At 42.6% G+C, this 144,179-nt stretch overlaps 1 protein-coding gene and 2 pseudogenes across 2 annotated transcripts; 1 reads left to right on the forward strand and 2 right to left on the reverse strand.

Annotated features, from left to right (window-relative positions):
* Window positions 1–3,912: 3,912 nt before the first annotated feature.
* On the forward strand, window positions 3,913–112,648 carry LOC148031425 (Molecular chaperone Hsp40/DnaJ family protein). 2 transcript variants are annotated; one of them, XM_087684963.1, is made up of 11 exons: window positions 3,913–4,723; window positions 25,790–25,858; window positions 103,497–103,592; window positions 103,707–103,837; window positions 104,055–104,250; window positions 104,348–104,523; window positions 104,611–104,740; window positions 109,458–109,618; window positions 109,725–109,807; window positions 110,009–110,123; window positions 111,845–112,125. In XM_087684963.1, exons 1-11 carry the CDS (start codon window positions 4,181–4,183, stop codon window positions 112,044–112,046), a joined length of 1,902 nt encoding a protein of 633 aa, XP_087541089.1. In that variant the 5' UTR covers window positions 3,913–4,180; the 3' UTR covers window positions 112,047–112,125. The 2 variants fall into 2 exon arrangements, with proteins under 2 accessions (XP_087541089.1, XP_087541090.1); XM_087684964.1 differs by lacking the exon at window positions 111,845–112,125 and adding an exon at window positions 112,137–112,648 and having other exon boundaries at window positions 3,914–4,723.
* LOC148031426 (glycine-rich RNA-binding protein 8 pseudogene) lies at window positions 20,772–21,494 on the reverse strand (annotated as a pseudogene).
* On the reverse strand, window positions 59,033–93,081 carry LOC148031427 (uncharacterized; annotated as a pseudogene).
* Window positions 112,649–144,179: the final 31,531 nt, after the last annotated feature.

Genomic DNA, 144,179 nt, shown 5'->3' on the forward strand with positions numbered 1-144,179 from the left:
AAAAAAAGGGATACTTCTTGAAGTTGACACAAGAGGGTTCAAATGTCATACTTACATGAAGAATGACTATTTGCTAAGTACATTCGATGCTCGCAACTATTTTGGAATGGTAAATAGGCTTAATTTACATCTGACTTGCAAGAGGAGTAGATACAAGTTCTCGCTATCTTGAGGGAAGGAAACCCCTAGGATGAACTTAGAACCCCGATAGAATTCTAAGATAGGAAAATGGTTACCAATGGATCAATTAAATCCTAGACCGGGATATTAGGATGAGAACCAAAGGTTAGTAACTTAGGGAAGCTATCATCTGAGACTATAGCAAAGTTGCTCACCCCTATTACATAGGAGAGTTGCCTCGGAAAGGGGTTATTCTCTATCCCTTAGAAAATAATGGAAAATGACACCTAGACAGGAAAGACCAAGAAGGGCGACACTAGTGTCAAAGATGAGGACTCCACCTTAGCAGATGTCCTGAGCACTCACCTTAATTGCTTGTTTATGCTTATAAATCTAGATTCAATGTCTGTGAAAGGAATGTATGACCCAAGCTCATAATAGAAATTAGAACAATGAATCGGGTTGAACTCAAGGAGGGCGTGCCAAGCTACCCCCAACCGGCCGCCAACCCTAGCCAAGGGGGTTCCAAATAACCGTGATGGGAACGTGGACCGAACTTGCCACGAGAGGTCTCTGCGTAGGTTAGTTTGAATGTAGGAGGACGCTTGGATGGCAGGGAGTGCTCTGGCCGTAAATTCCCTGCCTCCAGGTCCTACTCAAATGATTTACATGACTCGGGATGGATTCTCAAGGCCTTGATACTAGTGCAAAGGCAGAAACTTAGAAGAAATAAGACGCATCCTCACGGATTGCAGAATCCGTCCTTTTTTGGACAAGACTTGTATTGCAGTTAAAAGGATAATATAAAGTTCACTTCCAAAGAATTTGTCTGAATTGTTTTTGTGTCAGTGCTATAAGTTACGCAAACGAACCCTATTTCCTAAAAGGCTTAATTAAGGAAGCTGTTTTTAAATGTCATACATAAATGTGATAGGACATAATTAGATAACTAAAAAATACCATTGAGGGAAGCAGGTGGGTGAAACCCCTAATGAATCCATCCTACAATAGGGTGGTCCCAAAGAACTAGGAGGCTTCTCACAAGGTTCTATAGACATACGACCTTTATGTAATATTAGATTAGAACCTGATTCATGCCGTTTTAGGGGACCGAAATGGGAGTATGCCTCATGAGCAGAGAGGTTGAGTGATACATTCCTCTCGTTTCCCATTCTCTTTGAACCAAGTGCGGCACGGATTTGCAGCAGTGCCGAGCGGCAACGTTTAGATTTGTTTCTCGATGGACCGCTAAAAACGTGCATGTATAGCTGTTAGACATGCATGTTACAGTTGGTATTAGAGTGAATCAATGAATAAAAGAATCAAAATAGGAATAAATCGGGACGAGTGAAGTGATGTTTTCATTAGGAAATAATTTCTTTTCTTTCACTCACTTGTGGATTGTTGCTGCTTCCAAACCTATGAGGCATGGAGCAGGTTCCTCGTATTTCACATCATGTTCAAGATGGCTATGAACTCTTCAAGTTATTGCCGACGATCTAACATGATGGGGATCCTTGATCGAATCTATAACCCCTCACCACTGTATGTGGAAAGTCATTGGACTTGGAGTGCGGGATATTGGTATATAGATGCCAACTGGCTTGCCTATCTTCAAAACAATCTGAAGAGGCTAAAATGGTTGGAAGACTTGAAGATTATCAAGTTATTCATCTTCCATGAAGCCCGTGTAAATTCGATCCTACACATCGGATGCTGACAAGTAGAACAAAATCGCTATATCTATGACAAGGTTGTCAAAGTCTTGCCAGTTGACAGAATTAAAGTAATGGGGCGAAACGAACGTCATGGCTATAAAAAATGGGGATTTCCTGAACTTCCCATGACTTATTGTTTTTTGAGAATCCATTCCCCCAATCCATATTACTATTATGTCCTTGTTAGCTGAATCCAATAGGGAATTATTAACCTAGCGTTGATGTATCTATTGAACGTTGATGTATCTATTGAAAAGAAAATCATCCCAACCAATCCTTATCTATTCCTAAAAAATTGTACTTGAAGCTTATGCTTCTTTATGAATAAATAAGAATTTATGTTGATTTGATTTGTCACACAGTAGTAATGAAAAATAATTTGCGCATTGATTCAAGACGCGTAGAGATATGTAAATGTTATCTTAACGTGAAGGTTTTAAATTCAAAACCAGATACAACCCCAAGCGCAAAACCAAAGTCTTATTTTCACACTAAGCCCAACGGAGGCTCAAGAGAAGAAGTTTCTACTCAAACAAATTAAACCACCAGAATTCGACAGAAAAGGGAAGTTTGTTGAAGCTGATGCCGAAGTCTGGATTGAATCAATGGAGAATTACTTCAGTGCAATGGGAACAACACTTGTAAACTAGGCTATGATTGCCAAGCTCAAGCTTGGATGCCAAGGGGGGACATTGACTGTAAATTCATGCCATTTTAGGGGACTGGAATGGGAGAATGCCTTATGGGCAAAGAGGTTGAGCGGTGCATCCCTCTCGTTTTCCATTCTCTTTGAACCAAGTGCAGCACAGATTTGCTTCGGGCTAGGTATATCTACGTAAAGTAGGATGTCCAGGATCCGATGCTAGAATGCTATTAGAAGACATCAATAACTAGAAACCCAAATTTCACGTTGATCCTAATGGGTTCTCGGCCGCGAATGTTCCGTTGCGAGGCGGACTTAGGAAACCCTAGACGACAAACCTTGGAACATTCCATGGGAGTGCCGGGCGGTGACGCTTAGATTCATTTCTTGATGGGTCGCTAAAAGCATGCATGTATAGCTGTTAGGTGGGCACGTTACATTGGTCTAATAAGAAGATGCATGCATAAACTTATTTCTATACTCCACAATATCTAGCATTCCAAATAATTTGCATAACACTAGTTCTTTTTGCCAAACAAAGTACACATCGATGAGACACCATGAATTGATGGAAATCGGCAGAAAGAGAGAGAGGTTGCAACATGTGCTGATGTGCAGATTGAAAGATAGAGGATTGGCTGATTTGTTGCATGCACAAGATCTGTGCAAATCATCCATGGAATTATTGAGCAAGCATTGTGTCATGCACTCTAGGAACTCTGGCCATCCACTTTAATCATTCTAGTTTGACTAGTGAAGGAGGGGACTACCTTTGGGGGGGGGGGGGGGGGGGGGGGACGATGGTTGAGTGAGTGGCTTGTGACGAGATGTCAGGGTTTGCTCCTTCACTTGTACTTGCACCTGCGATCGGATTTGCATCGCTATGCATTTGCGAACGGCATGTTCTCTGTTTCTCTCTCTCATGTTCTCTCTAAAACTCAATGAGCCTGCGAAAGGGTGCATCGTGCCTGCGAGACGACGACTTGGATGGAGAAGGCAAGGGGGACTCGCCTGCCACATGGCGATCGAGTCCCCTAGTTAACTCTAGTTTCACTAATTTTGGTGATGGTGTGATGTACCAGAATGGCTTCTGAAATCAATTGTTGCAAGTCCAGGAATCACAATCACACATGCTTGCTAACCACTTCATTGACTCACTTCACTAAGATACACCTATGTATGGCTCACCGACTCTGATTTGACCTTGGTTTACTCCTCGAGTTAGGGTTACGTTTTGGCCATTGAGATGCGTGGGATACCTTCGTGGCGTCGATCCCGTTATTTTCGGGTCTCTTCCATGTGCCCAATAGTGAGGAAGCTTGGTTACCGCTCATTGGCCCGGAATTTCGTTTCATTAGTTAACGAGTCATATCAGTGCTAGGCTTGTTTGTAAGGAGAGTTGTGTCCATACCCTATCCATAATAAGTTCACTGAATTTCCTGAGGGAAAAAAACGGAAAAACGAAAGCGCATTTTCCTATAGGGGAGGCAAAAGCTGGCAGCTGAGAAGGAGAAAGAGATCGTTCTGAGCATGCGGATAATCAGCTTCAGCATCATTTCAGCGATTCAGGGATGCGACAGTATTGGCTATGGTCCTGCAAGCTTCCGACAGTCGGAAGGGCGCACATTATTACAATAACTAGGAAGGAGCAGACCCCCATCTCCCATCCCTTAAGCGCCGACTGACAGGCGCAGCCGCCATGGTGGCAGCGGCGCCCGCCGTGGCACTTGCCTCCCCCTCCTCCATCTCCATTGCAAGCTCCTCCCAGCCCTGCACCCCCTCCACCTCCGCTTCGTCTGTAGGGTTCCTGCCGTCCTCCTCCCGGTCGCACGAGCCCTCGCTCTCCTACGACTATCGCACTGCACTGCGCAGCAGGCGATGGCACCATACAACCCCGTGCAGCAGCTCAGAACACAGCACTAGCAGTGCACGAGCTGCGTGGACCAGTGATCCTGCATCGGCAGCGTCTGTTTCTGCGCAGGCTTCTGCCTCGGCATCCCTACGGAGGAATTCCTTTGCTGGAGCAGGAAGGGGCCCCGATTTGCAGTCAACATTCTTCACGAATGGAGCTTCTAGGTCATCTGAGTCAGCCAGAGTCCCTTCTTTTGATACTCACAAGTCCAAAAGTAGACGAGCACGGAGTGTTGTGAGTATGGCAACCGACTACTACAGAGTTTTGGGAGTGTCGAAGTCAGCTTCGAAGCAGGAGATTAAGGGAGCTTATCGGAAATTGGCTCGACAGGTAGGTACTTGGGAGAAGTGATCCATTTGATACATTAAGTATGGTAGCAACATATTGCTAATGCATTTTGTTAACTGAACCATTTTTGAAGCCAGTTTCATCTGTATCTTAGAGATTAGTTGTGCTTGCTGCTCATGATTGGCTCCTAAATATCACATATAATCCACATGTTTTAAAATCCATTACTTCGTTAGTGTATCCACATATTCTCTTATGTTTAGAGCTGTCCTTTAGTTCATCCTGCTTTGGAAAGTCTTGTTTTGTGCATGCACATGTGAAGTGGGTGCAGTTCCATCTTTGGAAAATGGTCACGCTGATGGTTAAAACTGTAACCCACTGCATGATGAATATAAGCCAAATTACTGCAGCTGGTTTAGTGATGAGAGGATGGTTTGCCTAATTTTTGGGTTTACTGGCTGTATGCAAACAGTCACTCAGTGTGTACATCTTTGTTGTATTCTTCTTGTTGCCTCAAGTTATTACAGAAACTAGCAGCCTGTTACTCTTACCTGCAAGTGCATCTGACCTCAGCTGCTAATCATTCTAGCAGCTGTTAACTCTGATCTACTGTTTGTCCGTACTTGTGTTAAAATGTACACTATTTGCTATGCATGACCACATGTGCTGAAAAGTAGCTCATCTGGCCCCATTACTCAGATGCTGCAATCAATTTCGAAACACAAGTTCCCTTTCCACCACTATGCGAGAAGTATGTTATCTGAAGGTTGAATTGTCGAGATAATATGCCCAATACACGCTGATGATAACAACCATTCACTTGGAGCTGCATTTGCATGAACATGGCTGCTCATATCCATATGGATCCTTAAGTCTTTCAATTTGATTTTTCCCTGGATATTATTAGGTGTACTTTGAATCTCTTGGATACACTGGCTTCCCTAGCTGATATTAGCTCACGGCCACTGCAAGACACATAAGGTTATATCTGTTAGCACCTTCTTGTTAATATTTTTTGTATATTCCTAGGCATGCTTGACATTCAGAATGGCTAAAGTGGCAGTCCTTTTTGTTTGGCTCATAGGTGGAGCCACATACTCTTCAGTAATGACAGGGTCTAAGGTGGTTTTAGATCTTCCTGCCTCCTCATTGTAGAGCCTTTCATACATCTTAAAGCTGGTAGAAAATAGGAGTTTGGAACAGGGCATTCAAATTGTAACTCATGGATCATTGCTGTTGCGTGCCTTTCAAGAGTTATTAGTCTGCGTTTGCTCAATTATTAGTGCTGACCAGGATAATGAAAAGCTGATTGGAATAAGGGAGTTTATATAACTGCTTGATTACTACGGCTAACCAGGATAAGTAAAAGCTGACTCCTAGCTGACAAGGATTCTGAAAACCTGACTGGTATAATGGCATGTAGATTGGCATGGATGAAGGTACTTAGAGCTACATGTTGGGGTTGACTGTTGTAGCCTTGTACCTTCATCCATAGCAGTCACATTGTTCCTTCTCTCTCTTGCGTTCTCTCTTTGTCTCCTTCTCTCTGTGTTCACTTTCCTCTTTCCATTGAGCACTCTCACATGGTATTAGAGCCATGTGTGGGAGTTGAAGATCTCAAAGAGGAGTATGCTGTTCACGACAAAACTTGCTAGGTGTCATCTCCACATGTTGCAGCCCTTGCGCTTGGAGTCAAACTGGGCAGGGCAGTGTGTTTCCAGCCTGCTTTTAGGTTGTGTTTACCAGGGTAGATTTGCGTTTTGCTCTTGGGCGGTCTCTAGTAGGTTGGGCAGCACCAATATTGCACCCTGGCGGCGTCAAAGAGGCTGTGCAGCCATTCTATTGGCCGGGCAATCCCAAAACAAACCTATGTCTTTTGCAGGCAGCATGTGCTGTAGAACTAGGCCTTGCATTACTTGCATTTTTGTGTAGGCAGCCCTTGTATCTCCGTGTTTTGTGCAGGTAGGTCATTGGTTCTCTCGGGTGGCACATTTGCAAGCTTGGTGGCATCTATTCTTTTGATGGGTGGCTTTACAAGCGGACATATTTCTTTCTTTGCTGTGTTATCATACTGGCTGGTTTTTGCTAACCAGGGCGACTTCTTTTTGGTACTGGGCGGCCTCTATAGCAAGCCAACATTAGGGTAGATTTGTGTTTACTATAAGGACTTGCTTTTTGGGCACTCTTGGTCCTTGACTAGCCCTTGAATTGGCTATGTTTACAAGTTGAAGATCTATTTTCCTGTGCATTTACTGCTCTCTTTCTCTACCGGGCATTGTGTGTTCCCTTTGGCATTAGATACTCCCTGTCTACCTTGCCTCAGCCAGTCTTCTTTTGTACCATGGCTCGACAAACCGTGATTATCTGGAGGACATCTCTTATTGGTTGCTTTTATTCTAGTGGCTGCATCTTCTTTTGTTTTCTTGCAGGTACTTTGGGCATCGATTATCTCTTGAGTTGAAGCTATGATAGCTTTTTGTCATAGATTCCCTTACGACGATGGATCACATCCACAGGATGGAGGAGATTCTGGATGAGCTTTCATTCCTTGTTACAGATATTTCTTCGGATGACCTAGCTGTGACACTTCTCTCACATCTTCCATCATTGACATATGATGTGTTCTACACTAGTCTTGTTACTTCTCGTAGCTGGGAGACTCTCACTTGAGAGGAGCTAGTTCCATTGGTGCTTGAGCAGGACGCGTGTCATAGTGAGCCAAATTCTTGTGGAGCCCGTGCACGTGGCCATGCTTATGCGTTTTATCTATAGGTATAGGACAAGCTAAGTAGAGAAAGGGGAAGAGGAAGAAGTTGGAGTCGTCTTTTGACTTTGATATAGCTTTTGTGGGGAAGCGTAGAGGGTATCCCATGTGTCCTCATTGTGGGAAGACCTCACACCCACCCTGAGGAGAAGTGCTAGAGGATATGCCCTCAGCTTTGTGTGGGAGCGAAGGGTGGATCTACATCTGAGCCTTCGTTTATCTCTACTTCATCACCTGCTATTTCCATTGAGTCAGTGTTTTTACATATTTATCAGGTGGAGGAAACCTTTGTCTAGGAGTGAAGGGTGTATCTACATTGGAGCCTTTGTCTATCTCTACTTCATCACCTGCTATTTCCATTGAGTTAGTGTTTCTACACATTTATTAGGTGGAGGAGCCTTCATTGATTGTCTCTTTCTCCAAGTAGCCTTGGCTCATTGCTAGTAGTGCTTCGAGTCCTATGACTCCCCGAGGTGATTTGTTACAGGTTCTCCATCCATCCGAGGGTATCATCATTGCTGGTGACATTTCTTCGATGCCTCTTAGTGGTGTTGGCACCGTGCCTCTATTGTCTGATTGTCCGTTGAGCTTGGTTTGTGAGGCCCTATACGTTCCTAACTTGGGCTTCCCTCTTCTCTTAGTTTATGGCATTCTTAGACTTGGGACTTGTGTCATCTTCACCAAGGTGGTCATCTTTGTTGAGGATTCTTCTATAAGAGCTGCTTTTGTGACAAGTTGGCAGGAGGGGGCTATCTATATTCCATTCCCCTTCCATAATCCATTGTGCAGGGCCCTTCGAGGCAATTTTCTATTGCCAACACTTGTTCGTGATTGTGCACCATTTATCCTACAGGTTTCATCCCATCCCCCACCATCTCCTTCGGTGGTTCCCTTGTACCTTCCATCCCTTTGAAAGGGGGACAATATTGGTGATGCAGCTGTGGATTTCTCGGCCCTTTGTGTTGCTTTTGTGACAAGTTGGCAGGAGGGGGCTATCTATATTCCATTCCCCTTCCATAATCCATTGTGCAGGGCCCTTCGAGGCAATTTTCTATTGCCAACACTTGTTCCTGATTGTGCACCATTTATCCTACAGGTTTCATCCCATCCCCCACCATCTCCTTTGGTGGTTCCCTTGTACCTTCCATCCCTTTGAAAGGGGGACAATATTGGTGATGCAGCTGTGGATTTCTTGGTCCTTTGTGTTTGAGAGGGGGACTTCCCAGGATCATGAGGAGTTGCTTCAGGGTTTTGAGTCTACTTTGGGCCTTTTTTAAATGCAACTACTCCTTTTCTTCGTCATCGAGCCACCATTCCCTATCGCTTGGCCCTTGGTCCCTAGTGTTTCTATGCAGCTTATGGCACCTTCGATAGTTCCTCACTACGTCTCATAGTTGGGTTAGAGGCTTGGCTCACCTATCCCTAATTGGAATTTTCAGGAGTGATCCTTTCGATGCCTCTTCGTTTCCAATGCCTTTGGTGGCTGTCCATTTGATTGGATTTTTCTGTGGAGAGGGGGTCTTGCTCCTCCCCCTTTCATTATCAATTATCCATCATTGATCCTTTGTAGTCAGCCCTCCTTATTCTCTCATCCCTCTGCTACGGTTTGGCACGCACACTGACATGTAGAGCTGTGTGTTGGGGCTGACTGTTGCAGCCTTGTACCTTCAGCCATAGCAGTCACATTGTTCCTTCTTTTTGTTGTGTTCTCTCTTTGTCTCCTTCTTTCCATGTTCACTTTCCTCTTTCCATTGCACACTCTCACACTTGGCACAGATTGTGGGACGAGATTTCAAAAATAAAAGATTGGGAGGTTTTGACATAGGAACAATGCATTAGGTGGATAGGCCAAATTATTGCTAGTTAGTTTTACAAGAGTATCGGCCAAATTTATTCAGCTCTAGAACAGCCACAAAAAGGAAAATCAATCATTTCTTTCGTTTGAGTTTTGCCATGACAAAAGTCCAACAAACTTTAAAAAGGGGCTAGAGGGACAGGCTACAACCACCCTTCATGTGCAATCATAATTATTCGTCAGCACCAGATTCATCCAGCCACATACCACACTGCCATTATTATGATAGTCCCTTCTGCCTACACGACTGCTGCTGCTGCTGCTGCTTCCCAAAACACAGCTGTGACAGCCTCCTCTAATTGCTCCTTCCCTCATTGATGGCTGCTGTCATTATCATGCTGCTGTCCTGCATCAAAATGCAGCTTTCTACTGCTGGCAACTTCATATGCTGTCCATCCAGGTCTGCTCCAGCCTGTCTTGTCGCAGCCATGTGCTGCCTAAACACAGCCTTTGTTCCGTTTGATTTGTTTTTCTATACACTTTGCTAGTCCACTTGTCTTTGGTTGGTATCAAAGCTGATGATTGCTGTTTACACCAAAGCTAGCATGAGCATTTGGACTGCAAGAACATGGGAACTAGCATCTAATATCTCAGCTTTGGAAGGAAGAACACAATCTTCTTCTTCGGAATGATCTGCATCATTAGAGTCTTTATTGCCTCCAAATTCTTATCCTTCATACCTTTGCAAGAAGGTTGCAATAGGCACATGTAATCATCCTTAGTTAGTATCCCCATGCCTTCTAGTGCACATCTATTTGTATTAGATCCTTCTCATCCTCTTTATATAGAGTGATTATAGTACCATGCAATGTGTTTTTAATTTCAAATACCACCTCCCCACTCTATTCTCAAAACCCTTTTGCTTTTCTCAAAGTTTACTTGCCTATACAGACTTGAGAGTCTTACCTCCATTTGTTAGGCACTAACTCATGTGCTAACCGATTCAACTCAACTTGGTGGTGCTTTGTTGGTGGATAACTTCAATCATATACAATGCACTTTATGCCTAGTCAAGTAAATTTGTTTAGTAATCCATTGATGGGAATTGAAGAAGTGCTCAATGTATCTTATATATCTTTTTAGGTAAGATACCAAGTGTGATGGTCCCGGCCCTCGGATACCTGCGCGGGGCCCTCTCTTGACCCCGTCTAGGCTCTAGAGAAGTAGTAGACCCATGCCCCAACATTGCCATTTCACCAACTCAACACATCACGGGACACCCCAGCACGACACGGCACACACAACTCTCACAGTTTGCAGAATGGCCCATCTTGAGGGCAGAAAGTCATATTCATCTCGAAAGAGTATATACAAGGTAGTCGGAGGCACAACAAGGGACTTTGTCACGGGTGGAGGGTGGAGCTATCAACGCGCTACAACATGACTCAAACCACGTGGGGTGAGGGAGCTATAAGAGTTAGTTCAATGCTTCCTAGTGAGGAACTTTTTTCAAGCACGATGCATCTTACATCTACCCTTGGGTAGCCATACTAGGGAATTCCCTCCTAGCCTCAAATTACATTTAACTCTCTCGCCTATTGTAGCTGCCCAACTGGGAAATTCTTCTTTGCTTGGTGGCCACTTCAGGGTGGCCCCCTAAGTTTGGCTTGCCTTTATAAAGCTATTTCCACTAGTGCCTACTATTTGCATAGCTATGGCAAGAAATGCAAATAGTGATAACAACTTGTCTCAATTGTCCAATTCTACCACCTAGTTCAATTGATTAAGTACATACAACTTTGAGAGTGTAGACTTTGGAATCTTGTACAAGAGTTAGAGCCATAGTTTGATCCATGTATCTCTCACCCTGAGCTGTTTGTCGATAGAATCTTGCAATGCCACTGCCATCATTGAGTTGTAGGCTTTGCTCCTAAGTTTTACTCTTAGTTGGAACATTTGTGACTTGCAATTTCCCACTAGGCTTATTCTACATCCACTATGCGGCTCAAGATTGTACATGCCATACCAATATTAATCATGAGCTCTAACAATTTTCCATAAAGGAAGGGGATGACTTGAAAGTCAAGATGGCAGAGTATCAACAATTACTTGTTGAGTGCGACATTATTTAGTATTGGCCCACCAAAACTAGTTGACAATGGCCCACCAAAACTAGTTGACAATCATGTTACTTCACTTTTAAACAAATTACCTGCCAAGTATTTCGATTTTTTGTAGTGAGTTATTAGTATGACCACTTTGCTGTGTTAGACAGTCATTTCCTGGACAGACGGATGTCAGCAGCCACGTCAGCAATCTGCGCAGGTGCCACGTGGCAGGGACAGGACAGGCTGCAGTCGGACAGGACAGGCTGCAGTCGGACAGGTTTTATATTATTTTCTTGCAGTCGACTGCCCGACCTGGTGCTGGGCATTCTTTTCGTTTTGGCTATTTTTTAGCCAGTTGGTGGCACACTCCAGTTATTATCATCATTCAGTGATTTCAGATTCTGATCTTAAGATCTGTTGGCTGAGACAGACTGTGCTCGGGGTGGCAGAGATCAAAGTCATCAAGTCGGAGACATACGCAAATATTTCCTCTGCCCCCTTGTGTATTTTTGCACTCTTATACAATATACTACACCGCAGATTTTCTGCGTTTACACTCTCCTTTTCTCTCTCTCTCTCTCTTCTCTCTGTGTTCACTCTCTCTCAGTCTTTGTCCTACGATTCCGCATTGCTGCACTTTGACATGGTATCGGAGTGGTGAAGATGGATTGATTGAGGGCTGAACCTATCTAAAGAGGAGATTTCAGCGCGACACAAGGCTGCGTTTCCAGGATTCGAGGGGAGGGCTGCGCATCGGATCAAGGCTGAAGCGAGCGTGGGCGTGTGGGAAAGGAGTCTAAACGGTGAATTTGTTGCAAGTTATTGCTGTTCGAAGGGGAGGAAGGCTGCGTTTGAGGCCTTCCATTGCAGATTTTACTTTTTCATCGCCTCCGGCGGTGAAGAAGGTTTGGGCAGCGGAAGAATCAGTCCTAGAAGGCTGTGTTTTCACAGTTAGAGGGGGCTGCTTTTGCGTTTGTGCAGGTATTGTAAGTTAACATGTCTACAAAGACTGATTTGGAGTTCCAGGCGATCATGGACAAGAAGGTGCCTGTCCTACTGGCTCTTCCAACGGATCAAAAGCTTGATGGTGACAATTACCGCATTTGGCGTGTGATAATGTTGGCGATTTTAGAGTCTTATGATTCGGTGGAACTGGTGTGGTGATGGAGGAGATTAATAGGCCCTCGGTGAGGGATGAGTCCAAACTCTCTTCCAATGCTCGTGCGGAGTTGACCAAGGCCCAGTCTCATTGGGACAAACTGAATGACAGGATTCGATCTTTTCTGTTTCTGTCTTGCACCACAACTGTGATAGCTCATATCGAGCACTTGACGATGGCTCGTGAGATATGGCTAGAGCTCGACCAGATGTACAACTGGATGACCCTGATGAAGAGGGTTTCTTTGGAGGTGCAGATGCGGACTTTGTCCGTGAATAAATCTTCTTCGCTTCGGAAACACATCAACAAGCTTTGGCAGCGTCAGATGCAGGTTCAAAATGCAGGGAAGCCTATTTCCTCCGAAGACATGGCGATCACTTTACTATCCTAGTTGCTGCTACGGTTCGGTACCTTTTATTCCGCTCTTATTGCTTCAGGGCGGGAGTCGACTCTTCGGTGGAAAAGTTTTGGACTTGAAATTGCTGCTGGTTACTCACAGTTTACAGTTTTCAGACTAGATGTATGTACCCTGGCAGTGAGCTTACATAAGCTTAAGCTGAAGCAAACACATAGCTTATGTATTGACAGTTATATCTACAGTTGAGACCACTTGTTTGAGGGTTGTTTTGGGGTGTCAGTGGGCTGAAATACCTTGGTTTTTTGTTGGTTCCTATGGTCTTGGACCAGGAGGAACAATTGAAGGGACAGAATGCTTCCAAATCGGAGACATTGGTTGGTCAAGCCTCTCAGAAGAAGGGAAAGGACCAAAAGAAGAAAAAGGAGGACAACAAATCCAAGAAGGACAAGGAGAAGAAATCAACTTGCCATATTTGTGGAAAGACCGGTCATTAGAAGAAGGATTGCCTCGACAAAGACAAGAAGGATACCAAGAAGAAGGACATGAAGGACTCTGGAGCGGAGGCTGCACCCTCATCAGTTGCTTTTCTACACTTAGCCGTCATTGAGGACTCTACACCGACAACTTCTGATGCTGCGATGAGAGCTCCCCATGCTCGAGAGTGGATTGTGGACAGTGGTGCCTCACGGTACATGACTTCTTCTTCCGTTGGTGTTGCCCATTTGCGACCTTCGCGTGGGCAAATTCTCATTGGAGATAGCTCTTCTGTGTCTATTGTTGCGTGGGGTGAGATGCAACTTATTTCAGATGGACGTGGTGGTACCCACACCTTTGAGGTGTTGCATGTGCCAGGATTGGGGTATCATTTACTTTCGGTTCATAAGGTTTGTGCTCTTGGCCTCTTGGTGGAGTTTGACAGTGATACTGTTCGAGTCCTTGATCGTGGATCGAGGAAGTTTCTCTCTGCAGGGTATGAGGAGAATGGAGTCTACAAATTGAAGTCTTCTTCAGCTCTTACTTCTCTTCTTTTTACTTCTCAGACACAGTCCTAGCAATGGCATGCTCGGTTTGGCCACCTGAACTACGAGTACCTTTGGAAGGCGTCGCGAGGGTCGTTGGCTTGCCGGACATAGTGGTGAGCCATCAACCATGTGTCTCTTGCATTCGTGGGAAATTGCATCGGGATGCGATTCCCAACAAAGCTTCTAGGCGGTCTACTTCACCCATGGAGCTTGTATCTACGGATCTTTGTGGCTCGATGAGGACCGAGTCCCTGAAGGGGAGCTTATACTTCATGTCGATTGTAGATGACTACAGCAGGATGTCTTGGGCCTATTTCTTGACTTTGAAGTCAGAGGCTTTCTCTCATTTCAAGGATTGGCTTCTCTTTGAGGAGAGCCGTTCTGACCGGCGACTGAAGACCTTGCGTTCAGACAAGGGAGGTGAATTTATGTCTAATGAGTTTGCCTGTTTTTGTGCAAATAGGGGCATTCACCAGGAGTTTGCTAACACCAACACTCCCCAAGAGAATGGCATTTTGGAGCGGAAGAACCGAAGTGTGATTGAGATGGCATACAACATGATGGAGCACTGACAGACACCTCAGTTTCTGTGGGCCGAAGCAGTGGCTACCGCAGTTCACATCCTTAATCGATCTCCCACTTCGGCCGTTGACAGGATGACACCTTTTGAGGCTTGTTTTGGGACTAAGCTTGATGTCTCTTATTTCAGGATCTTTGGATGTGACGCTATGTGTATATTCCGAAGACGCAAGGTGATAAGTTTGAGGCGGCTTCCTGACGACAGTTTTTTATTGGCTATAGCTCCCAATCCCAAGGTTATCGTTTGTTTGATTCTGTTAAGCGGGATGTCTACACGAGCCGAGATGTGCGGTTCGTGGAAGTATGGGCCACAGAGGGGGGTGAGGAGCACCTTGTCCTTGGAGATCCAGGAGAGAATTGGGCTCCCGAGACAGTTTCTTTGGAGCTAGAGCCTCTTGATGGAGATTCTTCTTCGGATTCAGAGTCTTCTCTTCCACCGGCCACCCTCGAGGAGCTTTCGTCTGTGGATGTTCCTGAGTCTTCAGTAGATGGATCCTCGTTGGGCCCGTGACACACTCCGAGATTTAGGGATCGAGGGGGTCCGTGAGGAGTGGGAACCGCAGGATGGACCGCGGAGGCCATGGAGGAATCAGGCACATTCTTCGGAGCTTGTCTGCTCCAACTATTGTTTACTGACCTGTGTTATGCAGGATCGAGAGCCCACTTCAGTGAAGGAGACTTTGCAGTCTGATCATCGGCGGAAGGCCATGGAAGCCGAGTTGGAGGCTATTGAGAGGAATGGCACTTGGTCTCTTGTGCCTTGTTCCTCTCACTAGAAGGTGATTGGTGTCAAGTGGGTCTTCAAGAACAAGTACCTTAGGGATGGTTCTTTGGACATGTACAAGGCTAGCCTTGTTGCTAAAGGTTTTACTTAGCGCCCAGGCATTGATTTCCATGATACTTTTGCCCCCACTGCTCGTATGACGACTATTTGAGCTGTTCTTGCCTTGGCTGGCCTGTTTATCAGTTGGATGTGAAGTCGGCTTTTCTGAATGGTGACTTGCAAGAGGAGATCTATGTTGAGTAGCCTCCTGGCTTTGGATCCTCGGATGGAAAAGTTTACAGGTTGAAGGCCTTGTATCGCCTCAAGCACACTCTGCGTGTATGGAACGAAAAGATTGACTCGTTTCTTCAGTCGAAGTTGGGATATCGGCGCTCCAAGGCCGATCTGCAGCTTTATGTGCACACTTCCGAGGTTAGTTGTGTGTTGTTTGTGTTGTATGTTGATGATTTGATTTTGATAGGGGATCATGCATAGATGGTTCGAGAGACCAAGATAGCTTTACATCAGGCATTCGAGATGACAGGTTTGGGGCTTATTCATTTCTTCTTGGGTCACGAGATTTATCAGTCTCAGAGGGGGATTTTCATCTCTCAGCAGAGGTACATTTAGGAGCTCTTGGTGACTTTTGAGATGGAGACTTATCGGCCCATTGCTACTCCTATGGATCCGAATTGGAAGGCCACTTCACACTCAGATTCTCTCATGATGGATGCTTCACGCTACCGTCAGTTGATTGGATCCTTGATTTGGCTTCTCAACACTCGTGTTGATCTTTGTTTTGTTGTGGGTTTTTTGGCAGGGTTCATGACGGCGGAACCCAAACATGTGCATTGGTAGGCTGCCCTGAGGATTCTTCGGTATTTGAGGGGGACCTCTGATTTAGGGATTTCTTTGGGCTAGCGATGTGGACCACTGACGGTCTACTATAGGCTACTGTTTTATCTTGGGTACAGGTGTTATCTCTTGGAGTAGCAAGAAGCAGCCCACGGCCGCTCTTTCTTCTACTGAGGTGGAGTATCGGGCTGCGTCTTCCACCACTTGTGAGGTTGTGTGGCTTCAGAGATTGTTGGAGGAGCTTGGCTGCCCCCAGAGTTGTCCTACTCTTCTGCGGTGCAACAATGAGAGTTGCATTGCCTTGGTACGGAATCCTGTATTCCATGCCCGGACGAAGCACATTGAGATCCAGTATCACTTCATTTGGGAGAAGCTTCTGGATGGGACCATTGTGTGGAGTATTGCAAGATGGAGGATAATCTTGCAGATTTGTTCACAAAGGCGCTTCCCCAGGCTCTTCTTCGGCAGCATTCCAGATCCCTCAGTCTTGTGACCCATCTAGGATCTGAGAGGGGATGTTAGACAGTCATTTCCTGGACAGACGGATGTCAGCAGCCATGTCACCAGCCACGTTAGCAATTTGCGCAGGTGCCACGTGGTAGTCTGCAGTCAGACAGGACAGGCTGCAATCGGACAGTTTTTGTATTATTTTCTTGTAGTCGGCTGCATTTAATGTAGCCGACCTGGCGCTGCGCATTCTTTTCTTTTTGGCTATTTATAGCCAGTTGGTGACACACTCTAGTTATTATCATTATTTAGTGATTTCAGATTCCGATCTTGAGATCTATTGGCTGAGACAGACTGTGCTTGGGCTGACGGAGATTGAGGTCATCAAGTCGGAGACATACACAGATATTTCCTCTGTCCCCTTGTGTATTTCTGCACTCTTATACAGCATACTATACCGCAGATTTTCTGCGTTTACACTATCTCCTTCTCTCTCTCTCTCTCCTCTCTGTGTTCACTCTCTCTTAGTCTTTGTCCTATGCTTCCGCATCGCTGCACTCTGACATGCTGACCTTCCATGAGTTTGCCAACTACGTTTGCAATAAGTTACTAGTATGATTACTTTGCCAACCTTTCGTGAGTTTGAGTGTTAGCTTTTTGCATTTTGCATGGTTTCATGACCAAGTTCATAAGAATTCTTCTTCTACCTCTTCTACTCAAGAAGAGGTGCTTGTTTGCACTTTTCAAAGGGAAAAGTTAGGGAGTTGCAAAACCTCCAAAGAAAGAAATGCGAGTCCTAAGATTAAGCTATGAAGAACTAGGTCAAAATTTATCGTCAAATCTTAGCTAATTGCTCTCATGCAATCTCAAAAAGAAAATTCAATTAAGTTAAAAGTAAACCAAAACTTGAGGGTTTTTGGTAGGCAAATGTCTTAAAGACTTCTATAAAAAAGGAACCAAGGGATGTGCCACTCTTCATTAAGTACAATATAGCAAACCACCTTGTATCATGAATGATGTAAATATAAAGATTCGGATTGTATAGAGAGGGTGGGAATGACGGATCTTGAAAGAATGAATTGATTAGATGGCACTTGGCTCTAGGAACTTGCTTCAATCCATAAAGAGCTCTTTGCAAGCGGAACACCTTATCTTGATGGCTAGGGATTGAGAAGCTTGGTGTGGTTGAGCCCTGTAGACCTCTTCCTCTAAGAGCATTTAGAAAGGTGCTTCTCACATCCATTTGATTGATGTGCTAGTGGTTATAAGCAACGAAGGTCAATAACAATCACCATGACCATAAGGTGACCGATAGTCCCAAAGGGCTTCCTATAGCCTATTATTCTTTTTGCTAAAACCCTTGTATTATCAATTGGACCTTATGTTCATTGAGTGCATCATTGGCTTTGATTTAAAAAAAAAAAACATTAAGAATCAATGGAGTGTGTCATGCTTAAAAGCTTGATGGTTTTGAAATCTATCTATAGAGAAGGATTTATCCACAAATGTCTTGGGAGGATTTCGAAAGAATTGCAAGTAGCATGTTCTCTCCACAAGTACAAGATATCTGCTTAGAACACAAAGAGTGTGAAAATACAATATGCATAATTGATGTGGACAAATATCCACATTAGCACTAAGGCACAATTTAGGTACTAGCTTCTAATCATTATGAGTTATGATCAATTTGGCATGAATTTTGCCTGAATTTTGAGAAAACTTTTGATCCTCAATTTTGAGAAAAATTTTGATTAGTTTCAGCTCAATTTTTGATAAGCTTGAGAACCATTTTATGGTCTACCATTGATTAGCCCCTCAAGTCTAAGGGTGTTTTCTCCTTTACAGCCGGTCCATGCATCATGAGAAATTGCACATAAAGAACCACTCGGATCAAAAGGAAAACTGTCCACAATATCATAAAATTCATCATTATTTCCTTCATCCTCGTCATGCATTTCTTCAACCATAGGGTTTGCTTCCACATGAAATACATTTCCCTTTTCACTTTCATTCTCATCCGGCTCATCGATGATGACAAAGTTAAGCTTGCTATTTTCGTATTTGCATTTTCAGCCTATGGTCTTGTGTCTACTTTTCTCCACACTTGAAACATAACCCTTTGGCCCTCATGTCTCTAATTTGTTCATTTGAAAGAACTTTGCTGTAAGTAGTATTTTGAGATCCCTTTTGTGCATTTTCAGCCCTTGCAAAGCTTTGTTTTGCTTCAGCCATTGGTCTATAACCATTTCCTCTACTTGGTTTTTGATCCATAGACTGTTGGATATGTAGGCAACTTCTTGTAATTATTGCTGTAGGTACTAGTTCCCTTGCCTTATTACCTATAAACATCCCATTTTGGACAACAAGGGGAGTTGGAATACCAAAAGGGGTTGGGAGAATCTGATTGTACATCAACTTCTTCTTCAATTAAGTTAAATAAATATTGAAAGGGGCGCCAATTTTGGGGCCAATAGGGTGTCCGATGTCCAAGATTATATGGTAAAGTGTGCATTTCAGTTTTGTGAATTTGTTAATTGCTGTAAATAGTGCTTAATTAGGTTATTTACCACCCTATCCAAGGAGGAAGGGTGGTTACAGCAGTAGCAGCAAACTGAAACAACACAGTAGCCTGATGATGTTTGGAGCAGTCAATTGCATCAAAACTGGCTGCTAATGTTTGAGCAGCAGCTGAGGACCTAGACTACCGATGGCAGGAGCTTTGATGATCTTTGGAGCAGTCAATGGCATCAAAACAGCTTAACAATATCTGTGCAGGAGTGTGAGGGTGCAGACCAGCAAAACACAGCAGCAAGGATGCCTTTGGAGTTGTCGCCAAATATATAATTTATCTATAGTTTGGAGCAGCAGAGGCAAGGTGAAGGCTGACATTTGGCAACAACAGCAGTAGTCGCTTGGCCTCTTGTTGTGAGATGATGCAGAGAAGTGAAGGCTCTAGGGATGTTAACGACGGCTGAAGTTAAAGGAGAGAGAATATGGCTTTGGCGAGGGAAGTGATAATTATAGGAATGATGTGGGATGGGAGAGTGGCCTACTTGTGATTTTTAAGCCAAATTTCCTACCAAAATTCTCTAGCATCATCTTTTAATAAATTGTCTTGAACTTTGGTTTGGGGTTGTATGAGAACCAAAGAAATTAGCTGATTAGTATGAGATTATCTTACATGAAGAAACCAGGGAGCTTAAAAATGTACTTTGTTTAAGATCATGTACCCTTTCGAAAAAGATGTACTCTTTGTTTTCTTTTAAGACACTGGGTCTTAAATTTACAACTCACAAAAAGATTAAGAGCCCCGAAAGGCGTAAGTGATCCTCAAATCTTATATTATAGTAGTAATAGGAGGATTGCAAGAGATATGGCTTTGAGAGCCCAAGTCGTGTGCTATCCAACACACTCTTGCACTTGGTGTTTGCAGAGCATGTCTGTGCCCAATCCAGGAGAGTCTTGATTAGTGTTCCCTCAATCTCATGCAGCCACAAACACTCCACTCCGCACCTCTTGAGTCTCTCACTCACTCTTGTGCCTTCCTACACTCGATCTTGATGTCTCATTGATGGCTTGCCAGGAGAAAATCTCTCTCTCCAATCACAATCTTGCTGACAAGAACCATTGCCATAAATAGGCCTCGTAAGACAGGCCAGCCAATCCTCTTTTTAATGTCTTGTTAAAGAAGTTTGATTATCAAACATTGATATTTGCCATGCCAACAAATTTGATTAATCTTGATGCCTTTTGCTGTCCATCGGCCTTGACACACAAAAATGACAACTGCTGCCCATGTCACAACCTGACAATTTGTTGTTGACAGACCTGTTGTGACCATAGTTGTTTTCAGACTCCTATGAAAAAATTTCAGACTTTGAAGACAGACGTCTGAAATCAATATTTCGGACTTGACTTTTGGGGCCTAAAGTATTTGGGAAATTTGTTTTGAAAAATGATTACTGGTCAGTTTGATCTGTTTTCTGGTCTGTGAGAGTATGCAGTCTGCAAATGGCTTTTACTGAGTGAAAATGACCGATTTCAGGGTGCATGAAGTCCACCAACAGTGGGAAACATAGCTGCCTGCCTGGAAACACTGATGCCTCAACAAGAGTGCAGTGTATTCAGCCTGCACTGTTACTGTTCACATCCCCCCCCCCCTTTTTTCTTTGGATGCACATAATTTATAGCTGATTATTATACAATCTCAAACCAACATCATAAACTAGCTCAGGTCAGTTCATTAACAGTTAAAAGATCCTTAAGTGAAACTGCCACCTGCACAAGGACATACAGCACATATGCTTAGTCACACAGTAAATCACATCCAAGAGTGCAAGTCACTTTCTCCAGCTGCTGGAATCTGGACCTGCACCAGAACCGTATCTATTAGCACTTCCATACCCACCACCACCTGGTCCTCCATAGCCACCTCCACCACCAGTGCGGCCACTTCCAAAACCTCTGTCATTCCTTTCCCTGCCACCATAGCCACCACTGCCTCCATTTGACCTGTTCCCATACCCTCCCCTGTTTTCATAACGAGATCCTCCATAACCACCACCACCAGACCCCCGCAAACCTCCGTTGCCACCACCCCCTCCACCAGTTCTGCTTTGAGCCTGGTTAACAGTAATGTTTCTACCATCCAGCTCCTTCCCATTCATTGACTCGATAACATCCATCATAGACTGCTCCTCAGCAAATGTCACAAAGCCAAAACCATGAGATCTACCAGTCTCTCTGTCATTGATAACCTTGGACTCGATCACTTCGCTGAAGGCGCTGAAGGCATCTCCGAGGCTACGATCGTCGGTGGACCAAGCAAGGCCTCCAACGAAGCAGCGGTACTCGACGGCAGTGGCCATGGCAGGGGAGACTCCTGGCTAGTGATCTGCGGTGCCTGATCTGGGACCTCAACTGCAACCCTAAACCTAAAGCTAACCCTGAGAAGAACAGGGGGCCGGGGAAACCGCCCCCCCCCTCCCCCCCCCTTTTCTCTCTCTCTTTCTCTCTCTCTTGCTCGGCCTTCAAATCCTGCAGTGCAATCAGACTGCACTGTAAAAGCTGATCTCTCTCTCATATTTATCTTTTTATTCTCATAATTTGTTAGAACATGTCAACAAATTAGGGTCACGTATGATTTGGGTCTACGATTCAAATCACACTTGAATCATACTTTCATATGCGCTCGCGTTTGACGTTTGATTCACATATGGAAAAACTATGGTTGTGATTGCACACATGATCTTCTTGTCCTTTGGCCGTCAACATCATCAGACGAACCAAATCTCTACCTCTTTTCAAGAATATGTCAATCTTCATAATCCATATTACATTGGATCCAATTGAAATAATTCAAGATAATTTCAATTCCACAATGACGTTAAAATTGCCTTGATACATGAATTAATAATTTTCTGGGAAGAGGCATGACTACAACGCAAGACAAATTAAAACCTGCAAGTGTTGGTTTGGCATTGCAAAATTATTCAAAAAGCAGGATCTAACTATTGTGGTAGCTTTTTGGGAAGCTAATGTGAAAGGAAACATCTAGCTAACATGAAAGAAACTTCTTGGTGAGGGTATATGGAAGGAAGCTTCTGGGTGAAAGTACTTTTGAATAAAGTTTCTTGTAGAAGCTAGCTTGAAAGGAAGCTTATTGAAGAACTCACTATGGAAGGAAGCTTGTGAAAGGAGTTACTATGGAAGGATGTCAAAAGATGACGTACGAGCGAGACAATAGGGTTTGCGGGGAGGAACACGGAGTGAACTAGACAAACATGGAGAAGAGAAGAGAAGAGAGAAGAAACTTTGATGAATGGAATGATGAAGATCTGAATCATGGAGTGAATGTGATACAAGGGAACAAGGGTGTCGTAGCACAAGGAAGATGATGAAGACATCCACGAACCACGAACCGCAATGTCCTTCTGAAGGGGTGTGAGGATAGTGGAGAGGCTGGAGAGAAGAGGTGACGGACTGAATGAATTAGCCGTGGTGAATGAATGAGAGAGTGGCCTATAAATAGGCACAGTCAGTCTAGGGTGGCGCCCCTTTTTGGAGCTGCAAATCCTAAACGCAAAACGCAAAACGCAAAAATGCAAACTGCAAGTGAAGGGTTTCTCAACACTCCCTCTCAGGCGGCCCAAAAAGGGGAACAAGAGAAGAGTGAGGTGGAGATACAATGCTACATGCTGAAGAATGCTCATGCAACAGGTGCCACTTGGATAGCGTTTTGCGTGGAAAAATTGTTCACTTGCCCAAGCGCCCTAGTACAGAGATGATGAAATCATGCAATGCATAGGAGGAATGTCGGACTTTGTGTGGTGCCGAGAACCATAAGGATATGCCCGTACTTGATCTCGAGAGGTAGCTCCATGCTGACCAAGGGACAAAGAAAATCCACCCTGTAATTTGAGAATACCACCTGAAAGGAGACCTTTGAAGATAGTTAGGAGACTGGGTGAATTGTAGAATCCGAAACTCAACTTGGGAGAGAAGCCTCTAGCTCCGTGACTCCATGCTGGAAGGAATACGAAAGCCTAGCCACTAAGTCATTACTGAAGACCCAAGGGTCCCGATCTAGGTAGATCCTCTAGATCTTGGGTATGAGTAGAGGAAATGATTGCTCAAAGGAGAGCTACTCCTTAAAAGTGTAAGGTGGTGGTATGTAAAGAACTTCATGGCACATAGGGTCCCTCTCTGAATTGGAAGGAGTAGAAGTAGGAGCCCCTTGTGAAGCTGAAGAAGAACTGGAAGCCCCCTTTGAGGGCCAAGTAAGAAAATCTCCCTTTGAATCCCAGTCTGAGAGAGAAAGGGAATCCAACCACTTACGGCTCATGGACTGCGAAGCATCTGATGACGAAGGAAGTGCGGCCGATTGTGCTGAAGAAGGTATTTGGGGCTTGCAAGAAGAAGCCAGAAAGCACCTAGAAGTGGCCTCTCGAACTTGAGTGGAAGAGGGTGGGAAAGAAGGAGGCTCAGGATGAGCCAAGGGTGGGGAACAGGCGTGGGCTCTCAAGAGAGTGGAGTGTGGAGAAGATGTGGGCTGTGGAAGCCACTGTACCCGAAAGTAGGTGGAGGAAACCTTCGTGTTGTGGGGTGGTCTCCAAGAGGGCTTATTGCCTTAGAAGGTCTTAGAGCCTCCGTGTGCTCGAAAGGACTTAGTGTGCGTCGGGTGCGGCTTATTGCCTTGAGCATAATACTTTGATAGCCAATGCAGAATGATCTCTGGGGCCCAGAAAGGAGAGGTAGCACAAGGAGTGTATGGTGGAAGACACATATACTCCGGTGGGGTGGGGAGCAAAGGTCGATGTTGACAGTCTTTGGTGGGATGACCATTCGTGTCGCAGTAGTAGCACCTAGTAGAAGGGCAATTTGTCAGTGGAGATGCCATGGTACCAGAAATCGAATGTTGATGCCGAACCCACCATCGGTCTTTGTCTTCTCTAATGAGGAGGAGAGAGAAAGACTAAAAACGCAGGAAAAACCAGCAATAGCAGTCAACATGCTAAAATAAGCTCCGAACAGTGTGTGATAGGCTGGAAACAAGCGCCAGACTATTGTAGACAACAATGGCCAGCTTAGACCACGATGTCCTCCGCGTCTGGGGTGTGGGCAGCAAGCTGAAATACCTGAAATCTGCAAAAACGAGATTGTTTTCCGAATGGAGAGTGATCAGCAACAGCCGCTCTACTATAAATAACTGCAAATTGCGGGTGGAGGGCTAGAAACAGGCGCCAGACTATAGATGATAGCAAGGGACAATTGAGACTACGATGTCCTCCGCAAAAGGGGTGTGGGCAGCAAGCTGAAAACACTTGAAGCTTGCAAAAACGAGATGTTGATGCAGCGGAAGAAGAAGAGAAGTGGATGCTAAATCTGCCACTGGTCTTTGCCGTCATTGGAGTGGAGGATCTTTGCCGCTATTTGAGCAGATCCAACTCTGATACCATGTCAAAAGAAAACGTACCAGCGAGATAGTAGGGTTTGCGGGGAGGAACACGGAATGAACTCGACAAACATGGAGAAGAGAAGAGAAGAGAGAAGAAACTCTGATGGAATGGAAGGATGAAGATCTGAATCATAGAGTGAATGTGATACAAGGGAACAAGGGTGCCGTAGCACAAGGAAGATGATGAAGATAGCCACGAACCACGAACCGCAATGTCCTCTTGAAGGGGTGTGAGGGTAGTGGAGAGGTTGGAGAGGAGGTGACGGACGGAATGAATCAGCCGTGGTGAACGAATGAGAGAGTGGCCTATAAATAGGCACAGTCAGTCTAGGGTGGCGCCTCTTTTTGGGGCTGCAAACCCTAAATGCAAAACGCAGAAACGCAAAAACGCAAACTGCGGGTGAAGGGTTTCTCAACAAAGGAAGCTTGTGTAAGAAGCTACCTTGGGCAGCTTGTGGAAGAAGCTATCATGGAGAAGCTTTTGAGAGCTTTTTCGTAACAAATTGCTTGTTTTGCTTGTTATTTTGTATGAGAATTGAGCAATAAGTTTTCTATATTAAATTAGTTGTCTCTATTCTAGAGTTTTCCTATGTCTGTCTTAGTTAGTTAAGTGTGACGAAAGGTAAAATATCGTTACAACACAGTAGTGTGGGTGGTTTAGGATTACAATTCCTACCAATTTACAACACATTGTCATGCAATTCCTTCTAAGTTGCAGCACAATAGTGTGGTTGGTTTATATGCAGCTGCTTTACAAAAATGCTTAAAAAGCAAGGCATTATTGATTTCTCTCAATTTCAAAGCATTTGTTTAGCAAAAAGAAAATCTACCTATCCACTGGTAGATGATTGTTATCTGGTTATAAAAGTCCACATCGATCAAACAACTACTACATTGTTAGGACCCATCAGGGCTAAGTCATTAAGGATTAAAAAAGCTTGTTTATAAAATCAGGGAAAGTTTGATCATGTTGTCGTGAAGAAGGATGGACCTCTAGGAGTGGTTCAACTAGGAATGTAATGATAAATCTTTGTTTTTAGTCTACTAATAAGTGCTAGTTTTTCTAAATATGAACTCATTGACTCAGATGGTTTCATGTATCACATGCCAAAATATAGCTGTTGAATTGAATGTTTAATATAGCTGCCAAGTTACTTGTCTTATGGTAGAATATGTCCTCATATTAAATGCATGTAGTGTCTGGCTGACTTCAATTATATGTTATAGAAATTGTCTAAACATCCCTGGCAACTCTATAAATGACAGGCTGTCTAATTATTTATGTTTCTTTTGATATCCAGTATCATCCAGATGTTAATAAAGAGGCTGGAGCAGAGGATAAGTTTAAGGAGATCAGTGCAGCATATGAGGTTTGGTGCAATTGCAGTTGATGGTTTTCTTGGATTTATCTCTGTGGAAAGAATGTGTTCCTGTAGATAGTTGTCACTCTGTAGAGTTATTAAACTGCTCGAGCAGAATCGATTGAGGTTGTATATTGATAAGTTATTTGAAAGCAGTTCATGCTTTCATGAAAATATTTGCTATGGACTTCCATTTTACATCCATATGTATCTTCTTTCAAGGACACGGCCAAACAAGGGCTAACCCCCACATGGATAGTAAATCTTGTGTTTATTCTTTAGCCTGGACATATGAGGTCATATAGCCCTAGGGTTCAGTTTCAGGATTTTGTGCTGGAGAAGAATGGAAAGCCACTTTTTGGCTAAAAATCTGGACAGGCTAGTACACATTATGGGTCTAGGCTTTAATATCAAAAGCTTGTTCTGTATGTAAAAGATATTTTTGGCCATTGAGTCATGGAAGACGTATAGGGTGCATGGGTATGAAGCTCTTCTCGTCTATTTACGCACTGCCTTTCCCTTGCACAAGTCTTGGATGTTATTGTCGTCTATCTGTTTTATGTCTCTTGTTTCAGCATTATTTGTTACTTGCTTAGGCTATGTTTCCTTTTTGGTTGTCATGTTATTGTTTGTGCATAGGCTGAGTGTTTACTTAGGACCCATGTGAATAAACTGTAAGTAACAAGAGCAACTGAGAGAAGTAGAGTTGAGGCATGAACACTAGCACTGGGCTGGAGAAGAGGATGCTCAAGGAAATCAGTGTAGTATATGAGGTTTGGTGCAAATGTCATTGATTGTTTTGTATTGTGCAAATTGTTTACATCTTGAGGAGACTAGGACTTGAGTCTTTTCGAGGTTCACATTTTTGGGCTTTACTCTCTTAAATAGATGTGTTTTCATAGACAAATATTGTCCTTGTAGATATACTAAACTACTTGAGACTCTAAACTACAAGTGATTGAAAGGATGTTCATGATGTGAATAAATACCCTAACACAGAAACACAAATAACACAGTACGACAAAGCACAGACTGATAGAACACAGTTAGGGTTAGGGTAACTCAGAGACAATGAACACAAACAATGAATGAAATGATATAACTATTGAATATACAATGCTCATGCAGCAAACACACTGTAGTGAATGAATATTGTACCTCGAACTCTTGTATCTCAAGGATCAAGGCTAGGGTAATGAGCTACTCTGAATGGATCTCGAATTGCAGCAAGGCAGCCTCCGAACACTAGCAAACGCGGCCAAGGAAGGTTGCATCTGATGCATGCGGCAGTGTAGGAGAGAGAAATACAAAAAATGCAGGTGAGGAGAGAGAAATACCAAAAATACTGGCTGCAGGAGAGAGAAAACAGCAAACGCAAGCTACAGGAGATAGAGGCTAAAACACAGGAAAAACCAACAACAATACTCAGCATGTTGAAATCAGCTCCGAACAATGTGTGGTAGGCTAGAAACAAGCGTCAGACTATTGTAGACAGCAATGGCCATCTTGGACTATTGCGATGTCCTCCGTTGTCGACTGGAACACTTGAAATATGAAAAAACGAGATTAAGGTTGAATGGAGGGCAGTATATCTATTTATAGAAAGTTTGGGCCCTTTCAAGTGGGTTTGTGCTTATGGGATATAGACATTCTCTAGGAATACATTTCTTTTTAAATAAACAAGGTTTCTTCCTTAATTAAGTATGTTTTGGGGCTGTTTAAGTCAAGCTAATTCATTTTTAGCTTAACACCTCCTCTTAGGCCCAACAACAGTGCCACGAGAAGTTGGCCAACCAAACTCTTAAAAAAAAATCTTTTATTCGAAGGTAGCTAGAGCATCAGACAGAGAGTGTGCGTTGGCTGGCCAGTGGTCTACTAAGACTACAGAGGCGACGGCTATCTTACCAAGGGAGCCCAAGTGATTATCCTAGAGAGGCCAAGGCATTGGACGAAGGATACATGTCGGTTGCTCAGTGGTCTACCGAGTTCTGTAAAGGTGGATGGAATCAGCTACGGATTTTTTTTGGTTTTTTTAAAAAATAAAAGGTTTTGTAGTTTTGATAGATTTAACATTAAAGTGAGAAATCAATTCTTGTCCTATTTAGTATTTGTGTCCCAAAGTACCCAAGACCTTCACAAAACAAGCATACTATCCCTATCATTACTGGGTGACAGTGAAAAAGAAAAATGGCTAAGGTGTGGGTGACACAAATATAGCAAAGATGTGAAGCAAGCACGCAAGCAAGCTAGGGAGAATTGCCTTGGAGACTTCCATGTGCAATGCCACGAATATGGTGGATCCAAAGTCGACCACTCCAAAAGACAAAAAAGGGATAAATGTGTACAGATGCATGTTTATATGAACAAAATGCCAATGTATGGGATAATACAAAGGGAGATGCAAGATGTCATGCTCATACAAAATGCAATGCAACGATGCCACTTGGATAGTGTCCTTGTAGGGGGATTGTTCACTTGCCCAAGTGTCCTTTTACAATCATGTCATCTTGACAATACGCATGAAGTTATAAATGTCCATAAGTACAATACAAAAGAATAAATGAGTGAATGAATGTCTAAAAACTGTAAGCATCATGATTATTACTATTAGAAGAAATAGGCGTTTCCTCTCAAACTAGAAGGGAAAGCAAGAGGGAAGCATTCTCTCCTTGTTAATCTGAAGAAGTAGGGGAGGGTGTATCCAAGTTGATCTTGGGTAAAAGGTACTGAAGAACCGGTCGGTTGACCGCTTTGGTCAAAATGTCTGCAAAATTGACTGATGAAGGCACAAACTTTAGGCGGATAGTGCCTAGTTCAACCTGCTATCTGGAAAAGTGGAAGTGGACTCTCACATGCCGCGTCCATGGTGTGATAATCGGATTGTCGTAGTAGATAACGGTGGGAGAGTCACAAGGGAAGTGAAGTGCCGCTAATAAGCTCCTTAGGTAGATGGTCTCCGTGTGCCATCGAAGAGAGCCCTATACTCAGCCTTAGCCATGGAAGCTGCCATCGTCTCTTGCTTATGGGGCTCGACCAAAAAATGAGAGTCGTGTCTAAGGTGAAGAGGTAGCCGCCATGGGAACGCCAGGTGTCAGGATCTCCTTCCCAATCGGAATCAGTGTACCTCTCCAATCATAAGCCAGAACCATAAGTGATTGTCCGGTTCCTATGCTCCGCAACTCCATATTCTGAGAGGGGAAATTGGTAGAGGTAAGCTAGCGAGAGATGCCATGTTGCTGTAGAAACTTAGAAAACTCGTGCGAGATGAACTCATCATTGTTATCACTCCTCGTGCAACCAACACGACGATCCGTCTGGTTATGGACCAGTAACACCCAAGCAGAGAAATATGTGAAAGCATCGGACTTATGCTTAAGGAAGTACATCCACATGTATCTCGAATGATTATCCACTATAAAAAAGAAGTACAATGCGTCGTTCAAGGCAGTAGTGGATATGGGCCCACAAAGATCAATGTGAATCAATCTAAGAGGTGTCTTAGCTCTATGTATAGATTGCTGAGGAAATGGGATATGATGCTGCTTCCTGAGCTGGCATGCTCTATAGACATCTTGAGCTAGCTTTAGGTGAGGAAGGCCCTCAACCATCTCACGGTGAGACGACTCATAAAGAGAGTCATAGCCAAGATGTCCTAGGTGGAAATGCCAAAGACACTCATTGTTCATAGTCTTTGAGATGTAGCTAATGCTTGGAAGCTATGGAACATGGAGACCCCGCCTATTGGCTTGGTAAGAAAATGGGTCGTATGGTATAGGCCATTAGGCTATGTCTCACCACGAGTAATCACTAAACGAGTCTAAGAGTCAAGGACCTCAACTGTGGTTGTTGTAAAAAAACCGCTTGCCCCAACCGGCAAAGTTGTTGAATAGATAACAAGTTCACCCCAAGCTGAGGGACATAGTATACATTGTCGAGCGAAGCTAGATCTGTACCCTTGTTAGTGGCAAAACTGTCACAACCTTGAGCCTGAATCTTGATTGAGGAGTTGTTTTCTATGTGGACCCGCTTGGTTGCAGGGCCTCGGGTACAGAAGATGTCCTCTATAGGAGTCATGTGATGTGTAGCTCCACTGTCCACAATCCAAACATGTACTAATGTGCTCGGTTGTGACGAGTGAACCTTTGCGGTAACCTTGTCAGGAGGGCAACTCATAGATGTGGACAAGACTCGTATCAGATGTCTCTACCGAGATGATGTGGGCCTCAGCAGACCAACCAGACAAGCCCTTTGGAGTTGAAAATGTTATCAACTAAGATTGTTGACCGGTGGCAGTGCAAGTTTGACCTTTCCATTGCCCATTGACATCACCTTGCCTTCCATGAGGGGTTTGCATGACTGTCATGAGGACATATATTTTTGAAACCTCACTTAACATGTGGATTAATTTTTAATCAATGGTTAAGTAAATGTTGCACATGTGAGGTATAATTGGCATTAGAGTAAATTTACGAGCTTGGGACCTGATGAAATCACGGGATGTCAAAGGAAAAAGTTGCTATAAGTTATGTCGCACAGGTACTTGGTGGTATTTGGTGCCAGTTGTTAGCCTAGGTCATTCATTTGGCCATAAGTGTCAGTTGGTGACACTAGAGAAGTGACGTTTAATGGTACTTAACACCAATCTAATGGTCAAAGAGGGTGCAGAGACACTTGGGAACGGAAGTTGCCTAGCCAATTTAATTAATGGCCAGTCAGATTATTTTTTAGGGCATCGAAAGATTTATTAAATTAATTTTCAGTATTATCTAAAGACTGAAAATTAATATTTAATTATGGATAATACTAGAAAAATCATTTGGGAAGGCTGTCACTTGTTAAAAATGCACATGCAATATTAAAAAACGTCTTTAGAGGCTGGAGATGTAAAGAAAAATACCCTAACACACAAACATAAACAGAAACCGTACGACAAAGCACAGACTAATAAAAAGAACACATTTAGGTTTAGGGTTAGAGTAACTCAGAGACAATGAACACAGTGAATAAATGAAATGATATGACTACTAATAATGCGATGCTCATGCAGCAAACACACTGTAGTGAATGAATACTGAACCTCGAACTCTTGTATCTTTAGGATCAGGGCAAGGGTAATGAGCTGGAGAGTGTGTCGTACTCTGAATGGATCCCGAATCGTAGCAAGGCAGCCTCTAGATGTCGAACACCAAAAAACGTATCAGTGAGAAGCTGGATCTGATGCAGACAACAGTGAGGAGAGAGAAAGACTAAAAACGGAGTCTGCAGGAGAGAGAAAGACTAAAAACGCAGGTAGGACAGCCGGCAGGAGAGAGAAAGACTGCAGCGACTGCAGATAGGAGAGAGAAAACTGTCAGGGCGGCAGCTGGAGCCTGCAAATGCAGCAGTTTGCTGGTGTGGCAGGCTGTACGACAGCAGTGCAGATGAACAACAGTTAGTCGCTATGCAGAAACAGCAGCAATCAACGTGTGGAGGGCTGGAAATAGGCGACGGACTGTAGGGAACAGTGATGGACAGCAAGGGCTGAGATGTCCTCCGTGACCGGGGTGTGGGCAGCAAGCTAGTAACACCTGGAACCTGCAAAAACGAGATTGTAAAAGAGTGGAGGGCTGTCTGCCAATTTATAGAAAATTGGGGTTTTAGATTCTCTCCCCCTTTAACTTTCTCGATCCGCTCCCCGTTTTAGGGTTTTGGCTAAAATAAGCCTAAAATAAGCATGTTTTGGGGTTGTTTAAGTGGCTAAGTGCATTTCTTAGCACAACACTCTCTCTCAGGCCCAAAATAGAGCGAGTAAAGTAGGCCAGCCTAAATTTTGATTTACCCTAAGGCATCCCATCCCAAAGCAGCCAGGGCATCGGACAAAAGGTGCACGTTGGCTGCCCAATGGCCTACCAAGACTACAAAGGCGATGGATATCTTACCAAGGGAGCCCAAGTGATCACCCCAGAGAGGTCAGGGCATCGGACCAAGGGTGCTCATCGGCTGCCCAAGGGCCTACCAAGGCCTACAAAGGCGGATGGAATCAACAATGGACTTGTTTGTTTTGTTTTTTGTTTTTTGAAAAGTGTTTTGAAAATACATAAGTAATATAGGGGCAGCAGCCGATTAAGTGACAGATAGGAAAAGATAAAGAGCGTTTTAAACCCAAGTTATTTACAAAACTAGCAAGCCAATCCCTCGCACTGACGAGGATAAGTACCTAAGGATGATAAAAGTGAGTGTATGTGCCAATCATGTGTTGAATATGTGAGAGGCAAAAAAAATGGCGGGCTTAGCAAGACAAGCAAAGCAAGCAAGCAAGGGTAGGGAAACTGCCTTTAGGAGAACTGCCATGTGTTATGCTACGAATATGGTGGATCCTAGAGTCGACCACTTCAAAAGACCGAAAAAGGGATAAATGCGCACAGATATATGTTGACATGAACTGAATGCCAATGCATAGGGTAATGCAAAGGAAGATGCAAGATGTCATGCTCATGCAATACGCTATGCAACGGTGCCATTGGGATAGTGTCCTCGTAGGGGAAGTGTTCACTTGTCCAAGTGCCCTTTTACAATCAGGTCATCTTGATAGTGCGGATGAAGTTACAAATGGTGATAATACAATACAAAAGAATAAGTAAATGTAATGTCTAAAAAACTGTAAGCATCATCACTGTCACGATCAAGAGTAGGAGTTGCCCCCTCTTAAACTGGAGGGGAAAGCAAGAGCAAAGCACCCTCTCCCCGTCAAGCTGAAGAAGTAGGGGAGGGTGTATCCAAGCCGATCCTGGGTAGGAGGTACTAAAGAATCGGCCGGTTGACCGCTTTGGTCAAGATATTTGCAAAATTATGTGATAAAGGCACAAACTCTAGGCGAATAGTGCTTAGCTCAACTTGCTCTCTGGAAAAGTGGAAGTGGACTTCCACATGCCATGTTTGTGGTGTGATGATCGGATTGCCCGCAAGGGCAATGGCACTCTGGTTGTCGCAGTAGACAACTGTGGGAGAGTCACATGGAAAATGAAGCGCCGCCAGTAAACTCCTCAGATAGATGGCCTCCGTAGTGGCAACGAAGAGAGCCTGGTACTCAGCCTCGGCCGTGGAAGCCACCACTGTCTCTTGCTTACGTCTGGACTAAGAAATGGGAGCTGTGCCCAAGGTAAAGAGGTAGTCACCATGGAAACGCCGAGTGTCAGGATCTCTTCCCCAATTAGAATCAGTGTATCCCTGCAAACATAAACCTGAAGCATATGTCAAGCCATAAGAAAAAGTACACCGCAAATAACACAACACACGAAGACATGCAATCCAATGCGACATCCTGGGTGTTGTGAAATACTAACTGAGTATGCTAACTAAGTAAGCTAAATCTGGCCTAGTGTGAATTAACCAAAGAAGTTTTTCTACAACAGAATGATAGGTGTATGTATCGAAGGGCTGTCCTAGGATATCATTCGATAAGTGGACAGTAGGATCAAGAGGCGTGGCCACTGGCTGTGTCTGATCCGAAGTTGTAAGCTTACCTATCTTGTCTTCAGGCGTGTGTGTGTACGCACGATACCCGAAGACTCTGAAATGGGAAATAACAGGCCGAGAGCCAAAAAATGCCTTATACGGGGTCTTCTGAGGAAGAGCCACAATCGGGCACTGGTTGAGAATGTACACCGAAGTGTTAACAGCCTCGACCCAAAGGCGCTCAGGAAGCTCTGCTGCGAACAGCATAGAGCGTGCCATTTCCATGATTGTGCGGTTCCTACGCTCTACGACTCCATTCTGAGAGGGGAAGTTGATACAGGTGAGCTGGTGAGAAATGCCATGCTTCTATAGAAACTCGGAAAACTCGTGGGAGATAAACTCACCACCGCTATCACTCCTCATGCACCCAACACGGCGACTAGTCTGGTTATGAACTAGCAGCACCCAAGCAAAAAATATGTAAAAGCATCTGATTTATGCTCGAGAAAGTACACCCACATGTATCGAGAATGATCATCCACTATCAAAAAGAAGTACAATGCACCGTTGAAAGTAGCAGTGGATGTTGGCCCACAAAGATCAACGTGAATCAGTCTAAGAGGATGCTTAGCTCTATGTGTAGACTGCTGAGGAAATGGGGTACGGTGCTGCTTCCCGAGCGGACAAGCTTTACAGACATCTCGAGCTAGCTTCAAGCGTGGAAAGCCCTCAACCAACTCACGACATGACAACTCATAAAGTGAGTCATAACCAAGATGCCCTAAGGGAAAATGCCAAAGACTCATTTTGTGTAAGCTCTCGGAATGTGGCTAAGGCCTGGGAGCTATGGAACACTGAGCCTTCGGTGGTCGGCTTGGTTAGAAAGTGTGTCATGTGGTATAGGCCATTAGGCTGTGTCTCACCGCGAGTAATCACTAAACCAGTCAGAGAGTCAAGGACCTCGACTGTGGTCGCTATAAAGAAAACTGCTGTTCACCCCAAGTTGAGGGACATGATATACATTGTCCAGCGAAGCCAGATTCGGACCCTTGTTAGTGGCAAAACTGACACACAACCTTGAGCCTAAATCTTGACCGAGGAGTCGTTTCCTACATGGACCCACCCGGCTACAGGGGCTTGGGTATGGAAAATGTCCTCTATAGAAGTCATGTGATGTGTAGCTTCACTGTCCACAATCCAAATTGGAGCTGAAGTGCTCGGATGTGACGTGTGGGCCTGTGCAATAACCTCGTCGGGAAGCAACTCACAGATATGGACGAGACTCGCATTTGATGTCTCTATGGAGACGATATGGGCCTCTGTAGACCAGTCAAACAAGCCCTCTGGAGTTGAGAACGTTGTCGACTGAGATGACTGTGCGGTGGCAGTGTGAGTTTGACCTTTAAACTGTCCCTTGCCATCACCCTACCTCCCCTGTTGGGGGTTGCCCGATTGAGGGCCAGGGGTCTGAGACTTAGGTTTTGGTGCTGTGCCTCGTGCCTTTGATCGGCACTCCTCGTCAAAATGGCCAGCCTTTTGACAATGTTGACGATACTTATTCTTTTCAGGTACATTCTGCTACCCAGGTTTGAGTTGTGACTGGGAGTTTCCTTGAGAATCCCGAGATTGATTTATCTTTTGAGTTTGATTTTGATTTTGAGTGGAGGTTTGGTTTGGTTTGCCCTTTTTGAGAATGAGCAAGAAGAGCCCCCTCTGAAGAGGAATTCATATGAAACTGATCGAACAACTGTGCGTAACGCAACAGCTAACACTCAAATTCATAGAACTGTAGGCATGGTAGGCTTTGAAACTATTCCTTCCACAAAATTGAAGTATTTCTTGGGGAGTTTATTTAGGAACAATGTGACCTGATCGTCAAAGGACTTGGGAGTCCCTGTAATGGAGAATTCAGTGAGGAGACGCGGATACTCAGCCAACTTGACTTTCAAGTCATCTTGGTCAGTGATTTTGAAAAGTTGAAGCTCATGGTCAAGATTAATACGATGGGTCCTATCTCGAGCCGCATAGCGGTCGATCAAGTGTGCCCATCACTCTGACGCTAAGTCAAAATGCTGAAGCTGAGAATGAAACTTTTGCAATAAGCCCTGCATCAGCTCGACAATAGCGGAGGCATTCCTAGCCTTCCATGAGCGGACGACCTCGTATGGAACAAATGCGGGATTGGGTTGGGGTTCCAACCCCTGGATTAGATCCCATAGGTTCTGTGAATCAAGGACATGTCTCATCAAATTCGACCAAGTAGTAAAGTTTGGCCCGTTAAAACGAGTCTTGTCATTGAATGCATTCTTGGCAGAAGATGAGCTAGAACCATGAGGTGTCGGGTGGGTGGAGTAAGATGATGGTGGGAAAGATGGTGGAGGTGAGAGTGTCTGATAAGAGTAAGAAGGAGGGGGAAGAGGTGGGTAGGCAGAAGTAGACTGTAAGTGTCCAATGAGTGCCGATTGATGCGGAGGCACTGGAACATGAATGTTTCCATAAGATGCCGGTGTAGGTGGAGGCATTGGGACACAGTAGCCTTGTCCAAAGTAAGGCTGGGACACAACATTATGACCAGAAGGTCCACTAAGCAATGCCATGGAGGCAAATTGTGGAGGCAACTGATCCACACTCGGGAGAGACTGAGTGGGATACCCAGGCTGCAATGATTCCGAAAGTGTGTATGAGGTAGGTGGAACACCACCCGGCTGAGGGAAGGATGAGGTCCTAAAGGATGTGCCTATGTTTTCATAACCCCCCGGAGTAATGTGTGGTGCGACATGAGGTGTCTGAAATGGAAATGTAAATGGTGTAAATGGAAGTGGTGAAGCAAGGAAGAATGTGGTGGGATCGGTGGGTTTTGAAAGTGAGGTATATGAGGTGCAGATACCTTTTGTTCATTTTTATCATTTAAAGATTGAAAATGAAACTGCGAAGATGATGATACACCATATAATGAAGTGAAAGGAACACCAAATTCATTTTGATTATGTGAAGTAGACAGAAAAGAAGGAAAGACAGAAGAAGAGTTACCTGGCTTTTTCTTATAATCCCCACGACGTGTGTTAACATACAAGAATTGGTCCTGTAGAGGACCTTTTCCGTAGTCAACAGATTGGACTCTTTCTTCCACATGATCTCTACGAGTCTATTGCAAAACAGAAGAGGTAAAATAAGAAGGCACAAAAGACGAATCAAAACTATCTTGCACCGGAGAGGATGGTAGAGTCTGAAAAAATGAAACATACTCCGGATCTTGCTCTCCAAGAGGGGGGCCATCCCTGATGGAGGTCTTGACGGCCCTGCAACATCATCAGACTTATGCGCAACATCTGAAGAGTGAAAATCACGCATACCTTCATTCAGAAGCTTTTCTTGAAGGGCAATCCTTCGCTTGAGCTCCTCAATCTTCTTTCATCGATAGGCTATGATCAGTTTATATTCTTCAAAGGTCAGCTTGCCTATGTTTTTCTCCATGTACTCAGATGTGTCTTCCACCATGTTGGAACTTTGTGGAGCAAGTTGATCGGCCCACTCTCGCTTGGTTCTCGGCATAGGCTGTTCTGGAGACAGAATCGGTGTTGATGTGTTCGAAGTCATTTGAACCTTTTGTTGTTTTTGCTTCTTGCGAAGAGCTCTCAGATCAAAGGCCTAGGTTTCTCAGAGAGTACCAGGCTCTGATACCATGTAAATAAAAATACCCTAACACACAAACATAAACAGAAATAGTACGACAAAGCACAGACTAATAAAAAGAACACAGTTAGGGTTAGGGTTAGAGTAACTCAGAGACAATGAACACGGTGAATAAATGAAATGATATGACTACTAATAATACGATGTTCATGCATCAAACACACTATGCAGTGAATGAATTCTGAACCTCGAACTCCTGTATCTCTACGATCAGGGCAGGGGTAATGAGCTGGAGAGTGTGTCGTACTCCGAACGGATCCCAAATCGCAGCAAGGCAGCCTCCGGATGTCGAACACCAGCAAACGCAGTAGTGAGAAGCCGGATCTGATGCAGACAATAGTGAGGAGAGAGAAAGACTAAAAACGGAGCCTGCAGGAGAGAGAAAGACTGAAAACGCAGGCCGGACAACCTGCAAGAGAGAGAGACTAAAAATAGAGCCCGCAGGAGAGAAAAATTGAAACGGCACGTAGGACAGCCTGCAAGAGAGAGAAAGTCTAAAAACGTAGATAGGACAGGCTGCAGGAGAGAGAAAAACTGCAGCGATTGCAGATAGGAGAGAGAAAACTGTCAGGGCGGCAGCTGGAGCCTGCAAACGCAGCAGTTTGCTGGCATGGCAGGCTGTACGACAGCAGTGTAGATGAACAACAGTTAGTCGCCAAGCTAGAACAACAGCAATCAGCGTGTGGAAGGCTGGAAACAGATGCCAGACTGTAGGGAACAGTGATGGACAGCAAGGGCTGAGATGTTCTCCGTGACCGGGGTGTGGGCAGCAAGTTGATAACACGTGAAACCTGCAAAAACGAGATTGTAAAAGAGTGGAGGGCTGGCTGCCAATTTATAGAAAATTAGGGTTCTAGATCCTCTCCCTGTTTTAGGGTTTTGACTAAAATAAGCCTAAAATAAGCATGTTTTGGGGCTGTTTAAGTGGCTAAGTGCATTTCTTAGCACAAGTGAGAGACATTTTTGTAGTGTATTCAGCCTGCAAGAGAGAGGGAGGAGATGCTGCTGGTCCAATTTGTAGCCATTGGAGGACCTTCTGAGGTAGCCAAGGGCAGGACGAGACCAATCAACAACAAGCGACATCATCTACAGGCTGTTGAGACAAGGCAGTAGCAGAAAATGACTGATTTTCTTCAGTTCTTTGCATCTACAAGCTGTTCAGCGGTAAATGACAGATTTTCTTCAGTTCTTCGCAAAGAAAGTTTGACTTTTCTCTCTCCTCAGCATTCTCTCTCATCTCCCAGTCTTTCTAGAGCCTTGCTCCGAAGATTACAGCGTTGAGATCACCAGAGATTGAAATATTTGAGATTTCTTTGCTATAAACCCTAATATGCAGCAGAAATTAGGGCTTAGCAACAACCTCAGGAAGTGTGCCAAATATTAGAAACTCCAAGACTTGGATTCAATAGGACTGAAGTTGTTTTCAGTCAAATTCAGGTGAAGGGACTAGCAAATCAATGAATTTGGGGCATTTTTTATCTCCATCAAAGTGGGTGAAGGCCAATTGATTGCCCGAATCAAGGGGCAAATCAGATTGAAGGCTTGTTGGCCATTTTGGACAACAAGGGGAGTTGGAATACTGAAAGGGGTTGGGAGAATCTGATTGTACATAAACTTCTTCTTCAATTAAGTTAAATAAATACTGAAAGGGGCACTAGTTTTGGGGCCAATAGGATGCCCGATGTCTAAGATTATATGGTAAAGTGTGCATTTCAGTTTTGTGAGTTTGTTAATTGCTGTAAATAGTGCTTAATTAGGTTATTTACCACCCTATCTGAGGAGGAATGCTAGTTACATGGTTTCATTGCCGGGATACCACTCAATCCCTTGATTTGATGGGCTCGAGGCATATCCCTTAATTTGATGGGCTCAAGGCATTTGATTGCAAGCCAAAGCTTTGTGCTGATTTTTAATCTCAGCTGAGAAATTACAGCAATATGTCTTCATACAGTGAGATGGACTCAAGTAGTGACGATGCCTCTCAGTATGAACATTCACATGGGAATGAAGGAAATGCAATGCTTGACCTTGGACAAAGGCTCAGACCATGGACAACAGCCTGAAAATGTTGGTGTTGGGCAAGGTGCACGGCCTTAGGGCATAAGGAGGCTGATGACCAGCAAAGTTCTTCCATGAAACCAGCCTTCCTTCGGTGGATGGGTGGTAAATCCCTGATTACAACTTAATTACAACAGCAAACAATAAATGCAAATCTGAAACTATAAATTTACCTAATGATCTTGGACAATCCGGATTCTCCCGATTCCCTTCGCAATCCAAACTCCCCTTGCTGTCCAAAGTGACCAGCAAGTCTTCAATCTGTTTTGCCCCTTGATTCGAGCACTTAATTAGCCTTCACCCACTTCATAGACGATGGAAATGCCCCAAATTCAATGATTGTCTAGTCCTCCACCTAAATTTAGCTAAAATTCACCTTTAGCCTTGGAAAAAATCCAAGACTTGGAGCTTCCGATTTCTGGCACGCTTCTTGAGGGTGGAGCTAAACCCTAAATTTTGTTGTAAATTACGGTTTACAGTAGAGAAATTTGCAATTTCTCTGTCTTCAAGGGTCCAAATGCTGAGATCTTTGGAGCAAGGCTGTGAAATGGTTGGAAGATGAGAGAGAAAGCTGTAGAGAGAGAAAATTCAGAGTTTTGTCGCGAAGAATGACTGAAAATCATTCAAATACAGCTGCTGCCCTACACAATAGCATTAAATGCTGTCGCATACAGTTGAGACATCCAAATCAGCTTTCACCTTGTACCTGAATGCGATCGCCCAGCTGTGGAGAGTCCGAATTTGGAATTGCCTCCTCAAAACTCACTCATGGCTGGTTGCTATGGCTGAAAATAGGCTGGCCATGGCTGCTCATAGCTCTCCCACATTTGCTACAGTAAGAATCCTCTCGTTTTTCCTCTTCTTTAGCCTTTTACCAGCCTATATGGGCAAGTTTGCCAAGCGGCAGCCTCTCCAAATGATTTTTCCAACATTATCTATCATTAAATATTAATTTTCAGCCTTTAATTATTGAAAATGAATCTAATAATTATTTTGGTGCCTAGAAAAATAATATGACTGACCAATAATTAAATTGGCTAGGCATCTTCTACTCTCGAGTCTCTGTTTGCCATCTTTGACCATTAGATTGACGTTAGGTACCATTAAACGCCACATCTCTAGTGTCACCAACTGACACTTATGGCCAAATGAATGACCTAGGCCAACAATTGACACCAAATACTGCCAAGTACCCGTGCAACATAACTTATAGCACTTTTGTTTGACATCTTGTGATTGTCTTGGGTCCCGGGCTCATAAATTTACTCTAACCCTAGTTGCACCTCACATGTGTAACATTTACTTAATCATGCGATTAAAATTAATCCACATGTTAAGTGAGGTTTCAAAAATACATGTCCTCATGACAGAAGAGGAATTCGATGACGAGTTCAAGAATTGGATGAGAACAACAACAAATCTCTTTGCTGAATTGGCAAAGGATTCTCAATTTACCCGATTTTTGAATTCTCCAAAGGACAACAAAGGCAGAAGAAGAAGAAGACGTCTTCTACACCTTCAAGAGAGTAAGATGCATTGAAGATAATACCAAACCCTTCATTTGAAGCTCCCAAAGATTCTAATGAAGTAAAATAGTTGGTACCTACGGGGCAAGGAATGCAAATGCAAGGCCATCACGGAAGTGCCAATCCAATGAATTTTGGACAGCCGGGCATGCATGCTATGATGGGGCAGCCAAGATATTTTGGTGGAAGCACGATTTTTCATGCTATGGTTGGACAAGGACCGCATACGGGAATGTATGGCACAAATCCCTATGGTATGCATCAACCAATGTATGGTGTGCAAGGCCCAATGTATTCGGGTATGGTTGGAAATATACAAAGCCCTATGTATGGCAGCATTGGCTTGATGCCTAGGGCACAAAGTAGCAGGCTTGGTTTTGCATCTGCACCCTCGAATGCTTATGGGGCTCAAGAAATGAATGTTGGTCATGCAAATGTTCCGTTTGACATTGGTTTTGATGTAAATTCAGCAAATGTACCCTTTTTGCAGCAGCTAGTGTATGACAACTTGATACTAAAAGGGGGAGCAAAAGACTATGATGAGGGTGGAAAAGCAATGAAGTTTGAGTCCTTTAGTGGTGTACAAGATAGGCTGAAAGCTTTGACTTTCATTCAACAGTTTAATGGAACCTATTCAAAGGGGAACTTCACAGAGTTCTCAAAGATTCGAAAGGCAACTACTTTCTTGAAAGGGAATGCATTATAGTGGTGGTCAACACTTTTGATGTAAGGTAGAGCACCATCAACGTGAGTACAATTTAAGCAAATGTTTGCATCAAATTGGTTGACAAGTACGTTTGAGGTGGACTTCATGACAACTTGGAATAAGCTGGATGCTAAGGAATGTAAGAATTTGAAGCAATATAAAAGAAGTTTTGGGATGCATTGCTGCCTATTACTTCTTATTGCCCCGTATCCCTTCATGAGTAAGTGGAAAAATATGTTTGTGGGCTGCCCAAAGGAATCAGGGATTTTTGCATTAAATCCACCGTGTCTAGCATGTCTCAGCTTATAGAGATTGCTGTTACAACCGATGCTTTGTTGCATGGGAAGGATTCGGGCTTCCTAGAAAGTGGGGAGAAGCTGAATAAAAAGTTGTTTAAGGCTGAGAAAATGGGCAGATTTGAAAATCAGCTTGAAAAGAGGCCAAAACAACAAAGAAAGGGCTCAAAAACATTGGCACAACGTAGGGAATTGATGGTTGCAAATAAATGTTTTAATTGTGAATAGGAGGGTCACATTGCAAGGGATTGTCCCAATAGGCAGCAAGCTGGAAAATCAGAAAATTAAGGAGATTCTAAAGGAATGTGCATGAGATCCGTAGTTTCTTGGGCTTATGTTCTTATTACAGGAAGCATGGACGGGGGTTTGCTGAAATTGCTTCTCCATTGCATGCCTTGCAAAAGAAGGATGTGCCATTTAGATGGACAACAATGGAAATTTCAGCATTTGAAAAGTTGAAGAAAAAGATTACTTCCGATCCTGTACTTGTATTGCCCGATCTAAGGAAGTCATTCATAGTTTAATGTGATGCATGTGGTAACAACATTGGGATTGTTCTTATGCAAGACGGTCGAGTTGTGGCCTATGAGAGCTGAATTCTCCACGGTGCGGAAAAAAATTTGCAGGTCTATGAGAAAGAGTTCTTGGCTGTAATTTATGCATTTTCTACGTGGCAACATTATTTGTTGGTAGCTGATTTTACACTGTAGACAGACCATCAAACTTTGAGATACTTTTTGATGCAAACAAGGTTGTTAGAGAAGCATATGATATGGGAAATTTTCTCTCTATGTTTCATTTTTGGATTGTACATATTGATGGTAAAAAGAATGTTGTGGCTGATGCACTGTCACGTAAGCCACAAATTTCAGCCGTGAGCATGGTTCATCACATTGAGTTAGATGCCATGAAAGAGTAATATGTTTCTGATTTGGACTTTGGTGATGTTTATAATCAGCTTTGCAATGGCCAAAGGCATGAACACTTTGTGCTAAGAGATGGATTTTTGATGATGTATGGATAATTGTGTGTCACAAAGCAGTTAAGGTCTAGAGTTATCATCGAAAGTCATGCTCCTCCGTATGCATGACACGGAGGTATTGATGCCACAGTCAAGGCAGTGGAGCATTTCTTTTATTGGCTAGCTTTAAGGCATGGTGTAGAATAGTTTGTTAAGACATGCATCATATGCAAGAAGGTAAAGCATGATAGGCAAAAGATACTGGCTTTTGCTGCAGCCCTTGCCTATTTGAGATAGGCCTTGGCAGAGCATTGCAATGAATTTTATTTTTGAGCTTCCTACGACACTTACAAGGAATGATGGGATATTGACTATCATTTGAAGGTTTAGCAAACAAGCCCATTTCATTCCGGCGAGGAAGAAAATAAAGGCTGATCATATGGCACGATTGTTTTTGTAGCACATCTTTAAGTATCATGGTATGCCAGAGTCGAGCATTAGTGATCGAGCCTTCGGATGACCAATTTATTTTGGAAGGGGTTTTTTGAGAATATGGGTACCACACTGAAATTCTCATCATCCTTCCATCTGCAAACAGATAGTCAATCTGATGAAGCAAATTCCATAGTTTTAGATCTTTTGAGGTGTTATGTTTCAGACGATAAGACACAGTGGGAGCAGTATTTTCCCTTGGTTGAGTTTGCTTACAACAACACAGTGCATAGTTCTACGGGCAAGGCTCCATTTGAGGTGGTTGAGGTGGCCAGGAGGTATTGCTGAGCTAAAACATGCATTACTTGCTGATTAGCGTCTTAAATAGCCCCAAAACGCACTAAAAATGCCCTTTTAGAGTAAAAATCCTAAAACGGAGAGCGGTTTGAGAGAGTTCAGTGGAAACTCTAAAACGAGGAGCGGTTCGAGAGAGTTTAGTGAAAACCCTATTTTTCGGGCCGCCCTTCCACTTCCATAAATAGACAGGCTGCCCCCATTCAGCCTTATTTAATCTGTGCAGGTTTCTCACTCCACGTGTAGATTTCAGCCATCAGCCTTCTCCCACGTTGCTGTCCAGCCCTCGAGACTGCTGCCACTCCATCCTTGTTTGCTCTTGCTATTGGCACCTTCATCCATGTTGATGTCAGCTGTTGGCGACATCATCATCTGCTGTGATTTGATCAACCAATCATCTCCAGCCGCATCAGATACTATTTTAGTCTGCTGTTTACAGCAGACTGTGCGCAGTTTCCAACCTCCGATCGGTGGTACACTGCTGCGTTTACTAGTTTCTATCCTCCATACTACTGCGTTTTGGTGATCAGCCTGTTGTGTTTTGGTGACCAGCTTGCTGCCATTCACTATTCAGCACTCCTACACTCCGACTGGTGTTTACAGACTTGGGATCTGTCTCCGGTGGACGTTTTACTCCGACATTGCTCTGCCCTTGGGCACACTGTACACTCTTACATTCATTTACAACATTCGTTCACTTCAGAGTTGTGTTCTCTCTCTCCCTTCTACTGTTTGTGTTTGAGTTTTTGTGTTTAAGTTTTGAGTTTTGCGTTTAGGGTTTGAGTTTTTGAGTTTTGCGTTTAGGGTTTGAGTTTTGCCCTCTGTGTTTGTGTCTGTCTCTTTGTGTTTTTGTCGTGGTCGTATACTCTGTGTGTCCTCAGTGCAAACCCTAGAAGTTTTTTTCACGGCTACAACCTATTTTGCAAACTAAGGATAAGATCTTTGAGGCTAATCGTTATGTGGAAAACTTGGATGTAGTCTATATAAAGATAAAATATGCACTTCGAAGATGGTAAGAAAAGCAGAAGAGGGCAGCTGATTGCCATAGATATGCTTTATAGTTTGCAGAGGGTAATTATGTATTGATGTGTTTTGAAAAGACAAGGCTAAGATGAAAGGAAAAGAAAGATTCTATCCGAAGTTGAGCAGATTCTATCCGAAGTTGAGTATGAGATACTATGGGCCCTTCCAAGTGTTGGAGAAGATCAGCGATGTGGCATATCGGCTGAAAGTACCTTCACATTGGCGGATACACATTGCCTTTCATGTCAGTTTGTTGAGGCCTTTTCATGGTGATGTGCTAGAGGATATGTCTGTTGAAATTCAATCTGAGGTTGAGGAGCTAGATGAGATTTTGGTACTCGAGCAAATTTTGACACATAAGGAAAAAAAAAGTCAAAGATAAAGTTTCTAGGAGATACTTGGTGAAATTTCAAAATTATTCACCAATGGATGCCAAATGGATGGAAGAGGATGACTTGGTAGACCATCCTTAGTTGTTGCAGCTTTACCTAGATGCCTTTCAATTAGAGCCGACTTTAGTTTGGGCTCCGTCATTAGATTCAGCAAAGCCAGGGCTCGGAGTATTGCTCGATGCTCAAGGGGGAGGTAGCACTTTCACTCCTTTAGTTTTGGACAACTCTTATATGTAGTGGATCTCGGATGTATTTAGTATGCATCCAAGGTATTGCACTAACAGTATGTTTACCATGAGGTCACTACTTAGTGTACTAGTCAGTGTGAGATGTATGCAGATGAGTATGAGTTTCACTCGGACACTGGAACTATACTTTTGCATCAACTTATGATCAATTTAGCATGAATTTTGCCTTAATTTTGAGACAAAAATTTTGATCAATTTCAACTTACTTTTTGATAAGCTTAAGAACCGTTTATGGTCACTTTTTGGATTAGTTTTGCATTGGTTTTTGCATTGATTGTTGGTCAGTTTTTGCAACGAGTTTGTGATTAGTTTGGGATTATATCTGTAGCAGTTTGTGATTAGTTCTCAGATCAGCAATCAATTTATTATCTGATTATGCTCAGTTTTCAATGGTTTTCACGAGGTTCCATGGACAACAGCATATACTATGTTGCCATTGATGTTTTAGCTATGGTGTATGCTATGATTTGGTTTTGCCAGAGAGTTGAGCTCATGAGAAATAGACATGTCACATGATAATTTGGCAATGTTTTTGAGATTCTTTATGAGTCTCATGTTATGTCATGATTGGTTGGTAATTTTCAGCATGTGCTGGGCATATGAAAAGCAACAATGTGCAATGTTGTCTTGACTATGATGCCTCGTTGAAATTCCAATCTACTATTTTACTTTTGATGTATTTGACAGTGCAATCGACGTTGATTGCAAGGATTTTAAGGGGGAGGGCTGTCATGAGGACATGTATTTTTGAAACCTCAATTAAAATGTGGATTAATTTTTAATTAGATGGTTAAGTAAATGTTGCACATGTGAGGTGTAAGTGGGGTTAGAGTAAATTTACGAGCCCGGGACCTGAGGAAATTATGGGATGTCAAAGGCAAAAGTCGCTATAAGTTATGCCGTATAAGTACCTAGTGGTATTTGGTGCCAGTTGTTGACCTATGTCATTCATTTGGCCATAAGTGTCAGTTTGTGACACTAGAGAAGTGGCATTTAATGATACTTAACACCAATCTAATGGTCAAAGAGGGTGCAGAGACACTCAAGAATGGAAGTTGCCTAGCTAATTTAATTGTTGGTCAATCAGATTATTTTTCAAAGCACCGAAAGATTTATTAAATTAATTTTAAGTATCTAAAGACTGTAAATTAATATTTAATTATGGATAATATTAAAAAACCATTTGGGAAGACTGCCACTTGTCAAAAATTCACATGTAAGATTGAAAAACGTGTTTAGAGATTGGAGAGGGGCATTTTTTTAGTGTATTCAGCCTGCAAGAGAGAGGGCGGAGATGTTGGTGGATTTGGAGCCATTGGAGGATTTTTGAGGTAGCTAGGGACAGGAGAAGACCAATCAACAGCAGGTGACAACATCTACAGACTGTTGAGAGAGGGCAATAGTAGTAAATGATTGATTTTCTTTAGTTCTTTGCATCTAGAAGCTGTTAAGATAGGGCAATAACGGTAAATGATAGATTTTCTTCAGTTCTTCGCGAAGAAAGTTTGAATTTTCTCTCTCCTCAGCATTCTCTCTCATCTCCTAGCCTTTCTACAGCCTTGCTCCGAAGATTACAGTATTGAGATCACCAGAGGTTGGAATATTTGAGATTTCTCTGATGCAAACCCTAAAATGCAGCAGAAATTAGGGTTTAGTAGCAGCCTCGAGAAGCGTGTCAGAAATTGGAAGCTCCAAGACTTGGATTCAATAGGACTGAAGCTGTTTTTAGTCAAATTCAGGTTGAGGGACCAACAAATCAATGAATTTGGGGCATTTTCCATCTCCATCAAAGCGGGTGAAAGGGCCAATTGATTGCCCGAATCAAGGGGCAAATCAGATTGAAGACTTGCTTGTCATTTTGGACTACAAGGGGAGTTGGAATGACGAAAGGGATTGGAAGAATCCCATTGTATATCAACTTATTCTTCAATTAAGTTAAATAAATAGCAAAAGGGGTGCCAATTTTGGGGCCAACAGGGTGTCCAATGTCGAAGATTTTATGGTAAAGTGTACATTTCAGTTTTGTGAATTTGTTAATTGCTGTGAATAGTGCTTAATTAGGTTATTTACCACCCTATCCGAGGAGGAAGACTAGTTACACTGACTGAGGGGTAGGGTCTGTGACTTGGGTTTTGGTGTTGCCTCTTGCCTTTGATGGACACTCATTGTCAAAATGGCTAGCCTTTTGACAATGTTGAGAATATCTATTCTTCTTAGGTACATGAGATTGAGAGTTTCCTTGTGATTCATTTCCTTGGTTTTGATTTGGTTTACCCTTCCCTTGCTGCCCCTTCTGAGAATGAGTAATAAGAGTCCTTCTCAGGGATTATTCATATGAAATTGATCGAACAATCGTGCATAACACAATAGCTAATATTTAAATTCATAGAATGTAGGTGAATTGGACAGAGAAACCACTGCTGCTCAAATTTGAAGTATTTACATGGCAACTTGTTAAGAAACAATGTGACTTGATCGTGAGAGGACTTAGGAGTCCCTGTAATGAAGAATTCAGCAAGGAGATGCCAATACTGAGACAACTTGACTTTCAAGTCATCGCGGTCAGAGATTTTGAAGTTTTGAAGATCATGGTCATCCCGACAGAAGATGAGGTAGAACCATGAGGTGTCAGGAATGTGGGGTAGAATGGACGTGGAGGATAAGATGGTGGTGGTGATGGTAGCGGAGGTGTCTGATAAGGAGAGAGAAGAGGTGGGTAGACAGAAATAGGCTACGAGTGTCAAATGAGTGCCGATTGATGCGGAGGCGCTGGAACATGAATGTTTCCATAAGGTGCTATTGGAGGTGGAGGCATTGGGACACGTAAGCCCTATCCAAATGTCGGCTGGGACACAACATAATGACTGGAGGGTCCATTAGGTAATGCCATGGAGGCAAACTGTGGCACCAACTAATCCATACTCGTCAGGAGAGACTAGGGGGAATACCCAGGTTGCAATGATCACGAAAGTATGTGAGGAAAAGGTGGAATACCACCCAGCTGAGGTAGAGATAAGATCCTAATGGCTGTGCCTAAGTTTGAAGAACTGGCTGGTGTGGTGAATGAAAACACATGTGATTCTACATGAGAGGTAACATGCGGTGCACTTAATGGGGGCTGAAAGGATGTGGCGACGGAATAAGAGGGTGGGATGGGAGGGAGATTAAATGGATTTGTGATAGATGTAGATGTGGAAAATAATGTGGGTTCCTTTTGTCCATTAAATGCATTAAATTGAAATAATGATGATGAAGATGCACCTACTTCATTTTGACCTTTGAAAACAAAATTGTTTGAAGGAAAAGAAGAGGAATAAGTACTCACAATTTCTTGTTTCAACTGCTTACCTAGTCTTGAGTTTATAAAGAAATATCTGTCTTTCTCATTACTCATAAACTAGAAATTGTTTTGCATACGTCCTTTATCATGAAAATTATCCATACCAATAGGAAAAGGGGAATAATCATTAACAAAATTTGAAATGGTAGACATACCTGGCACTGGAGAGAATAAGTATGAAGACAATGGAGAGCACTCTATGCCAATTTCCACTTGCGGATGGTCAGTTCTAAGTGGAGAGTCCGCCCTTTCTGCATGGTCAGTAGATCAGTGCACTGAATCTAAAGGGTGAAATTTAGGCTTACCTTCTATCTATTGTTGGGCTCCATGCATCAAAATGAGATTGTACTCAGCTGCAGTAATCTCGTAAGGTCGTGGAACTCCATGGTAGTCTAATGTTTGTTCGGCCATGCCACGAGCTTGTGAAGCAAGTTGTGAGGCCTACTCTAACTCGTCCCTCAATGGATTTAGCTCGGATGTGAGAAGTGGTACGGAAGTATGTTTGAAATCATCTGCCCTTTTGTTGTTCCTGCTTCTTGTGTAGAGCTTGCAGATCAAGACCTAGGTCTCTCTCAGAGAAATCGGCTTTGATACCATTTGAAGAAATACCCTAACACAGAAACACAAATAACATCGTATGACAAAGCACAGATTGTTAGAAGAACACAATTAGGGTTAGGGCAACTTAGAGACAATGAACATAGAGAATGAATGAAATGATATGACTATTGAATATACAATGCTCATGCAGCAAACACACGATGTAGTGAATATCGCAGTTAGGTAGTCTCTAGATGTCAAACACCGGCAAACGTAGCCAAGGAAGATTGGATCTGATGTAGACGATAGTGCAAGAGAGAGCTAGACTAAAAACACAAGTGACTAAAAACGCAGGTGAGGAGAGAGAAATACTAAAAATATTGGCTGTAGGAGAGAGAAAACAGTAAATGCGGGCTGCAGGAGAGAGAAAGACTAAAAACGCAGGAAAAACTGGCAGTAGCTGTAAGCATGCTGAAATCAGCTCCGAACAGAGTGCGTGGTAGGTTGGAAACAGGCGCCAGACTGTTGTAGACAGCAATGGCCAGCTTGGTGTCAGAGTGAAGCAATGCGGAAGGGAATGACTGTAACAAAGAGTGAATAGAGAGAGAAGAGAGAGAGAGAGAAAGAGATAGTGAAAGGTAGAAAATCTGTAGTGAAGAATGCTATATAAGGATGCAGAATTATACACGGGTGTAGAGAGAATATCTGCGTATGCCTCCGCCTTGAGGACCTTGATCTCCATCAGTCCCAAGTGTTGTCTCCTTCACCACAGCAGGCTGAAATCTGTCAGATACAAGTGTAGAAGTTTGTTGGAAACTCAGCCTTAAAAAGGCTGAAAAGAATGTCTGAGAAAATGCCCGAAATAGCCAGGTTGGCTGCATTTAATGCAGCCAACTGCAGTCGGACAGTCCGACTGCAGCCATGTGGCAAAACTGCCTCGTGGGATTGCTAATGTGGCAGGGAAATGACTCTCAGCACCCCCTCTCAGATCCGGGACAAGGCAACGGATGTAGGGATTTGGAATGTTGGTGAAGCAAAGCTTGGGGAAGTGCCTTCACAAACAAAACTGCAAGATTGTCTTTAGTCTTATAGGACTCCGCATCAATGGTCGCATCTAGAAGCTTCTTCCTGATGAAGTGATACTGGATCTCTTTGTGCTTCGTCTGGGCATGAAATACGGGATTCCATACCAAAGCAATGCAACTCTCATTGTTGCACTGCAAGATAGTAGGACGAGTCTGGGGGTAGCCAAGCTCCTCCAACAACTGCCGAAGCCACACAGCCTCACATATGGTAGAAGACGCAGTGTGATACTCTGCCTTAGTCAAAGATAGGGCTATCGTGGGCTGCTTCTTGTTACTCCAAGAGATAGCACTAGCACCCAAGGTAAAACAATAACCTGTAGTTGATCGCCTTTGATCCACATCGCCATCCCAATCTAAATCACTCCAACCTGCAAGAACAAGATCAGAAGCACTTGTACCCGTGGGATAGAAAATCCTGAGGTTGGAGGTCCCCCTCAGAAATCAAAGGATCCTCTGAGCAGCTTGCCAATGTACCTGTTGAGGTATACTGATGAACCCAGCCAAGCGACCTACAGCAAAACATAGATCAACTTGCGTGTTGAAGAGCCAAATCAATGAGCCAATCAGCTGACAGTAGCGAGTAGCATATGCCAAAGGAGAAGCTGCGTGTGAAATGGCTGTCTAGTTCAGATCCATAGGAGTAGAAATGGACCGACAATCCTCGATCTCAAAAGTCACGAAGAGCTCGTGTACATATCTCTATTGAGAGATGAAAATCCCCCTCCGAGATTGATAAATCTCATGGCCCAAAAAGAAATGGAGAAGTCCTAAATCCGTAATCTCGAACTTCTGGTATAGAGCTGCCTTCAACTCTTCGACCTTCTAGGAATGAGCACGTGCAATAATCAAGTCATCAACATACAAAACAAGAAGCACAAGGAGGTCATGGACATCAAGATAGGCTTGTTGATTATAAAAATACAGATGTTGGAAATGAAAATGAAGGTGCTGTACAGCATGAACAACATGCTGAAAATGGTTTACAGCAGTCAATAAATGCTGAATATAATACCTCCAGATGTAGACCCAATTCCTGAAAATGTTGATCATTGGGTACGCATGTCTATACGCGTAAGAAGGCAACCGCATAGGTTTGACCTCTCCTTGCATTATGTGATGCTTACAGATGAGGGTGAGCCTCTTACATACAAAGAGGCCAAGTCACGTGAGTTCAGCAGTAAGTGGGAGCTAGCTATGCAGGAAGAGATTAAATCTCTATATGCAAATGCTACTTGGGATCTTGTGTCATTGCCCAAGGGAAGAAAGCCACTTCCAAACAAATGGGTGTACAAAGTCAAGACAGTTGATGGGAAACCCAAGTACAAGGCAAGGCTAGTTGCCAAAGGGTATGCACAAAAGGAAGGGATTGACTTTCAAGAGGTTTTCTCACCTATTGTGAAGATAACCACTTTACGTGTGCTTTTTGCTCTTACTGCTGTTTTGGATTTAGAGCTGTATCAAATGGATGTAAAAACAACTTTCTTGCATGGTGACATTGATGAGGAAATCTACATGAAATAGCCCGAGGGCTTTATAGTTCTTGGAAAGGAGTAGATGGTGTGTAAGCTAAAACGCAGTTTGTATGGGCTGAAGCAAGCACCACAGTAGTGGTATAAAAAGTTTGACACTTTTATGCTATCTCATGAGTTTACACACAGCCATGCAGATCATTGCTTGTACTTAAAAAAGGATACAAATGGAAGCCCCATTATACTTGTTTTGTATGTGGATGATATGTTACTAGCTGGGAAAAGAAAGACTAGCTTGGATGCTCTAAAAAATCAGCTGAAATCAGCTTTCTCAATGAAAGATTTGGGAAATGCAGAGCATATTTTGGGCATGAGGATTCGTAGAGATAGAATGTAGAAATTGTTGTTTTTATCTCAAAAAAAGTAAATTGGAAAGGTACTGGACAGATTTAACATGGCTGAAGCTAAGCCTTTTGGGATACCCTTACCTCCTTATCTCAAGCTTAGCAAAGCCAATAGCCCAAAAGATGATGTGGAAGCAAATGCTATGAAGGGAGTTCCTTATGCATCAGCATGTGGCTCTCTTATGTATGCTATGGTTGCTACTTGTCCAGACATTGCTCATGCAGTGGGAGTTGTTAGCAGGTTTATGTCAAATCCTGGCAAAGCACATTGGGAGGTTGTCAAGTGTATTTTTCGATACCTTAAGGGTACACAAAGAAAAAGTATTTGCTATGGGCAGGGTACACTTAGTTTGTAGGGTTATTGTGATGCAGACATGGCACATGACTTGGACACTCGCAGGTCCACCAGCGGGTATGTCTTTATAGTTGCTGGTGGGGCTATTTCTTGGTGTTCCAGGTTGCAGAATATTGTTGCACTGAGTACCACTGAAGCTGAATACATATCAGCTACTGAGGCTTCTAAGGAAGCTATATGGTTGAGCACACTTGTAGATGATCTCGGCATGTCTATGGGTATTGCAGTTTTAAGATATGATAGCCAGAGTGTTGTGTATCTGGCTAAGAATGCCATGTATCATTCACACACAAAGCATATAGATGTGCGATATCACTTCAGATTCTGGAAGATTGTCAAATCACATTGACCAAGATTACAACACAAGATAACCCTGCAGATGTTCTCACTAAAAGTCTAAGCAAAGCTCAGCACGAGCATTGCATTCGGTTGGTGGGAGTTGGTTAGCTAGAGGTTCATATTGGACCTTTAAGTGGGAGGTTGTTGGGATATAAACGCCCTGTAACCTCTGTGTATAGTACATGCACATTGTACATGTGAACGCACCCTTTACGTGCCCTAAGTATAAATACATTTTATTCTTTGTGTACCAACACATTGTTAGTACACTCTTGTCGATTTGTACTTTCACTCTGCTCACACTCTCTCCAGCCGTCACACTCACACGCTCTCTCCTGCTTGATCTCCATCTCTCTTAGTTGTGCCCCTCTTGGTCCAACAGGATATAGGCCCATTGCCTATCAATACAGATCATTGGGTAAGAAGGTCTACACATGTCCGATGGTAGCCATAGAGGTTTCAGCCGTCTTTGGATTGCATTTTATTGACTGATGAAGGTGAGTCTCTGACATTTAGAGAGGCACTGTGATGTGAAAACAAGAGAAAGTGGGAGCTTGCTATGCAGGAAGAGATGAAGTCTGTGTGTGCGAATAACACACGGGAGCTTGTACCTTTGCCCAAGGATAGGAAAGCTATTCCTAATAAATGGGTTTATAAGGTGAAATGTATTGATGGGAAGCCCAAATACAAGACATGTTTGGTTGCTAAGGGCTACACACAAAAGGAAGGCATAGACTTCCAGGAGGTTTTTTCATCGGTGGTAAAGATGACTATGCTTCGTGTTTTGTTTGCTCTCATTGCATCCTTGGATTTAGAGTTGGAATCAAATGGATGTGCAGATTGCTTTTCTTCATGGTGACCTGGATGAAGAGCTGTACATGAAACAGCCCGAAGGTTTTGCTTTTTGAGGGAAATAGCATTTAGTTGGTAAGCTGAAACACAGCTTACATGGGCTGAAACAAGCCCCTAGACAGTGGTAATTAAACTTTTATACTTGTATGCTCAGCCACAAATTCGAATGCAGCCATGCAGATCACTGCTTATACACCAAAATGATGGAAGTCTTATTGTGCTGGTTTCATATGTGGATGACATGCTGATTGTAGGAAAGCATAAGAGTACTTTACATGCTGTTGAAAGACAGTTCAGTTTAGCTTTCTCACCGAAAGATTTGGGAGCAGCTGAACACATTTTGGGCATGCACATTAAAAGAGATAGAGGGCAACACTTTCTCTCACAAGACAAGTACATCAGCAAAGTACTTGACAGATTTAATATGGTGGATGCTAAGCCTCTTGGTGCGCCTTTAACGCCACATACAAAGCTTAGTAAAGCTGATTGCCTAAAAGATGATGTAGCTGTTAGTGCTATGAATGGCATATCTTATGCATGAGCTTGTGATTCTTTGATGTACACCATGGTTGCAACTTGTCGAGACATTGTTCATGCATTGGGAGGAGTTAGTAGATTCATGTCTGACCTTGGCAAACCACATTGGGAAGGAGTGAAATGTATCTTTAGATACTTAAAAGGTACACAAGACAAATATATATACTATGGACGGGGTATACTAGAGTTGCAAGGATTCTGTGATTCAGACATGGAAAGAGATCTTGACACCAGAAAATCTACCAATGGGTATGTTGTTACTTTTGTTGGTAGGGCTATTTCTTGGTGTTCAAGGTTGCAGAAAATTGTAGCACTGAGTACTAGAGAGGTTGAATATATTTCAGAGCTTCTAAGGAAGCTATTTGGCTTGGTCGTTTGGTCAAGTATTTTGATCTTTCTTCATGTATTCCAGTGCTTGGTTGTGATAGCCAAAGTGTAGTATGTCTGGCTAAGAATGCCATGTTTCATGCACGTACCAAACACATAAATGTTTGGTATCACTTCATTCAACAGGTCTTGGATGATGGCCTTGTCACACTGACTAAGGTCAAAATGTGAGATGAAGGCAGGATCGAAGCTCAACACAGAAAACAATAGACAGTATGAGAGTGAAGCACGACACCTAATGCAATATATTGAAAGAGTGTAAGTTGAAAGTACAAGGTACAATCCTTAAACCTTAGGGTTGTAGGGGGTGTTTACACCCGAACATGGTAAGTACCTGTAAGTGTGTGTCATAAGCACATACGAAATAATACCATAAGTCTGGGGGAAAAAACTTCTCCTACCGAGAGTAAAAAGTGTCCCAGTGTCCTACTGATCATCGACACTCCTATGTGAGTGTAGGCGTGAGACGTGAGTGAAATACCCAACAAACCCCCCTGGAGTGAAGAGTGATCAAGAGTATAAGGATCATCTGCCACCAAAGGAGATCAAATTTAAAGTATTGTAAAATGCTTCAAATTTTCACGAGAAAGAGCTTTGGTGAAGATGTCTGCCACATTACTAGTGGTAGGACAATAGACAAGGCTGATATCACCTGCATGTAGCCTCTCTCTGACAAAGTGATAATGTATCTCAATGTGTTTCGTGCGTGCATGAAACACGCACGAAACACAGGGTTTTGTGCCACTGCAATGGCACTCTGACTATCAATGAACAAAGGAGTAGGCTCCGTAACGGATACATCCAGATTGGCTAGAAAGCGTCTAATCCATACGCATTCAACTGTGGTAGTGAAAGCTGCCTTGTATTTAGCTTCATATGACAATGTGGCAATAGTGGACTGCTTCTTGTTAAGCCAAGATATGCAAGACGAGCCAAGAAACAATTGCCACTAGTGGAGTGATGTGAATCATGATCACCAGCCCAATTAGAATCACTGTAAGCATGTAACTGCAGTGGTCCCCCTTTGGCATAAAGCAATCCAAGAGATCTAGTACCCTGCAAGTAATGGAAGACACGCTTAATAGCTTGCCAATGTGACATGCGTGGCTGATGCTTATATCTGCTCAGGGCTCTGTATATCCGGCCTAGTGTTGCATAGGTAAATAAGACATCCAACTGCTGGAGCATATATGTGTATATCAAACAAATCACTATCATCATGTAATGACAGCTTAAGTCCAAGTTCCATTGGTTTACAAATTGGCTTGCAATCGTGTAAGTCAAACTTCTCAAGAAGTTTACCAATGTATCTTGACTGTGATAAACCAATACCTCCAGCATCATGTCAATGCCTTTCTTCTGGGCATAGCCTTTAGCTACAAGCCTTGCCTTGTATTTGTCAATGGATTCATCTGCATTCCGTTTCAGCTTGTAGAACCATTTTGTTTCAATGGCTTTCTTCCCAAATGGCAAAGACACCAAATCCCATGTTTGATTCTTAGTGATAGAATCCAATTCAGCTTACATTGCTGCCATCCAATGCACACTCTGTTGTGCATCCTCAAAACATTCAAGCTCCTCTTCATCAAGGGTGCTTGCTGCCATAACTAACTCCATGGCATGTGCAATATCATGCATACGAGCTTGCCTTCTAGTACGACCAGCCATGGGTGCATCCAGATGACTATCTTTCATAGTCTGTAAATACCATCTAGGCATTTGTCTTGCCTCCTGACTGTGCATAAGCTCTTATTGAATTTCAGTTTCAGCACTTTGCTGAATATTCAGATCAGCCAATGGCTGATTTTTTGCATTTTCCGAAGGAGCAGCTGGTTGAACATTGAGTTCACTTGTTGAAACTCCAGCTGAATCACCAAATGTGATGGGCAGCAACCCTTCAAATACATCACGGGCAGCCTGATATGTGTCTAAACCAGCCAGCGGCAATTCTGATTTTTCATCAAATAGTACATCCCTACTGACAAACACCTTTTTAGAAACAGGATCATAGAGTTTGTAGCCTTTGCTCTCACTATTATATCCCATAAAAATGCATTTAACAGCCTTGTTATCCAACTTTTTTATGAGTATCTTTGGAATGTGTGCATATGCAAGGCACCCAATGGTACGAAAGTGTCCAACAGAAGGTTTCCGACTGTTCCAAGCCTCAAAAGGTGTAATTTTCTTTAAAGCTTTGGTGGGGTATCTGTTCAAAACATGGGAAGCACATATGACGGCTTCCATCCAAAAACTGTGAGGCAAGCTCTTTGCCTTCAGTATACATCTAGCCATCTCCATGAGTGACCGATTCTTCCTCTTTGCAACCCCATTCTACTATGGAATATAAGTGGTAGTGTACTGATGGACAATGCCCTTTTGCTTCAAAAAAGAATTCAGCACAGAGGACATGCATTCCCCCACTCGGTCCGAACAGAGAGTTTTAATTTTATAACTAGACTAGTTTTCAACAAGTGTAATAAAAGCAAAAAATGCATCATACACTTTTGACCTTTTTACCAAAGAGTAAACCCAACAAAATCGAGTAAAGTCATCAATAAAAGCCACAAAATAGTAATGTCCTCCCAATGACTTTGTGTACATAGGCCCTATACATGTGAATGCACTAGCTGCAATCTGGCTGTTGCTCTAAAAGCAACATTACGGGGAAACAAAAACGATGCATTTTTCCCAAAATACATCGTTCACACAAGTGCTCAAGAGGTCTCTCCAGTAGAGGTAATCCATCTAGCATCTGTATACGCTGTAAGAGCATCAAGCTGCCAAAGTTCACATGCCCTATCCTAGCATGCCATAACTTTGCTTGTATCATAGGAGTAAGAGTGGAAGCCAAGTACGCTGACTGATCAACTGAAAGAGCATCCAACTCGTATAACCATGACATAAAGTGCCTGTCAAGACCAACGTCATGTGTTCTTTGTCTCTCACCATGCATCCGTCATCATCAAATGTGACCTGCAATCCACAACGTGCTAAAGAAGAAATAGAGAGCAAATTCTTCTTTATGCTTGGCACAAATAAAGCATCCTGTAGACGGAGAATAGAGCCATCAATGGCTGTGAGCAGAATCTCCCCAATACCTCGAACATGGTATGATGCATTGTTGGCACACTGTACAGACTTGCCAACTGGAGTTGCACCAACAGAAGCAAATAAATCTCTGTGAGATGTAATATGCCTAAAATCACCACTATCAAAAAACCAAGTGCCTGCAACCTCAGTACAACTAAATGCTTGATCTACCCAAGAGGTGTCATAACCGCATGTGTAAAAACAATAGTCCATGTCTGCAACAAAGGACACGGACTCAGTAGCAGTGGAAGGAGCAACAGAAACAGGCATTCGTGACTCCTCCTTCTCCTTGGCGATTCGGTTCCTGCACTCAGTGATGTAGTGGTGTGGTTTCTTACAATAATGGCATTTTCCCTTTTTTGCTTGCGTGTCCCCTTGTTTTTTATTTTGCCTGTGATGTGCTAGAAGTCCCAGAACTCTACGGAGCATTCTTCACTTGGCTGCCTTTGCCCTTCTGTCTAGCCATAAAAGCCTGCCTAGAGGCTATAGCATCCACACCACTATTTCTTCTTGTTTATTTCTCCTCTAGAAGCAAACTCACTAGCTGAAGAAAAGTAATTGGCTGTGCGGCAATCCTCATGGTGAGGTTTAAGGCCGTATGAAAAGCCAAGTACGAAGAAGGTAATGAGGTTAAAGAGGTAGATATCATCTGTGCATCCGAATAGTACTCATCAACATTCATGAGTTGCTCATGCAAGTCGTGAATTTTGTTCAAGTGATCTTGAATAGAATCACCTTCATCCATTTTCAATGTCTCTAGCTCTTTCTTTAGGAAAGAGATGCGAGTCTCATTCTTGCTTGCAAATATTTGCTCCAAAGTTAGCCAAGCTTTTTGTAAAGAAGCTGTTGAACGAATGTGGGGGATGATTGACCGTTGAATTGCCAATGCAATCAGTGACAAAGCCTGAGCATCCCGTGTATCCCATGCTTTTTGAGCTGCTGTTCTTTGGGAAAGTGGCTGAAGTGGAGCAGGTTGAGGTGCCCGATGTGTACGTCCTCCTAGAGGAGGAGTAGCCGGAGTCACAACTCCAGGTCTAGCTTCTTCTCCACTGACATAATCCCAAAGATTTTTTGCCACAAGTACATTCTTCATCATGAAGGACCAAAGTGAATAGTTATTTCCATTCAATTTGTCCTCCTTGGATACATAGGTAAAGACATCTCCTCCTTGATTTGCCATGATTATCAATTACCAAAAAAGGCAAAAGAGCAATGTCGAAGCGGGACCAAACTGGAAATCTGAAAATTCCCAAAAATTGCAGGAAATAACTTTCTGCAATTAGTGTACAGAGGTGTGCACTGTCAAAATTGTCTGCAATGCACATAATCCAAGGTGCAATCAGTGTTTAGCAACATTGTACTAGCAAAATTCCCAAAATTTCTTGTCTCAAATTTGTTCAAAACAGTCTTTTTGTGACTGTAACTGCAGTGCGTATGCCAATGTCCTCAGAAAATATAAAAGCCCCAAAATTTTTGATGAATGTGTCAAAAGATTTGCATCCAATGTGTCCCAGACACATTTCTTTAATTCTGTGCATGCTGCGTAGGAACCCCTGCTTCCAGAAATTTATGCTGGAATTAAAAAAAAACGTTTACCACAGAAATCACGGGTTGACTGGCGCAGATTCGTCAGGCATGTGTCAGGCAGGTACAGTCGGTGCTTCAGACGGGTTGTCGTTGACGATAGGCGGCCGGTACAGGCAACACTTTAGATGGGCTGACGAGGCGGTTGAAGACTGGTGGGGCTAGTGCAGGAGGCTGCGACTGACGTGGCGAGGCAGCTTGACGGGCGGCCGTTCTCAGGAGTAGGTAGTGTGGCTGACGGGCAGCTGAGTCCAAGCGGGAGGGAGCAGACAAGAGCTGCATTGACAAGACTGGGGGTGTCACAACAAGACTGGTGGTGGGGCATTGGCGAGGCACAGGTATGATGGCTAGAGGGTAGATGGGACAGTAGCGCTGGGCGAGGAGCTGCAGGAGATAGGCAGCAGTGGCATTGGCGAGCAGGGTAAGGGCAAGAGTTGCCGCAGAGACTGAATAGAGCCAAGACAGAGTTGGATTGAGCAAGAAGCTCCCGGAGGCTGAGCGGAGCTGAGCAGAACCTGAGCTGAGCTGAACAGAGCCAATGCTGCTCTGATACGAAATGAGAGATGAAGGCAGGATCGAAGCTCAGCACAGAAAACAGTAGGCAGTATGATGAGAGTGAAGCACGACACCCAATGCAATAGACTGAAAGAGTGTAAGTTGAAAGTACAAGGTACAACCCTTAAACCTTAGGGTTGTAGGGGGTGTTCATATCTGAATATGGTAAGTGCCAGTAAGTGTGTGTCATAAGCACATACGAAAAATACCATAAGTCAGGGGGAAAAAACCTCTCGTATCGAGAGTAAAAAGTTCCCCAATGTCCTATTGATCACCGACACTCTTATGTGAGCGTAGGCGTAAGTGAGACGTGAGTGAAATACCCAACATAAAACCCAAGATAACCTTGCAGATGTTCTTACTAAAAGCCTTGCAAAGGCTTAGCATGAGCATTGCATTTGACTAGTGGGAATTCAATAGCTTAAAGGTACCACTTCGGGCCTTTAAGTGGGAGATTGTTGGGTGTAAACTCCCATTAATCCCATGTGTATAAACTTACGGGTGTGAACACACCCTTTATTTGTACCCTAACATATAAATACATTTTTATTCTTTGTGTACCGTAACATATTGGTACACTCACATTATATTCCCTCACTCTCAGCTCTTAGCTCTATCCTTGCTCATTTCTGTCTTGCACTCCATAGCACTCTCGTGCAACAAATCCTATCATCATCATCTCTATCAAAGGCTTCTGTATCTTAAAGAAGGGTGCTATCCATAAGCGGACATTTGTGTCATGCATAGTCATCTCTTGCTTGTGAGCCTTAGTTTGCATTAGACGATGATATTAGGAGCTTTGACACTTTGTTTGTGCATCATTTTATGTGTTTTGATGGAGGTGGCACCCTTGCATTATAGTTTTAGTATCATGGGGATGTGAAATTTTTGAGATGCTTTAATCGTGCTGGTAATATTAGATTAATTTAACAATGAAATGTGCAAGGTTGCTAGGCACATGTGATGCATGATATTTATTTCATGATTGATGGCTAAGGACTAAAAGAGTCGGTGGATGCCAAGGGAAAAAGTTGTGACAAGTTATGCCAGTTGGGCTTTGGTTGCCAGTTCGTGTCAGTTTTGACTAGAGGATAGTTATTTGACCATTAAGTGTTAGCCAATTTTTATGGTTTGTGCCTACTTATTTGGCATCTCCCACCAGGCAAGCACATATATCTTCCTCCTTCCTTGGCAAGTGCACACTACGACTACGTCATCTTCTTCCATCTCTGGTGTTGCCCTCATCATAAGCTTGATTCAATGCCCTTGTTGACACTATGGGTTGCGTGCAAGGACTGATCAATCCTCCTCCTATATTCAGCATTCTCCATATTCAATGCAGACTTCTTTCTTCTTTTCTTGCAATCTCTTTCTCTTCCTTTATCTGTGTATTGATGTTCCTTCTTCCGTTGCACACTCTCACAAGATGTTGACCTAGAACTAATGATGATGTTGAGCAAATTGACGTCCAAACATAGCTTTGGTAAAGATGATGAAGGAGAAATGGTGACAATAGCAAGGATAATAGCAAGGAGTGGAAGCATACCTAGCACTGAAGAGGAATAGTGTAGGGGAAAAGCGGTAATGACCAATGATGTATAGGACATGAACTTTCAATGCTTTGCTTAGCATTTGATTTGATTGTTAATCAAATGTATAGATGAGAGGTGCACATTTGTTGTGCAAGTGCCAAGACTATTAATTCACAATGATGGGCCATGGACCGCGAGATATTAGTTGGTGTCAAAGATAAAAGTTGTAATAAGTTACATTAGTCAGGTACTAGGTAGTATCTACTGACAGATTTTGGCCTAGAATATTTTGTTAGCCATCAATGCCAATGGTGACATTTGGAACTATAAAGAAATAGTGACATTAGGAACAATAAAAGAATACTCAACAACAGAAAATAAACACAATTGTACAACAAACACAAAGACTAAAACAGAAACACAGTTAGGGGGTTTAAGCTAAATCACGCATTTAATGCAATCTCCTACTACCAAACACCTCCAAAATGCTGTCACCTAATCAGCAATGCTGTTGCCAGCCCTTGGAAGGTGTCTCCCTATTGTCCCTTGCTTGCAAAGGCCTCGGGAGGGCTGTCTTGTGCAACAAATTGCTATTTTCTAATCACAAAATGAATCAACAACTACTCTCTCTCTCTAACTGAATGGCTAAGACCCAACCCTCAAAAACGTTTTCTCAGTTTGCATGGGCATTTTTGCCAAGTGGCAGTCTTTTTATCCCATTTTTCAGCATTATCCACCCATTTAATTAAATTTCAAAATTAAATCATCCTAGAAATTAATTTCAGCCTCTCTGACCCTGTCTAAAATTAAATGGTGCCCATCCATAATTAAATTGACTAGGCCACTTGCAACCTAGAGTAGTCCCCAACCTCTATTGACCCTTAAACTAGCATTAATTAATTAATTAATGCTAGTCCCTTAAACTAGCATTAATTAATTAATGCTAGTCCCTACTGTCATCACTGATACTTATTGGCCAAACAACTATCCTAGGGTCAAAGATGAGACCAATTGACCTCCAAAGCCTAGCTGGCATAACTTATTACAACTTTTGCCTTTGGCACCAACTGCACCCTCAAGGTCCTTGGCCTGTCACCATGAAATAACTACCATGTGATGTGCTAAACAACATTGCACATTTGATTAATAATCAAATGTTATCAGCAAGATTAAAGCGTCTCAAAATGTCACATTCCCATGACAATGGTTATGAAGTGACTTAATGCAAATGCACTAAGTACACTCCGAGGTTAGGGCAGCGAAGTCCTATTTATAGAACTCATGGCCCTATTGCGCACATTCATTGTCTAATCACCACTCTGGGACTCTTGGCTCGTTGGCCAACACATCCATACACTGGGGGTGGTGTGGGTTAGTGGTATGGAATGCCAACCCTTGGGATGTAGTTGTGATCCGAGTACTGCTATAGCTTCGAAGCTTGGGGATGAGCCCGTTTGGTCTTACTCTTTTTTATTGTGAGTTTGGCTTGCATCAACTATTGTGTGCAAGTTGGATACTAGGGGGCGTTTCAATGTGACTTTACGAGGACATTTCCTCCAGAATCTCCATCCATTAGAGGGTATAGTCACTGTTGGTGACATTTCTTTGGTGCATATTAGTGGCCTTAACACCTTGCCTCTATTGTCTGACCATCCTTTGAGCTCCGTTTCAAAGGCCCTACATGTTCCGGACTTGGGCTTCCATCTCCTCTCAATTCATGGTCGTGCATTTCTTTTTGGGCACTGTAGGCTGTCTTGGGCATCCACTTTATAGGCCTTGATACTTGATTGTGTCGTGCCCTCTCACTCATTCACTGCATCATTATGATCATTCAGCCAGCCCTCGTTCTCTTTCATCCCCCTGCTACCATCTGGCTCCCACACTAACACTTAGTACTACATGTTGGGGCTGACCATTGCAACCTTGCATCTTTCAGCCATTGCAATCAATTTGTTCCTTCTCTGTTGCATTCATTTTGTCTCCTCTCTATATTTGCTCTCCCTTCTTTCATGCCTTACGGTGTATTTGACTAGGTCCAATCTCCCCTTCAGGTCAGTTCATTAGGATCTCTAGTCTCAACTCAAAATTTAGGCCAGTCAAGTTGAGGCCCTTCTAGGTTAAGTTAGGCTAGTCAAGTTTTAACCCCCTCACACACTGTGTTTTGATCGCCTACTGCTCTTTGCACCTTCAAAAGCAGTCGTCGGGTTGCAGCCTGCCATGTTTTGCCATTTCAGCCATCACACTTGCTGCATTTGACATTCCAGCCTGCCATCCTTTTGTCGCCAGCCCTATGTCAACATACATTCTCTCCGGACCTGCTGCATTGGATGATCCTCTTCAATTAAGCTGCAGCTAGAGTGCTCTACATCAGATTTCTGATCGAGATTGGTGGTTTGCTGCAGTTGGGATCATTGCATGGGAGATAATCTTTAACACTTGGCCTCAGCCTGCTCCTACAAGAGAGATTGGCTGTTGGACAGCATTTGCTCCTTGTGCACACAGTTATATCTTTGCTCACTCATTCATCATTCATCTTCTTTTTTATTCGCAGTTTTCCTAAGTTCATTATGTTAGTTGCATTCATACACTCTGTGTTTTCTCTACAAACCCTAGTGTATCCTCACAGCCATGATGGTGTAAGTGCAAGCAACGGAAGAACATGAATATGGAGAGAGAAGGGAAGAGAAATACTGATAAACTCAGAAAATAGAGGAGAAATCTGCACTGAACTGAAATGGAACGTTGAATACAAATGTGGACAGATCAGTCCCAGCATGCAGCCTGAAGTGTCGGTGAGGGCACCAGGTCAGCTGTTGACAGAGTGCACACCAGATGATAGAGAGTGTGCAACACCTGCAAAGGGGGGAATGAAGAATGAATGATAAGAAGTGTAGGGGAGGTGCTGCCTAAGTTGATTATAGCCCCTCTAAAACTGGCCGATCAGCATGCAAATCTGTCCAACTGGCACCCACAAAACCAGATTGCAGTTTCACATAGTGTGAATGCAGGTGGAGGCAGCATGAAAATGAAAATGGAGTTTTTGATAGCTTCTCTTTAGCATAGTAGCTTCCTCCTATATAGCTTATCATGCAGCATTGTAGCTTTGTTGAGCCATATCTAGCCGAATAATACTTGCATAGCACATTTTCTTTTATCAATACTGCTCTTATTTTGCAGTCAATATGATTATTTCCTTTATACAAGGTAGTACTTAGTCCACATATGTTAAATGATTTGGGTGGCGATTTTTGAATTGTCACAATTCTAAAGTTATCGTGTGTTAGCAAATGAGCTTCTCAAGTTGGTACATTAAGAACACTAGGCACGTTGGATTTAGTGAGAGTTTTACTAACTCCTTGAAATAATATTGCTTACCTTCATGGTGTGAGCAATGAAGTAAAGCTTCTATATGTTAATGCAAGCACCATGCTAGATGAAAATGATGAAGTATCTAGCATTGATGGATGGCTAACTTGAGACATTCAAGAATTTTCTTTGTGTGGGTATACTATATGTGCCATAGTGCTCCACATAGTCTAAAATAATAGCCTGGCAATGTGAACACACACCTAAACAATCTAAATGAAACCAGTCTTCCTTCTCGGGTAGGGTGGTAATACCTAATCAAGCACTTCATTACAACAATTAATAAAAGAGCATAAACCGAAATGCACACTTTTACCTCAACAATCTTGGACAATAGACATCCTATTGGCCCCGAAACTGGTGCCCCTTTCAGTAATTCTTTAACTTTAATTGCTAATGGATTGAGTACAAGCTAAGATTCCACAATCTCCTTTGCTGATCCAAAAGCCCCTTGTTATATAAACAATCAACGAGCAATTCGGGCCAATTGACCCTTGATTTTCACTAAGCAACTGCTTTAATGAGACCACCAATTACCCAAGCGCTGCCCCAATTCACAATGGATGAGTTGGCATTTGAAATCACTGGCAATTTCTTGAATTTCAAGTGTTGATTTAAGTATATGATGCCCTTGACCGAAGGTACAGGTCCCAAGCTGGCTGCTAAACCCTAATTTTTGCAAGTGCTCTAATGAAACCACCAATTAGCCAAACGCTGCCCCAATTCACAATGGATGAGTTGGCATCTGAAATCACTGAAAATTCCTTGAATTTCAAGTGCTAATTTAAGTATATGATCCTAATTTTTGCAAAAATTTAGTGCTTACAATAGAATTCTCCCTATTGTCCACCAAATTTGACTGAGATCTGCTCCAAATGGCTAAGAGATGCGAAGATCTTCAGAGAATAGACTGGAGAATGTGAGAGAATGTTAAGATAAGAGAGAAATCTGAGATTCTTCATGAGGAAATGCTCAAAACTGATTGCTGGTCTATCAAATCTCCAATTAATGCAGTCGGTTGCTATCATGAAGCCTCATATATATTGCCACCTGATCAGCAATGCTATCATCAGCCCCTGGAGAGGGTCGCTCTACTGTCACCTGCCTCGTGGAGCCCTTTAATGGCTGTCACCTACAGCAAATGCTGATTTCTATGCAGAGAATTGGACCAGCAGCCTCCTCTCTCTTTTTTTTTCGTAAAAGGTAATTGTATTAATTACGGAAAAAAGGTACAAGATTACATGATTACATGATTACAAGAGACACGAGGGCCCTAGCCCAACGTGTGGGAAATCCTCGTACTAATGCACTAAAAAGGTTACACCAATCATGGCAACGACCCAGAGGCAATTGCCATATGCCAGGGATGCAAATCCTCCCGAGGGAGCAAGTCGGAGTGCCAGATGAGATCTAGCTGCCAATGCAAGAGCCCTTTAAGCCTGGCAATATGTCTCGGTACATTAGAGGCCGAATCAAAGAGAAAAGCATTGCGCATGGTCCAAATGTGCCAGCATCCCCAGTATCTGAAAAAGTGAAATAAGATATTCATATGTAACTGTGGCGGTGTGGGGTACTTTGGGCGCACAAAAACCCAATCGAAAGGAGTTAGTGAGGACCCCACCACTGCGCGCCAGATTTGCGACAAGAGTGACTAGATATTCTTGGCGAGCGGGTAAGAAAGAAAACGATGTCGGGCCGATTCCGCAGTAGTGGTACAGAAGAAACAATTGCCATTCGAGATTCGACGCTTGGCTCCTCTCTCTCTCTCTCTCTCTGTGTGCCTACCAATACTGAATGGCTCGCCACCAGCCCCAAAAACGATTTTCTCAGTTGCATGGGTATTTTTGCCAAGTGATAGCCTTCTTATCCCATTTTCCAACAATTTCCAGCCATTAAATTAATTTCCAAAATTAATTAATTTTGAAAATTATTTTTAACCCTTTTGATCCTACCCAAAATTAAATGGGTTCATCCAAACTTAAATTGGGTAGGGCATTTGCAACCTGGAGTGGTCCCCATCCTCAATTGACCCTCAGATTGGCATTAATTAATTAATTAATGCCAGTCCCTAGTGTCATCTCACTGACGCTTAATGGTCGAATAAGTGTCCTCTGGTCAAAACTGACACCAATTGACAACCAAAGCCCAATTGGTGTAACTTGTCACAACTTTTTCCTTTAGCATCCACCGACTCCTCAAGGTCCTTAGCCATTTGCAACCTGGAGTGGTCCCCATCCTCAATTGACCCTCAAATTGTCATTAGTTAATCTGGGGCTAAAATATGGCCTGTCAGCATTTAATGCTATAAAAGGCTAGAAAGAATCTTAGAAAAAATCTTGGAAAAGATGGACAATGTCTGGCAGGTGAGGCAAATTGATGAATGCAAAAACTGCTTGGGAAAGGCACACAAAATCTCAATTAGAGGAGAAAATGCATTGAAAGGCAATAAACTGAGTGCTCTAGAATGAGCTATCTCGTGCGTCAAAACAAGTGATAAATAGGTTAGAGCTCCTAAAGTCCTTGTTTGACTTAGACTGAGGCTCATAGGCAAGAGATGACAAGGCGTGACAATCATGACTGCTAGCACCCCCTCTCAGATCGTAGATGTGGCGGAAAGTCACGGAAGATACGGATCATGGGGTGATGTTAATGAAGTTCATTGATGAAGGCTGCTGATGAAGAAGCTCCTCACAACCTTGGGAAAACCCCTCTGAAACACTAGGGGCAAAGGAATCCTCAATTGCGTCACTGAGATCGTCCCCCTCTAAAGGGATGGAGGATATGAGAGAACCACCGGACGAGAGGGTGGGGGATGGGAATGAACATGTGGAATAGATGGTGCATAAGCAGAAATAGGTATAGAAATAAACAACTGCCTTGGAGGACCTTGCATAAGAGAAGGGAAATGGAGCCTATAAAGCCCGCTCTCTTGCCAACTTGTTGTGATAACAGCCCTTGTATAAGAATCCTCGATACAAACAGCCTCACAATGAAGACAACTCGGGTACCAAGCCTAGTAAGGCCATAAATTGAGAGGAGTGGAAAGCCCAAGTTTGGAACATAAAGGGCTTATGGAAGGGAGCTCGAGGAAACAAAAGCAAAGTGCCAATACCACTAATGATACAATGTTAGCAACAATGATTGAACCCTCAGAAAGACAGATCCTGCAACAAATCACTTCGTGGAGTCATATGACTAGAAACTTCACTATCAGCCACCCAAGACCTCTCTAAAGAAGGCTTTTCCAACTTAACAGTATGAAGGAGTATGGACTCATGGGTAACCGCTGGAGTAGAGGTAGAAGCTTGAATGTTTTAGTTCCATCCTTCGCTCTTGGATGAAGGTGAGGGAACTTTTTTCAACATCTCTCCTCTAGATGTGTTTCCTTGCCATAGTATGGGCATTTAAGCTTCTCCGAATCGGAGTCAAAGCCTAAAGAACTCTCCTATTGTTTAGCTTGTGATTTCCCTTTTGTCTTCTTGCCCCCTCTCGAACCCGCAGCAAAAGCTTTGGTGGTGGTGGATTCACTAGCAATCTCTTTGGCATGCTCGTCATGCTCCAAAACAAGTGGGGCAAGCTTTCCCCATAGAAGCTTCTCACAGATCCTTGATGTGAGAAGACTAGTGTAGAAGACATCTAACTGGGGAGATGACAGCTGAGTCAAAAGAACCATGGCCATATCCTCTGAAGAGATCATCTTGCCAAGGGATGCAAGCTTATTCCTTGTATCCTCTAACTTGTTAATATGATTCTTCAGGGAAGAAGAATCATCAACAATGAGCATTTATAATTCTTCTTGAGAGGAATCTGGAGGGCCAATGTGCTTTGATGATACAAAGAAGCAAGCTTTGTCCACACTTTCCCTAAAGATCAAAGGTATCAAGGATACACTCCACCTTACACAACCAAAGCGAGTAGTTTGAACCATCAAGCTGGTCCTCTTTGGGTAAAGAAGGGAGTACGAGTACCTGTATAGAGGGTGCCATTGATGGCATATGGAGGTGAGTAGAACAAGCCTTCTATGAGACATGGAGAGAATGGGGAGGAGAGGGTTCCTGAATAAATGGGCTAGGTGACCTCCTTGCTTCACGATTCATGCGATAGTCTTCGCAATAATCTCGCCGCTATTTGGAGGAGTGTGGAGAAGGCTCCTCATCTGTATCATCAAAGCCGGGAAACTTGTTGTAAGACATCTTCAAAATCCTGCAAGATAGCCACAAGAAATCAGCATTTTAGTTGTGGACAACCCCAAAATAGGAGGAAATGGCTACAGTATTACAAGGAAGCCAATGTAGAGGGTTTGCTTGGGGGAGAAAGGTTGTTGCCAGCACAAAGAAGCTGTTACCTTCAAGAAGAAAGTTGCATTTTCATCAAAATGCTGATGTGGCAAGGACAGGGCAGTCTTGGGTGGTCTCCTTCATGAGAAATCAGCTCTGTGTCTCTTGTAGGCTTTGATACCATTTGAGAGTGCAACGGAAGAAGGAACACGAACAGAGAGAAAAAGGAATAGAGAGAGGTTGCAAGAAAAGAAGAAATAAATCTCCACTGAACAAGGAAGGAATGCTGAATATAGGAGGATGACTGATCGCAGCCCACGTCGTCAGTGAAGGCACCAGATTAGGCTGATGATGATGACAATGCCGGAGACGGAGGAAGATGATGGAGTCGGAGCGTGCACGTGCCAAGGAAGGAGGAAGATATATGTGTGTGCTCGGTGGGAGAAGTGCCAAATAAATAGGCACAAACCATAAAAATTGACTGATTGCAATCTAGGGCCAAAATATGGCTGACCAGCATTTAATGTTGGCAAAATGCTAGAAAATCTTAGAAAGGTGGACAATGTCTTGTGGGTGAGGCAGACTTTGACGAATGTAGAAACTGCCTAGGAAATGCACACAAAATCCTGATTGGAGGACAAAATGCATTGAAAGGCAATAAACTAAGTGCCCTAGAATGAGCTACCTCCTTTGTCAAAACAAGTGAGAGATAGGTCAGAGCTCCTAAAGTCCTCGTCTAACTTAGACTGAGGCTTACAGGTTGGAGATGAGAATGCATGACAATCATGAGTGCTAACACATCCATCTCAGCTTGGGCCCTGTTGTCATCTCTCAATTGATTGGTTGTCGTTAGTAGGGTTCCACATTTGTTGTTCCTTCTCTTCCATGCTACATGCTGCCATTGCCCTGTTCCAAACTTGAAATTGTTGCGTTTGCTCTCAATTGTCATAGTTTCAGTTGGGCATCTTCCCTTGTTGTTGTGTTTCAATGGTGGGCTACTATTAGTTAGTGAAGTTATTGCATTTTAATCTTCTCCAGCATCTAGCATTGAGCTTAGTGGTTTGCAAGCACTCGGGATCCATTTCGGAGGATGACTCTCTCTGACACTCTCCCTTAGCTCGGTCCCACGAGAGAGAGAGTGGATGTTGGACAGCCCTCTACTCCTTGAGCATCTATTGTATCATGCCTCATATACTCAGTCTATTCATTGGGTTTTCACCAATCATCATTCTCTTCTTTTTCATTCGTGCTTTGTGTGAGTTTATTATTTTGATTGTGTCCATATACTCATTGTGTTTCTTTGCAAATGCTTGTATATCTTGACAAAGAGCATATATAAGGAGGCAAACTAATTAGAAAGAGTTGTGACTTTTAATAGAGTTTGTATATAATAGTGCCAAGTAGTCTTCCATGGTTGCATTCCATCCACGAACGGATCCATATACTACGATCTGTCTAGTCCGGTTGAGGTGTACTATCCATCTTGTTTTCGTCCTCCCCTTGTTCTTTTTTGGAGTTGGTGTTAAAAGAAAAGTGGTTCTTTACATTAACCCTTATCCTCATTGACCTCTAACTCATAGTTGTTAGGTACGAAAGGTACGATACGGTACGGTACGATAAAATACGGTACTAAATGGTACATTAAGATTTTATAAGGTACGGTACGATATTCGTACGACAAAAAAATAACTTGATTATTTTAGACAAAAGATAATAGAATAGATATTTTAAGTCTAAATAGCAATGCTATTAAAGCATATAAGATGAGTACTTGAGGGTAACATGCCAAAACCTAATGCAGAATGCGCAACATGCGCTACTGCTACCTACAACTTATAACTACATAGATGGGAGTGGATACATCATACATACTTGATCATACAAATAAGAGAAGTGTGGGCTTGAGAGAGAGAAGGTTGAGAGAAATTGTTTGAATCTCAAATAACCTAATCTCACGGGAGAATCATATTAATATAAGAAGCATTTAGCTCATCCCAAAGTGCAGTTCAAATGGGAAAGATGCATCCATTAAGTTGGTACCTTATGGTACTAATATGTAAGGTACGGTACCTAAAGTATGGTATAGTATCAAATCTTTCGTACGTGGTACTAGTGTAACTAGAGAGAGGAAGAGGCTAGAGAGAGAGAGAGAGAGAGAGAGAGAGAGAGAGAGAGAGAGAGAGAGAGAGAGAGAGGCTTGAGAGAAAAAGAGGGTGTGAGAAGCTTGAGAGAGAGAGAGAGAGAGAGAGAGAGAGAGAGAGAGAGAGAGAGAGAGAGAGGCTTGAGAGAAAAAGAGGGTGTGAGAAGCTTGAGAGAGAGAGAGAGAGAGAGAGAGAGAGAGAGAGAGAGAGAGAGAGAAGAAAAAGAATTTACGAAAAAAAAAGAAAGGAAAAAGAAAAAAAAAGTTGTAGACTTGAAGTAGAGTGGCCAAAAAGTGTCCATTTTTTCATACTAAATCGTACGGATACGTACCGTACTGTACCATATGGATCAGTCCGTACTACGCACGGAGACAACCCTGCTCTAACTATACCTCATTTATCACCTCTTGTTTTTCTACCTCTCTCTTGGAAGCTTCTCTACTTTCTCAGATCTCCTCCATCCCTTTTCTCTATCTCTACGTCCTCGTCTTCCACTTGTGTCTCATCTCCTATATGTAGCTCTATTTCTATTCCTCTTGCTATACCTCCTCTTCTTTAGGCTCAACATGCGTCACGTCGCATGCTACCCCCCGCTCCGTCAGATCGCGTCCATTCCCCATATCGTTCGCGCCCCCTCGCTCCATCTGATCACTCCCTCCAGCTCCGTATGATCACGCCTCTAGATTGCTAGCCATCTCCCCCAGTTTGTCGGCCCCGCCTGACTATTGTCTCCCCCGCCTGGCCCTTTCCTGCCCACCCAGATGTTCCCCCCCCCCCCCCCCCCCCCCCCCTTGCTTGGCCATTTTCCCCCCGCCTGTCCACCCTCTATCTGCAGCAACTTCCCCCCCTCAGGTAGCTCCGTGACGTGATTGGTAGTTCTCTCAGAAGGGACGTGCAATGGAAACCTCTGGTTAGATGCTGGCGCACTCAGCGAGTGCCCCCCTGTCAAACACCTTGTGCGTCGTCCTCTCTGAGGAGTAGCTCTTAGCCGTCCGAGCTAAGAAGTTGGAGCTAAAGGAAACAACGATTTATCGTCAGGTAGTAGGACATTCCCTAGCCGGGGCTTAGCTTCGGGACTGGCTTTACTTTACGCTGCGCATTGGCACAACGCAGATTGTGGAGGCAGTCCTAATGGGCCAAGGGATCTTCATGGTTTGGCTCAGTTCAGCGGACGCAGCTCACAAGTTACTCGCCAGTTCACCATATACGTCCACGAAGGGGGTCATATACATGGTCCATTGTTACAGTGGCTTTACTGTGGAGGCGTTTGCACTCCACAACAGGTTTCTTCGGCACCCGGTCACCCTTCTTTTCCTCGGCCTGGCAATAGAGTATTGCCAGTTGGTGGAAGACTTTGGACGGCTCTTCGGCATTGTCCTTTCCGTGTCTTTCACGGATGCAGTGATAGCAGCAATAGTCCCAAAAGTACGAGTGGTAGTGAAAGAGGTCAAGAATATCTCATAGTTCTTAGAGATTGAGGTAGATAGGCACTCTTTTAGGCAGCAGGTCATTGTGACTGGGCAACCAGGGTAGTGCTTGCGTTGCCACGACTTTGGGCATTAGGCAGCAGTTTGTACGTGTTTCAGAGCCAAGGCGGCTCCGTCGACGGGCCCGTAGGTGGATGTTGACAGCTTCACACGGGTCGAGACACAACAAAGAGGGCGATGACAGGGGGGGTCGCAGCCAGCTCCTAGAACCCAGCCTCGATAGCAGGGAGTAGGTGGGCGAGCCACGCCCCTTCGGCAGAGCACTCCACACCCCCTGCCTGTCCCACTCGGCAGGACCACAGCCCCCATATCCACCACCTGCGCCACAGAGTGCCTCGCCTAAGTTTCCACAGTGCATATGACAGTCTGCCTCGATCTTCGTGCTTAATCGGTCCCTACAAATTGGTATCAGAGCGTAAGGTGCTGCAGAGATCGTCAGGCTGAGGCACAAGACCAGAGTGGTGACGAGATGGCTCAAAGACGAGCTCTCGATGGGCAGCAGACTGACTGTTAGACGTAGGTCCAGTGTGGTCCAACAGGCGACAGCAGGTCCAGCGTGGACCAATGGGCGTGACGGGCATGGACCAGTGGGCATGACGTCTGCAGGGAGTACTGACCAGGCGCTAGCGTGTCGGGCAGCAGTCGGCGACCAGTCCACACAGGTCTAGCGCATAACGGGGCAGCAGTGGAGCAGGGAGTAGGCATGGCAGCGTGGTGCTGCAACAGACAAGGTACAGACCAGCAGGGCTCACGGGCTTACGGATCGTGACCAGTGGGCGATTTCAGTGGAGCATGCGATGGGACAAGGTGTCGGGCTGCATGGACGACGGACAGCAAGCCAACACACCATTTTCCTTTTTTTTTCTTCATCTTATTTTTCCCCCTACCGGGTGTTCACACCTACAAGCACAGAGTGCAAATCTGCGTCTTGAAATTTGGGGCTTTTTGCAAATTTGGTTCCTTACACACATTGCAATGATCTCTGGACCAGAAATTGCAGACATTGAATGCGCAGGCCTCAGATTTTTTTTTTTTTTTTGGGATTCTCAAATGCAAGTGAGATTTTTCCTTGGATGAGTCAATTTCACTGAAATCTGTGCAATCTTGGCCAGAAAATTTGGGGCTTTTCCCAGATTTGGGGAATGTGATGCAGGACAAGCAAATTTGTCTCAGAAATTGCAGAAATTTGTGAAATCTTGCCTTTGACATTTGGGGTTTTTTTATGTACATGCACAAATTGGGTCGAAATTTACCCAATTTCTCGACATTGATGCACATTGGACCCCGTGCAATTTGGGGCTTTTGCAGTTTGGGCAAAATTTGTGCAGCATTTGGTCATTTTATGTACATGCAGGTTGAATTCCACGCAATTTGGACATCAACACTTGGTAAAATTTGGGGGTTTTACTGAAATTGCTTTATTTTGGCAAAATTGGACAGTCCTATGCATGACAATGGAAATGTAGATGTGTGTTTGACGCTTTGAGCACAAAATTTTGTGGCTTTTGACTGTTCGTGTTAAATTTTATGCCCGTGGGTACATGTACAACAGAAATTGCAGCTGAAATTTTGGGATTTCTCATGTAATGTGATGCACATGCCCTTGGAACAGCTGTAATCAGTTGGATAATGCTGTAGCACTTGGTTTGGCGCTTCTGAAAATTTAATTACAGATCTGAAATCTGTACTTCTGCATGGTCATTTATTGCTAATTGGTACTTGTTTGTACCTTGGTCACTTGGGTCACAGTTTGGGCCTGCATTTACTGGTTTTTGGTCACATTTGGGCTGAAAATCATGGCTGGCAGCAATGACAACAGTAATCTGATACACATAAAGAAGCTTGAAGGCACACACAATTTTGCAATTTGGCAGAAGCAGTGCTACAATATCCTGTTACAAAAGAAGCAAGCAAAGCAGATCAAAACCAAAGGGGCAAAGCCCGCGTACATGGATCATGATGATTGGGATGAGTTGAATGAGCTTGCACGCTCAACCATAGAGCTTTCGATTTCTGATGCCTTGCTGTTCAACATTGACGATTTGGATTCTGCATATGCTATATGGACTAGACTGGAATAACTGTATGCACAGAAGAGTACTGTAAGCAAAGTGTATTGGCTGAAAAAGCTTATGGATTTGCGTATGAAAGAAGGTACAGCAATGTATACTCACTTGAGTGAGTTTAACTCCATTTTCAGCCAGCTGGTTGCCTTGAAGTTCATGATTGATGAGGAATTTAAGGCTACTTATTTGCTTTGCACTCTACCAGAGAGTTGGGATACATTCAAGATTGCTATGAGCAATTTTAATTTAATCCTTTTGTATGCTGATGTAGAGAGTGCTCTACTTATGGAAGAGATGAATTGGCAGAACAATGCATCCACTAAGTCTTCCAGTGCTTTGCATACTAACGGTAGATCACAGCAAAAGGGCAAATATGATGGCAAGGGACGCAGTAAATCATGTGGCAAAGATGTTGAATGCCATCATTGTGGAAAGAAGGGTGACTTTAAACGTGACTGCTACAAATGGAAAAAAGAGAAAGGAAAAGGCAAGAAGATGGATGATAGCAAGAAAGAGAAGAAGGACAGTCAGCCTAAGAAGAGCAGTGTAAAAATTGAAGAGGTGAATGTAGTCACTCATGATAGTGACAGTGGGAGTGATGTACTCTTTGTCTCTTCACACTTTGGTGCACATGCTTTACTTGCAGATACAGATGATGACATGCATACCTGGATTCTTGATTCAGGTGCTTCCTTTCATGTCACCCTTCATCATGAGTGGTTTTCTGCCTATACAGGGGGTCGACATGGTGTTGTCCATCTTGGGGACAACTATGCATATGAGATTGCAGGTATTGGCAGTTGAAACCGGCCTGTTCACTGGAAAGGGCGGTAGTGTACAACCACAATATTTAAATGCTTTCACCCAATTCACAGTCGCCCACTTTACCTGAACTTAAAGACACAGAAGCAAGAAGAAATACAGGAAGCTAGAATGCTCTTGTTGCATCACAGACACCTTGTTGGCCCTAAGTCAGGCGCCCCTTGCGGTATTTCTTTATTCATTAACAAAGGGATAATCCCACAATAACCTGCCTACAAGCTGTCCGTGTACAAAGTGGAGAAGGAAACACAGTTCCAACTCGATTTTGACACCATAACGGCAGAACAACTTGACCTGGTCATTATCCCTACTCAATTGGTGCCTCCATACACCTAAACACACTCAATGAAGTGCCTGGTAAGAAATTCAGCACGCTGCATTTTCTGGTTTTTGTCTTTAAACTGCTCCAAAATACATGTACAGTGTCCCTGGAGCTTCCTTGAAGCTTCTGGAGCAAATAGACACAAAAAATGTCCAAAAACCCAAACCTGCAAAAATATACAGCAGGCTGTAATTTCCTGTTTTGGGCCTTGTTTTACTTGCCAATCACTTGTGTGCGTAGCCAGCGGGCTCCCGCACCTTATGGGCCACTTGCCCTTTGAATCCTGCGAGATTTCACGTGAGAAATCTCAGGAAAACAGCGTTTTCCACACAAGTATCTGCTTGGGAATGCAGTTAGGAAACCTTGTACCTGTCCAAGAGGCTCTTGCCTTGGCAATTATGCATAACAGTACAATTATTGACCCAAAACAAGTTGACCAAGAGGGGAAACTCTGCCCAAGTTTGAAACTTCTGATTGGAGTGCAGAATTGACCATTTCAGCCTGCTGAAATTACTGGTTCAGACCTGCAACTCTGCTGTAATCACTGGTTCTGACCTGCAATTCTGCTGTAATTACTGGTTCAGACCTGTTCTGACACCTGGTTACAACTCTTACTGTTCCCTGTACTATTCAGCCCTCTGTAATTACTGGTTCAGACCTGTTCTGAAACCTGTTTTCAGTTCATACTGTTCCCTGCACTATCCTGCATCATCTGGGCCAAATGCCCCTTGATTCTGGCATCAATTGGGCTCTGAAATAGCCTCTGAACAGTCCAAAAACAGTACTGATTCAGTGCTGTTTCAAACACTTACTTGGTGAGATTACCACCCTCACCTGTCCCTGCTGGGACAGCATACAACTGCTCCTGTTACTGGAGAAAGGAGGCTCTTGCCTCATGCAAAAACAACATTTTTCACACAGCTCTACCTGAATCAGAAGAAAGGCCCTTGATTCTGCAGCATAACCATACTGTCAGGGAGAGAAAGAGAGAGTAGGAAGCAAGCTCAAGCCCTTGTGCATCATAGACAAGGTAGACCAGCTCTCAAGAGCTCTCCATATGCAGCAATCCATCTCCCTTTCACAAAAAGATAATGACGCGAACAGATTCTGGGGTCCAAAAATAGTAACTCCCTAAATTTTAGGAGTTGCTTCCATTGCATCCCAACTAGTCTTCTAACCATCTTTGCAGACTATGGCTATATTCAAATTTGCAATGTAATTCAACTGAAGGTGAATTTCCACTGATGACCCCACATGGACTAATCTCTTGAAGATTTGTCCATCTTCACTTTGAACTAGTCTCTTCCAGGCTAGTTCTTCAACACACTTGTCCATATACACTTTCACAAGTCTCTTCCAGGCTTGTCAATCTACAGTACCATTAGTCTCTCCAAACTTGTACTGGATCTTAACTGTCCAGTCTTGACTCACTAAACATTCCTGTCCGTTTCACATACTGGCTATGCAACTCAGGCGTTTAGATTTCAAGAGGGATCCTTCCAAAAAGAAAAACCAAATAAAATATGTAATAAAGAAATCAACAAAAAAGGCAATAGTTGTCACAGTCTTGTGACAGTAGTGTGCGGTTACAGTTTTAGCATGGCTCTGTCTTTACACTTCAGCATGTACGGCATGTACCTCAGCTCAAAAAGAGCTTGATTAGCACAAGGTAGCTAGATGATGATGGTTTTCATACCACCTTTGGTGATGGAAAATTGAAGATCTGTAAGGGATCTAGGGTTATTGCCAGAGGTTGCAAGAGTGATACTTTATATCGACTTCATGTATCTAATGTGCGTGACCATATTGTTGCCATGACCGAGCAGCCAAGCGTTTCTTTGTGGCATGGCCAGTTGGGACAAATGAGTTAAACAGGAATGAAAGTGCTTTCTCGTTTGGGTTACTTGCCTTGTCTTCGTTATGTTGATTTTGAGCATTGTGATTATTGCATTTATGGCAAACATGCACAGACGTCTGTAAACGCCCCGAACAATGTAGTATGCCTAACAATTATGATATTCGCTTGTTTTTGAGATTTAATATAAAAGAGAATGAACACTTAAAGCTGAAAATAAAAATTACTCACAAAATTACTGTCATGAAAATGTAAAAGTAATGGAGACAAGATTGAGGGTTGAAGATGGGCAAAACCCCCCCCCCCCCCCCGGAAGGAATGTATTTCTGCTCAACCCAAGTCCCTTAGGGAAGAGCTCAGCTACAATTAACCTGAGAGTGAGGAGAAGTAATTCTCACTCTCACAAGATCATGCAAAGATGTACAAACACACATGCATTATCTATTATGCAATGATAAGAACTGATTTCTTTACAGTATGAGAGAAGAAAGAGGGGAAATCAGCCTTTCTTCATCGTTGATCAGCAGTACATGGATAGGGCTTGCTTTTTGTTGCTAAAATGGGAGAAAGAGCTCGAGAAGGAGGTGCTGTAATGAATTTACAGGCTTGCTGTCCTGTAAAACAGCAGTGATAGAAGAGGGAATATGGAGGAATTTGATAATGCAGAAGTGGGGGATGATGATGGGGATGGATGGGGCCAGCTTTTGGCTATCTGTGGGTGCTGTACATGAGTTTACAGCAAAGAAAAATGATGTTGAATGAAGAAAAACGAGCTCTTATCTATAGGAGAGGGAAGAGCTAGTACAAAAGGGAAAAGTGGAGTAGCACAAGACAAGTGTCCAGCCACATGTCATGAGATGTGACAAGTGGTGGGATACTCGGAAACTTGTGTGACAAGTGTCTTGACACTTGTCTTTTCTCTATGGCCTTCCTTTTTGGGCTGAATACTGTCAAGAATAGAAACAACCAAATTTAGTAAGCACAGTCAGAGTACAGAATTTACTGTTTTTAGAATGATATCCCTATTTTTTAGGACTAGCATTTTTAGGCTAATTCGAGGCTCCTAAAATTTAGGGACCCCCCCAATATGGGTGTCATATAAAAGCTTTTTCCATGTACATCGCAAAAACGGTATCAGAATCTTCATGTGACTTTTCTATGCAAAGAAATGTGCATTTCAGGCTTTCAGCCCACACATGCACATTATACAAGCATTTCATGATCATGCCATCTTGTTGATTGTAAGAGTCTGTTCTGGCAGATCTAGCCCACACTTCAAGGCATCAATCCTTTCTGTGTGCGAGTCTAACCCTGATATGTGTGAGTTCTGGTCACAGGCGCCCAATCGGGCCATATAGATGGAAGTGTAAACTATCTTCTCTCTAACTCACCGCGTGGGTCGACCATAACCTGTGACCACTCATCAGTGGTCAGCTCCAATGCACTTTTCTTTATATCTAATTAGTGCAAATGAAACAAATTTAATAAATCATTATATAGACAAATTAGTGAAAAAGGATACAAATTCTGTTTCTATAGAGTTGTGACAACGTCTCACAAAAAGTCTCTTTCTTTGAAATCTTCTCCTATAGAGTTAGTACATTCGGATGTATGCCAAATGCCAGGATTATCTTTAGGGAGAAAGAAATATTTTGTCACCTTTGTCGATGATGCTACACGGAAGGTATGGGTTTACCCTATTCGTAGCAAGGATGAAGTGCTTGACAAATTTAAAAAATTCTTAGTATTGATTGAAAATCAGATAGATAAGATACTTAAGTGTTTTCGCTCTGACAATGGTGGGGAATATGTGTCCAAGGCATTTCAGGCTTTTTGTGACAGCAAAGGGATAAAGAGGGAGCTCACTGCCCCTCATAATCCACCCCAAAATGGAGTTGTAGAGCGTATGAATCGGACCATACAGGATAAGATCCGTACGATGCTGTCTCATGTCGCATTACCCCATGGTTTTTGGGCAGAGGCTGTTATAACAGCCGTTCACTTGATTAATCGGTCACCAAACAGGTCTTTGGGGGGGAGGGGGGGAAGGGTTCCCAAGAAGCGTAGTCAAGCAAGCCACCTTCGTATGCTCATTTGAAAGTGTTTGGCTCCAAGGCTTTTGTGCACATTCGTAAAGAGAAATGCAACAAACTTGAGCCAAAGTCCTGCAAATGCATTTTCCTAGGATATGGTGACGAGGGTGAAATGGGGTATAAATTGTGGGATCCCGAGAAAAGGAAAGTAGTACGCTGCAATGATGTTCTCTTCCGGGAAGATCACATGCACAAATAGCCCGAAAAGACTGAGGAGGTCCGTAGGGTTGTATTCCGGGAAGAAATACCTTTTGGACAGCAAAATGTGCCCACTGTACAGCAGCAAATACCTGCTGTAAACGAACCTGTAATTGTAGGAAATGATGCTGGAAATGATCAACCAGATATTGCCCATGAAAATGAGCCATTACATGTGTAGGAACAGCCAGGACAGCAAGCTGTTAATGTTGATCTGCAGGCTGAAATGCCAAGACAGCATGCTGAAAATGGAAATTTGCAAGAACAGCCTACAAACAATGACCATTGGGTTAGGAGATCATCTAGGGCTACTAGACAACCTGACAGAAAATGGAAATTTGCAAGAACAACCAACAAACAATGACCATTGGGTTAGGAGATCATCTTGGGCTACTAGATAATCTGACAGATTTATTCCTGGTGCAATTAATGTGGCTGATTATGTCATGTTGACAGACTCTGGTGAACCATCTTGCTTCAAGGAAGCAATGGAGGGACAGGACAACAAGAAATGGTATAAAGCCATGCTGTCAGAGATGGAATCTCTTGAGAAAAATGGCACTTGGGGCTTGGAGTAGTTGCCTAAAGGGTAGAAAACACTTCCATGCAAATGGTTTTACAAGATGGTCACTTCTGGTTCCTCGTCAAAGTACAAAGCAAGATTGGTTGTGAAGGGGTACAAGCAGGAACATGGAGTTGACTTTGATGAGATATTCTCTCTTGTAATCAAGATGACTACATTGAGAACCATTTTGGGCTTGGTTGCGATTGAAGATATGGAGCTCATACAGATAGATGTAAAGACTGCATTCTTACATGGTGATCTGCATGAAGACATATATATATAGCAACCTGAAGGGTTTGTGGAAAAAGAGAAAGAGAAGATGGTATGTAAACTCAAAAGGAGTTTGTATGGGTTGAAACAAGCACCAAGAGAATGGTATCATAAGTTTGATACATTTATGCAGTCTCAAGGTTTCCATAGAAGTCAAGTGGATCACTACTTGTACACCAAGAAGGCAGCAGATGGCAGCTTGATTATCTTGGTTTTATATGTTGATGACATACTGATTGCTGGTGGGGATACTCATGCCTTCGACTCACTAAAGCAAAGTCTTCATGGCAGCTTTGACGTGAAGGATCTTGGTGATGCAAATCACATTCTTGGCATGTGAATACTTATTGATAGGTCAAAAGGATTACTCTATTTATCTCAGCAGGAGTATATCTCCAAGGTTTTGCAACGTTTCAATATGGAGGGGGGGAAAGTAATTGGGGTTTCATTGCCTTCATATGTGAAACTTAGTGCAGAGGACAGCCCTACATTTGATGATGAGAAGGCTGAAATGGCCAAGATACCATATGCTTCGGTTGTTGGTAGTTTGATGTATGCTATGGTTGCTATACGTCCTAACATTGCCTTTGCAATGGGAGTGGTTAGCAAATACATGGCAAACCCTGGTAAAAAGCATTGGGAAGCAATGAAAGGTATAATGAGATACCTCAAAGGCAGAAAGGAGTTGTGCATCTGCTTTGGAAAGCATAAGGCATCTATCGTTCGCTTTAGGGATGCACACTATGCTGGTCATGCGGATTGAAGAAAGTCCACTTCTGGGTATATGTTTACCTTCATAGGAGGAGCAGTCTCTTGGATCTCCATGCTACAAAAGTGTGTTGCATTGTCTACTACAAAGGCATGTAAGGAGGCTTGATGGCTCTCACGTTTGGTGGGAGAGCTTGGCATTATAGAGTCACCTATTCTCCATTGTGATAGTCAGAGTGCTATCATGCTAGCACGGAATCACGTCTTTCGTGCAAAGATGAAGCACATGCAGGTGAAGTACCACTTCATCAGAGATGTACTTGATAGCAAGAGCATTGAGCTTGTCAAAGTGCATACAGATGATAATCTTGTAGACCTTCTCATGAAGGGTCTTCCAGCAGAGTGGTTTTCTCATTGCCGACAGACGATGGGAGCTGGATAGATATATGTATTTCAGCTTTGTACATACCTAGACTTAGTTGATTCTTTTCTTCTCTTAAGGCACATTGCCTTTAGGTGGGAGGTTGTTGGAATAAAGAGCCATCGTGCCTTTTATATGTGCACGGGTGTGAACACACCCTTAGCACATTGTACTTTCATATATATATCTATCTAAAAACCTAATGTGATACACTCGTCATTGTACCGAAAAACGTGCTCACTCTTTCGCACACTCTCTGTCTCTCATTGTGCATATGACAGTCTGTCTCGATCTTCGTGCTTAATCGGTCCCTACACCCCCAAAACCCACCCTCCATTCTCCCACAAGAGGTGATGAGCCACACACATCTACTTTCTCCTCGCATCAGTAGCTATCCCCCTCCCATGTAGCCGCCAACTCATCTTCCCCTGCCGCTCGTCACACCTTCCCGAGATAGGCACAACTGTTGCCACAGGAGTTTTTCCGCAGTGGCCTATGGTCCTACCTGAGAGTTGCGGAGCGCGGAGAGTTCCCACTACCTTTAGAGGTGGGGATCTTCGTGGTTCATAAGTCAAGGAGGGGCAAGGTCCATCTACTAGCATCATCGGATGGACCAAACTACGTCTTTTTTTTCAGTCCTCCTACTTAGAGGAGTGGACGACTATACAGATAGAGGAGGAGTTGAAGAGTCAAGTGGCGGATAACATCTCCCAGTGGATGGGAGATGAAGGATTAGCACTGTTTGCACAGCAGTGGCCTGGGTGCATGATGGACATTAATTGGTGGGCTGGTGCCGAGGTCCCACACTTGAGCATTATCTTTCGAGCCCCTCCACATTGGAGAGCTCCGAGGGACGTGATCGAGTGACCCATGGCACAGACGGCCCGTTTCTACCAGTGTACCGAGTCACGACTCTCAGCATGGCTGATAGATGCATTGATAGTACCACCTGGAGCATCTATCACCCCTATGGTTCGGTCAAGGGCCACCATGGGGGACTGAACTTTGCCGTCTAGACCGGCGGCAAAGCGTACTTGTATACCTCACAGTTTCTCCTTCTCATCAGCAACCTCCACACCGAATAGATGCCTGTTCGGTCAGTCACATGTTTCCCCATGAGCTTACACCTAGCACCTTGGAATGTGAATAGCCTCCACTACAGTGGGGCACATGGTTCCAGGAAGTTGATTGTTCGGCAGGAGCTGTAGCCTGCCCTGGCCGGACGGATCGACATTTTGCTTCTATAGGAGCACAAGCTCATTTCCACCCAGGTCGAGCGGGTAGGGAAGGTGCTTTTGGGCAGCTTGCACACTTACTGGGAGCACGCCATAGGTGCCCATGGCAGGAGTGGAGACGTATGCACCTCTATTGGCCCGAGTCTCACCGCTTGTGTACGAGACCACGAGATGATAGTGGCAGGGAGGGTTCTATGGGTCAGATTGGATATTGGGGACTCGTGACTTGGAGTCCTCAATGTCTATGCCCCTACGGAGGTTAGGGCACGCAGTAGGTTCTGGGTGGAGATTACGGATGGACTCCGAGAGGTGGACTTCTGGATCGTTGAACAATCTAGAGGCTCTAGAGGACCAGTACGGAGGTAGAAACTACCAGGGCATGGCTGGGGAGGAGCACGAGGCATGGGAGGTCTTTTTGCTGGCAATCGGATCATGCGATGCTTGGAGAGACCCTGCCTTTCACAGGAGGGAGAGGTTGTTGGACTTCTCTTGAGGATACAGTTGGCTAGGTGGAGTCCTACTAGAGCGGTTGGACAGGTTTTGTGTGGGAGAGTGGGGAGGCTCTCATGGAGGCCAGATTGAGCAATTGACAGGCATCACGCTGTCCGATTATTGCCCGATTCTCTTGACACTTGACTGCCTAGCATCCGCCCTAGATACACGATCCTGTCGGATCCCTGACTCGATCTATAGGAGGGAAGAGGTGACGAGACAGATAGAGCTGATTTGGACTAGAGAGTGGGACAGGAGGGACCGGATAGTAGAGGAGGTTGCAGAGGTCCTAGCAAAGGTGAGCAGAATCTGCCAAGAGGTAGCAATATAGGCCAGCCAGCAGAGGTGGGAGGAGGAGAGAGCACTTTGGCGGGACCTTCTAGCCACGCAGAGATTATTACAGGAGGCACTAGGGGATCCCACCCTCCACGCATAAAAGGTGCGCGTGCGAGCAGCTATTGCTGTTGTAGAGGACAGATGCTTGGAGTTCTCTTTTTGAACCTTAGCAGCCTTCTGGGCGCGGAAGGGGGACACGATGTGCAAGGAGTTCTTCCAGGTACACAAGCCTCGCACCCTAGGAGAGCAGATACGCAGCCTTCGGGATCAATATGGGAGGACTCGTTCTAGCCTAGATGAGGTGATGGAGATTGCCACCGACTATTACACGCGCCTTTTCCAACAAGAGATAGCTTCAGCTAGAGGACAGAGATGTAGACAGTAGGTATGGGATCACATCCCGTTCCTCGTCACAAAGGAGATGGGACGCTCCCTCCTAGCCTCCTTTACAAAGAAGGAACTAGAGGAGGCTTTCCATACATAGGATGGGCAGAAATGCTCGGGGGAGGATGGCCTCTCTAAGGCCTTTACTATCTACTGGGAAGTGGTGAAGGACCCCCTACTGATGGCCTTCCAGGAGATTTTCACTTCAAGACAGATGCTAGGGAGTCTCTCGGCAGGCCTTATCAGTCTTCTCCCCAAAGGGGGAGACCGGTTGGAGCTTTCCCAGTGGAGACCGATCATCTTATTGTCAGTGGCCTATAAGGCATTGGCAAAGATGATTGGTAGGCGACTGCACCCCGTGCTTTTAGATATCATCCATGACACACAGACAGGCTTTGTCTAGGATAGGAGCGGCACAGATAGATGAGCGTCCCCACATCTAGTGGGCTGGGTGGGAGGCCGGCCTACAGCTCATAACTATCAGGATATGACGGGAGGTGTACAGGATGGCGGACGAGTAGGTGTTGCTGTGAGTATTAGGCTGGCAGAGGGGAGTAGAGTTGAGGAGAAGGGAGATAGATGCAGCAATACCTCCGGAGTGGCTTGCTCCCCCGATATGAGAGCCGATAGAGCCTGGGGAGGTGGGTAGCTAGGTTTTCACCAGCATGTATCCCCCTTTAGGCGGCAAGTAGAGTGGGCGGCGTCCCATAGGAGACTTTCTTCGCCGTTCAGGAGGGGGGACGTCTGGCCCTTAATAGAGGACAGTAGGATGAGGGGATTGCCGCCCTTTCGTGGAGGAGGATTTGGGTGGTGGGCCTTCAAGGGAAGACATGGCGACTGGACCCCTATGTTTTCTCGAAGGAGCTTAGGGAGTGGCGCCTTTGGATCTGGGAGGGCAAACCACTTGATGAGCTGGAGTGGGATCCAAGAGAGTGGCTATGGCTGGCCTCTGTGGTCGCCAAGAAGCCACCCAGGTTCCTAGAGTACACTGTTAGGATTGACAGACATGTACTGATACAAGAGGATATGGACTGGGCACCATCATGTAGCAGGCATAGGCGGAGCACAGCATCACAGAGCCCTTCTGACGGACCTTTTGGCGCCGCCTATGGGATAGCTGGAGGTCAAGGAGGGTGTCGTATTTCTTATGGCTGGTGGCACACGGAGGCTTGGCGGTGGGAAGTTGGCTTGCCTAGATGCAGAAGGAGGGAGGTTGTAAGCGTTGCACACATTAGTCTCTGGAAACCCCAAAGCACTGTCTTTGGCCATGTGAGGAGGCATATCTCGTGTGAAGAGGGGCATGCCATCCTTCGCCGTATAGCACCTACCCTTGGATGTATCTCATGGGGAGCTTTGTGTTGGTAGGCAGTCAGCCACTCTCTCCGCAGCCGATGGGATTAGGCGCAAGGCGAGTCTTGGGCTCGCCAGGAGCTCCGAGGTCACTTCATGCGCACTTGGGACGGCCAGGATTTGTTTTTTGCATAGTTATCAGGTATGAAAAGTACGATGCAGTATGGTACGATATAATACGATACTAAATGGTACCTTAAGATTTTATAAGGTACGGTACGATATTAGTACGAAAAAAAAATTTACCTTCTCATCATAGAATGATGAGGCACTCTCATACTCATCTTTACTGATAAGGTTACCATCATCATCAAATGATGGCTCCCTAGGCAATGATGGTCTAACTGTAGGCAAGGAGGGAATGTCATCATCAGGGACTGGACGAGAGCTACTAGAGCCCCGCCTCATATATGTCTGGAAGCCACTTGAGCCACACCTCGTCGATTTTGGAGGGCGTCGAATGACCATGCCCTTGCTGGCAACTCGAACTGCTCGCCCATGAGCATGCTGACTATGAGTGTCACAAGTGTTTGCTGCTATGAGCTCTCTATAGAGCTCTGCAAAGATCTGTTACTCCTCCTCATCAACCTCCTGATGTACACTCGCAAGAGTGCCGCCCGTCAACTTGAATGTATCAACATTTACCTATACAATGCATATAAGATAATAGATTATAAATACTAAATTTTGGAGTATAATACTATAAAGTAACAAGTTGAAACCAACAAATTTAAAAATTAAATTGACTTATCATTTTATGGTTAGGTGTTTACCTACCCATACTCATCATGGCCTTCATCATGCGCAAGTTAGTGCGGCAATAGACTAGCCGCTCTAACTGTCGTGTGCTAAGACGATTGCGAATCTTCATGTGCATGAGAGAATAGGCACTCCAGTTTCTCTCACATGCACCCGAAGAGCAATCCTATGCAAGGACTCTCATGGCCAAGGGCTGAAGAGTCTCCAGTGCATATCCAAAATTTTGCCACCAAAATAGAGGCTTTACAAGTGACTCCCTTCTCCAAAAAGTGGGAGAAGAAAATGCCACATGTCCTCACTGATCTCCATAGCATCCAAGCTCCTCTAGGACTGTGTTGTGGTCATCTATGGGGACCACACGAGTCAAATATGTCAGATGGGAGAGGATCGAGGTGCAGCTGAAGTGCAGTAGACAGTGTGAGAGTGAGAGACAGAGTTGAGCACGACACCCAATGCAATAGTACTGAATAGAGTGTCAACTGAAAGTACAAATGATAACCCTTATACCTTAGAGTTATAAGGGGCTGTTCACACCCGAACACAGTAAGTGCCCGTAAGTGTGCACCACAAGCACATACAAAATAGTACACATAATCTGGGGGAAAAAACCTCTCCTACCGAGAGTAAAAAGTGCCCCAGTGTCCTAGTGATCACCCGCACACTCCCATATGAGCGTAGGCGTAAGTAAGGCGTGTGAGATACCCAACAAACCCCCCTGGAGTGAAGAGTGATCAAGTGTACAAGGATCATCCGCCACCAAAGGGCGTCAAATTCAAAGCATCGCGGAATGCTTCAAATTTGTCTCGTGGAAGAGCTTTGGTGAAGATGTCTGCCACATTGCTGGTGGTAGGACAGTAGACAAGGCTGATATCACCTGCATGTAGCCTCTCTCTGACAAAGTGGTAGTGAATCTCTATGTGTTTCGTGCGAGCATGAAACACAGGGTTCCGTGCCACTGCAATGGCACTCTGACTGTCAGTATATAAAGGAGTAGGCTCCGTAACAGATACATCCAAATCAGCAAGTAAGCGTCTAAGCCATACGCACTCAACTGCAGTAGTGAAGGCTGCCTTGTACTCAGCTTCACATGACGACGTGGCAACAGTGGATTGTTTCTTGCTAAGCCAAGAAATGCATGATGAGCCAAGAAAGAAACAATTGCCACTAGTGGAGTGACGAGTATCAAAATCACCAGCCCAATCAGAGTCACTGTAAGCATGTAACTGCAGTGGTCCCCCCTTGGCATAAAGCAATCCAAGAGCTCTAGTACCCTGCAAGTAACGAAACACACGCTTCACAGCTTGCCAATGCGACATACGAGGCTGATGCATGTACCTGCTCAAAACTGAAACGGCAAACTGTATGTCTGGCCGAGTGTGGCATAGATAGATGAGACATCCCACTGCTGGAGCATAAGTATGGATATCAAACAAATCACTGTCATCATGTAATGACAGTTTGAGCCCAGGTTCCATGGGTGTACAAACTGGCTTGCAATCCTGTAAGCCAAACTTCTCAAGAAGTTGCCCAATGTACCTTGACTGACATAATCCAATGCCTCTAGCATCATGTACAAACTGGATGCCCAAGTAATAGTGCAAAATACCCAAGTCAGACATGTCAAAAGTTTGCTGTAAATTATTTTTGAATGCTGAAATCTGATCAGCACGTGTTCCAGTGAGCAAAAGGTCGTCTACATATAGACACAAAATCAGCATGGATCCCCCCTCTTTATGTACATAAAGGGTAGACTCAGATGGGCTGTTTACAAACCCCTGACTAAGCAAGAAGGCATCTATCTTTGCGTACCAAGCTCGTGGAGCTTGTTTCAAACCATATAGAGCTTTTTTCAGCTTGCATACTAAATTTTCTGAGCCTTCAACTGCAAAACCAATGGGCTGCTGTACATACACTTCTTCCTGAAGTTCCCCATGTAAGAATGCAGTCTTTATATCCAGCTGATGCACTTTCCAACCAAAATGTGCAGCCAAGGCAATCATAGACCGAATGGTCGTCATACGGGAGGTAGGAGCAAAGGTCTCCTCATAGTCAATGCCCTTTTTCTGTGCGTAGCCTTTAGCTACCAGCCGTGCCTTGTACTTATCTATGGATCCATCTGCATTCCTTTTCAATTTGTAGACCCATTTCGTACCAATGGCACGCTTGCCAACTGGCAAAGACACCAAATCCCAAGTATGATTCTTATGAATAGAATCCAATTCAGCTTGCATGGCTGCCATCCAATGCACACTATGTCGTGCATCCTCAAAACATTCAGGCTCCTCATTATCATGAGTACATGCTGCCATAACCAACTCCATGGAATGTGCTGAATCATGCAGTCGAGTTTGCCTTCGAGTACGACCAGCCAAGGGTGTTTCCAAATGACTATCTCTCATAGTCTGCGTGTACCATCTAGGCACCTGTCTTGCTTCCTGACTGTGTACAAGTTCCTGCTGAATTTCAGTTTCAGCAATGTGCTGATTTACTGCATGTTCCATAGGAGCAGCTGGCTGAACATTAGGTTCATTTGCTGAAGTACCAGCTGAATCACCAAATGTGATGGGCAGCAGCCCTTCAAAGACATCACGGGCAGCCTGATATGTATCAAAACCAGCCAAGGATAATTCTGATTTTTCATCAAATACAACATCCCTGCTGACAAAAACCTTCTTGGTCACGGGATCATAGAGTCTGTAGCCTTTGCTTTCGCTGCTATATCCCATAAAGATGCATTTTACAGCCTTGTTGTCCAACTTCTTTCGAAGTACCTGTGGAATATGGGCATATGCAAGACACCCAAAAGTACGGAAGTGGCCAACAGAAGGTTTGCGGCTGTGCCAAGCCTCAAAAGGTGTGACGGTTTTCAAGGCCTTGGTAGGGCATCTGTTCAAAATGTGGCAAGCGCACATGACGGCTTCCATCCAAAAACTATGAGGCAAACTCTTTGCCTTCAGCATACATCTGGCCATCTCCATGAGTGACCGATTTTTCCTCTCTGCTACCCCATTCTGCTGTGGAGTATATGCAGTAGTGTACTGATGGATAATGCCCTTCTGCTGCAAATAAGAATTCAGCATAGAGGACATGTATTCCCCCCCTCGGTCCGAACGGAGAGTCTTAATCTTGCAACCAGACTGAGTTTCCACAAGTGCACTGAAAGCCAAAAATGCATCATACACTTCTGACTTCTTTTTCAAGCAGTAGACCCAGCACAAACGTGTAAAGTCATCAATAAATGTTACAAAATAGTAACAACCACCCAATGACTGTGTCTGCATGGGCCCACAAACATCCGAATGCACAAGCTGCAATCTGGCTGTTGCTCTAAAAGCAACATCACGGGGAAAAGAGAAACGATGCATTTTCCCCAAAATGCAACCCTCGCATAAATGCTCAGGAGGTCTCTCCAAGAGAGGTAATCCATCCAACATCTGAGTACGCTGTAATAGCATCAAGCTGCCATAGTTTACATGCCCCAAACGAGCATGCCATAACTCTGCCTCTAACATAGCAGGAGTAAGAGTGGATGTCAAATATGCAGACTGATCTACCGAAAGAGCATCCAACTCATATAACCCATGACACAGAGAACCTGTCAAGACCAATGTCATGTGTTCCTTGTCACGGACCATGCAACGGTCATCATCAAAGGTGACCTGCAAACCACAACGTGCCATAGAAGAAATGGAAAGCAGATTCTTCTTAATGCCAGGCACATACAAAGCATCCTGTAGGCGGAGAATAGAGCCATCAATGGCTGTAAGCTGAATCTCCCCAATACCACGAACAGGGTATGATGCATTATTAGCACATTGAACAGACTTCCCAATGGGAGGTGCACCAAGAGAAGCAAACAAATCTCTACGAAATGTGATATGCCGTGAAGCACCACTGTCAAAGAACCAAGTGTCAGCATCTTCTGTAGAGCTAAATGCTCTATCAGCCCAAGAGACATCATAACTGCAAGTGTAAAAACAATAGTCCCTGTCTGCAACAAAGGACGCGGACTCACTAGCAGTGGAAGGAGCTGCAGAAACAGACATCCTTGACTCCTTCTTCTTCTCTTTGGCGATGCGTTTCCTGCACTCAGTGATGTAGTGGCCAGGCTTCTTGCAGTAATGGCATTTTCCTTTCTTGGCTTGCGTGCCCCCCTGTTTCTGACTTGTCTGTGAAGTGTTACTACTACCAGAACTCTGCGAAGCATTTTTCCCTTGGCTGTTTTTACCCTTCTGCCTTGACATAAAAGCCTGCTCAGAGGCTATACCATCCACACCACTGTTCCGTCTAGTTTGTTCCTCCTCTAGAAGCAAACTGACAAGCTGAATGAAAGTGATGGGCTCTTTCGAAATCCTCATAGTGAGGTTCAAGGCAGTATGAAAAGCCAAGTAAGAGGGAGGCAGTGAATTCATTGTCGTAGAAATCAGCTGCGCATCTGAGTAGTACTCATCCACATTCATGAGTTGCTCCCGCAAGTCCTGAATTTTGTTGAGATGATCCTGCATAGAATCACCCTCATTCATCTTTAGAGTCTCTAGCTCTTTTTTCAAGAAAGAGATGCGAGTCTCATTCTTTCCTGCAAACATCTGCTCCAATATCAACCAAGCTTCTTGTGAAGAAGCTGCTGAACGAATATGAGGAATGATAGAACGCTGAACTGCCAATGCAATCAGCGACATAGCCTGTGCATCCCGTGTATCCCAAGTTTTCTGAGCTGCAGTTCTTGGGGGAAGTGGCTGAGCGGGGTGAGGTGGAGGGGGCTGAGGTTGCCCTCTTGCACGTCCTCCTGGAGGAGGAGTAGCGGGAGCCACAACTCCCGGTCGTGCTTCCTCTCCACTGACATAATCCCACAAATTTTTGGCCACTAATACATTCTTCATCATGAAAGACCAAAGGGAATAATTGTTCCCATCCAATCGGTCTTCCTTGGACACATAGGTGAATACATCTCCTCCCTGATTTGCCATTATTTCCCAAAAGGTAATAGAGCAATGTCAATGCAGTACGGGCTGGAAATCTGCAAATTTCCAGAAATTGCAGCAAACACAAGTCTGCAATTAATGTGCAAAGGGTACTCTGTCAAAAAAAAAACTGTCACTGATGCACGCTTCCCAAGGTGCAATTAGTGCTCAGCAGCACTAAAACATCAAAAGCCCCAAAATTTTCTGCCCAAAATTTCTGTCACAAATGTCTGTTACAAAAGCCCCAAAATGTGCATTCAATGTGTCACAGACAGACACAGCACGTTTCCCAATGCTGAAAACTGAACCTGCTGTTCAGCACGTTTCCCAATGCTGAACCTGAACCTGTTGCACGAACTCCTGTGTAAAAGAAAAGTGCAGAATGTTACCTCTGCGTGTTGACGACGGGCACGATTCCCGAGGTAATGACTGCTGGGTACAGTCGGACTGATGCACAGGTACAGGCGTGCAGGTCCAGTGACACGCGCAGGCAGGACTGGGCGCGCGCTGGGCGGAGGAGGCGGCACCCAGGACTGGCTGGTGGAGACAGGTGGCGCGCTGGCAGCTGGAGCTGACGGCACAGGCTAGCTCAGCGCAGGGAGGTTGCGCAGGCAGACTGACAGGCGAAGGGGCACGCTGGGCAGACACAGGGCAGAGGACACGCTGGGCAGAGGTGGCAGCACGCAGGTACAGGTGGCGCGCTGGGCAGGGCGGTGCTGCGCGCTGATTGTTGGAGATGCACGCTGGGCAGAGGAGTCGTCTGGTGCTGCGCGCTGACGGACTGACAGGCGCAGGCAGGACTGGGCAGGAACAGGCGGCTGGGGCAGAACTGGCGGGGGCTGCAGACTGCAGACTGAAGACTGCTCTGAGCTGAGCTCTGATACCAAATGTCAGATGGGAGAGGATCGAGGTGCAGCTGAAGTGCAGTAGACAGTGTGAGAGTGAGAGACAGAGTTGAGCACGACACCCAATGCAATAGTACTGAATAGAGTGTCAACTGAAAGTACAAATGATAACCCTTATACCTTAGAGTTATAAGGGGCTGTTCACACCCGAACACAGTAAGTGCCCGTAAGTGTGCACCACAAGCACATACAAAATAGTACACATAATCTGGGGGAAAAAACCTCTCCTACCGAGAGTAAAAAGTGCCCCAGTGTCCTAGTGATCACCCGCACACTCCCATATGAGCGTAGGCGTAAGTAAGGCATGTGAGATACCCAACAAAATATGCAAGCTGATCTGACCGGGGCTCTTTGTCATCCATGATTGTCGGCCACTTGTAGGTCGGATGCACCAATGTTGCAAAATCATGGATAGGCCTATGCATCCATGCCCATCTCCTCTCTGCTATCTCTATGATGTATGCACGCTGAGAATCTGTGATCATTGTGCAAGCATGTACCTCCACCAATGCCGCTCTAAAGAAGTGAATGAAAAGACCCATGGTGGACCCCTTGCAATCAGTCATGCGCAACACCCTATAAAAGGGAGTCACAGCAATCACAATGGCACTGACTTTCTGTCAAAACTGCTCATCAAGGCACAGCCGTTGCATGGCTTTTGCCTCCTCTGTCTCATGCTCATCCCAGTCATTCCATAGAGTAGACACCACTGTTTGGCGTAGGGCGGACCGCACCTCATAAAGCCGCTCCAACAATAACCACATATAAGCAAACCGAGTTGAAGAAGGCTTCTTCAACTCAAGTTTGCTATGCTCGTGATACATCACAAGCACCTTCACCTTACCGTGAAGGTGACAACAAATGTAGCCTTGTGTACCACCCTTTTCACCCATTTTATCTTCCCGATGTCCTCCATGAGCAAGTCCAAACAATGACTTGCACATGGAGTCCACACGATCGAAGGAAACTTGGCCTCAAGCAAATGGCCCATGCTCCGACAATTGGATGCATTGTCGGTCACAACTTGCATCACGTTCAATGGGCCCACCTACAAGCACATCATACATGGCACAAATTATAAAAGCTTCGGGGAGAGATGAATCATGAATCATGACTTGAAAATTCTAATTATGATTCATGAATAATGAAAGAAACTTTAAAAAGACAATGTGTACCTCAATGATAGCTTGCCGAATGTGGCGGTAGATGAATGGGCCGGTCGTTTTTCTTCCCCTCTTGCCGGTGTCTACGGCCCGCAAAAAATATAAGCAAAGTGGATATGAAACGAGTATGTTGATGATACCCCATTTCTTACGGTCACTCCATCCATCTGTGATAATGGAGCAAACGTATTTTGTCCATGCGGCCCGAATAGGATCAAGGGCTTTATCAATCCTCTCCTTCTCTTCATCAATCTTCTTTGTCCTCATATCATTGTATGAGACGCCGCTCCATGCTTCACATGGGCCCACATTGGCGATGGTTCTCACCATCTTCTTCCATTGCTCATGCTTTAGGATGTTGAATGCAAGATTGCACTCGATCACTGTGCGTGCAATCTCAACATCAGCTTGTCGTTGCCTTTCTCTAAGAAAGGCAACCGATCCACATGTATGAGCGGGAGCTTGTGAGAGAGAGAATTGCCTCTCCAGTACCGCATGAGCCTCCAACCTTTGCCTTTTTCCAATTCCAGAGCTCGAAGAGGATGTGGAGTCGGCACCACCAATGGCAGAGGCCTCACCCGCATCGGTCGAAGATAGGCCTACATTTGAGGCTTTCTCATGAGTAGGCATAGGTGTAGATGCCGCCACCGCCGATCCGCCACCTCCTCCTCTAGTGGATCCCCCTCTCATCTTGGCGAGAATCTCGTCTGCAATGTGTTGAGGGATCGACTTGCCCCCTCCTCTTGGAAAGATATTGGAGAAGCCGGGTCGCACCACTTGTGTAGCCCTTCTGCAATACTTGCATATCCAATTGTGGGAGTTGGACTTCTTTGTGTCGCTCTCTACATGGATGGCGTGCAAGTTAAAGGCCTCATGCTTCTCGCGTGTCATGGTGCTAAGGCGAGGCCAGAGGCCTGATGAAGAGGAGAGAGTCGAGACTTGTCACTCCGATCGGCGGTGATGCTTGAAGAGGGAGGGGATTGGGGAAACTTGGAAAGTTGGAAGAAGAATGAACTTTGAAAAGGGAGAGGATGGGAGGAAGACTCAAGAGAAGAAGGGAAGAGGAGAGAGGAAGAGGGAGCTTGGAGGGGATGGGAGCTTGATGCAGCCTTGGAGTCTTGGAGACAAGAGGGAATGATCAATCATGCCCAGTTTACGTCTTTTTCCCCAGCCCGTTTCGCCCAGAAACTCTCTGGATAGCTCGCCTTGTCCCTCGGGATACGTGGCCAAAACAGTACGGATACATACGGATACGTACCATACGGTTCGTATGATACGAATCTTTCCGTTCGACGTACGAGTGCAACCGTGGTTTTTCGTGATGCAGGCAGGCTGCCCCAGTTGGCGATACCTCCCCCCCCCCCCCCCCCCCCCCCCAATGGCTTCTTGCTCCCAGACCGCCTTGAGAGGCTTGTATACATGATGTATTGGTGACTTTGCATCAGCTCCAGTTAGTCTGTTGAGCATGAGCACTCCGTTGTAATCAGATTTTTTGAGTAATATAATCAGCCACATTTTACTTGCAAAAAAAAAAAAAACCTCCTCTTCTTTCCCTTCCCATATCTCTACTTACATCTCTATATTCTTTACCCTATCACAATGCCTAAGCCTCTTCTTGAAGCCTTGGCGTTACACATAGCTCACCTTGATTCTCAGCCTTTAGTTTTTTTTTTTTTTTTTTTTTTTTTGTATCTACTACCTTTTGTACTTGCCACTTGGCACTTGTGACTTGCCATATCATGATCCATCATTGCAGCTAGCTTCTTTTTTTGATCCATTGTACATGTTTTCAATCTTTTAAATGAAATTGGATCTTGGAAATTACTTGTGACTAGAGTCTTGGATTTACATTTTGTCTCGATGTCTCATCATGTTTATAACTCATTGTTGAAAATTGAAGCAAAGACATCTATGGTTTGTAAACTGTATTAATATTGGATGGATAATGTCTTATGACACTCTTATCTCATGGATAGCTACTCATGTTAAAACGAGTAATTTTTAGAAGCCTAACCCTTAATTTTCTATGTACTTTTTAATGACCGTACAAAACTTTGGATTTTATGTGATATTTTTTTGTGTATGTTCGGTAACGTACTAAGTCCACTAATTGGATGGATTGTACCGAACTATCCTGCAGCCCTCCATGGGATATAGTCTATTAATCCTAATATACGAGTTTTAACGTAGAGCTCCTTGTGCTTACACAATTGTTGTGTCCTCCAAGGGCCATCCCAAGAGCACTACTTGAAAAAATTATGCAATTTCAATTGCTACTACATGTGGAATTGGTACTTTGCACATATTAGCAATTACAAGCACAAGAGATCCTTTGTATGCACAGTCAGTCACCTCTGAGAGAGAGAGAGAGAGAGAGAGAGAGAGAGAGAGAGAGAGAGAGAGAGAGATATTAACGTCTACATAAGGCCAATGTGGCCTATGAGACAAAATCCAGAGTACATCCATGTCTAATGTCATCTGATCAGTAAGGTAAAGATAACATTATAAATAAGTAGGTGGCCTATGAAACAATATTGAAAATGTACTGAAAATAACTATACGATGGGACTATACTAGGATTGAACCATGTGTAGTGGTAGAAAAGAAAAGGAAAGGAAAGGAGAACGAGATCTGATAGAGTCATGTACAAAAGTGTGGTGGAGACTATGGGCTGTAGTTGATCTCAAGATTTGCACATGATCTCAGCTATGATGCAGTCCCTAGTTGCTTCACTGATATGCCTGGTGGTGAATCTTCGATATCTTGTGATAATGGCTCTAATCCGACTATGGTGTGGCCTCCTCGGACGTGGTTGTGGTAGACGGGGTCATCGTGCTCGACGAAGGGAAATGGCTCTATCCAATGTGACTCCACGGCATGGCTTGGAAGGTGTCTGGCGGGGTGGCTCTGTCTTTGCTAGGCTGGTAGTGTCAGTAGGGTCGGCTCCGTAGAAAAAGTCTGTCACTGCTCTCTGTGTGTGTCCTTCTGGATGAGCTGGCCTAGTGTATGTGTATGTGTACCTAGGTCATTTACAAAATTTTTATTTATACTAATCTTTAATCCATATTTGCCTTGTCACATATGTGAGAGAGAGAGAGAGAGAGAGAGAGAGAGAGAGAGAGAGAGAGAGAGAGAGAGAGAGAGAGAGACCAAATGAGTGTATGTCAGTTGGTTAAGTTGAAAGCCTGGTGATCAACAGGTCTTGGATTCAACTTCTACATTCTGCACAACCATTTAGTATAGATACATGAAAAAGCGAGATTTGAAGCCGGATTAGTGGTTAAATAAAATAAGTGACTTATCAATAGGGTAGCTACTTAGTTATGAGAGAGAGACAAATGGAGCAGGCGGGGGGGAGGGAGACAAAAGGTTCAATAAGTAAATATGAATAAATTTTGTTGAGCTCAGAGGTGGCGCGAGGATCGAGACACGCAGTGCTTGCTAACAACAGAGAGACAGAGAGAGAGAAATCAGAGTTGAGAGTGAGAGTGAGCATGACTTGTGGGTACAATGACGAGTGTCTACCTCTTTAGGTTTTTAGATAGACATATATATGAAAGTACAAGTGCTAAGGGTGTGTTTATATCCGAGCACATTTAAAAAAGGCACGAGGGCCTTTATTCCCAACAACCTTCCACCTAAAGGCAATGTGCCTTAAGAGGAGAAAAGAATCAGCTAAGTCTGGGTATGTACAACGCTGAAATACATATATCTATCCAACTCCCATCGTCTATCGACAATGAGAAAACCGCTCTACTGGAAGACCCTTCGTGAGAAGGTCTGCAGGATTATCATCTGTATGTACTTTGACAAGCTCAATGCTCTCGCTATCAAGTACATCTCTAATGAAGTGGTACTTCACCTGCATGTGCTTCGTCTTTGCATGAAAGATGCGATTCCGTGCTAGCATGATAGCACTCTGACTATCACAATGGAGAATAGGTGACTCTGTAATGCCAAGCTCTCCCACCAGACGTGAGAGCCATAAAGCCTCCTTGCATGCCTCAGTGGCAGCCACATACTCTGCCTCTGTAGTAGACAATGCAAGACACTTTTGTAGCATAGAGATCCAAGAGACTGCTCCTCCTATGAAGGTAAACATATACCCAGAAGTGAACTTTCTTCAATGTGCATGACCAGCATAGTGTGCATCCCTAAAGCGAATGATAGATGCCTTATGCTTTCCAAAGCAGATGCACAACTCCTTTGTGGCTTTGAGGTATCTCATAATACCTTTCACTGCTTCCCAATGCTTTTTACCAGGGTTTGCCATGTATTTGCTAACCACTCCCATTGCAAAGGCAATGTTAGGATGTGTAGCAACCATAGGATACATCAAACTGCCAACTGCCAACAACCGAAGCATATGGTATCTTGGCCATTTCAGCCTTCTCATCATCAGATGTAGGGCTGTCCTCTGCACTAAGTTTCACATATGAAGGCAATGGAACCCCAATTACTTCCCCCCCCTCCATATTGAAACGTTGCAAAACCTTGGAGATATACTCTTGCTGAGATAGATAGAGTAATCCTTTTGACCTATCTCTAAGTATTCACATGCCAAGAATGTGATTTGCATCACCAAGATTCTTCACGTCAAAGCTGCCATGAAGACTTTGCTTTAGTGAGTCCAAGGCATGAGTATCCCGGCCAGCAATCAGTATGTCATCAACATATAGAACCAAGATAATCATCTTGGTGCTTGTTTCAACCCATACAAACTCCTTTTGATTTTACATACCACCTTCTCTTTCCCTTTTTCCACAAACCCTTCAGGTTGCTGCATATATATGTCTTCATGCAGATCACCATGTAAGAATGCAGTCTTTACATCCATCTGTATGAGCTCCATATCTTCAGTTGCAACCAAGCCCAAAATGGTTCTCAATGTGGTCATCTTGATTTCAAGAGAGAAGATCTCATCAAAGTCAACTCCATGTTCCTGCTTGTATCCCTTCGCAACCAATCTTGCTTTGTACTTTGGTGAGGAACCAGAAGTGACCTTCATCTTGTAAACCCATTTGCATGGAAGTGTTTTCTACCCTTTAGGCAACTACTCCAAGTCCCAAGTGCCATTTTTCTCAATAGATTCCATTTCTGACAACATGGCTTTATACCATTTCTTGCTGTCCTGTCTGTCCATTGCTTCCTTGAAGCAAGATGGTTTACCAGAGTCTGTCAACATGACATAATCAACCACATTGTTTGCACCAGGAATGAATCTATCAAGTTGTCTAGTAGCCCTAGACAATCTCCTAACCCAATGATCATTGTTTGCTGTCTGTTGAGCATTTTCAGCTTGCTGTCCTGGCATTTCAGCCTGCAAATCAGCATTAACAGCTTGCTGTCCTAGCTGTTCCTGCACATGTAGTGGCTGATTATCATGGGCAATAGTTGGCTGATAATTTCCAGAATTATTTTCTGCATTTACAGGTTCATTTACAACAGGTATTTGCAGCTGTACAACGGGCACATTTTGCTGTCCAAAAGGTATTTCTTTCCGGAATACAACCCTATAGACCTCCTCAGACTTTTCTGGCTGTTTATGCATGCGATGTTCCCGGAAGATAACATCATTGTTGCATACTACTTTCCATTTCTCGAGATCCCATAATCTATACTCCATTTCACCCTCGTCACCATATCCTAGAAAAATGCATTTACAAGACTTTTGCTTAAGTTTGCTACATTTTTCTTTACGAATGTGCACAAAAGCCTCACAGCCAAACACTTTCAGATGTGCATATGAAGGTGGCTTGCCCGACCATGCTTCTTGGGGAACCCCCCCCCCCCTTTCCAAAAGACCTGTTTGGTGACCGATTAATCAAGTGAACGGCTGTTATAACAGCCTCTGCCTAAACCATGGGGTAATGCAGCATGAGATAGCATCGTACGGATCTTGTCCTGTATAGTCCGATTCATACGCTCTGCAACTTCATTTTGGGGTGGATTATGAGAGGCAGTAAGCTCCCTCTTGATCCCTTTGCTGTCACAAAATGCCTGAAAGGCCTTGGACACATATTCTCCACCATTGTTATAGTGAAGACACTTAAGTGTCTTATCAGTTTGATTTTCAAACCATACCAAGAATTTTTAAAACTTGTTAAGCACTTCATCCTTGCTACAAATAGGATAAACCTATACCTTCTATGTAGCATCATCGAGAAAGGTGACAAAATATTTCCTTTTCCCTAAAGATAATCATGGCATCTGACATACATTGGAATGTACTAACTCTAGAGGAGAAGATTTCAGTGAAAGAGACTTCTTATGAGACGTCTGTGCATGTTTACCATAAACACAATGATGACAATGCTCAAAATTAGCATAACGAAGAAAAGGCAAGTAACCCAAACGAGAGAGCACTTTCATTCCAATTTGACTCATGTGTCCCAACCAGCCATGCCACAAAGAAACACTTGGCTCCTCGGTCACGGCAACAACATGGTCACACATACCAGATACATGGAGAAGATACAAGGTATCACTTTTACAACGGCCGGCAATCACTCTAGATCCCTTACAGATCTTTTATTTCCCTTCACCAAAGGTGGTATGAAATCTATCGTCATCTAGCTGCCTTGTGCTAATCAAGCTCTTCTTGAGCTGAGGTATATGTTGTACATACTGAAGTGTGAAGACAGAACCATGCTGAAACTGCAACTGCACATTGCCAATACATGCAATGTCACATGCATAGTTGTCCCCAAGATGGACAACACCATGTCGACCCCCTGTATAGGCAGAGAACCACTCATGATGAGGGATGACATGAAAGGAAGCACCTGAATCTAGAATCCAAGTATGCATGTCATCATCTATATTTGCAGGTAAAGCATGTGTACTAAAGTGTGAAGAGGCCAAGAGTACGTCATTCCCATTGTCACTGTCATGAGTGACTACATTCACTCTTAAATTTTGACGCTGCTCTTCTTAGCCTGACTCTCTTTCTTCTCTTCCTTGCTATCATTTGTTTTCTTGCACTTTCCTTTCTCCTTCTTCCATTTGTAGCAGTCACGTTTAAAGTGACCCTTCTTGCCACAATGATGGCATTCAACATCCTTTCCATGTGATTTACTGCGTCCCTTGCTATCAAGTTTGCCTTTCTGCTGTGATCTTCCCCTAGTATGCAAAGCATTGGAAGACTTATTGGATGCATTGTTCTGCTGATTCATTGCTTCCATGAGTAGAGCACTCTTTACATCAGCTTACTAAAGAATCGCATTAGAATTGCTCATAGCAGTCCTGAATGTTTCCCAACTCTCTGGCAGAGTGCAAAGCAAGAATGTAGCCTTAAATTCTTCATCCATCAAGAACTTCAAGGCAACCTGTTGGCTGAAAATGGAGTTAAACTCACTCAACTGAGTAGACATTGCTGTACCCTCTTTTATACGCAAATCCATAAGCTTTTTCAGCCAATACACTTTGCTTGTAGCACTCTTCTATGCATACAGTTCTTCCAGTCGAGTCCAAATAGCATATGCAAAATCCAAACCTTCAATGTTAAACAGCAAGGCATTTGAAATTGGTAGCTCGATGGTTGAGCATGCAAGCTCATTTAACTCATCCCAGATCTTCCTGTTCCATGTTTGCAGGCTTTGCTCCTTTGGTCTTAATTGGCTTTGCCTGCTTCTTTTGCAACAGGATATTGTAGCACTGTTTTTCCTAGACTGTAAAGTTATTTGCTCCTTCAATCTTCTTAATGTGCATGAGATTACTGCTGTCACTGCTGCCAGCCATGATTTTCAACCCAAATGTGACTGGAAATTCAGCAAATGCAGGCCCAAACTGTCACACAAGTGACCAAGGTACAAATAAGTACCAACTAGCAGTAAATGACCACGTAGAAGCAGAAATTTCTTCAGATTTGTAAGTAAATTTTCAGAAGCACCAAACCATGTGCTACATTATTCCACAAGTGATTATAGCTGTTCCAAGGGAAAATACATTACATTACATGATAAGTCCCAAATTGTAGCTGCAATTTCTGTTGTACATGTACCCACGGGCATAAAATTTGACATGCAAGGTCAAAAGTCCCAAAATTTTGTGCTCAAAGCATCAACCATACATGTGCACTGTCTTTGACATGCATAGAACATGCCAATTTTGCCAAAATAGAGCAATTTCAACAAAACCCTCAAATGTTACTGACCGATCTGTGCCAATTGCATTAATACATGTTCCTGAAAGCATAAAACAGGCAAAATTAGCAAAATTTCACAAAATTTTGCAAAAGCCCCAAATTTCTTGGGTCCAGATGTGCACCAATGTCAGCCAATCTAACTCAGCTGATTACAATTTCACCAATACAGTAAAAGCCCCAAATTTAATGGGTCCAATGTTGAGAAATTTCACTCAAATGAGCAAAATTTCAATTAATTTGGCGAAATCCCCAATTCAAATGCGCATTGTGTCTGCAATTTCTGATGTAGATGCTTATGCGTGCGAACACTCGGTAGTAGAAGAGGGAAAATTGCAAGAGTTTGACAAAAAATGACGAAAAAATGCTTGGAAAGTGATGAATCTGCTCCCGTTTACCAGCCACTTGCTGTCGTGACCTGTGGCCTTGCAGAAAACTGCCGCCTGATGCCACGGAAGCTGTTGCCAGCCAGTTGCCTTTAGTCGTGACCAGCCGCCTTCAGTCGTGACCTGTCGCTAGCCAGTCGCCTGTTGTCATGACCTGTTGCTGACCTGAAAAATTGTCGCCTGCTGTCGCATGGTTCACAACCACTTGTCGCTTGCCTACCAGGTCAAAAACGACCTGTCGCCTGTGCAGATTTAGGGTTTCTGGACTATTGACTGACAGTGCAGCACACACACTGGCGGCCTGATTATTTCGCGCAAGCGAAACAGTAGAGATGTCTTGCACGGACTCCGAGGAGCGTGAAGACCTTAGCCGAAGCTCTGATACCAATTTGTTGAGCTGAGAGGTGGCGCGAGGAGCGAGACACACAATGCTTGCTAACAATAGAGAGACAGAGAGAGAGAAAGCAAAGTTGAGAGTGAGAGTGAGCACGACTTGTGGGTACAATGACAAGTGTGTACCTCTTTAGGTTTTATATATATATATATATATATATATATAAGTACAAGTGCTAAGGGTGTGTTCACACCCGAGCACATTTAAAAAAGGCATGAGGGCATTTATTCCCAACAAATGTCAAAGCTTGCACAAAGCATCATTAAGAAGGGGCATAGGATAGAGACAAAGCCTATGCTCACTAATGTAGAAGGCCTCTTTTTTTTTGGAGGCAGGAGAGCAAGTTTGTGTTAGGGTACTTGTACAGTTGGAAAGTGTGAAGATGGGTCAATGTCCAAAATTATCGGCTAGGTATTGTTGGCTATTCAAACTAGCTAAGCAAGTAGGAAAGATGGCTTAAAGCTCCAACTTTTTGCCACAAGGAAGATACATTGAGTTTTCCATGTAAGTGAGCCAAAGAAGAAATTGGGTGATATAGATAATCTCATGTCAAGAGATGAGGTAATGGAACTCTTCGATAAATTATCTTTTCTAGACGAGACTGAGAGGATTCTACATCCTCTCGCAGATGAATAGGGAACCCCATTTAGCAAGAGTACTTGGTAAAATAGAAGGCTTACATGGCAGCATGTGAGTGCCATTTTATAGTTGCATCTTCCCATTTTTGTTTCCAATTTCTTAAGGGGAGGAAGTGTTATGTCGATTAAGGTAGCAGTCATGAGGAAACATTATGACCATTCGTGTATTATGGTTTCCCAATTTATAGTTGCATCTTCCCATTTTTGTTTCCAATTTCCTAAGAGAGGGAGGAGGTGTTATGTCGATTAAGGCGGCAGTCACAAGCAAACATTATTAGGAATTATGACCATTCGTGTATTATAGTGTATACAAATATGGGGTTTAGGGGGAGCATGATTATTATACACACGAGGCGCATGTGTGAACATGTGCTAAGGCATGGGTTCATGCCATTTAATGCGTGAGAACAGAGGCCAAAGCCAAGTAAGTTGATGATGTGTAGGCATGCATAAAATTACTAGGGGAATATTAAATTAATCATAAAACTAGATTGTGCCAATTGGGAGCAAAAAAAAAAATTGACAGCTTTACCATCAGGTTTTCTCTTCTTGAATTCTCCACTGAAATCCTAATTCCAGATCAGACCAGCAAGCAGTAATAGTCCATCTATTAGTTTGTGAAGAGAATATATAAAACTGATTTCTCTGCATTAAGTGTTAGTTGGGTCTGAATTTTATGCTTGCATTTTTCAGTGCTTACAATACACGGCTTCTACAGGTTCTTTCAGATGATGAAAAGAGGTCCATGTATGATCGATTTGGTGAAGCAGGGGTGAATGGAGCAGCTTCTGGAAATGGCACAGGAACTTATGCTGTGGGTTAAACCTCCATTCTGCTCTTAGAAATTGATAACTGGCATATTCTGAATTTGTTCTTTCTTCACAAAGGCTTTCTTTTTGATAAGTTGATATGTGCTCATTGACTCCAGACAAATCCCTTTGATTTGTTTGATACAATTTTTGGAACTGGCATGGGTGGCTTCAGTGGCATGGGAGGTATGGGAGCCTCATCTTTCAGAACAAGTAGGCAGGGTATGCCTGTGCAAGGTGACGATTTAAGGTGAGTATTTCTACCCTGGGAAGCTGATGTCAGGGAGTTACTGAGCTTTGCATTTGCATGCCGTTTTCCCCTAGATATCAGCAAGACATAAAGTGCTTCAGACATGTCCGAATATGATGTAGATTTGCTGAACATTCTAAATGATATTGCTTTCGCTAGTGCTAAGGTTTGCATATTTCTGCTTCTCTTAGTCAGAAGATAATGGGCTGATGTGTAGGTTTGACATGTCTCTGGATTTTGAGGAAGCCATTTTTGGGACAGAGAAAGGGTTTGAAGTTACCCATTTGGAGACATGCACAGTCTGCAATGGTACTGGAGCCAAGTCGAAAAACAGTCAGAAAATATGCCCTACATGTGGGGGCCAGGGACAAGTAATGCAGACTAGGCAGACAGCTTTTGGCATGTTCTCACAGGTCATGACTACATAGTAGTGCAAAATGTGTATCCTGAGCCAATAAGTAAAGTGTGGTTCTATGATTTTGATAAATTTAATTTGTTTGATACAAACAGGTATCTATTTGTTCTACCTGTGGTGGTGAGGGGGAGGTAATCACAAGCTACTGTAAAAAATGTGGAGGAGAAGGACGTTTGAAGGTCAAGAAACTAATAAAGGTAAAAGTTCCTGCTGGTGTCAGCAATGGCAGTACACTACGTGTCCGAGGTGAAGGCGATGCTGGAACAAGGGGGTATGTTCTACTTATAGACGAGTTCTGCATTTATCTTTGGGTCCTTAAATCCTGCAGCATGACTCTTTTACACTGATTGTTATCCAGTGGCCCAGCTGGAGATCTTTATGTTTTTCTTAATGTTAAGGAAGAGCCAAATTTACAACGCGAGGGAATAAATCTCTATTCCAGTGTGTCAATCAACTACACTGATGCAATTCTTGGAAAAACTGTGAAGGTAAATATCAGCCTTTCTGATACTAAGGGAGTTGCTACTTTTCGAGAATAAAAAAAGTTTCTGTGTTTCTTTGAGCTGGTAGGATATGGTGACTAACATCCATTCTGTTACAAAAGGAGTTGCTAATTTTTGAGAACTAAAAAATTGCTGTGTTTTTCAGCTACATGCACCTATAGGTTGTGGTTTGTTGGGGATGATGAACTTGTGAATCGTTCTACATTTCAACAGTCTTGTGCGTGTATATTTGTTCCCTTCTTTAGCATGAGAAAACATCCTTCTAATTGTGTAAGGGCTCATTGGGCTACAAAAAAACGTAGAGAAGTGAACTAGAAATCCCCAATCTGGGGTACATTAACAAAGGGCAAGGGGGGGTGCTCCCAGGCTGGCTGCTCTAGAGGGGAGTGTCATCGTACAAAAGTGCCACACTTGTGGCTTGTACAACCCTTTTCCTCTTATTACAGAAAAACAGACATGATTCCCAAAATCATTGAAATTCCTCTCACCTCTCCCTTATTCTCTTAGAATCTCCTGCAATTTCTCCCAGTTGGAGTAATCCTCTGTTGCTCTATGGCATGTGTACATTTGTCCTTCTAGATGTTCCATGCTACTGTCTCTACAATTCCGGTTTTGTAGGTTCTCTGTCTGACAATGAAAAATCCTGAGTGACAGTGCAGGCAATTAAGTCACAAGAATCCCTGAGGGCAATGCCGTCTAGGTGATCCTCATATGCCAAGCTGGTTCAGAGTGACCAAGCTCCACCTCTGAGAAGACCATGGTCAAGGCTCTCTGCTGAATCTTATGTGCTTGGATTCAATCTGAAATGCAAAGTCTCTGAGTTTCTGAATATACATTTGGAGCAACTCGGCAAAAGGTGGTCTCTGGTGGGCCAGGTGCCTGTCATCAGCCATAAAAGTAAAGTCACCTCCCAGGGCCTTAAACTGTCTCAAAGTCTCCAAATCTCCTAAAAAACTCCATGGATAGATCCCATCTCCTTCAATGCCCAGCAGCAACAAGTGTAAGGCTGGTGTGTGCCATTGTATCGAGGTCACGTCCAATATATATCTAGAGTGCTCCACTACAGAGTCCAACCCATACATATATGTCCATGAAGGATGTCTTCATCAAGTGATACACAATGGAAATGAACATGAAATGAAAATGAAAGTGCTGGTGACTATCCAGGGATCAAAAAAGAGGGAAGAAGGCACTGGGCATGGGGGGTCTGGGGTTGGTTTTTGATGCTTTTTTGGTATTAGATGGATGCCATACAATAAAGTCACCTCCCAGGGCCGGAAATTTCTCAGAAGTCTCCAACTCTCCTAAAAGTTTCCATGGACAGATCCCATGTCCTTCAATGCCTAGCAGCAACAAGCATAAGGCTGGTGTGTATACTACTGTATCTGGGTCACATCCAATACATATCTAGAGTGCTTCACTACAGAGTCAAGCCCATACATATATGTTCACTAGGGATACCTTCATCAAGTGATACACAATGGGAATGAACACGAAATGAAAATGAAAGAGCTGATGACTATCCAGGGATCAAAAAAGAGGGAAGAAGGCACTGGGCATGGGGGGGTTTGGGGTTGGTTTGATACTTTTTCAATATTAGATGGATGCCATATGATAACATCTGTCATTGGGCTTTGTAACGTTGAGAATAAAGCATCCAAGTAAAAGTAGCATGGTGTTTGGCTTCTTTGGTGGGTGATAATGGCCCTGAACTTGCTATGTTATCTTGGTTGTAAGAAGTTTGTAATAGCTCATTGGTTGGTACCCTTTGTGGGTCATGCTCTTGACCATTTTAACAAGATCTCTATGTATCTGCGGAGCTCTGAAAGAAAGAGGCCAAAGCATCTCTAATCAGGAAACTCCATTTTTTGGGAGTCTGCTAAAGCTATCTTGGAAGAGGTGGTGAAATCTCCCTTGGATCTCATAGCAAATGGGCATTTGCAAATGTTATACTCTTTCATCTCAGCAATGATCAGATGACATGGTTGGCATGTCTGATTCGCTGGGCTTGTTTGCTTGAGCTTCATATCTGGTTGTCTCCATTTGCAACTGGTTGGATGATGTGCATGTCCAATGAATTGTAAATCTCAAACCATGTAACGTGTGTGTAATCATGCATACTATAAACCGATCATGTGTGATGTGGATAAATGGTGTAGATAAATGGCAATCTCCACCCTTACTGGATAGAGTGGTGTGTCCTCCACATACTTTCGATATGGAGCTTGATGATGTCTAATTGGATATGGAGTCTATTCATTCATGTTCGCTGCCATGAGGGCTCTTGAGCATGTTGAGGACATCTTTATCACTGGTGATCATTGCATCACCTTATACACTTCTTTTGTGGTTGCCTCTATCATCCTCTCTCAGACACCTCTATGGTTGGCTCCCCTGGCGTCCTGGAGGCTCATATGGTATAAGTTTAGTCTCCATGTAGATACATGCTAGAATAATGCGAGAGCGACCAATGTCTCAAAATGCTAGAGTTTCTTCTGTGGCTTATGGAACTGAACATTGTGTAAAGAAATGGTATGATTTGCAAGAAGGAATATAGAGTGTGACACATCACCCAGAAGCACATAAGATGAATGTAATAACGAATCAGGCTCAATGAATCATGCTGAATGCTGATACAATGGAAAAGAGCCTTAGAGTTTCATGTCTCCGGGACCAGCACTGAGGTGAGCAGAGTTGAGTTGATGATGCAGATCAAAGCTAGGATACGACGGCACTGTCCTAGCTGATCAGATGGCAGCACCTGCTGCGAATGAGTAGTCTTTGTGGAGGGAGTGAAACACAGTCCTTTGGGCAAGCCAGATGATGGAGGACAGCAGTACAGGGAGTGAAACACAATCAGTCCTTAGGAGCTGCTGTGAAATGACTGCTCTAGGAGCCATGCAGGATGCTGGACGACTGCTGGAACTGCACAAAATGTAGGTTGGCTAGGCAGCTGAGTAAACTTGAACAGTAGTGGGATCAGCTCTGCAGCTGAAAAAGGTGTTGCCAGGATGCAGAAAGTATGCCAGGCTGTGGAAGATGGTTGCAAGGCTGTAGGAAGTAGGTGTCAGCTGGTTGGAGAAGGGAGAGACTGGAGTGGATGAATGAGGAGGAGGTAGAATGCCCACAGATGCCCTGTTTATAGGGGATTTTAAAGCATTTGTGCTACCATGTGCAATAAACATCAATAATACAAAGGAAACCTTTTGGGACCATTAATGGAGAGTCGAGACTAAAATTAGGAAATAATGCACCACAATTAATTGTTGATGGAGCTAATGACTTTGGTTGATTAACACATTGCACAACAAGCGTAGGTTGGTTTTTGATGGCAGGAGAGATGTATTTGACAGGGAGAGCAATGGCCTAGGTTATAGGTAGAGGTTCACCTTCTGGATGTGAGGATTTAAAGAAAATCATCTCTCTCCACATCACAGGCCAGCAAATAAGTGTTGCACATACTGTGGACTTCACTTAAACAAAGTGGTCTGCAGGGCATCATTGCAGATGTGATCTTATCTTACATTATTGTTTGGTACATCTGGGAGGACACAGAATGTAGTGAGGCTACAGAGTGTGAACTGCGAGACATGCTCTCAAATTTCGTCAGAGATTATCCGTGCCCTGAAAAGTACATGGAAAAGATTAGATTATGACTCAGAGGCCTTCCTAGCCGTTTGGAATTTAGACGTCTTCCATCTGGATACTCTACAGGTCTTTGAATTGTAGACTGCGAGACTGGTTATTTTTACAGCCATTGTACTGGACAGTATTTCTGCAGAGCAGCCAGCTGGGGAGATACCCAGTGCCTATACTGATTTAATTTATCATCTGGCATTCTTGTGTTGTATTTCACTTTAGTGATTGCTGAGTACTTTCCAATAGAATTTCTTTTCATGGAAAAGAAAATAAATCAGTGTTTGAAGCAATCCAATCATTGGAAGGAATTAAGTAGCAAATCACCTATGAGCTCATCCCAAAAAAGAATGACAAATTACCAAGGTTAAAGCTGCGTTTGAAGCAATCCAATCACTGGAAAACAAATTGCTAAGGTTAAAGCTGCCAAGGAAACCAGTGAATTGGACAGTTTATCAAGAATGTAGGACAGTCGTTGAGGAGTTCTGTAAGCCAGGGTTATCTCACTGACATTCCCTAGCTGCAGTATCATGGTACGCATTAGGCTTTCACGATTAGGAATCCCTAGATGAAGTATCTAGTTTTCTATCTAAAACACTTGTCATATACTTGACCTTCCATGTGCTTTTTTAAGACCCAGCAAGTTCCACTGAACATAACCACAAAGATATAACCGTTTTCATCTGGTTCAAAACTTGTTAATGATTGGCATTTAAGTTGAGTAAGCCAGAAGTGTTAAGTAGTAAACTCTTGAACATGTTAACTGCCTATGTTTTACGGTTTGAGCTTGTTTCAGTAACTGAAAGGCCCCCTTTTTTTGTTGGTTTGTTGACGTTGCTTAATGTTCAATTAGAATGGTAGCTTGACTTCTGTGGTAGCAAGGGGTGATGCAAGTGTTTTCTGAACCTTTCTATTCCTATGGTGGTTGTTTTCTTATATTCATACTGGTTTGTTTTTTCTTTGATCAGAAACTTTATCTTGTTTTTCCATGGCTTATAGTATGATGTGCATGCTGGGTATTTTGTTGAATGGCTACTACTTACTACCTATTATTATCTAATATCAGGTGAGAACCGTTGATGGTCCAGCTGATCTTCAAATACCGCCTGGAACACAACCTGGTGATGTGCTTGTGTTGTCAAAGAGAGGAGTACCTAAATTGAACAAGCCTTCAGTCCGAGGAGACCATTTCTTTACCATAAAGGTGTCTATTCCAACTCGTCTAAGGTATCCCCCCTTTTGATGCAATTGAGGACTTTTTAATCCTATTTCTTAAAATCATAATGTTCTGTTTGGAATCTGTGAAAGACAAGTTGTTTATTGACTGTTACAGTGAAGCTGAACGTGAACTTGTGGAGGACCTTGCAAATCTCTATGCAAAGAATAGCCCAAGGATTCGCTCGGGAAGGCAACAACGTAAGATGACATTGAAAAGTTTCAGATGGTCCCAAGTCTAAGCATGTGTTAGATACTCGTGTAGGTTAAGATAAAGGAGCTTTTCATAGGACTTCATGCTCAATAGCTATGCTATAGGACTGATTGTGTTAAGTTCTTATCTTCGCTTTGTGTTGTTTCTCAGTATTATCTTCTTATCTTGAATTTATTTTGTATATTTAGGAGCAAAAGTTGACAGTGAAACAAGCAGTGTTGGCAAAGTAACTGCAGATGATCGGGTGGGGAAAGAGACCAGTGAGGGTGAAGGACTATGGGGCTCCATCAAGAAGCTTGCAGGGTGAGATATTACTTTACCCTTACGTAGTACAATTCATACAAGGAGATGAAAATGCAGACACTAAATTCAGGGTAACATAGTGCCTGTCATGTGCTTGTGATCCTGAGGAATACACAATCCCCTTCATCGTAGATGACATATCTCTTGTTCATGTTGGCTAGTCTCGTGTGAGACTCGAGCAGTCTTCACTGACTCTACACTCTCTGCATAGGTGTCACGGATCTGGTATCTGACTAAATAGGAAGACACAGTTTTGTCAAAAGACAACCAAAAACAGTGTCCAAAGCCACCCCATATATGTTCTAGTGTCACCAAAAAAGAAAGAAGCCTTTGAAATTGTTTAAACATATTGGGACTGTGCTAGACATTCATCATGCAATCATGCACATGTTTCATGAAAGGATAGGCTGCTGCAAAACCCAGTGGTAGTAAACACAGCAGCCGTGCAACTGGGACAACAAACATGATGATGAACAACCACACAGTTGTACACTCAGGCATGCAATGAAGGCTGACATGTATTCAACCAATTGCAATCACATAGTTAGCACTTATATCTAGCTAGACAAGGGACTTAAGTGTGCCTACTACAGGTTATGTAGACTTTTATACCCCTTAGTAGCACTCTTTGGATATAGCTTCTATTTGACTTCAAAACTGGCTCAACTTTAAATCCCCACTCAAATTAGAGTGTAAAAAGATGCCTCCCCAAACTCCAATTGGTTACAGCTTTCTGATTGAATTGCTAATTTGCTTGCTTGCTGAAGGCAACATGTAACTTACCCCAGATGCACGAGAAACACAATGTCTAGTGCACCTGTCTGTGAGACCTTTCATACTACCTATTGAGGTGTGTCCATGTCGCCCATTCAAGTGGGCACATTCTTATCTGTTGAGACAAGTCACATAGCCGAAATGCAAGTGGGTGCATGTGACACATCTTCAGGAAATGAATTTCTGGGTAAGGTGCTCCAGTTGGCTGATGTAAAATCTCAAATAGAGATAAAAATATACATGCGAGTCCCAAAATCTGGTTTGCCATAACTCCAGTCTAGAGGGTGCTCTAGTTTACAGTCAATCTGCATCAGTGTGAGGAAATATAGATGCATTTCACCCTGAGAATGTTTAAAGCGTTCAAATTTCATCTGTGCATGATACTGCATTCATGTCTATGAATGAACTTTGTTTGATGCTTTGCCAGTGTTGATTGAGTTCTCAAGTTTCCAGACTGCATACATGTGCCTTACTAAAGCATGTATGGATAGGCTTAGTCATGTATAGTAGTTAGTTTAGTTGTGCACGAATCTACTTATCCATTCAAGATTGGTACTGTTGCGGATGGTACATGCAACTTAAATTTACTTCATGCCTCAGCAGTGTGTACGGTGTTGTGACACTCAAATGAATACAAATAGCTTCGACAGCCTTGTAGTTTGGATGATTACTGAGAACTATGGATATGGGTGTCTGAGTTTGTGCCAGTGTTTGTCTTTTTGAGTGAACCTGTCAACTATGTTGCTTGGGGCTTTTGAATGCTTGAAGACACTGATTTGGCTGTGGGGGTGGCTGAGTTGTGTTGATATGCTTCTGTTTTCTTCAAGGCATATTCGGAGCAGTTTTTTTAATTGCAAAGTAGGAACTAGGATTTTCAGACCAGATAACATTGTCAATTGGACATCCTGCATTTTTTGGTTGCATGGGTCTGGTGGGAAACCTGGCAGGCAACGATCAAGGGCTGATGATTTCGGGTGTATCAGTGTCCATGCCCTGGTCTTTCAGCAGCACACTTTCCCTGCACCAAGCGTTTCAATCTCAAGCAGAAATTGCCTCCTTTTGCTGCTTATACTCTTAACATTAGTGATCTTGCCTGCAGTAGTGAACACCTTCCAAGGAAGACTAATTAAACATAAACATAGGCATTAAGGATACTCGGCATTAACAAGATGCACGGTTCTTTGGTGAGTGCCTGAAATTTGTATGTTCCTCTGTTTTTGGATGGCATGAATTACATAGATCGGCTGCGACCGGGGTTCTGAGATGGCTAAGGGACAATCTCTAGAGGACTGACACCATATATTTTTTTCCCATTACCATATTTTCTTTCAACAATTGATGTAGACATTACTATGGAAAGAACCAAACTGAGTTTCCAAACATGGAGTGGGCATGTAACAGTTCACCGCTATTCTTTGGAGTGAATGTATAATAATGGAAGCTCCAAGTTTCAGTAGAGAAGACCTCAGGCATGATATGTCGTTTCTATTCTGAGTAAGAAGAATGATAGATAAGACTCGTACGCTCACTCAAGGATTAAGATAAGGAGTTCTTGATCTCTCCAAGTTAATCATAGAAATCATCGGTTGAATGTAGTATCTTGTAAGCCCAAAAAGAAGCTTCAATGGATGAGAGAGAGAGAGAGAGAGAGAGAGAGTTCTTGATCTCTCCAAGTTAATCATAGAAATCATCGGTTGAATGTGATATCTTGTTAGCCCAAAAAGAAGCTTCAATGGATGAGAGAGAGAGAGAGAGAGAGAGAGAGAGAGAGAATACGTGTCCATGTCTCACTCACACACATGCACGCACGCGCACGCGCACGCACACACACACACACACACACACACAGAAGTAGTAACTTTTCTCAATGAATGCATTTGGGTCAAATAGTATATTTTCTCAATGCTTTTATGGAGGGTTGAGCATTTTTGAGAGTTTCCCATGCCTTTTTAGTTCAATGATGTGTGTTGAGCCACCTCATTTGAACAAGGATTCTATTGTAATGTCATTGTAGGCATCTTGACTTCTTAACATTGTAAACTCCCTTGAAGAGTATCCAAATTGTCCTTGTGCACTTATCCACAACCCTACCACTTTATGTGTAAGCTTGTATAAAGGCACTCCATCTTCATGAATAAACAAGTTTTCCTACAAACACTTCAATGTTGGTTCGTTCAAGAGTGTATTGTTGGTTTTCAAATCGTTGACATTATTGTAGTGTGTATGTTTGGCTATGAAGAGGCTTATGTACACCCTATGTGGCTTCCATAAATATAGAAATGTAGAGATACAAGTTGGAGGAGTATTCTCATTTGATGAAATCTTTACTCAAAGATCTATTGTAGTAAAACCTTGAACCCATGATAACAGAAAGACACCAAAATGCATATGTGATGTAAATGATAAATACTCCTCTTGTTAGTGTGTTATTCATTTGCATAATTTAAAGCTTAGTATTTGGAATTCATAAAATAGAGTCGATAGACTAGGTTTGGAGGGGGTTGTGTATAACTTTAATTACATGCATAAAGTTTTGGGCAATTTAAAATGGGTATAATTTGATGTGTCATAAAGCAAATATTTTGGTGCTCTTGTGTATGCCTTACTTGGAGGGGATTGCAAATGCTTCATTATGTAAGGTTTTAGGTAGTGTAGAGTGCTCATCATTATGTGCTAGCACATCTTGCTTTAAGGTGTTTGAAAGATTGTAGCTTTACTATGCTTTTAATGTGTCAATGTTGCTTGCTACTCTTCTATCTCCACTCTTATAAGCTATGTTGCCTTTTGAGGTTTGTTTGTTCACCTCATATGTTGTAGACTCAAAATTTAGGCCATTTGCCTTTGCAATAGGTTACTTCAATCTTTAGTGCCATAGGTACTTAACTAATATATGTAACCTAACTCTTATATGTAATCAACAATTGGTTTTAGTCCTATTCTATTATATTTTGTATGTTCCTTGGCTTGGGGTTTAACTAAGTTGAGTCGAGCTTAGATTTTTTTTAATGTACACATTGCAATTGTGTTTATGCCATGCATGGAAACAACCACCTCATTCTCAAGGTATTCACCAATCTCATGGCTACATTTGTGTAGGTGTGCTATATTCACATGTATCAAAAGATAAATTACATTCAGAAATATGAGCCTCTTGTAGATGTTTGAGTCTCATAATTATCATTGCTCAAGGACCAATTCATCAATTTAACATATTTTACATATTCATTGTTTGAGGTATGCTATAGGTGAGGATGGCTTAGAAGTAAAGTGATTATTACTTAATCAGGTTAATGTTGGGATATGGATCAACTTGATTACTATAATGCTTAATTGTTTAAGCTATTCACGCAAATCTTAACAGATAGGTTAGGGATTTCGAGACCTTTGAGTTGATATGCTTATAGGGTGATCAATTTTTGTAGATGTAGAGTCTCATGTTATATAACCATTGACATATGTTGAATTAGTTTGGGCTAGATATGCAAAGTAAATACATTTATGAACATTCCATATATGAGGGGAGATTAAATAAGAAGTCAAGAAAATAAGATATAGAGAAACACCTCAATAAAATTTAAGGCAAGTGGATACAACATGTAGAAATATGTCAATAAACTTTGCACATCATGGGGTTTGGAAATTGTTGTTAAAATTAATGTAGGAGATTTGAGTTTAGAGGCTTAAACCCACATGAGGTAGGTGCTTTTGTCATGTGTATGCTAAAAGGCAAAGAGAAACTCAAACTTTATGAAACATGGCTAGAGAATAATCTAAATCAAGTTCCTTAAGATTGGCTCCCAAGTCAGAACATGAAAATGTTGGGCATATATCAAGAAGTTCAAGCAAGCAATACGAACCATTAATTTCTATTAGTATACATGTTTCCAAAAATATGCATCCCCATCGAAATCAAATTTGAAACTTTATTTTACTCTCCCTCTTATAGTAGATGATCTTTGTACACAAGCCATGCACATCGAGTCACTGGTAACATGTTCATGTTTTATCAAGCTTGGGCTTGGGATGGTCAAAGGCCTTACTTTAGTGTCAAGAAATATACAAAAAAACTTGAGTAAATTTAAAATTCAAGTGATGCACCTAGAAAACTCCAACATTCAATTATGAGTTCCACTTATACTAGAGATTTTGCAACTCGTGAAAATCCCCTTCAACTAGTTACCAATGCACAAGATCCTTGCTGGCTTGTTAAATTTGAAGTAAAAAATGTGAATTTTAGCGAGGGGCTTTTCTTGGAAGCTTCTTGAAATCAGCTACATAAGGTGAGAGAAACCCATGATGCAATCTGTTCCATCCTAGACTCTTCGGAGGAAGGTTTAATAGGACATACTCCACCTCTTATTCAAGGATGTTGGCATTAAATTAAGAGTAATTTTGGAGTCACTTGAGCTATAATTCCAAAACATCAAGAGAATTGGATTTATAGTAGTTGTGCACACCTAAATCAATTGAGGTCAATTAATTACCATACTCCTATAGATCTTGCCATCTCCTTTGGTTACAATCCTAATAAAGATATTGCATTAAAAAATAAATTGAGTATTCACTTATTTATCTTTCTTAAACCTTACTGTACTACACAAAAGAGAGACAAACTTTATAGATCTAAATATTTTTGTAGTCCTATTTAAATAGGCTAATGGGATAATTTCAACCCAACAAAGTCAAAATGGAGGGTAGACAATGCCTTTGTTTGGGTGGATGCAAGCAAAGATCTTCCACAACCTCAGTATTACCAAAGCCATGTTACTTATTGAATTGATTAAGTATTGTAAGAATAATAGGAGGGCTACTTTAGACAATATGAATAACTTACTGTGTAGATAACACCTCCTTTTCTCTAGATTTTGTCTATAGGACTAGATCAATTCTAACTTACTACTACTGTAGTTGATCACTCAACTTAGGTCTCTAAAATAGGAATTAGAGTTCTATCCTAAAATCTAGGGATTCTTTCATCTTTCAAGAAGGACTTCCTATCATTTATGCCCCCTTGACATAGTTGCAATGGTTCTAGGAGAACACCTTAGGTTTCTTATATTTGAGAGAGAGTTTGTTTCAAATTGAGTTCTCAATATCTTAAGAACCACCATTTAACATTCTCTTTGCCTCTCTTAAGTGTGGCTTTGGACTCTCGGGAATATAACCATCACCTTTGTAGTCTTGGTAGATTTTTGGGCAGCAACCATGCACCCATTGATAGATACCCTACTTTAGGGTAGGACTTCTCAAGGTGATTCCGGTTGAGCTATGCTTGCAATCCCTCCTGGTTCCCATTTTGGGCCTGCAAAATAGATAGTGCTTATATGGCCACCTACTCGGGTGTCTGTGATGGAGCAAATGTAGACGTATGTGTTGCATACTACCCATAATATACTGCCATGGAGTTTGCCATGTGAGATGATGCGAATGTGTTGGATCCAAGATCAACCACACAGTGGAGAAGAAAAAGGGTAGTATGCACAATTGCAAGGAGATTTTTATCCTCGGATGGGTGTATGCAAATATAGGTTTTTCCCTCATCCAAAGCACTTTGTTCATAAAACACAATGCTAATGCAAGTTTTATGCAAGAGGTAATGCAAAATGTCATGTTCAAATAGAATGCTTATGCAATGGTACCAATTGGACAATGTCCTCATAGGGGATTTGTTTACTTTCCCAAGCACCCTTTCAAAATTATATTTATCAAGGCACATATGGATAATGATACAAAGTAAATAAGTAGCTAAATGAAATGGTGACTAAAATCCTCTAAGTACTAAGAGAAGAACCTGCCACCTCTCACCATTGGATGGTGGAAAGGAAAACTATGTGGACTCCCTCTCCCAATCATACCGATATCAAAGGGGAGGGAGCATCCACTTTGATTTGTGGATGAAGGTAGCAAAGGTTTGGGTGATTGATTGATTTGGTGAGAATGTTTGCAATATTGTTGGATGATGGTACTTTGAGAGAGTGTAAGCGGAAAGGAAAGTGAACACAGAGAAGGAGATAATAGTGAGAGAAATAAGGTGAGAGAAGGAACAAAATTGACAACAATGGCCAAAGGATACATGGTTGCAACAGTCAGTCCCAACACGTAGCTCTACGCATTAGTGTAGGTACTAGACTGTAGTAAGGGGATGAGAGAATGAGGAGGATTGGCTGATCATGAAGGATCAATGATGGATAATGAGAGTGAAGAGGGCAATTTGCCTATACATAGGCAAACTAGGGCATAAAGTGGCAAGTCCCAAAATATGGGTGCCTAGGATAGCCTAAAGTGCTAAAAAAGAAACATACTTTTGCACCGTCTATGTAAAGTGCCTAAAGCACATAAAATGACATGCAAAGACAATGTTAGGGCTCCTAATGTCCTTGTTTGACAAAAGCTGTCTCAATCTTATTACATTAGGTAGTTTTAGAGTTATTTTTAGACAATCCTTCAAACCAATCATCCTAACATATTTTGAAAATCCCATACAATTTTCTTTAGATACATTTTTCTCCGCTCATTGCTTATTCATGCACATTGTCTAATGATTATGCTTTAAGTTCCATAATAGAACATGGTTGCTTGTGCTGACTAGTCAAGGTTACTATCCCTTTAAAAAAATAATGCAATAGAACCCCTTCCGATTTCAGCTGACATGCATACTAATTTTCTTTTTAGGTAATTTTTGCCACCTAATAAACTTGACCTAAGTAGGCCTCAACTCTTTCTTACCTATAAATACCGATAACCCATAATTTTCATGCATATAACTAAGTGCTATACATGATGTATGCATTTAAATAGTTTTTACATTATTTCAATAATTTATCAACAAGAAAACCAATATAACACCTGTATAATTTCCACAAAGAGAGAACCACATCATATCACTCAAAAACATGCCACTATCCAAAAGAGTATAGCTCCTCCTCTTAAATCTTTTTTGCATCTAAAATAAGAACCATTCTAGAGTCATGTGAGCCACAACCGAATCCAAAACACATAAAAATAATGATCAGATCTATAATAAATGTGCACATCTATATTAACAATCATCGCCATACCCATAGGCATCTTGTTGTCTCATTTGATAACCCTAATAAAGGTGTTACAAGTTCACGGGTGTTACAATGAAAGGATGGAGGGACATAGATGGATTTTCTTAGATATGTATAAACCTACACTACTGAGTGAGAGAGAGAGAGAGAGAGAGAGAGAGAGAGAGAGAGAGAGAGAGAGAGAGAGAGAGAGAGAGAGAGAGAGAGAGAGAGAGAGAGAGAGAGAGAGAGAGAGAGAGAGAGAGAGAGAGAGAGAGAGAGAGAGAGAGAGAGGTAGGTCTTTTGAGGCCAATGTTGACCTAAAGGGAAAATCGGATACACCATAAATTTTACATTCCACTTCGGGTGCCAAAATGCATAATCAAACTAGAAATGCAAAAAAAGGGAAAAGGGAAAAAGGTAAGGTACAATCTATGTGGTGACATTTCTACACTTCCCGATCACTTCTCTTTTGTCTTGGCTCTTTTGAACTCCTCAATGCTGGCTCTACCTTGTCTATGGATTGCCCATTTTCCTTGTGTTCATGCTTCTTGTCATTCTTGTTTCTTGTTCTTGAGTTGGGTGGATATTGGCTCATCCACCATCCATATCTTGGTTCCTTGTAGGGATTTAGTTTGCTTCATTACCTTGAATGTTTTATCAATATCTTCATTTCTTGTAGAGATTTAGTTTGCTTCATTACCTCAATCTTTTCTTGCTTTGATCAAGGGATCTCCAATCTTAATCAAGGGAATGGCTCTACACACCTTTCTTTGCATGGTTTCATATTTCATAACAAAAGTGTCTTTATCTATTTGTCCATTTTTCCAAGTCCGCCATCTTATCCCATCCTTCCTCCAAGCTCCCATATTTTGATTTCTTTCACCATCCATTCTTGGTGTTGTTTTCCTTCAATCTATGTTATGTAGTCTTTCACTATAATTTTTTTCTTTGCTTCAAATTGATGTACCTTGTGGATAATATTGTCATCTACTTCCTTTTGTTGATTGATTTGTTCTTTTGATATTTGGACCTTCTAAGTAAAGACAGTGGAAGCATACTAAACAAAGAAAGAAAGAGAATGAGAGATTCAACATGTTCTAAGAACTACAGATCTGATTAGTAAGGAAAGGAGAAAAGAGGTTGTGTCCTAGGTTAGAAAAATGCAATAGTTTGATTTAGGCCCTACAAGAGAGTAGAAGCATACTTGCTACCAAGGTTCATAGCGATGTTATCTCATGGTGCAGTTCACCTCCTCGTAAATTTATTTATTGTTGCGTTTGTAGGATTGGAGGGATACTTCCACTATTGTCACCTTATATGCTTGTATCGTCAACCATCAATGCACATTAAAAGCATTTGAATAGATTACTAAACTTATAAGCGAAAACCCATTTATGCTGGCAATCCATAAGCATCTTGAGAGTTGGATTTTGGGACTTGTTTTTGAAGCGTTTGAGCCCATTCTTGGAGCGGAAAAGTGCCGCAAGGCATCAAGGACCAAATTTTCATGCAAAATTGAACGATGGTGGATGGTCAAGCTAGAGTTTTCCTAGGTGGATTTCAATGCCGAGAATCCAACACAAGTCTCCGTTCGTTGATTGGATGTCATTTGACCTCCCATTTAATCCTTGCAAGGTTTAGTGCTCTAAAGTAGCTATGTGATTTGGGAGCCAAAAAGCATATGATGGGGTCAAGCTTTATAGATTTTGATGTCACGAAGCCAGTCGTCCATTCCGATTGCAATTCTGAGTCAATTTGCCCCTCCAAACAAGTCGAAAACCCTCGCGGAGTAGTGTGAAAGTGGTTTTTTCAAAGTGGACATTTAATAAATGACATGAAATGAAATATAAATGAAAAAGAACATGCAAATTCTTGCCTGACAGGAGGAGGGGGTGTTTTTTGTTTTTGCGCCCCATTTTTGGATGGATGTGTGCCTCTTCAACACCTTGATCAAGAGAGAGAGAGATGGAAGGCTGATCTACATGCCAAGAGCAAGATTTTGACTGTAAGCATGTGAAATATGATCAAGAAAATGAAATTCTTATTTCTTAGTCTTTATCTCTCCTCTCTCCTCTCTCCTCTCTCCTCTCTCCTCTCTCCTCTCTCCTCTCTCCTCTCTCCTCTCTCCTCTCTCCTCTCTCCTCTCTCCTCTCTCCTCTCTCCTCTCTCCTCTCTCCTCTTGCTGCCCGTTCATATGCTTTATTCTATGAGAGAAGGGGGTGGGATTTGATAAAAGATGCTGATGGAGTGATGGTGCTGGAGTGCAATGGATCATAGATCGGCCTGTGGAATAGCATCAGTGAGGCCAAGAAAGAGCGCAAATGGCCTCCCAACCTTGAAATACAAGTCTCAAAGAGCGAGTTTTTATACGTAAGTGGGGAGTCAACGGGAAGCTGAGAATGACACGAGCCAAGCTCAAGAGTCGGGAAGCCGTGCTCTGATACCAGTTGAAAGGTGAGAAGGATCGAAGCTTGCACTCGAGAGCTATGGTGGGAGGGCAAGAGCAAAAAGGAGAGAGATAAGAAATGGGAACTCCAACAATCACAATGTGTGACCGGGCCTTCCTTTATTCAAACTGTCACTAAAAGAATAAAGAATAAAGTGACGGTGACGGGCGCCCGCCACCTGCAGTGTGCAGTGGCGGTGACTATCAATGTAGTAATACACGGGTGGCTAGGTGGAGGCGCCTTTACCCCCAACACTTAGGGATCCCTTAGGTGTATTACAATTCTCTCATAATCAAGGATATGCTCAAGATTTGGAACATAAGATTTCAATAGGCTTACATGGAATACATTATGAATCTTTAAATTAGGAGGTAAGGCTAGCTTGTAGGCACGTGTCCTAAGTCATTTATGATTTTGCACGATGCACAATATCAGGGACTAGGTTTGTTGAATTTTCCAAGAGATAAGGAATTGTTCTTGGGTCAAACCCTTAGGAAGACCATGTCACCTTCCTTAAAGATTCAATCTATCCTCTTTGGGCCTATATAGGCATTCTGTTGATCCTAGGCCACCTTTATGTTTTGATAGATTGGATTGATCTACTCCTACATGTCATCTAACATCATTTTTGAGGCTTCTCCCTTATAGTGGAATCAGAAACATTTAAAAGATATAAGTATTATGTCTTGTATAATGCTTGGAATGGTGTCATCCTGATGCTTTGTTGTTGGAATGAAGCATTATAGGCATACTCTACTAGTGGGATATATTCAATCCACCTCTCTGGTTCTCTACTATAGTAGGATCTTAAAATATCATCCAAAACTAGATTGACTCTTTTGCTTTGCCCATCTATTTGTAGGTGATAAAACCATGCTAAAACATAGCTAGCTTTCGATGGCCTAAAAGAGGTTAGTCCAAAATTCAGAGGTAAAGAGAGTATCACAATAACAAATGATCCTTTTCGGGAGTCCATCAAGTAGTCAAAATATTTTGTTAATGAATATTATAGCAATGTGAAGCCTTATGAGTTGATTTGACATGAATTGCATGAGCTACCGTAAATTTTATTCTTCAATTCCCTGCTTTTGGGTACATAAAGTCTTTGTTGATAGTACATTAGCTCATCTTGAGGAGAATAGTTCTTGAACTTGGCCTTATCCTTGAAGGTCCCCTTCTCTAGGTGGATAATCCTTTTTATCTCTAGGTATTTTGGATCATTGGGGGCTTCAACACAACCACTACATCCAGAATGGGATTGCTAGGCATTGAGAAGAGACTTGTGAGGCTTCCCCACCTTGCAATTATTAGGGCATTTGAGAGGGCTTTTTGACTAAGAGAATCAACCACTACATTCTCTTTGACAAGGTGATACCTAACCTTGAAGTTAAATTCTTAAAGGACTTTGATCCATCTTCTTTGCCTTATGTTGAGATCTGGTTATGTGAAGATCCATTTTAGGCACTCATAATTAGTGATGATTATGAATCTACAACCAAGTAGATAGTGGCACCATAGTTTGAAAGTGTGGATGATTGCTAGTAGCTCCAAATCATGTGTAGCATAATTCTTCTCATATGGCTTGAGTTTTCAAGAAGAGTGACCTTCTTGCAAAGGCACATAACCCACTGCTACAATGCTAGCAACTGTGAGACGAGTTCAAATTCTTGGGAAAAGTTAGGGCGCTTTAACGTTGGTGTAGTAGTGATACATATCTTTAGCTTATTAAAGCTCTCTTGCTCCATAGGAGTCTACACTATCTTGGTATGATTCTTGAGGAGTTTAGTTAAGGGACTGACAATAAGGGTATTATTTTTGATGAAGATACAATACCATACTATGAGTCATAGGAATCCCTTAATTTCACAAATATTCTGTGAAAGTAGCCAATCCTAAACATTCTTCACCTTAGCTAGATCAATCAAGTTTCCTTTGTAGGGGCCGAGACAATGAAACCTAGGTACTTGATCATTTTTTTGAAGAATGACATTTATTGTGCTTTGCATAGAGTTTATTTACACTCAAGGTTTGAAGAACAATTTGGAGGTCCTTCGGGTGGACTTCTTCTTCTTTGGAATAGGCCAAGATTTCATAAACAAATACAATGATAAATTTTTTGAGGTATGGCCTAAAAATGTCATGTAATAATATGTTGAAAGTAGCTAGTGCATTAGTCAAACCAAAGGACATAACAATAAATTCAAAATGGCTATATCTAGTGCTAAAAGAAGTCGTTGGGATATCCTTTTCTTTAATTTGGATTAGATAGTAACTTGATATTAGATCAATTTTTGAAAATATTTTTCTCCTTGAAGTCTATCAACCAACTTGTTAATTTGTGGGATGGGGTATTTATTTTGTATGGTTACTTGATTCAATCTGCGATAGTTAATGCCAAGCCTCAAGATCCCATCTAGATTCTTTTGAAAGAGCACAAGGCCCCCCCAAGGTGAATTGTTAGGTTTGATAAACCCTTGTTCTAATGGATGTTTGAGTTGTTCTTTTAATGCAATGGCCTTAGAAATAGACATTTTATAAGGTCCTTTTGCAATTTAAAGTTCAGCTCCTAGGATTACCTTGATCTCAGTATCTACTTCATGGCTAGGAGGTAACTCTGTTAAATTCTCGAGAAACACATGAGCATACTCACTAAGCCATGAAGGTTCTTTGAGATTTTTGGGTGGTTTGACTATCAGTTTTCTAGTGGTTTATGATTTACTTGCAACATTTTTATACACTTATGAGACATGAAGGAATGAGTAGTACAACAATCAATAAAAGTTTTACCTTGGTGCTCCACAGGCACTTGCAAGGACAGTATATTGGCATGTCCAACCTCTTGATTATTGATGGCTAAATGGATGGCACCTCTTTCCACCTCTTCATATAAATGGAAAGATATTCTTCTTCTTCTCCAACTAAGAAACAAGCTTGTTCACCTACCCCTCATCCCACTCCTTCTTCATATAAATGGAAAGATATTCTTCTTCTCCAACTAAGAAACAAGCTTGTTCACCTATCCCTCATCCCACTCCTTTTTCTTGCCCTTGATTATTGAAATTATCCCTTGTTGGTGGGGAGGGTTATGGAGAAGGGTTAGCATTGGCATTGTTTGCTCGGCAAGACATTAGGCTCTAAAGTGGCATGGTTGGTTGCATATGAAGTGATAGGGTTGGGTTCCTTGGTTAGCATTTACAAGATCAGAGTTATTATTGTTGGATTCGTGGTTAGGGCCATTGTTGACAATGTGATTCTAATTTCTTATCTAAAGGCTAACTCTTGCCCTTTTTGGATAGCGAAATCCATAGTTTGAGAAGTTGTAGTAGCCCAAAAATTGCATTATGAAGGGAGTTCACTAAGGGCTACTCATAGTAGAATATAATCAAGGTTAGAGGGCTTCATGGATTTTCATGGCTTTACTTGCTTTAATAGAAACTTCTTTTCTTGTTGATTAGCCAAATATGCTCTAAGATGCTGGCTGAAAATTATGTGGCATCAAGGGATTTGATCTTTAGAAATGGGCTCCATTGATGCTTCTTGGGCTATGATTGGCTAAAAATCTTGGGCAAGATTGCTATGAACTTCTCTTAGATATATATAGATTTTTTTAAAAGAGGAAGCTTATACACTTAGAAGGGATTCATGATAATGTATACTTTTAACTTATTAGAGCTAAGAGACTTAAAAAGGAAAATAAGAAATAGTCACAAATCTTTGTCTTGCACTTGAATAAAGAAGTTACATATTAGTCCTCAAACTTTGGCTAGGAATTCAACATTGAAAGCTTTGTTAGAAGAATTCAAGGATTTGTTTTAAATGCCTATAGCCCTCCCTCCTAAGAGACAGGTGGATCACCCCATTGAATTAGAGCCCAATTCTAAGCTAGTGAATCAAGCCACTTTATGTGCTCTCAAAATGTGAGCACGAAGAAGTTGTTAAGCAAGTAAAATAGTTGTTAAAGATGGGATTTATCGAGCCTAGTTCTTCTCCTTATATGTTCTAGTCCTATTAGTTAAGAAGAAAGATGGTTCCTTTAGAATGTGTATTGACTATAGAGACCTAAATAAGATGACGATGATCAAGAGCATGTAAAACCCTTTTATTTTTAAGTTTGTGCTCATATTTTTTGATGATATCCTTATTTACAATAAGTTACTAGAACAACACTTATCAAATGTAAGAAGGGTGTTTGACATATTTAGAGAGTATAGACTATTTGCTAAGAAGAGCAAGTGTGTATATTCATACAAATAACAATGGAGTACTTAGGCCACATTGTAAATGAAAATGGGATACAAACTGACCCCAAAAAGGTGTAATGTGTAAAGGATTGGCCAATACAATCAAACACCACTTCCCTACATGGGTTTCTTAGTATCTCATCATTTTATCATAGACCCATCAAGCATTACGTGACCATTGCAACACCCTTGACAAATATATTGGAGAAAGAAACAATTGGCCCCCTTCCTAGTATGCATTGATTACTCAAAGGAGTTTACCATCTAGTGTGATGGCAGTGGGAGGGGTATATGCGCTGTTTTATTACAAAAACAAGGTATAATTGCATTTGAGAGTCACACGGTTGATGAAAAGGAAATGTAGGTGAATGTATATGACCAAAAAATATTAGCCATCCTTCATGCAATTAAGAAGTGGCATTAAAAACTCTATGGTAGCCAATTTAGAGTAAAGAGTGACCATAGAGTCCTCAACAAGTACTCCCTGATTCAATCTACTTTAACTCCTAATTAGAGGAGATGGGTGGCAATCTTACAAAATTATTTTAATATCACTTAGACACCAGAGGCAAAGATAATGTAGTGGCTTATTCACTCTCACAGATCTAGGTATGCAAAGTATTATCCATATCAAAACCACATGGTGATTGGATTGAGGAGCTTTAGGAGGCCTATCTACTAAATGAAGAATTTAGCCACATATTTCAAAAGTTATAACATGGGTTAATAGAAGAGAATTCATAGTATCAACTTAAGAATGGCCTCATATAGTCTCATGGAAAAATTGACATCCCTGACACCTCTCATTTCACATGAAAGATTATGGAAGCCCCTTTGTTGGTGGCCACCTAGGTGTATTCAAGACCTATGAAAAAATTGCCAAGAGCTTTTACTAGAAGGGCCTATGAAGGGATGTCAAATACTTTGTCTCTTGTTACATTCCATACCAATAGAATAAGGATATCAATGTTATGAGAGCTCATTTATTACAGCCCTTATCTATCCTTGTGGGAAAATGGGCGTATATTACTATGACTTGCAACTAGCATAGGAGTTTCCCCTTTCGAGGCATTGTATGGGTATAAGGTGCCCCTCCCTATATTCCTCTTCAATGACAAGATAAACCCCTTAGAGCAAAGAGGAATTAGAATGAATGTATGCCCTACTTTAGCAATGTAAGGTGAATCTTAGGAAAGCCCAAGAGCACATGAAGCTCTATGCATGTAAAAAGAGAAGACACATGGAGTTCCAACAGGGAGAGTTAGTTCTTTGGAAGGTGCCAAAGTCCCACTTTTCTACTTTCAAGGATGGCACTAGCAAATAAGCTAGCCCATAGATTATATGGGCTGTATAGGGTCATAAAAAGGGTAGGTGACTTGGTTTATCATTTGGAAATCCCCTCCGCAACTAAGATTCATAATATGTTTCATGTCAACCAACCAAATCCCTTCATTGGAACCTCATGGATTATATAGAAGAGTTACTTTCCATAGATCAAGAAAGCATCATTCAATATATCCTTGAGGCCATCATTAGGTAGTGTGACAAGCAACTAAGGTCTAGGTCCATCAAAGAATACCTCATTAAATGTCAAGATCTACCCTTGGAAGAAGCCTCTTGGTGATCAATATCCATTTTAGAGGTGTTGTTTCACTTAAAAGATGCTAATTTGGCTAAAGTCTAACTAGACATGGCCTAGTTAACCATTAGGCAACACTATGTCTTAAACTAGTTTTGACCTTGCACTACTTACAACAAAGTGCATCCTAGCTAAGTCAAAAGTAGTCCTTCATCAATAGAGAAGTTTTGTTACTAAAATTTGAGTTTAGGGTCTTGTTCTTTGGCTTGGACCTCCCTTAACATTTTTTGATGTCTCAGGTCTTTAACAACTTCTTCTCTAACAATCCCCAAGATAGGATTTTGGCCATTAACACCATGGTAGCTAGAGATATTGCTTTGGAGGGTTCCTCTAAGATGAGAGCATAGAGAAATGCTTTGTGGTTTAGGTTGTTTGGTACTGCATTTTCTTTGCCTAGCATGTATTTGATTTACGATCCTTTTTGGAAACCCATGAAGGCTAAAGATCTCCTTAACAAAGAGCATTATAATATTTGAAGCATTGTAGTTGTTCTTGATTGGCATATGCACCTTTGTCAACATGTCCACAATCACTAAGATTGAGTTGTATCCTCTTTGAACTAAGGGTAATCCAACTATGAATCCTTATCGATAAATTCTAATTTCAGTGGGCCAATCAATTCTAATCTACAATGATAGATAGATTGGTTGCCTCTCAAGCAATTCTTCCTATTCTACATCACATAAGGTTTTCACTAGCATGCACATACTGAGAAGGATTCACGTATCACTAATGCATGGCGTATCTTGCTTATGGATAACAAGGATATTAGGAAGATTAAAAATCCATAGTGTCCCAAAAATGAAACAAAAAAAGTAGATTGTCTATGCTTTGGTGCATCTAGATAGATATCTAGATCAATCATGCACTCTCAATCTATTGATTGTCATGGCCTCTTACACCACAAGGTATCCTTACCATGGTTGTTTCAGAAGCCTTACCTAATAAAAAATTTTGCTCTATGATCAAGCATGGTTATTGAAATCAAGAAAAGAAAATAGATGGAAACAACAAAACTCAATGAGTTGTAGTCTAGATGTTTGTTGATGAGCTCTCAAGCTCTTGCCTTTTTGATATTTGTGCCTTTGAAAGGTGAGAAGGATCGAAGCTTGCACGCGAGCTATGGCGGGAGAGCAAGAGCAAGAAAGAGAGAGACAAGAAATGGGAACTCCAACAGTCACAATGTGTGACCGGGCCTTCCTTTATTCAAACTGTCACTAAAAGAATAAAGAATAAAGTGACGTGACGGGCGCCCACCACCTGCAGTGTGCAGTGGCGGGTACTGTCAGTGTAGTAATACATGGGGCGGCACGGCGGAGGCGCCTTTACCCCCGAAAGGTGAGAAGGATCGAAGCTTGCACGCGAGCTATGGCGGGAGAGCAAGAGCAAGAAAGAGAGAGACAAGAAATGGGAACTCCAACAGTCACAATGTGTGACCGGGCCTTCCTTTATTCAAACTGTCACTAAAAGAATAAAGAATAAAGTGACGTGACGGGCGCCCGCCACCTGCAGTGTGCAATGGCGGGTACTGTCAGTGTAGTAATACACGGGGCGGCACGGCGGAGGCGCCTTTACCCCCAACAACCTCCCACTTAAAGGCGAATCTGCCCTAGTGAGAGAGAAAAGAAAAAAGAAAAAAGAAAAAAAGACAGTACAAATGTACATAGGTGAGGAAAGGTGACATCTCATCCAACGCCCATCAACCTCCTGAGGAAGGCAAAGCGCTCAGTAGTGAGGCTCTTCGTGAGCAAATCTGTAGGATTCTCGTCAGTGGAGATCTTGACAAGGTCAACAGACCTGTCCTCCACGACACCACGTATGAAGTGATACCTCACCTCAATGTGTTTCGTCTTCGCATGGAAGACTGGATTCTTAGCCAACTGAATGGCACTCATAGAATCCGAATGCAGTGTAGGTGTAGCATCAATCCCAAGGTCAGCAACTAGACGGCCTAACCATATGGCCTCCTTGCAAGCCTCAGTGGCTGCAACATACTCGGCCTCAGTGGTAGACAAAGCCGTACACTTCTGAACCCTGGACATCCAAGAGATAGCCCCTCCAGCATAGGTGAATACATAGCCAGAAGTGGACTTCCTACTATCTGCATGTCCTGCATAATCGGAGTCAGTGTACCCCACGACCCCTGTATCCTGGCTGCCATAGCAAATACACATATCTGCTGTGCCCTTCAGGTACCTCATGATACCCTTCACGGCATCCCAATGTCTGCTGCCAGGTGTAGCCATATAGCGTACCACAACACCAACTGCATGTGCAATATCTGGACGAGTGGCTATCATGGCATACATCAAACTGCCCACGACTGATGCATAAGGGATCTTGGCCATCTCGGTCCTCTGCTCATCTGTCTGCGGACAATCGGCCTGTGATACCTTCACATAAGAAGGTAATGGACAGCCAATAGGCTTTATGTCCTGCATGCGGAAGCGCTCAAGGACTTTATGAATGTACTCCCGCTGTGAGAGATACAAAAGTCCCTGATGCCTATCGCGCTTAATGCGCATCCCAAGTATATGTGAGGCCTGTCCCAAATCCTTCATCTCAAAGCTCTTCTTTAGCTGAGATTTAAGAGCATCTAGCTCATCATGAGCTTTCCCTACTATCAGCATATCATCAACATAGAGTACCAAGATAAGCAAACTGCCATCACGGGCTTTCTTCGTGTAAAGACACGGATCCATAGCACTCCTGCTGTAGCCCTGTGACTGCATAAAGGCATCAAACTTATGATACCATTCCCTAGGTGCCTGCTTCAAGCCATACAAGCTCTTCTTCAACTTGTACACTAGGTGCTCCCTGCCAGGTTCTGCAAAGCCCTTAGGCTAATCCATATAGATCTCATCATGCAAGTCCCCATGTAGAAAAGCCGTCTTGACATCCATCTGATATAGATCTAAGTCAAGCTGTGCAACCAAAGCCAAGACTAAGCGCAGGGTGGTCATCTTAACCACAGGAGAGAAGACCTCATCAAAGTCCACACCATGTTCCTGCTTAAAACCCTTTGCTACCAATCTAGCCTTGTATGCCGGCTTGGGGTGTCCAGGGGTACTTTTCAGCTTGTACACCCACTTGCATGGCAAAGCCTTCTTGCTCTTAGGCAAGGCAACCAAATCCCAAGTCTCATTCTTATGCAGGGAGTCTATCTCAGACTGCATAGCCCTCTCCCAGGAGTGACTGTCACCCCTGTGTATAGCCTCATCATAAGTGAAAGGCTCTCCTGCATCTGTAACCAAAACATAATGCATAGAGGGCTGAAATCTGTCAGGTGGACGTCTATCTCTAGCAGACCGTCTCACCGCAGGCTCTGCTGCCTGTCTAACTACCTGTCCAACATCCTGGCCCTGTGGAGGAACTGCTGCAGGCTGTACTACTGGCTGTGCTGGAGCTTTAGGCTCCTCCTGAAAGATCACTCTGCGGATCTCAACCACCTTCTCAGGCTGCCTGTGCATCTTGTCTTCATGGAAGACGACATCATGGCTGCGTACTATTTTTCGCGCCTGCGGATCCCATAGGCGATAGCCCATCTCTCCTGACTCACCATAGCCAAGGAATATGCATTTAATGCTCTTTGGATCCAATTTACTCCTCTTGTCCTTGGGCACATGGCAGAATGCCTCACATCCAAAGACACGGAGATGCGCATAAGAGGGTGGCTTACCAGCCCAAACTTCCTCTGCAACCTGGAAATCCAATCCACTGGAAGGCGATCGGTTTATGACATGCACTGACGTACTAACTGCCTCAGCCCAAAAACTCGGGGGTAGGCCTGCATGGCTAAGCATAGAGCGCACACGCTCCTGAATAGTCCTGTTCATGCGCTCAGCCAAACCATTCTGGGGTGGGGTGTAAGGGGCGGTCAACTGACGCTTAATACCCCTGTCATCACAAAACTGCTCAAAAGCATGCGAGACATATTCTCCCCCATTATCTGTCCTAAGGCATTTCAGCCTATACCCAGTCTGGTTCTCAACAAGAGCAAGCCATCTCTGAAAAACTGCCAAGACATCGGACTTCTGCTTTATGGGATAAGCCCACACTTTCCTAGAAAAATCATCAATGAAGGTAACGAAGTACTTCGCGCCACCCATAGACATGCAAGGCATAGGCCCACAAACATCGGAATGCACCAATGCCAAGGGCTCACTCATGCGTGGCCTACCCGATTTCTTATGCGTAGACCTATTCTGCTTACCATAAAGACAATGATCACACGAGTCAAAACATGCATAATCCAAAGGCGGAAGATACTGCAAACCAGATAACATTTTCATTCCTTTCAAAGACATATACCCCAAACGGGCATGCCAAAGTGATACATGTGGGATAGAGCCCACTGCCAAAACATGGTCTACAGAAGACCCAGATACAACAAGAGGATAGAGGCTGCTAGCCTTGGCGCCTCTAGCAAGCACAAGTCTGCCTTTGGTAATCTTCCAGGTAGAATCCCCAAAACAGACATGAAATCCTGCATCATCCAACTGTCCTGCAGACATAAGACTACGCGTAAGCGCAGGTACATGACGTACATCCCTGAGCAAAAAGGAATTGCCAGTGGAAAACTGCAACTGAATATCTCCACAGCCCACAATATCAAGAGACCTGTCATCTCCAAGTTTGACTGATCCAGATACAGTACGGTAAGAGTGAAACCACTCACGGTAAGGCGTCACATGGAAGGACGCACCTGAATCCAATAACCAGCACTGTGCATACATACTAGGTGTCTCAGTCAAGTGTGAAGCATCAGAAGAACTAGCTGCAAGTATAAACTCATCACCACCATCGGACTCTTCAGTCTGCGTGACATTAATTTCCTCAATCTTGACGTTGGACTTCGCAGGTACTATGCTGCGATCAGAGGACTTCTCCTGCACTTTATCTTTCCCCTTATCCTTGCGCTTCTCATTGCGCAACTCATGACACTGTGGTCTAATATGGCCCTTTTTCCCACAATGATGACAAGTGACATTTGCATTGCGTCCACGCGACTTACTACGCGACTTGCCACCATGAGATTTAGACCGACCCTTCTGCGAGTCACGGCCTCGGCCATTACCACGGTCATACCTGTCATTCCTGCCTCTAACTGTCAAAGCATGACTACCACGAGAGGCATCCAAGTTTTTGCGATTCACCTCTTCCTGAAGAAGAGCACTCTCAACATCTGCCAATTTTAGAGTAGCACTAGAGGCACAAAGAGCAGTGCGGAATACATCCCATGACTCATTCAGAGTTCCAAGCAAGAAAAGAGGAGTTACTTCCTCTCCAAAGGTGATATCCTGCGAAGTCAGGTTCTTCAGTATAGCATGGAACTGGCTCAAGTGAGCAGACATAGTCGCATTATCCTTCATGCGCAGATCCATAAGCTGCTTCAACCAGTACATCTGACTCGCCGGACTTTTCTTATCATAAAGATTCTTGATCTTATTCCATAGATCCCATGCACTCTGTGCTTCCTCAAATACATTATAATGTACCTGTTCAGTGAGAGACAATACAATCGTGGACTTGCATAGCTCATCAAGTTCAAGCCAGTCGTCAATGTCCATAGTTTCAGGCTGCTCCCCACTCAACCGAAGTGGCTTAATCTGAGATTTCTGCACCAAAACCTGCCATATTTGACTCTTCCAGTAAGAGTAGTTGGTACCATCCAACTTTGTAATGTTAAAGATGACACTATCATGTGAAGATGACGCCATTATGCAGGCTAGAAATGCCCAAACAGTCCAAAACTGCTTGCTGTTTTACTGCAGAAACTGCCCAAAAATGACCAAAACGGGGTCCAAAGGGTGAGCAAAGTGTGCCAAAAGTTGCTTCCCACTTAGTACTAGGTGCGGTACACCAAATCAGGATATTTCAGCATGAAAAGTACACCTCAGTCCACCAATAACTGCTTGCTGTAATAAATTGCAGGTATGCAGTCTAGAGAGCAAACTGTCCCAAAATAGGATCCAATGTCAAGCAAACAATGCTAGTTCCAAAGCCGGCATGAAACGGACATAAGCAAGGCCAATGACAGTGAAAAGAACATGAGCTCAACACCAAGCATGTCAAAATAACATCTGCCAGTGAAAGGCACACCCCCAGACACTCTAGGCAAAGTGTTCCTGTAACTGCCAAAACCTGACACAAATAGGTATCTGCTCAAAGAGAAAGATCCAAATATGAGACTCAGCTCATAAGCATCCTGTGAACCAAGAGTACATCAATGCATATCCATAAAGATCGGAGTATGATCCCAAAGTCTCAATGTGTATGTAGCTGCTCAAGACATAAACTGCTCCAAATACATGTAAGTGCTCCAATAGCATGCAACTGTCAAAGGCCAAGAAAGCATGTAAAATGCTCCCACTGGCACAAAAGGCGTACAAAGCGAGCTCAGAAGCTCAAACAACCCAAGAGAAAGCACCAGTGATAAGTGACCCTGTCAATGCATCAAGCGCATCCGAGAGAGCATGACATACATGAAGCACCGATCGTATTAACCATGAAGCAATACATAAGCCCAAATAAGCTCTCGGTCAACTCAATGACATCCAAATAGCAACCAAGATCAGTGATCAAGTAAGCCGGGAATGCTCAAATACATCCAAATCCAAGCTCCAAATGTTGGTATGGCATACACGAACCAAATAGCATATGTCACGAACCAAAGCATGTAATGCAAAAGCCTAACTGTCAAGCAGAGACATGAGGCATAGGCGGTCCACGAGCATGCCGAGTCGGTCCAAATGCCAGTGAAGACGGAGCTAATGCGAAGCTCAAAAGCATCCCATAATCTCATACATATGCTCCAAGTCGTCCCCAAATGTCAGAGATATCATGCCAAAGCTCAAAGCATACATCCGGTATCGGTAGGTAAGTGCCAAAGCATGTAAAGTACCTTCAGCCCACTGTTATTCCAGCATGTATTTACTGTTCTAAATAGTAGATTTCAGCCCCAAATTCAAGCCAAAATCATGGTCAAACCAAATGCATACATCCCCAATACATCCGGGTAGGAAGTAGACCGCATACGGGCATCAAACAAGGTAACCGGAGTAGAGTATAAGCATTAAATGCCAATGCCAAGTGTGGCTGCCCTGTTTCCAGCACTGTATAACAGTAAATAACAGTCCCAAATCAGCCAATATTTCAAGCCAACATCATGGCATAATCATGTGCATACATTCCCAAGGCACTAGGCATCATGTAGACCGCATACGGGCATCAAATAGCACAACCGGAATGGAGTATAAGCAACAAATGCTAATGCCAATGGTGCTGCCCTGTTTTCAGCCTGTTATGACAGTTTATGACAGTCCCAAATCTGAAGAAATCAGCCCCGAAAGATCAAGACCAATACCCAAAGCTTGAATGACATCAAACATGAAGTCTATAGCCCTCTTGATCAAGGTAGAGAGCAAGAAGCAATGGCCAAGTGTGGAGCTAAAGTAGATGAGTGCTCACAGCCTGGAAAAAATGATGCAATCTGCCCTGTTGGTGCTGAACTTGCTGTTGCTCCACATGGGCTGAAAAGAGGGTAATGGGGGGCTCAATGATGGCCCAAGGTAGGCACATACCAAGCCATGAAGGCCCAATGCAAAGGGGAGGGAAGATATGAGCTATGGAGCTCAAGAAGAGTGGCTGCCCTTTGTTCCTGCCCTGTTTCAATCTGAGAATACACTCAAATGCCTGCAAATGCTGAAGCAATACCTCAAGGGCAAGGCCCTGATGAAGCTCAAGAAGGCCAGGATGGAGCTCGGGAAGCCGGGGAGAGTCGGGAGCTCAAGAGGTCGGCTATGGCTGCCGGGATGGAGACCCAATGCGTGAAGCGAGTCGATGCGAAGGTCGGGAAGCACCGAGTCGAGCTCGAGCAAGAGAATGCCAAGCTCTGATACCAGTTGAAAGGTGAGAAGGATCGAAGCTTGCACGCGAGCTATGGCGGGAGAGCAAGAGCAAGAAAGAGAGAGACAAGAAATGGGAACTCCAACAGTCACAATGTGTGACCGGGCCTTCCTTTATTCAAACTGTAACTAAAAGAATAAAGAATAAAGTGACGTGACGGGCGCCCGCCACCTGCAGTGTGCAGTGGCGGGTACTGTCAGTGTAGTAATACACGGGGCGGCACGACGGAGGCGCCTTTATCCCCAACAACCTTTTCATGGCTCTATGCTCCTCAATTTCCCCATAAGCTCTATTCATAAGGTAACGAACCCCATCACTTGTTTCTCCAAGAAAATACTAGCTCATCCTCTCATTTTCTCATTCTGTGTGTGTGTGTAGGTGTGCCAAACACTCCCCTCTCTCTCTTATATTCACACAATAATAGATGAAATAAAGCAAGGTGAATAAGCATGCAATCAAGTAGATAGAAGGCAACCTCCTTCTTGCAATAGCTCTTGGAGATAATGTCATGCTCTTCTCATTGATTGTGTACATGAAAAGAAGCAACAAATATAGTAGATGAGAGAGAAGAGATAAGCTACATTGACTTTGCAACCACAATTCACTAGTATGGATTAGACTTGTGATATATGAGTAGGGTTACTCACTCTTGGGCACCCATGATCAAGCACATGATCGAGCACTTTGTTCTACATTGATACTAATTTACCAAAATTTAGAGAAATATTTATTTTGAGTATGAATTGGTCCTCTATCTCCATCATGCATGCACACACACACCTCTCTCTCTCTCTCTCTCTCTCGCTCTCCTCTATGCTCTTTTGGCATCATGCAAATGTAGGGTATTTTTTATAGGTATTTTGGTTTTGTTGTACATATTAAAAGTTCATGCCATGATAGGTTTAAAATTTTAGGTATTATTTTGAATCTCATATCATTGGCCTATTCTCATATTATAATGACATATTCATTGGAGTCTATTTATGTTGCTTGCCTTCACCATAGAGCAATCAACAATTGAGAATAAAATAAGAAAGAAACAAGTAGCATGAGGGAAGAGAATTCCAAAACTTTCAAGACACAAGAATGGGTACAATTTCCCCCCATGCATAGGTAAGCACCTTCCCCATGCATGTATTTATAATATTAGAATAAGATTTTGTACCCAAAATACATTGAAAGTATCTTTTTTTTGTTTATTTCATTTTCTCACTTTGCAAGACTAATTTATATGCAAATAAATAAATAATTTCATATTCTAAATATCCTTATAAAAAATAGTTTTTTTCTCCTCTAATAAATATATCAAAATAAATCTATTGTGCATGTGTACATGTAGAGTCCTTGTGCTAAAAGATGCATACAAAAATCTAGTGCTTCTTATAATATTTTTTCACATTGTAGAGCACATAAATTTCATGCATTAAATTTTTCACTCCAAAATAATAATTTTGCTTAACTGCATCTAATTATCTGCTCACCACACCACAACACACATTAGTCTTCTTTCATCTATCTACCAGGCATTATGCGACTAGTATTGTACATGTGTGTTCATATGATAAGTCACAAATTATATAGTAAATAGACAAAATCCACAATAGAAATACAATTTCATAGCATTTCTTAGGGATTAAAACTTCAATCACAAAAATCATGCATGCCTTGTGTTGTTTCCTAAGTGCTCTCTTAGCATGTGTATGATTAATTAGTAGGAACAATTCAATTTCAAGGTCACTAGTCAAAGAAATCATTTGGTTTTGAAATTTAAACGTTATTGTATGAGTATAATAATCAATATTAGGATTAAATTGATGTATGAAAGGCATATGAATGATAATATTTGATGATTAAAGAGATGCATCTAAGAAATCATGTTTTTCTTTATATTTTTTCATAGAAATTTATGGTCCCTTAATTTTCCTTGTACTATTGTATATAATACCTTGAAATGTAGATTTAACCTTGTACAATGAAGAACTAGTTTCTACTTACAATCTTCTCACCATTTTTTCTAAAATAAAATAATGAGAACTACCATCATCATGTAAAATAGTCACATTTGAATCATGCACTTAACCTTTCATCTTCAGTAAAGCATACAAGGAAATAGGCATACATGGTTTTCTACTGGTAGTTGCTTCTTGCTATAGTATACTAATAGTCCAATCGGGAGCGTAATTAGGTTCCCCTTCAATATTCTGTAATTGAGTAGTGTTTTGGTTATTATTGGGTGGTAATAGAACTTGACAATCCACTCGATAGTGTCCAAATATTCTATAACGATGACAAAAAAATTGGCCTTTTTATTTTAAATAGTAAGATTTATAGTTTGAAGTTTCACTTTGTTGTTCAAATTATTGTTAAAATATCTTTGCATGTTGTTGATTTGAAGACCAGTTAGGATGAAAAAGAGTTAGGGTGATAAGGAACAAAAGGTCTCTTTGGGTTGTGGTGGTTGTTAAAGAAATGAGGTATACTAGATGGTTGATTGCAAAGCAAATGGGCACTAGATTGGAATTCTTTCTTGGCATCATGGGCATATGAGATAGGTTTGTGAAGAGAAGTGGATTTGAGAGAATTCAATTTAGCTTGAATGCCACATCGAAGACCATCTTCATATTTATGTTATAACATTGTCAGGAACTTCCTCAAGCATGTGTAATAGCAAAAGCCTTTGCCAAAATCTTTTGGTGTAGATAAAAACATTATCACTTTCTTATTATGAGGATAAATTAGACCAATTATGCCTCGCTTGAAGATGAAATTGAGACAAAAGAAAAGATTCTTTAAATTCGTCTCGAAAATTGACCCATATCCATAGTCAATTGATGCTATGCTATATGATGTTCCATCAAAGCAAATCTTTATCCATCAAATAATTGGTTGCACACTGGATTTTATATTTCTTGGGAAAGGCTTCTTCATTGAAATAATCATCGTACTAGCTCAACCAAGACATAACAAAAATTCCGTTCTTTTTTTCATCAAATTTAGAAAATTGGAAAGACTTATCTTATTTTTTTGTCGTTTTTAATTTGTTGAACGTCAAATACATCCTTCAGGATCAATTCAATCATTTTTTTCATAAGGTGCAAAATTTGGTTGATGTTCATGCTCTTGAAGCACTCATGTGACTGCATTCAAATTAGGTTGAAGAAGATCAATTTCTTATTTTGCAAGATAATTCTAAAAGAGGTGATTTTTAGCATGAAACCACTTGGAGAAGAGAAACCCAACTTCAAAAGTGGTTTTGTTGCAGTAGATGTCATGGGCTTTCAAAGTAAGAAGAAGAAAAAATGACTTTTAATTGAACCTTAGAGAAGTTTCCTTCAATACTTTAACCTTGGTTGTTGAAGCACCCTTGAAAACCCCAACCTTTAGGTATAAACCATTGGATAGAACGTTCATATAGTGGACATTTTAGGGATGCTTGATATGGATGAGGATGGATACTTCAAGATGAATGGATGTTGATGCATAGACCAATCAGCACGCTTTGATATCAATTTGCTTACCTTCACCATAAAATAATTAACAATTGAGAATAAATAAGAAAGAAAGAAATAGCATCAAGGAAGAGAATTCCAAGACTCGCACTATATAAGATTGGGTACAATCTCCCCCTTGCATAGGTGAGCACTTTCCCCTTGCATATATCTATAATATTAGAATAAGCTTTTGTGCCCAAAGTATATTGAAAGTACCCTTTTTGTGTTTCTCACTTTTCCTCACCTTGCACAACTTGCTTTTGTGCAAATAAATCAAATGAACCCTATTCTAAATAGCTTTACAAAAATAATATTTTGTCTTCTATAATAAATACGTCAAAATAAATATATTATGGATGTATGCATGCAAAGTCCTTATGCTAGTAGACACATTAAAAATTATAGTACTTCTTGTAATATTTTTTCATGCTGTAGAGTGCATAAATTTCACAGATTATATTATACACTCCAAGATAATAATTTTGCCTAGCTCCATTTAATTATTTGCTCATCACAACACAATACACATTAGTATCCTTCCATCTATTTGTCAGGCATAATGTGTCCAGTATTCTATACGTGCGTTTGCATGATAAGTCACTAGCTATGTGGTAAATAGACAAAATCCACAATAAAAATAAAATTTTATAATAATTGATATCATACCCATAAATGTTTCACTAGGGTAAGGGGGAGATAAAGTGATGGCCCCATGTACAAAAACAACAATGATTCACAATTTATTATCTCTTTACCCAATAACACAATGAAGTCTCTCCCTTGCTTGAGCAAGTTTTTGGAGGTCGTTGATCGAAATGACTACTTTCCATGGCACCCAATATAATAGTTATTTAGATACTTTTGCCATGTCTATTATGAGTTTGCAAGCTCCAATCTCAAAATCTTTAAATGTAAAAACTCCAACATTTTCTTTACATATTTGTTTAAAGATGTAAAGTTAGCCATTTGACAAATTGTAACAATAGATAAAGCATGGGGGGGCACATATCGTATCATAAAATTGACTCCCTTACATTAGTTAAATAGTTCTCAATGTGTCAAATTTGAAATTGATGGTTGGAGTCCTGACCTTATTCACCCCCGATGTACATGTTTTTAGGGTATTTCATTATAAGGGAATGAAGCTATGGTGATGCTTGGTAGTGATGATTTTTATTGGCATCACTATAAAGTAACAATATACTATGAAAAAAAAGGTTAAAAAAATCAATGCAAAATACCACGAATGTTTCAACTGAGAATGAGTGAGAAAGAGAGAGAGATGAACGTGAGAGAGAGAGAGAGAGAGAGAGAGAGAGAGAGAGAGAGAGAGAGAGAGAGAGATGGTTTTCTCATATGTTTTAATTGAACATTGTTATGATTTCTAGAAGCTCATTACTATCCCATGATTTGACATTGATATGAAGGGGGTTGCTATTATGTATTTTATGAATATGATAAAATATGAAGATATTACATCTGCATTTAAAAAAATAAATGATATTTTAAAATGTTTCAATTGTGTCTAACTACATCAATTTTAAAAATGATTATTTATAATATTCCCTTATCTTTCAAGAAGATATGTACTTTCATGTAAAAAGAAAGGTATGGTTGAGAGATATAGTCTAGTATGAGAGATACAGTGAGAGAGCTTTTATGAAAGAAATAAGATATGTACAAGAAAGGGAAGAAGAAAGAGAAAAGACAAACAAGGCTTTCCAAAAGTGGTATTTGTTTTCTGCTTCTTTAGTATGGAAGAACATAGAGTTTTATGTGGTCTTGTTTAAGGTTTTGTGTCCAAGGGCCTTTGTTTTAATATCTAATATACTTAAATTCTTTTTCTTTCCATTGTTTACCAAACTTTTAATTATGTCACTATGTTTGTGTGGAGAAACATAAATGGGTAACAATTGACTGAGAGAAGAAGAAAGAGAATAAAAACATACAAGACTTTTTGAATTTGAAATTTGATTTCTCTTTATTTAATATGGTGGAATATATAGTTTTATTTGGTATTATTCATGGTTTTTGGTTGTAAACACTTTAATTTATTACATGATTTTCTTATTTTTATTTCCATTGGTCTTGTTTTATAGATGGAGGCTTATATACTGATTATCTTATTATAGGTGCGATTCTACTTTGTGGTATAATGTCTTGTATATTTAGCAAAATATTGCAAGCAAAGGTGTATGCACATGATGAGGAGCAAACATTGCGCTTACTCCATGTATGCTGTGTACGTGAGGAGTTTCGAATCCTTGTCCACAACAAGAACTTCCTAGGGAGTGAGCCTCACATGCACCAATAAGGCATGCTGCTAGGATTTGGTAGCTTTCAATTCTCAAATATTGTACATAAGTCAAAGTTGGGCTTTTTGTAAATTGATCTTCCAATTATAATGCAAAAAAAATACTATTTCATCAAAAAAAAAAATTGCCCTTTAACAATTTGTTGTGTCAAGAAATATGTTACTATGTGTATGCTTTAATACAAAATGGATAATTTTTGTACAAATGCACAATGTCATGCAATGAAGGGCAAATAATAGTTCTTTAATATGGTTCTTAGCACAACATGGCCCTTCCACCCAAAATTCCCCCCCTACAACTGCCATTATTTGCATTACTAATTTTACTACAACCATCGCTATTAATGTCACTATTGGTTTCACTAAATAGCAACACTAATGTCAAAATCAACACAACTAACAATGCCTTTGATGTTAATAATAATGACAATCAAGGGGGGGTTATAGACTATGAGCATTGCTAATTTGGCCTCACCACAAGCTCAATGTGTTGTAGTATCTATCCCATATCTATTATAAGTTTATAAGCTTTGAGCTCATAATCTATAAATGCAAAAGCTTTAAGATTTTCTAAATAGCTTCATTGTGAGGCATGAAACTATTGGTTTGACAAATTATAACAATAAAGACTTACATGTACGGGGGGCCATAAATTAAAACATGCATTGGCAAGCTATCACATTTATTATAGATAGATGACATCAAGCTTAACAAGCCATTACAAAATTTACAAAATTCCATACCCTTTTGAATTTGAAATCATCTCTTAATTAACTAGAATGTGTGCATTAACATGAGTCTAGGTCCCAATACATTGATTAACTCACGCAAAATGAGTTACCTAGGTTTAGGAACCCTTGCTTCATATAGAACTATCTAGAGATGCCAAATAGCAACCATTATAACTCTTGCTTCATATAATAACCCACTAGAGAGGCCATAATGCAAATCTAGTAACTCTTGCTACCTGCAATAACCTACCAAAAAAGCTAAAGTTGTAAATAATTTCCTTTAGTAGGTTAGCACAAAGTGCATATGTTACTCAATTTGCAATAGTTTTTTTTGGGCAGTTTGCTAGATTGCAAACGTTTGATTCAAATGTCACATGCTTGGCATTGATGTCTCAACGCATGCATGCTTGATAGTGGGCCTTGATATACATGTAACATATAATCCCTTCCTCGCATGTAGTAAGGGAAACATGTAGGGAACCTTGATACCTCACCCACCACTCATTTATTATGTCTCTAAGGCATTTTAGTAGTTTTATGATGAGACGGGTATTAAGGTGAGCTGATCGCCCTATCTATCCCACCCTAGAAAGACTATTCAAAGGAGCCTCCACTATGCTTAGTCAGGCAGGCTTACCACAATACTTTTAGGTTGGGGTAGTTATTAGTGTAGTTTACTTGATAAGAGCTGATTTTAAGACGGAATTTAAAGCACAAAGGTGATCCAAGAGTTGTAAAAGTGGCAACTTTAGTGAAAAATGTGTAGATCATAGATTGAGGAGCTTGAGTTGTCCTATATGGATTTCGACGTCGAAAATCCAATGCAAGTGTTAGTTCATTAATTTGAGTCTATTTGACCCCGCATTTAATGGCCACAAGGTTTGGCATTATAAAGGAGCTACTTGATCTAGAAGCCAGAAAGTAAGTCACAAAGGCTGCTAGGGTAATAGTTTTCAATGCTGCCAAGAAGCTGCTTGTCTCGTTGGATTGCGAATTTGAGGCTATTTGCACCTCCGTTTGGCCTAAAATCACTTGCCGATAATGCAAATGTGAAGGAGATAAACTAGATAATTTGCAAGTTAGTGGTATGAAGAAGCCCCAACAACTAAAAAGTCAACGAGAGGGGAGGGGAGGGTGCAATTTTTTTATGCACCCCTTCATGGGAAAGAAATTGGTGATTTTCAATCGATCAAATGAGGAGAAACAACATTGGCCATGGATTCCTATAATTCATTGCCAAAAATTGCCGCAACAAAAGTGCGAGAAATGATGCACTCAATTGATAGTTCAGATTTTAGTATTTCTTTCTCCTCTTTCTCTCTTGCCATAATTGCTATTCGATATGGGTTGAGAGGATGAGGGGGGAATAGGTGCCGGTTCATGTCAAGATCTAAGGAATGGAGTGATGAAGCGCAAAGGTGGTCAACAGTGGCTCTATGATGGTTCAACAACTTGTTTTTCAAAATACGATGCGTCACATATGTGGGATTTAGCGTAAGTGCCAATTTATTACATATTATATCATATCCCTTGTGTCTATTGTGAAAATTGGTTAAATATGCTAAAGTTATATTTTCCAATGTTTGAAATAATAAAAAATTTAGTCTATCTTAGCCATTTACATAAAAAAATTTAAAACTGCAAAATTTGAGATATGGGATTTAATGTGCAAATGGTGATTTTGTCAGATTTTGAGGGTTCAATGTTGCTCACATGGAATGATATTTGATATCTTGATGGGAGACAATCCATACTAGTCACATAGATCAAAAAATTAGTAATTTATGTTCAAATAAATGAAAAAATAGGAAAAATAATCTTTTTGAGGAGAGAAAATCGAGAAAAATTAGTTTAATGTGCAAAAAATGATCAAATATTAGACGTATATATATGAACATGTAATGAGTAGGGCATGGGGATTTACCTCAATCTACCTCTATAATACTTCCACACAATTAAAAATTAGTTGGTTAGTTCGAAAGTTAGCTAGTCAATTAAGAAGTTAGTAAGGTGTAATGGGCCATAGGAACCCTCCCCTAAAATATTAAAAGAAAAGGAAAAAAAATTCTTTCATTAAGCTTAAATTTTTTTACTCCTCCCCCTCTCCCCGCCGACAGTGGGAGGGGGGGAGAGAGAGTGGGAGTGGTGGATTGGGAGGGGAGGCATGCAACCTCCAGGTGGAGGGGTAGCAATGCCACCTATCTCCTCCCCTCCCCTAGGGCCTCTCCTCTTCCCGGAAGGAAGACAGGAGGTTGGAGACGTCGCCACCCCCGGTCAATCGTTGCCCAAGGCCCCGAGTCTCCAACTGGAAGTTCACCCCCCTGGGCTCTCGGCCAAAGCCACCCCACACCACTGGGACATCAGCGCTGCACTACCCCCTGAGGTCTTCCATACGCAGTCCCCCCCCCTGACGTGTTGCAACAGCAATTGTTGTCAACGTGCCACGGCTCGACCCATTTTTCCCCTCGTGTTGACTAGCAACCGTCGGAGGCTACGGCCCCTCCTTACGTCACCCCCTAGTTATGCCAAGACCCTCAATGCGGTCAGGAAGAGCTATTATTGGGATAGGCTCAAAGGTGAAGTTCTCAAATATGTCACGGAATGTTTGTCTTGTCAACGCATTAAGGCGGAACATGTCAAAATGCCTGGGAAATTGCAACCACTTGACATTCCCCAAATGAAATGGGAATTCATTAGTATAGACTTTGTTGTTGGCCTACCCCAAGTTCAGGGAGGATACAACTCTATTATGGTTGTAGTAGATATGCTCACCAAGGTTGCACATCTCATCCCTGTCAAGACAAACTATAAAGCCTCAGACATTGTTAGATTATTTATCAAGGAAATATTCAAACTGCATGGGTTACCCAGAAGAATCATTAGTGATCGTGACTCTCTCTTCACATCACACTTATGGAGGGCTATCTTCGAGGCCATTGGGACTCAACTTTGTTTTACTATAGCTTACCATCCCCAAACTAATGGTCAAACGGAACGAGTCAACCAAGTCATTGAAGATATGCTTAGGGCATACTGCTGTCGTGGACCCAAAAAGTGGATTCAATATTTGCCACTGGTTGAGTTTGCCTACAATGCTTCTTACCAACAAAGTATTCAAGTGACCCCTTTCCAAGAATTGTGTGGGCACGATTGTCGTACTCCTTTGAGCTTCTCGGATCCAACCTTGAGGGTAGAAGCTTCAAAGCAGATGCTGGAAGACATGGATGACCAAATCAAATCAATAAGACAAGACATCCAAGCCGCCAAGGATAGGCAGAAGGCTTATGCGGACTTGAAATGACAAGATAGATCCTTCGTTGAGGGCGATATGGTCTTTATCCGCGTATGCCCTAAAAAGAGTTCACTGTCCTTGGGAGAATACAAGAAGCTAAGCCCAAGGTATTGTGGACCTTATAAGATCACTAAGTGCCTAGGACCTAATGCTTACAGACTACAGCTGCCTACAACCCTAAAGGT

This window comes from Lygodium microphyllum, chromosome 9 (genome assembly GCF_053477565.2).
Source record: "Lygodium microphyllum isolate KBCC chromosome 9, Lygodium_microphyllum_v1.1.10, whole genome shotgun sequence".
NCBI classification, from domain to species: Eukaryota; Viridiplantae; Streptophyta; class Polypodiopsida; order Schizaeales; family Lygodiaceae; genus Lygodium; species Lygodium microphyllum.

What these genes read in the sequence shown, in the direction of transcription:
- LOC148031425 (XM_087684963.1), top strand. Translation starts at nt 4,181, where the DNA reads ATGGTGGCAGCGGCGCCCGCCGTGGCACTTGCCTCCCCCTCCTCCATC. An exon ending in ATGGCACAGGAACTTATGCT is followed by an intron (nt 103,593 to 103,706) that starts GTGGGTTAAACC and finishes CATTGACTCCAG; the next exon opens with ACAAATCCCTTTGATTTGTT. An exon ending in TCCATCAAGAAGCTTGCAGG is followed by an intron (nt 110,124 to 111,844) that starts GTGAGATATTAC and finishes GAAACCTGGCAG; the next exon opens with GCAACGATCAAGGGCTGATG.